At 38.5% G+C, this 105,536-nt stretch overlaps 2 protein-coding genes across 8 annotated transcripts; one reads left to right on the forward strand and one right to left on the reverse strand.

The window, feature by feature from the left end:
* Positions 1 to 18,565: 18,565 nt before the first annotated feature.
* On the reverse strand, positions 18,566 to 93,305 carry ZNHIT6 (zinc finger HIT-type containing 6). Of its 7 annotated transcripts, none has more exons than XM_064372589.1 (10): positions 92,365 to 93,301; positions 91,196 to 91,261; positions 91,003 to 91,109; positions 90,835 to 90,920; positions 87,379 to 87,482; positions 66,573 to 66,641; positions 64,457 to 64,537; positions 62,995 to 63,072; positions 43,885 to 44,009; positions 18,566 to 18,606 (listed from the first exon to the last, which is right to left on the reverse strand). In XM_064372589.1, exons 1-10 carry the CDS (start codon positions 92,997 to 92,999, stop codon positions 18,581 to 18,583), a joined length of 1,377 nt encoding a protein of 458 aa, XP_064228659.1. In that variant the 5' UTR covers positions 93,000 to 93,301; the 3' UTR covers positions 18,566 to 18,580. The 7 variants fall into 7 exon arrangements, with proteins under 7 accessions (XP_064228659.1, XP_064228658.1, XP_064228657.1 ...); XM_064372588.1 differs by lacking the exon at positions 18,566 to 18,606 and adding an exon at positions 39,861 to 41,275 and having other exon boundaries at positions 92,365 to 93,302; XM_064372587.1 differs by lacking the exon at positions 18,566 to 18,606 and adding an exon at positions 39,861 to 40,122.
* A 3,050-nt stretch (positions 93,306 to 96,355) lies between these two features.
* Positions 96,356 to 103,998, forward strand: LOC135273424 (putative neuroblastoma breakpoint family member 5). The gene is made up of 5 exons (XM_064372592.1): positions 96,356 to 96,627; positions 98,046 to 98,145; positions 99,369 to 99,599; positions 102,696 to 102,764; positions 103,611 to 103,998. Exons 1-5 carry the CDS (start codon positions 96,501 to 96,503, stop codon positions 103,864 to 103,866), a joined length of 783 nt encoding a protein of 260 aa, XP_064228662.1. The 5' UTR covers positions 96,356 to 96,500; the 3' UTR covers positions 103,867 to 103,998.
* Positions 103,999 to 105,536: the final 1,538 nt, after the last annotated feature.

Here is a 105,536-nt window from a genome sequence, read left to right on the forward strand (position 1 = left end):
TTACTCACCCTTCACTTGTTTCTTCTGGAAAGTGGTGCAGCTATTGGAGGATTTACTTGACTGTGAATTTGTTCTTTCAGCTTTTCATCCCATAGACTGGGCCCCAGCTACCTTTCACTCCTTCCCTGCTCAAAGATCATGGAAGAATTCCTGAGGTAACATGTTCGTCCTGGGTGAGAGTCGTTCTCTACAATTCACCCCTGTGATTAACTCAGCCTAGTGCAGCCTCTTGTTTGCTCTGTACATACACACACACATACACACACATGCACACACACACATACACAGTCATGCACGCATGCGCATACAAGAAACACAGAAAGCACCTTTAAAAAAATTAGTGGATGATACTTTCCCTTTGTGGATGGTTGCACCTCATGCCAATCATGGGTTTAAACTTGGTGAGGAAAGAGATGGACAGAGATAGAAGCTGGGGAGAAAGATTTGTAATGATTTAAACTTATTGAATAGCTATGTGCCTATCCGCTCTAAAAATAGTGCCTGGGTTAAAAGCCTCTGTGCCTCAGGAGGTCACCGACTATGGGAGAGGTAGATGAAAACAAATCATTTTAACCGGGAAGAATCTGAGGTGTGGGAGGTTACATGGCCCAGGCCCGAGACGGAACTAGCACCCACATCTGCCACCCCTGGGACAGGGCTCGTTCCTCAACCTTGGAGCTGTTGCCAGCCTCAGGAGGTATGAAGACTGTACTGGGCCCATATGTTGAAAGCAATGTTTTTCTAGAGAGTTTAGGAGGGAGAGAAGCACGCACAATTCCCTATGGAGTCCTGACCACAGAGCCTCTTCTACTAGGAACAGACAGAGGAGGTGACACATGAGCTGAGTCTGGGAGGATAAGCTCACAAGGGCTTGTGTCAAGCATTCCAGGCAGGAGAGTCAGCCTGGGCAAAACCAAAGCGGCGCTCTTGGTAGGCCTGAGCCTCTGGCTAGTGGTTTCCTTCAACCCATACACCGTGCATGGAACCCACAGAAAGCAGCATCTGCCCTCACGTTCTTCCTGGCTGGGGGCCTCCCAAGGACGTTCTGCCTCAGGTTCTTATTGTCTGAGGTCACTGAGCCTCCCGAAAGTATTTCAGGAATGTGGAGGCCTGACTCACTCTCTTCCTTGAGTTCACAGTCTGAAGTTCATAAAACCTCTTCCCCCTTTAGTCATTCTTATTCAAACATCGGCCCACATGCTTCACAGATGGAGCTGGCCAGAGAAATCTTGGGATGCATTTTTTGCTCAGGATGTGAAAGTAGATGAGAAGTTCGGGAGATCCAGGAGCAATCATTCATGGAGAGCCGGGCTCCTGTGGCAGCGGCTGGCTAAACACACAGACTAGCTGGCTCGCTCAGAGGGCAGGGACCACTGGCAAAAGGGAAAAGCCATGAGAGTATCCTCTCTGTGCCTCAGTTTCCTCATCTGTAAACAGAGACAATAACCATACCTTCTTCAGAGAATTGGATGAGGAGTGAGTTTATCCACATGAAGTAGTTAGACTTATTTACTAAAATAGTTATTTACTAAAGTAGTTAGTCAGTATTTACTGACACATAATAAGTGCTCAGTAAATACTAGTTTATTGTTCATATGATTGCTCATTGTTGGCAAAGAGTGAGTTGTCTAAACACTAAGTGGTGAGGGGGAGATGAAGTCTTCCTGGAATAGGACTGCTTGGAATAAACGTGAAAGGAAAATGTCCAGTGCCATGTGTGAGTTGTCCAGATGGGAGGCCTTCAGACACTGCACACACACAGCAGGAGGGGCAGCTTGGCAGAGAAGAAACCCCAGTGGCACATCTGGCCTGATGCCAAAGTTTCAATTCATGTACTTCTTCTGGTTGGAAACAGTTATAAAAATGTCCAGGGAATTAACAAAGGGGATGCAGGAGAGACATTTGGAGTATGGGCTGGGCATTTAAATAGCCCAGCATGGGGTTTCAAATTGGTGTTATTCACCTTATTTCTCCTGCTGCCGTGTAGGCAATGAAATTCTCGGCGAGGCAGGCCATAGACAGAGCAGATGCTCAGTTTTCCTCCTTTCTCACTGCAGCTCACTTTAGAGGATTGAAAATGCCAGGAGACTTCTAGCCCACTCTCCCCCTGCTCACACTGCACCTTGCCTCAGAGCTGGTTTTGAGATCTGTCCTAATGGACATCATCCATTGCCTTGATTCATGGGTATGAGTCTAAGCAATCTTAACCACTGCCGGGATTCCATCTGGACAAGGAAAAACTTTCTCTCCCTTTCAGAACACTCTATGGAGAAACCCTAACTTGCCCAAGCAAGACTCTGGGGACCACCGGAAAGATCCAGAGAAGTAAAGCACCCAGCCCGATGGAGCCTCCAGAATGCATTTCAAGGGACAGTGCTTTAGTTCTTCCCTTGACCTCAGTCCCGCTCGATCCCATCCCTTGTCCCCATTCTCCAACTGAAAAGGCTGAGTAGCTGCTTCTGTGTATGTCTGTTATTGCAGTGACCACAAAGTAAGAATCTTACATGAATTTGAAAGCCCTTAACAAAAAGATTAAAAATAGTCCTAGTGGAAGAGACGGTTCAGGAGTTTCACGGAAGGGAATTAGAAGAAGCCATTACTGACTCAAAGAAAAAGATTACTGAATCCATAAGAGAAGGTAACGTCTGCCCTACTTTCAGACCAATGAGCAGATATAAATGGCATTACACTCTCGCTTCAAGAAAAGTAACTGGAGAGTTGAGATGAGGTGATTCTTGAATGAAGGAAAGTTTATTAGATTCCTTACTATTAATCATTAAGATTCCTCAATTTTTTATTAACCAGCCTTTTTTTCTGATGACAAAATACATGCTTATGGTAAATAATTCAAACAGTGAATAAGAGAACGAGGTGAAAAGTAAAATTCCTTTTCTCCACTCCACATCCTCCTTCCCACACCACTCTGAATATCACTTCTCTGCGGAAACCACTATTAATAGTTTCTTCTCCATCTTTCTAGAATTGCCTATGTATATTCCAACCTCCTCTTACAATCCTCTCTTTCCTACTCACCCATAAGAGGCTTTCCACCTCAGGATCTCGCATCATGACACCGCCTTTGTCTGGGAAGCTCTTCTCCTCTTTGCATGGCTCCTTCATGGCTGCTACAACTTTCTTGGAATTGTCACCTACTCAGAGAGGTCTTCTGTGACCTCCCCATTTAAATAAACCCACCACCATCACCACTCTGCACCCCGACACTCTGTGCTTACCACCAGTGTCTGCCCAACCCTTAGCACAATGTCCAGCACACAGTATTTGATCAATACACGATGGACGTGTGAGTGAGCACATTAGGTGCCTGCACGTGCACACATATGCATATGTTCTCCCTGCAAAGTATAAAGGGGATGGTATTACCGAGAGAATTCTGTATATTGCTTTTCTTTTTCACAACGTATGACAAAAAACAATAATGATATTTCTTAAGCACTTAGGTTCCAAGGACTATTCTAAGCATTTTACATGTCGTTTTTCATTTAATTCTTACAACAGTCCCTTAAAGTGGTACTAGTACTACCCGACTTTCCAGATAAGGAAACAAAGAAACGGAGACATGGGGAGGTTAAAATGCACTTCGCAAGTGGTAGAGCCAATGCATAAATTTACACTAATCTTAAAGTGGCTGTTTAGTCTTAATTCACATATTAAAATATTTTGTGGCAAAATATACACAACATAAAATTTATCTTTTTAACCATTTTTAAGTATACAGCTTAGTGGCATCAAATATATTCATACTGTTGTGCAACCATCGCCACCGTCCAGCTTCAGAATGTTTTCATCATCCCAAACTGAAACTCAGCACCCATTAAACATTAACTCCCATGCTCCCCGCTTCAAGCCCCTGGCAACCACCATCTTATTTCCTGTCTTTATAAATTTGAGCACTGTAGGTTCCTCACAGAAGTGGAATAATATAGTATTTGTACTTTTGTGATTGGTGACTGGTTTGTTACACTTAGCATAATGTCTTCCTTATTAATTTCTAATGAATAATTTTATTGAGTAAAATATTTGAGCACATAATACAAAATTCAAAAGGCACAGAAAAAAAGCAAGTTCTCCTCCTACCTCCATCTCCAGGTACCCCAGGGGCAACCACTCTTCCTAGTGTCCTTCCAAAGATGTTCTATGCATATACAATTACATTATTTGTATGAGTCATATATTTATAATATGTATAACATATGACTCATACAAATAATAGCATACTATACATACTGTTCTGGTTTCTTGCATTTCCCATTTAACTCTATATCTTGGAGATAGTTACATGTCAATGTACATAGACCTGCCTCTCAGTAAACATAATTTACATAAATAAATCCAGCTGCACACTTACAGTATATTCACTTTCTGTATGTTTCAACAAAAACATAATTTACAGTTCAAAACATAAATTATGTTTTTATTGAAATATACATACAGAAAGTGAATATATTATAAATGTACAGCTGGATACATTTTCACAAACTGAACACACCCCTATAACCAGGACCTTGAAGAAGAAACATTACCAGCAGTACTAGTTTCCAAAAAGGCTCTCTCTTTTTTTTTTTTTTTTTTGAGACAGAGTCTCTCTTTGTTGCCAGGTGCCAGGCTGGAGTTCAGTGGCACGATCTCGGCTCACTGCAACATCCACCTCCTGGGTTCAAGCAATTCTCCTGCCTCAGTCTCCCGAGTAGTTGGGATTACAGGCGTGCGCCACCACGCCCAGCTAACTTTTGTATTTTTAGTAAAGACGGGGTTTCACCATGTTGGCCAGGATGGTCTCGATCTCTTGACCTTGTGATCCACCCGCCTCGGCCTCCCAAAGTGTTGGGATTACTAGCATGAGCCACTGTGCCCAGCCAAGTCTCTCTCATTCTTTATTCCAGAGATTACTCACCATCACCAATGGTAACTACTTTCCTGACTTAACAGATTAAATTAGTTTTTCCTGTTCCTGTAGTTATGTTGTTGTTGTGGTGGTTTGTTTTTATGTTTGTTTTTTAGAGACAGGATTTTGCTCTGTTGCCCAGGCTGGATCACAGTGGCAAAATCATAGCTCATTGTAACCTCCAACTCCTGGGACTCCTGGGCTTAAGTGATCCTCTTGCCCTGGCCTCCCAAAGTGCTGGCATTACAGGTGTAAGCCACTGCTCCCAGTCCTGTTCATGTTGTTTTTATGAAAAGAATCTTGCTACATACACTCTTTTATCTAGCATATTTCACTCACCCTCACGCCTGTGAGATTCACCCATGTCATTGACCTTCCGTTGATCCTTAACAACATCTTTGGATAAGTGAAGGCCCTTGCTGCTGTGGACGAGCCCAGCTGGCCTGAGGTCTTACATGTCATACCCACCTTCTCTCAATCTTGCCCTCACAACCTTTGAATTTCTTTAAACTGTTTTGTAAATGCCTTAAAGAGTCCACATGTAGCCAAAATTCACCTCCAAATGTATCTAATGATGAAAACCAGCAGCCCCGTGCTGAGGTTTGTGTAGAAAGTTACATCAGAGTGAGGGAGGGAAGTAGCACAGCCTTCCATTCTGATCAGCATCTCTGTGGCCACAGCTCAATAAGACATGCTTTCTGAGGCCTCATCCACTCAGCCCAGAACTGAAATCTCAAATTCCCCAATCATGAGGAATCATGACAAAGCACTGGTTTGCATTCCCTTGGCAAATGTTACTTTAAAAGTAGAGTCAAAATTACTTCCAAGTAAAGAGCAAAGCAGCTTTAACCAATATCAGCAAAGAAAAAAGATGTGGCTAATGTATTCCATCTGTTTGTTTGCTTTCTTGTGCCCTGAGACTTAGGAGAAAATATCAGTTTGGGGAAGAAGTCATAACACATGGGGCAGGAACAAAATACCAACAGAGTGAAGTTGGACACATTGTCCAACCTAGTGGCCTGCTTATGAATTTGAAATCCCAGACCTTCACGTGGGTTCCCAACCTCACCCCATCCCTAGCCTGGCACAGACAAGAATACCTATTTCCAGATATGAGCTGTTACATAGCAGAACCAATCTGTACATCCATGTGGGGGCCAATCGTCAGTGCTCTGATTGGCTCATCAGGCAACAGGCAGAGCTGCATTCCTGTGGTTCACCCTTCCAGAAGGGCCTTTCCCAAGCACCACATGCTGCCTGCACTGGGTCCAGCAGGAGAGGGGGGAGGCAAAGGATGTGTCTCATGGCACCACAGGCTCTGTTTTACCAGAAATATATTGTTCTTTGGCCCATTGCATCCGTACCCCCAACATGGGCCTTCTCCTCATGCGGACCCTAAAAGACCTCTTCTCTATTTACCTGCCAACCTGTAACAGGTAATTATGGTGGCTGCCAGACATCCCTTCAAATTGGTTTCATTCAGTTATTCAGTTCTTCTAGCAGCAAAAAGTTAGGGAAAACCAAGAATATTAAAAAAAAGAAAAATCATCCCCTGGCTTTCACCTTTCTTGTGGCAGGCAGGAAAAGGTAGAAAGAATAAGCATAGGAAAAGAAAAGAGTTTGTGGGGCAGGTTGAAAACAAACCTTATCAAGTCCAGAAAGAATTTTTCACTTAAATGCTTTATAACAATTTTCTCTGGAGCAGAGTGCTGAATAAGGCATGTTACTTTTTAGTGACTTTTCAATATGGCATCTATTAAAAGGTGTTTTATATCCACTGCAGTCAAGAGGAGAGGGTGCAGGGAGACCACATCCTCTCCCAGCAAGGCAGGGATAGAGCATCTGTCATGGCCAGAGCCAACTCTCAGTCCCTGTCACCAGGGGCTGCTGTTTCTCTGAGCCAGGAGGCTACTCCTGGATAACTACACACTGTTCGGCTGTATTGCATGCAATTATATCACATTCCTTCCTGGAAACTTCTCCAAAAAGAGAGCAGAGATGAGAAATACTCATAGAGAAGGCTTTCACTGGGGCATACAAGCTGAACTGGCAGGAATCTGAAGAGGGCAAAGCAATGGAATGTTAACCTCAAATGAGTGAACAGGAGATAAGCAAACATCAGCTGACAGAGCAAACACCCAGGAAATATGACCTGCCTACCCTGGGAAGGGCTAGAGTTCTTGAATTAGTCTTTAAATGGAAGGAGATTCTTCCTGATTCTGGAGTTTTGAAACCAAGACTGAGCAAAAGCTTCAGTTTTCATTCCTGAAATAACAGTTTAGAGTGCAAAGATTTTGAGAGCTCGTTTGAGCCTGAGGATCAGCCTCTTGTGAACAGAAGTTCCAAGAGTCAACAGTAGCTGGCAGCAGATAACCTCTCCAGGCTAGAGGGTGGCAGAACCCAAGATGGCTATTACAGAAGGCATCTGAGAGATGGCCCAAGGCTGTCCTTTGCTTTTTCAGATGAGGAGACCTAGGTCCAGAAAGGGCTAAGGTCACATAGCTGGTTAATGGCAGAGCTGAGAGCAGAGCCACGTTGAGCCAAGTAGAAAGAGGAAAAGTTATGGTCTTTGAAAGTCATTAGTAATTCTATCATTAGACACATAATTAATATCATTTGCCAACTAATCATGCTAATGTCTTAAATGTGAGAGGCAATGTCCATTGCACTAGGGAGGTGACTGGTACCATAACCATTTATGCCAGATGTATTTTTTCAATTTTAAGACCGTAGTATACATAGATACACACACACACACACACACACACACACACACACACACATATATATACAGAGAGAGTTGATTTACCTATATATTTCCCATCTAAACACACACTTTGACCATTTTGCCAGGAAAATAACCAAACGACTTCCACTGAGGTATACAAAGAACAGTGACAAAGTTATGTGGCTTGCAGTTTAAAAAGAAAGTTTAAAAACAACACTGCTTGGGTCCCCCCAACCACACACCCTGCCTTTTCACTCTTTATTAGTTTTTAAAGAGTGGCTTGAGTCACAATGAGGGTGGAGAAAAAGCAGAAGCAAAGACAGAAGCCCATTCAGTCAGGACTACATATGCCCTTGCAGGTGAGAGACATTTGGCCCAATTGTGGAGTCTCCAGGCTGGAGCAAGGAGGGAAGGCATGCCCAGGAAAAACATGGGTGAGCTGGGATAGTTTTTATGCTTATTACTGAAGACGCATCAAGCAGCTTAGAGAAACTAGAATGCCCTGTTGAGGGAGGATGCAGACTTTTTCCCTCATTGTTTCTTAATGTAGGATAGAACACTGATGGTCTAGAACACTGAAAAAGACCTTTTGTATTCTACTCAAGATAGATGAATGACAGTACAGTCACAGCCAGTTGGGGCTAGAAGGACCTCAGAAGTCACCTAGTTTGACATCTTCATTTTCCAGATCAGAAAATGGGGGCACAGAAAGGTCCAGCAACTTCATTAGGGTGGGCACAAGCTCTCAGAGTGTGTTTTGCCAACCTCTGGTGGGTATATTGGGGCTGGGGGGTGGGATGCACAGACAGCATTCCAACAGGGCTGTAGATCTTTGAAAATGCAAGTCAAAACGCACAAAGGTGTGTGCAGAGTGCTTCCCTGGCAGATTTCATAAATTAACTTGAAAACTAAAATGTTACAATTATAATAATTATCCAGTCTTCCAAAAGTATTCATTCGGAGTGTAAGCACTTTAAACATGGTCCTCCTAAAGCTGCTGGAGCATGGGAAGGCTAGCCTGCTGCTGGCCACATGGAGTGGGAGGATCTCGGAGCCTGAAGCTGAGAGGCCACAGTGCTGCACCTGGCATATCACCAACTTCATCTCATTAACTCTGCATCCTCATTGTTTGGCGTGGATGACCTGCAGTTCCCTTGACAACTGAGAGTCTGTGCTTTTCTGTATCGTCCAGTGTGATGACAACTGTCTACACAACCAAGTCTGGCCAGCACTGAATATACTCAGCTTCCCCAAAGTGCTCCAAGTCTCAAGGCTCAAATTGCAGGCCAATCTTGGCAGAGTGTTGTCCTCTGGTCAGGCCAGAGCACCTTTCTGAACATTTTTAGACCATTTGCTAAATGAGCCCAAATTCTTGGCACATAATTGGGACTGCTGCATCACTCAATAACCATTTATTAAGCACTTACTGTGTACAATGCTCAATACCTGCCATCTTGTTTCCCTCTTAACAACGATGCACAGTAGGGATTTTCATTTCCTATTTCAGAGAAGAGGAAAGGTCGACGACGGCCCAGTAACTGGCCCAAGTCCACCGGGTGGCAGAACTGAATTAAACCCTCTACTTTTTGACTCAAATACCCCTGCCTCGTTCCTTAGGGCCCAGGCATACCCAGCCAGGCTGAGAGGCATTCAGGCATTGGTGTTCCGAATTTTAAGTTATTGTCAAGAGCCCTCTCGATTCCACTATTTGTTTGGAGGTTCATTTTCTCAAACTTCATGTTTGTCATTCATACATATGACTTCCTTCTATTTCCCGGCAAATTTCCACCAAATAAAACCATATGTATTTCCATAGCAACATCTGAAACACAAACACGGTGTAATCTTTGTTCACTGCAGTACACAGCTTGCAAGGTTGTTTTGTTTTGTTGTTGTTTGTTTTAAATAAAAAGGAGCTGCATATGTATACAGCTGACCTGGATCCCATGGCAACAAACAACAGACATAAACTTGGGTTCTTTCCCTTTCCTTTCCTTAAATCTTTCTATTCTTTTTTTCTTCTTTGTAAGGTAATCATTTAGAACATCAAAAACTGGGTTGCACTACTTGCAATTAACTGGGGCCCTAATTCGGTGACTGCGCCGCCAGCCCGGAGCGGGCCTCCTGCGAGACAATGGCCATGACCCGAGGCTTGAGCGCCAGCCCCAGCCGGGGAGTCTTGCCGCTGGCTCTTGACGCACACGGAGACCTGGGGGCCATGACCTGGCTTTGTGGAACCCGAGAGCCGCTCAGGTCAGGTCCCCGCCAGAGGACGGGCGCGACCCGTCCCTCAGGACCGACCGCATGAGGCTACGGGGACAGGGGGTGCCCCTCTCCGCTCAGCCACTCCAGCGCGAGGACCCGGGGAAATTCCATCCCTGCGGTCCCTGTGGGCTTCCTCCTCACGCCCGGCTGGGGGGCGTCGCCGCCCCAGGTTACCCTCCAGGCGACCCTCCGAGGTGGTATTGCTGTCAGACACATTTTACAAATGAAACCCTCCAGCCTCAGGAACGCCAGCACCTGGCCCACGCCCACAGGCTAGGAAGGGAGAGTGCAGACATTTGAATCCAGCACTTTAAAAAATTTTGTTTCACTCTACCGCCCGTGGCTCCTCGCCCCTAGGGAACTGTGGAACTATCTGTGCCCAGGATCACTTACCTGAAACCCGGTGTTATGCTTCCTTCCAGGGCAGTGCCTGGGTGCAGCTTCAGGAAGGGCTGGCTTCAGAGGCACTCTCTTCCCTGGCTGTTGCAGGAAGGCGGGTTTGTCTGTCCGTGGTCCTTGGTTCTCCCCTCTGACTCTCCCTCCTCCCAGAGCCCCAGCTATTTTTTATTTTATTTTATATCTTATTTTATTTTGAGACGGAGTTTCGTTCTTCTTGTCCGGGCTGGAGTGCAATGGCGCGATCTCGGCTCACTGCAACTTTCACTTTCCAGGTTCAAACAATTCTCCTACCTCAGTCCCCTGAGTACCTGGGATTGCAGGCAGGTGCCGCTACGCCGGGCTAATTTTGTATTTTTAGTAGAGACGGGGGCGTGGGGGGGACGGTGGATTCTTTACAGTTGGTCAGGCTGGTCTGGAACTCCAGACCTCAGGTGATCCGCCTGCCTTGGACTCCCAAAGTGCTGGTATTATAGGCATGAGCCACCTCACATGGCCCTAGAGCCCCAGTTTTTAAAGGCTTCATATATCCTGACAAACGGAGATGCACTGACATGAAGAAATTCTCAAGCAACTAGGCAATTGGGATTGTGCAGGGGCTTGCCCTTTATCCTATAGTAAAAGGTCCAGCCCTCACTAGCTGAAGGTGAGAAGGAATTTCACTGGGGAAATGCCATTCTTTGTTTCACTATCATAAATCCAGTGAAACTTATTATTGCCAGAAATGCTCCTTGGCTGCCTCCTTGCTGAATCTGTGCTGAGGTATCTGATGGCCCACTGAAGTGGCAAATAGGAGGTTGGACAGCCAAGTGGTGATAAGAAAGCCTACCATTTCTGGAATACTCACTTAGTGTCAGGTGCTCTGAGCAGCTCTCTATAACACTATCTCAACTATCTCACAAACCCCAAAGGCAGAATTATTATTATATTATTATATAGTCATAATATTAACATTAATATACTATTAATAATACTATTATTCTTGCTTACCACAGGAGGGATCTAAAGCTTGAAGAGGTCACCTGTCCTGTCTAGATCCTGCTTCTGAATCTAGAGCCTGTACAGGAGTGATTTTCCCATAGAAGGGAAAGGAGGCTGCTCAGTAGAAAAACAGAAGTAAGATTGTGCCAGGAGAGATTGCATTATTCCTCAGACTCTCAGGCCGACTTGAACAGCTTTATGATAGGGAGTGGGAGAGGAGTGGAAACACCCCTACCAGAAATGACCCAGTGAGGAAGGAAAATAAGCACAAAGTAAGCATGATCTGCCTTGGTCACACAATTAAAGTACGTATGCTGCCAAAGGTACATCACTCCTCTACCCACCCCTTCAGAGTGAAAAGGTCCCTTTTTGCTCTGGAAGCCTATTGAAGTATTGCAATGGGGAAGTCCCTGCCCCTTCTGAAGGGACACTGAAAGAAACCCTATTCCTTAGAGTGCAGTCACCCAAAGGGTTTATTCTAGAAATGCAGAGGCATTAGAGATGGTATGTGAACAAAAGCAGGACGGAGGATGCACGCCCAGATACTGTCTTGGCCAGGCTGCAATTCGAATGATCTAATGTTTTCTGGCTTCTTCTTGCTTTGCTTTTCCAATTTGGTTTGGATATTTTCATTACTGTATTATTTCCTGTACAATTGCTGTTGTCTGTACACAATTAGGTCATTTCACAGTTGGGTGAGGACACACTTAAGAAGTGAGATGAGCTACAGCTGGTAGCTGGCTCCCCTTGGTATGTGTATTTCGATCCCCCTTCTTGTTGGTCCCAAAGACTCTACCTGTACCCAGGATCTGAAAGTTTTAATCTAAGTCATCTAACAGGTGGAAAGAACTACAACATCCCCTTGTAATGGTGGGTAAGAAACATCTTAGAAGTTTTGGGTTGATTTGCTGATCAGTGGTTCCTTGGGCCTAACCCCATATTGTTACGCTCTAAACAAAAGAAAGGACTGTTTCCCAGTGGCTTGTGGCTTCTTGGTACATGGAATTTCTGCTGAAATGGACCCTGGGCAAGGAAGAAGGAATGGGAAGTTATAGAGGGGAGGAAGGGTAAGCTTGCCCCCAGACATGAGTCCAGAATTGTACAAGCAAGTATAGAAGCTGGGCTTTGAACAAGGACCGAAGCGTGAGGAAAAAGGGATCCCAAATGAATGGAGGCTTATTTTGCAGATGAAAACTGATTATGGCCATATTCACAAAGTACCCTGCAACACCTCAATGGTGTAAAATCTCACTAATACATATCCCACTAATTCAGCCTTCTCTACTATCTGGAATATGTGGCCTTTTGGGTAAAGCCAGGGCTAAAATTCACTTTTGTGCTATCTCCAAAAATAAAGTTGGCTTAAACAAATAGAAAGGACAGGCTGCTATTAAAATCACTGGGGAAGCCCCTGACTCTTGAAGTTCATAATAAGACATGACCATACTCAGCTCATTAACTGCCCCATTATGGGCAGGACCATCTCTCTGGCTCAGCTTTGTTTCCTATTTGGTACCTTAGGTCTGCATCTATAACATTGACCTTTTTTCTCTTCTCCTCTTTTCTCTTTTTATCCAAATTATTTATTCATAATTTATTCAACAGATATTATGCTCCTATAACTCAAGCATGCACTAAATGCTGGAGTTACAACAAGTAAATAAGGAATATCTGCTCTCAGGGAGCTCACAGTCTAATGCGGAAAACTGATGATAAAGTATGAAGGACGTGGAGACCCAGATCCAAGCACAGAGTGATGCCTGAATGATAAGGCAGCTGACTCAGAGAAACTGAAGACTTTATCCAAGTTCTCTTAGTTGGCTGATGACAGGGTTGGAACTGAAGAGATCAGTCAGGAACAAAAGCCTGGTCTGCTGCCACCACCTCCTTCTTGAGACTTCCCAGACTCCCACATTTGGGGTCTTCTCCTTTTGTTCTTTCTATCCAGTTGTATATAGTTCATACTCACCCTTTTCCTGGCACTGATCTATTCCTACCTCAGCAGAATTCATATTTATCACTAAAGCCAGACATCTGTCCTATCTCCCTCTAAGGATTGATGTGCTGATAAATTGAGCCAATTGATGTAAAAGTGCTTTGAGAATTATACTGCAACACAAATCTATGTTCCAAAACCACAATCTAATTAACATATTAATTTAATCAATGAATAAGTCAAGGTATTAATCACGAATCAATACCTTGAGGGGTGAGGCATGTCTTCATATAGAGCATGGTCCCATCCCTAAAGAAATTTATGGACGACTTGGTGGTAACAAGTTAAAGAGGAAAGAAAGGCATTTATTGAGTGCCTATCATGTAGTATGCACTGTGATATCTGCTTTTCTTATATTATCTAACAATAATCCTCACAATATTCTAGGAGGTAATCATTATCTTCTTCTATGTTTGAATAGAATGCCCTCCCCTAATGCCTCTCTGTTCAAGCACAACATGGCATAATAGCTTAAAAGCCTTCAATCAGGGCTCAAACTGAATTTGTATGCAGGTATTGCCAATCACTCTCTGTATTCTCTGGGGAAATTGCTCAAATTTTCTACATCTCAGTTGTAAAATCAGGATGATAAGAATAGTACCAATTTTATGCTTTGTTCTAAGGATAAAGGTCACCATATATGTTGACGTATTTGCCACAATGGCTGGTCCAGAGTAAGCACTAGATAAAAGTTAAGATATTATTATTACTATCCAGCTCCAACTTGTTTTTAATCTGCAAAATCTTCCCAGATCTCCTATCGAAATTAGTCTCTATTATTAGTCTCTTTTACCTCTGTATCATCACATCACTGTAGGCATGCTTCTCATCATTATCTTTATATGTGCACCTGATTATTACTGCTTCGCACAGAAAAAAACTCAATAAATGTAGGCAATAAGATGAATGTCTCCCAGAATGATATCACATGCTCACAGACAGTAGGAAGTATTGTGTTTCTAGCTATAAAGCAGACAAAATGCCTGGATGTTATAGATAAAATATACTTTCAAATGCCTACTCAACTATGATGTAAATTGGGGAAATCCCCAAGGGGACACACATACACATACACACACAAACACACACACACAAGAGGGACTGGAATCCAGCATAGTAAACAGCCATTAAAGCTATTGTTGCTCTGGGAAGTATTAATAAAGTAATAAAGTATCTTACTAGCTTTGAGGCTCAGTTTAAAGGGCATTATGGGGAACAGGAGCCAAGGTTTAGTACCTTCAAAAAATGGAGAGTTGGAACTGAGACCACTGCATAAAAAAGTGAGACTCACAAAGAAATATGTACTCAGTGAAAGGGCAGACTAGGAAAAAAAAAGAAAAAAGGAAACTTGCTTATCTGCAATAAAGAAAAACAAGAATATATTGTCAGTCTTGGCCTGGGCTCATAAGAGGTTAAAATCACAGATACACCTCCCCAAACACAGGTTCAGGGTTTGGATTTATATTACCTACAGGATCTTAGAAGCCTCAGTTGAAAAAATTAGTTTAAATTGGCTTCGGGTTGATAGCATCCCAGGGTACCCGGCAGAGGCAGATCTTATCTGGAGGGACAGCCACCCAGGCCTCATAGGAGTATAACAGAGAAAGCCCCACTGAACATGAGATCACAATATGAAATTACAAACCACACTAGGAAGCAAGCTACCAGCAGAAACCATGAGGAACAGAATTAGACTTTACATAACAGTTATCCTATATAAACTGTTTCAAATTTAAAAGAAATATGAATATGGAAAGGGAAAAAATAACATATAAGAAGACCAAGCAGAATAAAGAAAGAACCAAATAGTACTTACAGAAATAAAAATATATAATCATCATCAAAGTTAGAAACAGTGAATGAGTGAAAGCAGAGAAGATACAAGTAAAGAGAGAATTAGGGAACTGGAAGATAAATGTGAAGAAATTACTGAGAAAAGAGCAGGGGCACAAATAAATTGGAAACATGAAATGTTAAAGTGACAGGAAGAAAAAAATCTAATGTGAAAAAGGCAATATTTAGAGATAATGTTTCCAGAATTAAGGATAAGAAACCAATTAGTTTGGTCTTTGAATGTAGAGCACCTGGCTAGTGCCTATTAGATGCCTAATAAATAAATGTTCTTTGAGTTGGATTGACACAAGTCCTCTAGCATTTGCTTGTCCTTTACTTCATATATTTACTTATTTAAAAAAATATTCACCAGAAATACAGTGGTGAACACAGCAAAGTTCTTATCTTCTTTGAATTTGTGCTCTGGACAAAAATAACAAATAATAAACAAATTAAAATGAGATAACAAATTAACAAATTACAATGAGATACTTTCAAATTATAAGAAGTGCAATGAAGGAAATAAAAGGGCTACTTAATAGTAATACTAGGTATAGGATTTCACTGAAGAAGTGAGACCACAATGATAAGAAGTGAAGTGAAAGTATTCCAAGTGAAGATACAGCATGTACCAAGGCCCTGAGTGAGAAATCACTTGGCATTTTTGAGAAGAAGCCAATAGGTCTGGGTTCAGTGAGTGACATGGAGAGTTGTATAAGATGTGGTTTGAGAGGTAGGCAAAACAATAGGATTTTAAAAAATAAATAAATTTGAGAGCAACAGGAAGTCATTGGAGAGTTTCAGGCACAGGAGTGATGTGCTCTGTCACCATGGCTACTCTGTGGAAACAGAATATAGTAGGGGCAAGAATGAAGTTAGTGACTTCAGTTGTCCATGCAAGAAACAACAGCAGCTTGAGCTAGAGTGATGGCCATGAGTATGGAGATAAGTGTATGGATTTAGATATGTGTTGAAAATAGAAACGTATTTGAAGGAGACAACAGAAAAGGTGAAGAAAAGGGAAGGAGGAATCAAGTATGATTTCTATTTTCTGGATTGAGCAGCTGGATGAATAGTAGTGCCATTTTCCAAGATGAAGAAGAATAGAAGAGTAACACTTGGGTGGGGATGGGATGGGAACATGAAATAGGAGTTCTGTTCTGGACATGTTAAGCTCAAGATGCCCATTAGATGTCCAAGTAGACAGCTGTATGTCAGAATATGGAAGGTCTCAGGAAAATGACCCTAAACCAAGGAATGCTCATATTTTGAGACTTGTGTTTCCTTCAAGATCTACCTGTGGCATAGGCTTGAATAGGGGTATGTGTAGGGGACTGAGCACTTCCAGTTACAGATTCTTTGGGAAAAGGGTCAGTGTAGCTCTTGAGTTCAGAAAACGCTGCCTGGCCCCCTGCCCAACTTAGAAGTGGAGCCTAGGTTCTTCCAGGCCTGCCTAACCTAATGCTTTGGTAGCTGATGTAGTTTTAAGCCAATGTGCTTTCTGAGAGATGCCAAAAGAATGAGTACAGAAAATGATTTGGTGACAAACCCAGGCAGCTCTTGTGTGGGGAAGGGTGGAGGAGTCATCATGCAATCTGGCTCCCACCCATTCTCACCCACCAGCTGAGGGCAATGTATCCAAGACATCCAAGGGAGTAGAGTCAAGAAGATGACGCATCAGGAGGTACAAAGAATAAGGAGATCCCAGATGAGGTAATGACCAAAAAATGCCATAACCCATTACATAAGTGAAAGTGAAACCTGAGGAACAAATAAACAAAGGGTATCAGATTGATGTAAAAATACAAGAAGCTCACTCTGTGGTTGCTGACATACAGCATTGTGGAAACAAAATCATGTCCAAAATGACTATGGTTAAACTTGGAACCACATGACAGGAGTTTTAGGAAGTTCCAAAAGAATAAAAAATAACTTGAACAAAGTAGCATTCTTCCCTGGGCTTATGGTTTTGAGAAGGGACAAGCGACCCTCTGGAGAGAAGAACACAATTCACAGGGGACCAAGTGGCTCAAAGGAGTTCATATGAAAGAAGGAAACTACTGGCTTTGGAATGTATTGGGAAGTTGTCTGACACCTGATATTAGTCAGGATTCGGCTCTCAAGTTTATTAGGTTACAGTAGGATAGTTGCTGTTGTTGTTTTCTCAGCTATATATTCAGACTCACTGAAATTTCTCTCCTTTCATTGCTCAAGAAAACCAGAATGTGGCAGGGCGCAGTTGCTCACATCTGTAATCCCTCCTTTGGGAGGCCAATAGAGGTGGATCACTTGAGTCCAGGAGTTTGAGACCCGCTTGGCCAACATGATGAAACCCCATCTCTATTAAAAGTACAAAAAATTAGTAGTAGTAGTAGTAGTAGTAGTAGTAGTAGTAGTAGTCGTTGTCGTCCCGGTTACCTGGAAGGCTGAGGCATGAGAATCTCTTGAACCTGGGAGCTGGAGGTTACAGTGAGCCGAGATCACGCCACTGCACTCCAGCCTGGGTGACGGAGTGAAAGTCTGTCTCAAAAACATAAAAACAAAAAAAACAAGAATGTTACTTTACACTTGTACCTAATGATGCACTTTACATTGGTCACTAGGAAACTCAGAACCAAATTTGTGGACTACCCTTAATTTAATAAGTACATAAAACTTTAGGTAGCATGTATATTTTGTGTTAAACTCGCTAGTGGCTTTATCTTATTTCAATACCCTTATTTTTCTCTTATCCCCATTTTCTTTTCTTAAAACATAGTGTATTGGACATATCATGTGTTTTGGAACAAAGTAAAATACAAATAAATAAATAAATAAACTTTCTGCCCAAACAAGGCAGCATGCAAACCAGGAACTTGGTGGTAGCATGACATTTTCAATGAACCAAAGAGGCTCTGATTACTGTCTGTAGACTCCCATGGCACAATTATTAAGTTCATTAGACAGAGAGGAATCTGGATTCAGCTGTGACAGGATGGCAAATTAAATATTCATGGATAAAAGGAGGAGGCATTCAAGGTAAGATGTGCAAAGCCAATAAAAACAATCAAATGTGTAATTCTAACTTCTGTATGGGTTGATTTCCATGTGGGCCAGGGAAACCTTCCAGGACAAGCTCCTTTGGACTGCCTGGGTGGTTACCTCTTACAGAAAGTCAGCTGTATCCTAGGCATGGCTGGGAATAGTCAAACTCTTGTCTAGATGAATGGGTTAAAAACCACCTCTGATCTCTGGAAAGATTATTTTGCCTACTTTCTGATCATTTATTTATATTTTAGTATCTTCATTACTTTTTTGTCTTTTTAAAATTACAAAAATAGTTTAAAAAACTTAAAACTACAGCAGTAATACAAAGGCAATAAAATTCAAATAATATCAAAGTACATAAAATATAAAATCGAGCTTCCCTTTCTTTCCCTCTCTTCTCTCATTCCATTGCTCCTTCTCCCATTCCTCATGAGTAAGCACTGGTAGCTCTTCAGTATGAATCCCTCTGGATCTTTCCTATGCACATTCAGACAATATTTACATATACACACATACCACAAAAAGTCTGTGTATAGCTTTGTTTTTTAAAAAAGAATTTTTCTACTCACATTATTCTGTAACATGCTTTTTATAACTAATATATTGTGGATTCTACTTCTATATATACAGACCAACCACACTCTTTTTAATGGCTGCAGAGTGAATCATGAAATCATAGTAAACATATACTTTAATGTGTTCAGCCTATTAAGGAGCATTTATATTGTTTCTAATATTTTGATAGTATAAATTAGTATAAATAAATAAATATCAGATTCTTTTTTTTTTTTTTTTGAGACGGAGTTTCACTCTTGTTACCCAGGCTGGAGTGCAATGGCACAATCTCGGCTCACCGCAACCTCCGCCTCCTGGGTTCAGGCAATTCTCCTGCCTCAGCCTCTCGAGTAGGTGGGATTACAGGCATGCGCCATCATGCCCAGCTAATTTTTTGTATTTTTAGTAGAGACGGGGTTTCACCATGTTGACCAGGATGGTCTCGATCTCTTGACCTCATGATCCACCCGCCTCGGCCTCCCAAAGTGCTGGGATTACAGGCGTGAGCCACCGCGCCCGGCCAAATATCAGATTCTTATACCTGTGTCCTTTGGCTCTTATTTCTAACAGTAGAACAGCTGAGTCAAAGAGTATAAATGTTGAATTTTGATAGGCACTGCCACATTGCCTTCCAGAAAGATTGACCAATTATTGATTTACCAACAAAGATTGTCCTTTGTTCACATTCTTACCAACAGTGGACAGTCAGTGCTTTAATTTTGATAGAACTGATTGGCAAGAGCATGCTACTTATTTTCATTTATAGTTACCCAATCAGTAGTAAGATTGAGCTCATTTTCAGTCATTCCTTTTACTATGCCTACAATAAAAGACATAGCTGAAAGTATGGTTTTTGGTTTATTTCTTTTAGATACAGATGACCAATCCAAATAGTGATATTTTGAACTACTAATTTCTAAGAAGATTCACATTGGAATGTTACTTATCTCCATATTAGGAAAACCAGCCATAATTGAACCTCCAAGGTCAAATTGCATCTGATGTTTATTCTGGGATTCATATAATAGCCAAAAGTATTGAAAGACAAGAGAACTATATTCTTTTTTTACTTTTAAAAAATTTCTTCTTGAATTTGAGTTTTGGACTCAAAGAAAAAAAATTTCTTCTAAAAAAACACTGTGATACAAGTGCAGAACGTACAGGTTTGTTACATAGGTATATGTGCATCATGGTGGTTTGTTGCACCTATTGACCCATCCTTCCCCTCATTCTCCACCCCCCAACAGGCCCTGGTGTGCAAATATTCTGATGATGACACTAGGAGTTGCAAGTAAGAGAAACAACTCTGACCAAATTATGGAAAAAAAAATTATTAGGAGACTATCAGGAGCCCATTGTTGTGCTAATTAATGGGTGACTGGTCACCAGGAACCACTACCCTAGTCTCATATGGCTGGCAGGTCACCTCCACACGGCAAATGTTTTAAGTTTCTTGGTCTCTGTGCTTAAGAGTCTAATTCTAGGGGAAAGCCTTTAATTGGCCTAATGTGGGCCTCAAGGGAAGCCAGGCTTTTAAGGACAGACCCAAAAGACAAAATCCAACCAGAAAGAGATCCTTCTTTAAAAGGAAATTGGGGTATTGTCAGGAAGTGAAATGGATGCTGGTCAGAGAAAACAAAACAAACCAAACAAAATTATCCCTACACTAAACTTACCAATTGCCTTTTCTTCTCTTCACCTTGTAAACCTGTCAATGCCTACAGTTCCTGTAGATAACCTCATAGGCAGCATGCTGCCCATACCCAGAATAGGAGCCCAGGGACAGAATAAGGGAGACCATCTCCTTCCTTACAGTTTGTGCAATGCTTGCTCAAGTATGTTGCACTCTGCCATCCCTGGGATCAAAACATTTTAGTCTTAGAACAACTACCCTGAGAGGTTTTCATATTGACTTTCAGTCATTCTCCATTCTCCTTAATTATCCTCAAATGCGTAGAAATCCTGTGTTTCATCTATTCATTCATTCTTCTATGCAACCACTATTTATGGAGGGCAACCCTGTGCTAGACATTGTCCTAGGTGCTGAGGAAATAGCAGTGAAGTGGAAAGACATCTCTTCCCTGGTGAGGCTGCAAGGAGTAAGCAGAGCTGGAGTTGGACTTTAGATCTTATCTGAAAAGTCACAGGAAGCCACCCAAAGCTTTTGGGCAGGCAAGAAACATGATCAGATTATATTTTAGATACATTACGCAAACTGGTATATAGAGAATGGACTGCAAGGGGAAATGAACCAGGCCACGAGGCCAGTCAGAGGACCAGTGTAGTAGCTAGATGAAAAAAAGATGGTAGCCTGGATTAGTTTGGTAGCCAAAGAGTAAAGAGATGTGGACAGAATAAAGAGATATTTCTGAGGTAGAATGAATGGAGTGAGGTAGTGGGAGTGGCAGTGAAACAGGAAAGGAAAGAGTCAAAGATAACTGATATTTCTGGCATGAGTGGCCAAGTAAATGGTGACTACAATGGGTAACCCAGGAGGCCTTGGCTAGAGGGCAAGCAGAGTAAAGGATGAATTACCGTCAGGTCAGTCTGAGCACAAGTGCAATTCTTAAGTCAAGTGTGCAGTTCTCATATCACGTATGCAATCGAGTATCTAAATCTGAAGCTCAGGAGAGAGATCCAGCATGTGATGTCACCAGTGGTTACAGGGCCAAAGTGTTAGAAGACACTGACCAAGGAGAGTCCAGATTGAACAGAGAGGGACAGCAACACTGAACTTACATATTTTAAATGAAGAAACTCTAGAATATTTTGCCTCAAAAACTGTGAGTTCTGTATTTCATGGAACCCTACATTAATTCTTCTCTTCTATTGCATTTATTTTTTTTTTTTGAAATGGAGTCTTACTCTGTCACCCAGGCTGGAGTGCAATGACACAATCTTGGCTCACTGCACTCTCCGACTCCTGGGTTCAAGCTATTCTCCTGCCTCAGCCTCCGAGTACCTGGGACTATAGGTGGGTGCCACCATGCTCGGCTAATTTTTTTATTTTTAGTAGAGACAGGGTTTCACTGTATTAGCCAGGATGGTCTCAATCTCCTGACCTTGTGATACACCTGCCTCGGCCTCCCAAAGTGCTAGGATTATAGGCATGAGCCACAGTGCCTGGCCAGTTCTTAATACTGCCAGGAGTGCTTTAGAAGGCTAGGAATATGGGGCGAAAGATTAGACACCCAAGCAGTTGAAAACCACATAGAGTTTCGGTAAATATATGCACAATTTGAAAAATATATTTGCAAAAATCTAGGTGTCTCCGGTCTACTTCTTCCTATTAATCAAAGAAATTACTGAGCTTCATGGCCCAGTCTATGATCCTAGTTCTGACCGCTGCTGCCCATAAAGACCTCAATGAATTCCTCTCTGAGCTTCCAGACTTCCTTGGCTGGTGACTTGTTCCTCTTGGGATAGCTTTTGCCTGAGCTGAGCAGCCTGGCCCCCAGCTGTGCAGGGCCCTCTCTCCGGTGAGAGGAAACGCTTTCAGCTTAGTCTGTTAACACAAACATTCAAAAGCAAACATTCAAAAGCCACAGATCATGTTCGCATAAATAAAATAGGATTGAGAAAAAATTTGCCCAAGAAGCTAAAGGGGTGTTTAAAAAACTGCCCTTGCTTTCCAAGTAGGCAGGCAGCAAAGCCACAGCAATTCCAAAGGTTTGTGTGCTTGGTGGAGCTGGGTGGCTGCAGCCACAGGCCTCAGAAGAGGAAATGCCATCCCTGGTACAGGCAGGCAGCCAGCCCATGAGTCCTGAAAGTACCAGAGAGAAGCAGAAAGCAGGGAGCACAGTTAGGAAGTGTAAAGGGGGAGGAAGGCACCAAAGAGATAAATAAGGAGATTCTTCTCATTTAGAGTTCCCACCCCAGACCTAAGAGCCACAGGACAGAGCAATTCACTGTGCCTGACAGAGCTGGGGCTTGGTGGTGGGCACAGCCCAGAGTGACTAAGGCTGTCAGGAGGGGTGTGCGCCATCACTGAGGGGTGGAGAGGGGTGGTGGTGTCTGGGCTGAGAGATGCCTTTGCTTTGAAAGCTTTGGAGGAAATTAACTTTACAAGGTGCCTCCCTGTCTCCAAGAGTTATTAAAAGAAAGGAAGGAGCAAAGAAGAAATGGAAAAATGGTAATACCTCAGGAAGGACTGTGTGATCCCAACTGGAGGAAATAGGAGGCAGATGAAGTGACGAATGTGCAACTCTCCTAAGGGAGGAAGAGCTCTGAATGTGACCTTGTGCAAATGGAAAAAACAACAACAAATCCAACAGCCAGTGTGGCTAACGAGAAAACACACACACATGCAACCACACACACATACAGCCCTTTGAATATCTAGAAATGAGTGACTAATTAAATAGCCTAAAAACGTCCAAGTACATAAAGTTTCTGTCAGTACTCCTGTTTCAATAAACCAGGGAATGGCAGGAGTGGGTGAGTTACTATAAATCATGGGGTCACCAGAAGGTATAAATCTGGGTGCCTTTGAGAGTCATTATAGTTTAGGTTCATAGATAGATAACTAGGCATTGATTGCTCGTTCAGTGATAAAGAAAAGTACTGGATCTAAAAATTCTTCAAAAAAAAAAAGGGAATTCAACTGAAGCTACATATTTCATAGAGCACGAAGCCAGGTATTTTCCTGAATGTTAAAAAATTAGTATTTAATTTTTAAGAAAAGACCTCTTGCCTGACCATAAACAGATCAGGCAAGGCCACCTTGCCTAACTCTCACAAGTCCAGTCAGAGTTTGAAAGTGTAATCCCTAGAAATTTGTACCCGCCCAGATGACTCATGTACCCAGCAACTTCCTTACATTAAAAAACTGTGTTCAGGTGGGATGGCAAATCACAGTGGTTGGGAAATAATACATCAGACTGATAGGGTTTGGCTCTGTGTCCCCACCCAAATCTCATGTTGAATTGTAATCCTCAATGTTGGAAGAGGGGACTGTTGGGAGGTGACTGGATCATAGAGGCCAACATCCCCCTTGCTGTTCTTGTGATAGTGAGTTCTCATGAGGTCTGGTTGTTTACAATTATAGCACCTCCCCCTTCGCTCTCTCTCCTGATCTACCATGTGAAGATGTGCCTGCTTCCCCTTCACCTTCTGCCATGATTGTAACTTTCCTGGGGCCTCCTTAGCCATGGTTCCTATAAAGCTTGCAGAACTGTGCCAATTAAACCTCTTTTCTTCATAAATTACCCAGTCTCAGGTAGTTCTTTATAGCAATGCAAAAACAAATTAACACAGAAACAACTCATCTGCTTCATTTCTCTCTCTTCACTCCTAAGGTCTATAGTCCCCTAGAACTCCTTTAGATAGCAAGTCTATAAGGACTCTGATGCCTCTGGAGGTGACACTCAGATTGGCCTCCTAATGGAAGGAACACTTCTGCACCTTCCAGATAGGTCTGTGTTTACTCTACTGGTGAAGGAAACATCTCCAGCTGGTTTCTGCTCTCTCCATCATCAAAGGTGCTCTCTGAACCTTTTATAACTCTGCTCCTTCCAACAGAGAAAGCCTAAGAGGGTTGGGAATTTTCTTCACCAAATTTAGAGTATCCTCACTGACATACTTCAGAACAGAAACTGCCCAAACCAAAATATGCAAAAGTCATAACGGACAGTCTAGCCTAATTTTATTTTCAATATTTCTCATTATTTTGTGTGTGTATCAATAAATTTGCCAATTATAGCCACAGTATATTGAGTGTTTACTACATGCCAAATGCTTGACATATCATCTTGTGTAATTCTTAAAATAAGCCTATGAGATAGAAGCCATATTGTTTTCTTGGCTCATTGAGCTTAGAGAGGCTGGACAGTTTTTGAGAGGATAAGATTTGAACTCAATTCAAGAGTCAAGATTTGAGTCAGGATTTGAACTTAATTCCATTTAACTCTCAAACCAGTTCCTCTAACCAGTACACTGAATTGGTTCCCAGGGCCAAAGACAGTTCTATTTCTGCATAGGGAGAAATTGCTTAGAAATTCCATGCTCAGTTAGATCTTTGACTAGTATAATCAATGTTCTGTCTCTGATAGTTACCAGAAGTGATGTTGTCAGGACAAGGTCAGGACACTATATTTAAAAGTTGAATAATTTCCTAAATATCTCTTAATCTCTACTTGATCCATTTAAGCTCATTAATATATTCAGGCTACATCAATCTCTTGAGTACCAGATTCCATAAGTTTATTGCTTTATTCATTTTCTACATTTTTATGTTTCCTGAAGTTACTTTAGTTACATTAGTTCTAGAGAAGTCCTCATGCTCTATCATTCTCAGATTTAATAAATTGGCTGATAGAAACAAGATCCCCCCCAAAATCTCAACAAACGGGAATGATGGAATGAAAAGGATTAAGAATAAAGAAGGAATTGTGAACTGAAGTTCAGTTAATCAGCCAGTTAACTATGGAATGATGGTAAAAAAAAAAAAAAAGATGGATGCTGCCACTCAATGGTCAACCATGGGATGTGGTGATCTGAGGCTACTTTAATGGAAACATAAGGTCCAGGACAAATGGTGGATAGCTCCAGACCAATTCTACCTTACAAATATATTAAGTTCTATTCAAGACACAAAGCTTTAAATGGTACAAGGATATTTGAATATTAAATCAAAAGAGAATGATGAGGAAATGAAGTGATTAAAAACCAGTCCAGGCTGAGTGTGCTCACATCTGTAATCCCAGCATTTTGGGAGGCCAAGGTGGAGAGACCAGCCTGGCCACCACAGTGAAACCCCGTCTCTACTAAAAATTAAAAAATTAGCCAGGTTGGTGGTGTATGCCTGTAGTCCCAGCTACTTGGAAGGCTGAGGCAGGAGAATTGCTTGAACCCGGGAGGCAGAGGTTGCAGTGAGTTGAGATTGTGCCACTGCACTCCAGCTTGGATGACAGAGTGAAACATCATTTCAAAACAAAACAAAACAAAACACACACACACACACACACACACACACACACACAAACTAATAACCCACAGTCCATGAAAATAGACTCTGTGTGTGCATGTGTGTGTGTGTTTCTGTAAGGAGAAGTCACGTAGAGTAACTGTGTTGACACATTTGAAGGCAAGGAGTGGCTTCAGTGAGAACTAGAACCAAATGAAAAGAAATTTGAAGGAGCTCAGTATAAGGGAAACTTTTCTATCAGAACTGCCAAAATGGAATGCACTGTCTCAAATGATAAGTTTCCCATCATTGTGGGTATTCATTCAAGTAGAGGCCGGAAAACCACTTGAGAGATGCTTTGGAGAGAATTGTGACATTGAAGTGGCGGAAGGGTGGGGAGGTGACTTCATGATCTCTAGGGTTCCTTCCAGTTAAAAGATTCCACATTTAATATCCTCACCCTTCATTCACCAACTGGGCAATCCCTTAAAAAGTCATTTATCTCTTTAAGCTTTAATATTCTTTTCAATAAAAACATTACCTGTGACTTCACAGGTTTGATCCTTTCAATAAAAGTCAAAACCTGTAACTTCACAGGTTTGATGTGAAATACTAGTTATATTCTTCTAGGATTCACTGTAAGAATATTTATTAAAATAAAAAAATGTTCGTGAAGCATCTAAAAATCAATTGCCTATCCTCTGAGGCACACTGCAAGGCCCTAAACTAGTTGATCTTTATGGTTCTTTTGGTTCTAAGATTCTATAGATCCTGTGGTTCTGCAGATTTCAGCTGTAGAGGAGAGGACTTTGGAAAACGTGAAAAGACCACTTAAAAGAGGTGCTCATTTGCATTTCCTCACATCATCTAGATCACATGGGAAATTTTGTTGTTGGAAATGAGAGCACTCCAGAATGACTACAAAATGAGGCAAAATGTTTTTACTAGGATCCATCTCTCTACTCTGCTTCTAGGTTGATTCTCAGGCTAGCTCTCCCTTTGGCACCAAAAATGATTACAGTAGTTCTAAAGCTCACGTCCCTCCACATAAGTAAGCCCAATGAGGAAAAGGCGGCTGAGTTCCAGTATTTCTAGCAAAAGTCTAAAAGCTCTCTTTGGTATGGATTTACATTTCCATCCCTGAATCCATTACTGTGGCTAAGAAGATAGAATGGAGATGGGGGTATCAATCCAACCAAACAATATAGTTGAGAATGAGTGGAAATGGTTCTCAAAAGAAATTCTGAGTACTAGATAGAAGGAGCAGGCAATGCTGAACAGTCTAGCCTTTGGCTGCCTAACATCAATCTGTAACTTCCACACATACAACAATCACATTCCCTCCCCAAAGGGAAAAAATATAAAATCTCATCTGGTTACTGAAGCTAGATCCAAGCCCAATATTTCTGTGTCAGTGTGTAAATTATGTCAAGATTCTTTGTGGTTCAGTGATATGTGGGTAAATAATTTTAACCACACTTATAAATAATAAGAGAGAGAAAACAGAATTGCAATAAAAATTCCTAATTGCAAAGAGAAGTATGTGAATGTGAAACATCCAGTGGCCATCAGTCCTTATACATATTACAGTCTTTGTGGACATAAATGGCCAAGTCTTGCTATTTTGCAGTGAAATGAAGAACTGAGGCTGTCTTGCTTTCACTCTCCAAGAGGACCTCCCTTATCTACTATTATTTCTGTGTGAGAGCCTCTTCAGAGGGCTGCATGGCTTCAGCAGCCCACTGCTTGTTGGTGTAAATAGAGGTGTATGGATGATGGGGACTAGGTCTCTGAGGACTGATTTTAGCGGTTGGACAATCATAGAATATTGTTTTCAGAGCTGGGGGTTTCTCTGTGATAGAAATCCCTCATGATTTTAGTTGGCTCCCATCGATATGTTTCTGGTTGTGATGGTTAATTTTATGTATCAACTTAACTAGGCCACAAGGTGCCCAAACATTTGGTCAAGCATTATTCTGGGGTTTCTGTAAGAGTACTTTTGGAAGAGATTAGTATTTAAATTGGAAGACAGTGAAGCAGATTGCCTTCCCTAACATAAGTGGGCCTCATCCACACAGTTCAAGATCTATATAGAACAAAAATGCAGACCATCCCTCAAGTGAGAGGATTCTTCCTTCCTGATAGTCTGAACAAAAACATCAGCTCTTGAGGATCTTCAGCTTGCCAATAAACCCTCATCTTGGGATGTGGTAGCCTCCATAATTGTATGATCCAATTCCTTATAATCAATCTCTTTCTCTCCATATATAAGCATCTTATTGGTTCTATTTCTCTGGAGAACCCCAACCAACACTCTGGTCAATTTGATGGGTTTTTAATAAAACTTAGAGATCTACTTGATTTAATTTTTAAATTATTATTTATAATACAGGTTTCAGATGGCTATAATTAATGGCTCCATATTGGCTTCTGTTTCGGAGCAATACAAAGCAAAAAACTGGAGAGAGGAGGAACAGCTGCTTTCTCTTTGCTGGAAGGCTATACAGCAGCTGCATCTTTTCAAGGGGTATGGATGTCCCATTTGACAGGGTGGAGGGTATAACAAGAGGATTATAGAAGAGACTTTGATGAATCACACTTATCCCAGGCCCCCATCTTGTCTTATTGCACTTCTCCCTTCTCTCTCTTTTACTCAAATTAACTTTAGGAAGAAATATGGCTTTTCCATTCAGTCAAAGATTCAGATCACTGCTCTCAGTCGACTTGGATTGTAGGTCACAGGTGGAAAGTGCTTCTTGTTGCAAACTCGTTTCATTTCTTCTTGGTTTTTAAAGGCTTTGGTTTCAAAGTAAATCAGTCCCTTTCTTGCAAGATTTACAAAGGATTCAAACTGTAACCATTATGTTCCTACAGTTTGAATGTTTTGTCCAAGTCCCTTAGTGCTGCAGCCTAGGAGGCATATGGGTTGAAGGCACTAACATACATTAGACAGCAGAATAACCAACCATTATACTACCACAAAGTAATAACTGCCAATGGCCAAGTGTGATAACGACTATTACTTGTCCTACAATAACCATTTAATACTTCCCCTTAGAAAGAAGATCCACAGTTTTTAGTCAGACACATTGCTATGTAGAATAGAGTTCCTTCCATTCCCTTGCAAGTAAGAATGCCATGTGGCCAAATGAGATGTAAGCAAAAATGCTGTGTGCAACTTCCAGAAAGTGTTCTGAAAGGGACAATTAAGATTATATTTCTTTTATAGACCAATCTAATTCTTACTAATGTTCTAGTCTAAGATACATAGGTTCTTCTTACTATCTTGATTCAGCCATTTCTATAATCCAGAGACTGTCACTTGTGGCACTTTATTTCCTGGTGTCAAGGTCTGATAGAGTTCCAAAAAAAAAAAAACCCAACTTACTAAAACTTAAAAAAAAAAATGTATTAGTTAATGTAAGTGAATGCTCCATAGGGATAGATGGCTTGGCTTAATCTGAATCCAATCAGCTTCCTCTGAGTTGTCACCAGTCTTAGGCTGGCTCTCCTCACAGTAGTAAAAAGCTAACCCACTGTAAGCCTTACATCTTTATAGCAGAGGAGAGTCTATGCCTGTTCACTCTATTTTTGTGGTTTCCTCAGATTGCACTGGCTTAGGCCACCTGCAGTTTTGAACCAAACATATGGTCAGAAGAGTGGCATGCTCTGTCAGTTTAGCTGATGAAAACCCATCCAGGAGCTAGGTTGGGCTCAATCCCACCCAAAGCAGATGGCTGAGAACAGCCTGGGGGAACTTAAGATATTGTTACCAGAAGAAGTGGGATGCATGTTGGGTAGCCAACAACAGATTTTTACAATATACTTAAATGTAAGTTAGACTTTGTACCACCACTTGGATTAAGCTTTATAGATTCCTTACTATTCTCTGGAGAAATACTAAATTAAATTTAAGAGATTACAGAATATTTAAAGTATTTTTGGGTGAGCTAAGTTACAGGATTTTAAGTAAAGTACTTTTTGATGGGCTAAAGTAGCTAAGAATTAACTTGTCTTCCTTCACATTCCTAAGGAACATATATATCGGTCAGGGGAAAGGAGAATTTGACTGCTTAAAAAAGAAAACATCAAACCAATCCTTACAAATGCTCTTCTTGCCACCTAGGAAAGTGAGAAAAGAACATCTGGATCCTTCTCTCCCTTTGGTCCACATGCAGGTCAGCCATAAACAGTAGCTTCCTTCTTACAGAGTCCATCATCTGAAAGACTGGCTGCTCACTCTCACTTGGCTTTCCTCATTATCTCAAGGTTTCCATTTCCAGTGCTTGGAAGTTTGTTTGTTGAGGGTCCAAATGTGGCAGAAACAATTTACAGGCTTCTAATCTGCACTAGCTACAGAGGCCAATGACGTTGGCTAAACAACTGAGCAACCTTTCCAGGGAGAGATCTGAAGCAGAGAATTTGAAAAACACCTTCCAATCTGTCAGCAACATGGAAAAAGTTGCTGTCTCTTTTTTTGTTGGCAAAAACCCTAAAAGCACAGCATCACACACAGCATCTGGTTAACCAACCACCAATACTTCAAAACACAGGGATTGGACTCTACTGTTTTTCTTTAGGAACACAGAACAGCACAGTCAAGGGTTGGACCACAGGGCTCTTGGAAAAATAGAAGTTATTGGGCTTTAGGGACTGTCTTTGCACCACAGATTCATACCATATGGACTTCAACTATAATCAACTGTTGAAGAAGCCCAAAGAAATCGTGATACCAAGAGGTGGTGTGTGACAATCTCTTCTCAGAGTAAAAATAACCTAGAGTGCTTAGCAGAAACTTGGGACAAGTAACATTTTCTGAAATAAAAAATGAAACCATTATTTGATAGTCTCTGTATTACCTGAGGGAGATAGGAAACTTCCTTTTTAAACAATCACATGGCTCGGTTTACGTCTCCTTTGTTGTATAGTTCAGAGCATGAACACTTCCTTCTCTGCCATGAAATTAAGGCTCACGTTTTTCAAGGCCTTTCATTTGTCTGCTTTGGTGTTTTCATGGATGTTCTCCAACCACTCCATTTCCATTTATGAGTTTATTCCCAAGATTTCCAACAGGTCTTATTTTCAATAAGAAATTGTACTTCTCCTGTGGTTATCATAATCCTCCCCCTGAGCTGGACTCCCTAAATGTGTTCTGCCCAACGACTACAGTTGAATTCATCAGCATGCCAAACACACGTTCATACTGCAGCTCAATATAATGTCAACATGATAGTCATTAACAGTTGTCTTTGCATCCTTATATCCTTTCCACATGGGCCCCCTTCACCAGGTAACACCAGACAGCCATGTTACCTGAGGTCTGCTCAAACAGCTTTGAGCAGTACTCAGTTCAGCAGTGCATAATTCACAATGGACAATGAAACAAACTTGATACTAATATCCTGGAACCCAATGAAAGAAACTCATGTTAGAATTATCAGTTGGTTTCAAACTAATTGAAGTGATTGAAATTGTTATGCCCAAACCAGCCGAGTATGTAAAATGGATAAAAGATTCGAGACAGGAGCTAAACATGCTAGGACAAACAGCCTGCTGTCCAATGACTGAAGTGAAAAATCCAAAACAGAGCTTCACTAGTAGACTTGATCAAGCAGAAGAATCAGTTAACTTGAAAATGGGTTATTAGAAATTATCCAGCCACAAAAGAAAAAAGAAAAAAAGCATAAAAAAGAGTGAAGAAAGGCTAAGGGATTTAATCAAACACCATCAAGCAAAACAATGTATGTATTATATAGGTTCTAGAAGAAGAGAGAATGGAACAGAAAGTCTATTTAAAGAAATAATGGCTGAAAACTCCCCAAATTTGGGGAGAGAATTGGACTTCTAGATTCATGAATCTCAAAAGTTCCCAAATAAGTTGAACCTCAGAAGGTCTACTAAAGCAAATAATTGCCAAAAGTCAAAGACAAAGCATTTTGAAAACTGCAAAGTAACTCATCACATACAAGAGAGCCTTCATAAAAATATAAACAGATTTCTCAGCACAAAGTTGGGAGGTCAAAAAAGAGTGGGCCATATTCGAAATACTAAAAAACAACTGCCAGCAAAGAATACTTGGCAAAGCTGTACCTCAGAAATAAAGGACTTTCCCATACAAACAAAAGCTAAGGGAGTTGGTTAGCACTAGACCTGCCTTATAAGAAATGCCAAAGAAATTCTTCAAGGTGAAACGAGAGGATACTAACTAGCAATTTAAAAACATGAATCTATAAAACTCACCAGTAAAGGTAATATATAGTCAAATTTAAAATTCTCTAATATTGGTGAATTTGATGTGATGTGTAAAAACTTTTATCTCAGTATAAACTTAAAAGATAAACATACTAAAATAATTGTAACTACAATAATTTGTTAATGGGTATACAATATTAAAAAAATGTAAATTGTAACATCAGTACCTAAAATGCGGAAGAGGGGGACAGAGAGTATAAGTACAAATTTTTTTGGTATGCAATTGATGCTATTATAGGCTTATAAGTTTTTTACAACCATAAGATGTTTTATGTAAACTTACGGTAATCACAAAGAAAAAATCCTGTAGTAGATACAAAAAAGATTAAGAGAAAGGAATCAAAGCATACCACCACAAAAGTCATCAAGTCACAAAGAAAGACAGCAAGAGACAAAGAAATGAACAAAGGAGTTACGCAACAGTAAGAAAACAATTAAAATGGCAATATTAAGTCCTTACCTATCAATAATAACTTTAAATATACATAGGTTAAATTCTCCAATCAAAAGATAGAATGGCTGAACGATTAAAAAAACAAGATCCAACTAAATGCTGCTTACAAGAGACTCACTTTAGCTTTTAAGAAATAGGAAAGCCAAATGTGAAGGGATGGAAAGACATTTCTTGCAAATGGTAATCAAAGGGTGTAGGTTATACTTGTATCAGACAAAATAGGCTTTAGCTAAAAAATTATCAAGAGACAATGAAGGTCATTAAAGTGATTAAAGGGTCAATTCAATAAGAAAATAGAACAATTTATTTGTTTTTTGTATTTTTGAGACAGAGTCTTGCTCTGTTGCCAAGGCTGGAGTGCACTGGAGCAATCTTGGCTCATTGCAACCTCTGCCTCCTGGGTTCAAGTGATTCTCATACCTTAGCCTCCCAAATAGCTGGGATTACAGGCATGTGCCACCACACTCAGTTAGTTTCTGTATATTTGGTAGAGAAGGGGTTTCATCATGTTGGCCAGGCTGGTCTTGAACTCCTGACCTCAAGTAATCTGCCTGCCCCAGTCTCCCAAAGTGCTGAGTATATAGAGCCACTGTGTCCAGTCAGAAAATATAACAATTCGAAATATCTGACATCAGAAGAACTAAATATATAAAGTAAATATTAACAGAATGAAGAGAAATAAAAAGGAATAGAATAATAGGATACTTTAGCAGCTCACCTCCCTTAACAACAGAGATATCATCCAGATAATTAATAAGAAAACAGCAGATCTGGACAACATTATAGACCAAATGGACCTGTATAACAGACATACAGAATATTCCATCTAATGGCAGCAAAATACACATTCTTCTCAAGTGCATATGAAACATTCTGCAGAATAGATATGTTAGGCCACAGAACAAGTCTTAACAAATTAAAAAAAACTAAAATCATATTGAGTATCTTTTTCAACCATAATGGTATAAAAGTAGAAATGAATAAAAGGAGGAAAATTGGAAAATTCACAAGTATGTAAAAATCAAACAACACACTCCTGAGGCAAAGAATAGGTCAAAGAAAAGAAAAAAGAAAAATAAAAAAACTTCAGAAAAACAAAAATGGGAACATTACATACCAAAATGTATAAGATGTGGTAAAATAAGTTCTAAGAAGAAAGTTTATAATGATAAATACTTAGATTAAGAAAAAGATGAGAACACCTCATGGCTAACAGAAAAAAAAAAACAACAAAAACAAAACACAAAACACCTCAAACAACCTAAGTTTAAATCTTGAGGAACTAGGAAAAGAAAATAGGCCCAAAATTAACAGATGGAAGGAAATAATAAAGATTACAGCAGAAATAAATAAAATAGCAAAAGAGAAAAAAAATATATTTTTAAATAAGATAAATGAAAACTGACAAACCTTTGCAAGACTAGTCAAGGAAAAAGAGAACTCAAATAAATAAAATCATAAATGAAAGAGGAGAAATTACAACTAATACCAAAGAAGTACAAAGAATCATAAGAAAATACTATGAACAATTATACATCAACAAATTACATAACTTAGAAGAAATGGACAAAATTCTAGAAACATATAACCTATTAAGGCAGAATCATGAAGAAATGGAAAATAGAAACAGACTAATGCAGGTAAGGAAACTGACCCAGCAATAAAAAACTTTCCAACAAAGAAAAGCCAAAGACCAGATGACTTCACTGAATTCTACCAAATAATTAAAGAAGAATTCATGCCAATTCTTCTCAAACTCATCCAAAAAATTGAAGAGGAAATACTTCCAAACATATTTTATGAGAAAAGTATTACCCTGATAGTAAAGCTAGATAAAAACACTGAAAGAAAAACTCAAAGGACAATATCCCTGTTGAACCTAGATACAAAAATTCTCAACAAAATACTAGCAAACTGAATTTAACAGCACACTGAAAGGATCATATAATATGACTAAATGTGACTTATCCCTGGGATACAAAGATGGTGCCACATGCAAATCAATACATTAGACACACCACATTAACAGAATGAAGGACAAAAATCATATGATCATCTCAACAGATACAGAAAAAGCACATGACAAAATTCAACACCCTTTCATGATAAAAAGCTCTCAACAAATTAGGTATGAAAGGAATGTATCTTAACATAATAAAGGCCACATGTGTCAAGGCTACAGCTAACATCATACTTAACAGTGAAAAGCTGAAATCTTTTTTGCTAAGATCAGAGACAAGACAACAAAGAATAGAACTCACCAGTTCTGTTCAACAAAGTTCTGGAAATCCTAGCCAGAGCAATTAGTCAAGAAAAATAAAATCAAATCAGTAAGGAAGAAGTAAAATAGTCTCTTTGCAGATGACATGATATAGAAAACCCAAAAGACTCCACCAAAAACTGTTAGAACTAATAAATTCAGTACAGTTGCAAGATACAAAATCAAAATACAAAAATCAGTTGGGTTTCTACAGGTTAACAATGAACTGTTTGAAAAAGAAAGAAATAATCCTACTTACAATAGCATTAAAAACAATAGAATACTTAGAAATAAATTTAACCAAGGAGGTAAAAAATCTGTTTACTGAAACCTACAAGCCATTGATGCAAGAAACTGAAGTACAAATAAATGGAAAGAGAACCATATTCATAAAATTTCCATACTACCCAAAGTAATCTACAGAGCCAATGTAATCCTAATAAAAACTCCAATGGCTTTTTTCCCCACAGAAATAGAAAGAAAAGACAATCTTAAAATTTGATGAAACCACCAAGGAGCTTGAGTGGCCAAAACAAAAAAACAAACTGAAGGCATCACACCACCCAACTTCAAAATATATTACAAAGCTATAGTAATCAAAACAGCATTGAACTCCACAAAAAAGACACATAGACCAAAGGAACAGAATAGATCCCAGAAATAAACCCATGCAACTACCCTTGACAAAGCTACCAAGACACAATGAGGAAAAGATACTGAAAGGAAAAATCAAAAGTGCTGGGAAAACTGTATACCTACATGCAAAATGAAATTGGTCTTTGACGTTTTGTGTGACTGAAGTACTTTGAAAAGGAGAGTGAGTGAGGGCGTGAGCAAGTTATAAAACTAGGCTGGGACCAAGTCAGGGGTTACAAAATGTCAGGCTGAGCTTTGGTACTTTATTTGGCAAGAAAATAAAACTGAAAATACAGTTATGTAGTAGCTCATCAAATGAAAAAGGATGCATTTGGTTCTAAAGTTCAAAATGAGTGCAGTACATCACACTCCAGTATGGAAAATGTTCACGTTATAGGTCATTTTAATGAACACATGCACACACACTTTAGTTTTCAAAGACCAAAGTTTAAGGAAAATACTTTTTAGTCAAGTACAGATCCCCAAAGGTTTATTTAAAGCAATTTTTTATTTAAATAGTCTTCATTTTTGAAACATTTTCCCCTAGTATTTTAATTTCAAAATCAGCATTTCTCAAATGCTGATGCCACTGGGAAAAATTTCCAAATTGGTAATGAAAACATATGCTATGTACATCTGCTCAAACCAGCAGCAACGTCAAACAAAAATGGATGACATTAAAACAAAAATCCGAAAACCCATAATGGCAACTCAAAAGCAGCAATGAGAACAACAGAAATTAAAATCTCTAGCTATAAACAATGAAGACTTACAGATTAAATCTAAACTTTACTCTTTCTGTTAGTACAAATCAGAAATCTCTTGCTACTAATATTCAAATAGAGTGCAATGGAGGTGTTACTTTCATATTCTCATTAACTACCTTTCCTCACCTGCTCCCTATGGCTTTCTTCTAAAAATTTCCCACTCCCTTGGGCAAATCCCTCTCTTGATCAGCTCAGGAAAACAATGTGATCCAATCTGGGCAAAATCAAAGTTCTTCTCCAAAATTGTACATAGCTTGCTATATAAAAGCTTTGAACTTTGCTACAATAAGGTAAGCCTAAACTGTCATTGCCGTTATCCACCATCTTCACCTCACTGCTCCTCATCCCTAACAGAATATCCCCAAGAGGAAAATCTGCCTGGAAGAGAAAACCAATCCATAAAAAAGAAAATAATCAGAGCCAAGTGTGTAGGATGGTAAGATGACCTCTTTTGACGTTTGGACCCAGGACCCAGTCATGCCTTGACTTCCCTGTATATAAGCCAATAAAGTGCCCTTCATGCTGACACTATTTTGAGTTTTTGTCACTTGCAAATGAAGAGTGATTGGTTACTAATCATCCTTCACTATATCTACCTGAAAATAAACAACACATTTTAATGCAATAAAATAAGGCTTAGTCCATTTCATGCTGTTATAACAGAATATCTAACACTGGGCAATTTATTTTTTAAAAGAGTTTTATTTGGCTCATGATTCTGTTGGCTGGAAGGTTCAAAATTGGGCAGGTGTTATCTGGCGAGGGCCTCATGTTGCTTCCACTCTTGGCACAAAGTGAAAGGGGAGTAGGCATATGCAAAGAGATCACATGGGAAGAGAGGAGGCAAAAACGAGAAAATCAAGGAAGCCAGACTCTTCAATAACCTGCTCTTGTGGGAACTAATCCATTCCCATGACAGCAAGAATGAGAACTCACTCACCCCAGTAGGAGGGCAATAGTTTATTCATGTGGGATCTATCTGCCCCCATGACCTAAACACTTTCCATTAGGCTCTACTTCCCAACACTAGCACATGGGGAATCTAATTTCAACATGAGTTTTGGTAGGAACAAACTACATCCAAACTGTAACAGTGTATGATTAAATAAAAATAGACCAGCATCTTTATGTAAAATTTAGTAACATGAAATCAGGCATAACACAAAGTATATGTCAACCTAATTAAACAGAAATGTATAAAGAAAATTGTTGGCATTATAGTTATGTGATTAACACTTTATTATATCATGAAACCTGAATCCCACTACTTGCTACATGAAAACAAACTGGCTCAACTACAGTTTAGAATATTAAATATCTATTTTTAATAACTATTTTTAATCTCAATATTTTTAATCTAAAATATCTATTTTTAATTTTTTTTTTTTGGAGACAGAGTCTCACTCTGTCACCCAGGCAGTGCCCAGGAGTGCAGTGGCACGATCTCAGCTAACTGCAACCTCTGCCACCTGGGTTCAAGTGATTCTCGTACCTCAGTTCCCTGAGTAGCTGAAATTACATGTGCCTGCCCCCACACCTGGCTAATTTTTGTATTTTTAGTAGAGATGGGGTTTTGCCACGTTGGCCAGGCTGTTCTCAAAAATCCCTCGACTTCCCAAAGTGCTGGGATTACAGGCGTGAGCCACTGTGCCTGGTTAATTCCTATTTATAATAGGTACAGGTACAAGTGTTATTTACTATAATTTACTACTATTAATCCCATATGTATAATTAGCAATTATGAAAGGCCTATCTTCTCTTTGAAATCACTGTTTAAAGAAAACCAAGTGGAGCTTTTCTCCTTTTAAGATGTGATTCATGAATAAAATGCAGTATGCTGAACTTAACAAGGGTCAAGGAGTTTGTTTACTCATCAGAATTTGTCAATAATCTAACACAGAGAGGGCCTCCAAAAAGAAATTGGGTCTTAATGCTACAATGTCTAGGGCTTTCAGTTTATTCCAATTCCATATCCTCCAAGCCATTGGTAATTCACTAAAACACATGTGTATTGTAAATCTTATGGGAATAAATAACTATCAAATAAGTTGATAGTTAAATTTAGGGGAATTCTGAGTTATATTCTTTCCTAAGAAAGCCTATAATTGAAAATTCTAATAGAATTCTAGAAAACAAAGATGGCAAAGATACATTAGATGATGTAGATTTCTTTTTTCCTCCTGAGCAGTGGAAAGTACAGGATAGTTTGTTTTTTGTCCAGTTTTCAATTTAAATTCAGAAGGGACGGAACTCAATACTTTTCTTGAAGTGAGACTGCATCATAACAGATTTCACTGTCAGGAAATTCCTATCCACCCTGATATTCAGATCACATGTTCTTTTTGTATATTTTATCTCACTTTTCCTAATAACAATTCTATGACATGTTTCACTCAATTCATCTATTTCTTGCTGGTTTCAAGAAGGCATATTTCACTTTAGATTATAAATGAATTCCTTGAAATCTCATTTAATTGTCTTTCCAGTAATATTGTGAAAAACATAATTCTACACAAATTCTTTATCACATATTAGGAGAAGATTCCTGAAGTTGCTTTAGAGATTATATATATATGTATATTTTTCAAATTTCAAGGCCTCACTTTCTATGAACTTTCTATGAGTCATATTTCCACTACTACTTTTATACCAAGTGTCTTGCTGGCATTACTGTTTTTCGACTCTCTTCTCCAATTTCTACCCCAAGTTATACTTGTGTTCTATAAATTTATCTTATGCTCATCTTCTCATTATCTTTTCATATTTCAAAGTCTCCTTAACTAACATCTCTGGTTTCTTTTTGGTAAAAAACATTCCAACTGTAAACTAAAAATGAATTTCATTAATGTCCAATTTTATCATTGCTTTTTAACCATTAAGTATACACATATAATACAGATGTAACAATCTTTTACTCTCTTATACTCATATTGCAGTTTCATAGTGGTATAAACTCCAATAAAATTAAGAATTATTTTTTAGTATGTGAGATCAAACTGTATACAGAGCTGCCATAATGTATAAATTAAGCTGTGTATATACATTAATATGTACACATACATTCCAATAACATGTTGATTTCCTAGTTTTTTTTTTTTAAAGTTATTGCTAGACATATCAAAATACAGTATAAAACCGGCCATCACAACACCCTTCTGCAGTAATGATGAGAGTGGACTGGGAATGTGACGAAAGGCACAGAATTCATAAGACTTGAATAAGTAGATGAATGGCTCAAACAATGTGGAGCCACTGATTTTCTGAAGTGAATATAAGAAACAGTAGTTGATAGTATTTATTCAGGCTTTTAGTCCAGACATTGTACTAGGAGTTTCTCAAGTAGAAAAGCTGTATCACAAGGGTAAGTTACATATGAACTCTAAAAATAAGAAAGGGCAATTGATGGATGACTAGTTCTTCTCCTGTGGCTAGACAGTGCATTGTACAGCCTTTCTGTTTAATGAGGTTCTACTAAAGAGAATGCCAACTCTGTGGTTGACACAGGTGATCCTTGGGTTTGGTCATGCATCAAATTAACAAATAAAAAAGTTTTCAAGGTCAGGTGTAGTGGCTGATGCCTATAGTCTCAGTGCTTTGGAGGCTGAGGTGGGAGGACTGCTTGAGGCCAGGAATTTGAGACCAGCCTGGCCAACAGAGCAAAACCTGTCTCTACCAAAACAAAAAAAATAAATTAGCTGAGTGTGGTGGTAGAAGCCTGTTGGGAGGATCATTTGAGCCCAGGAGTTTGAGGAAGCTATGCTCATACCATTTGCACTCCAAGACCCCATCTAAAAAAAAAAAAAAGAACGAAATAAAGAAAGAAAGAAAAAAGAAAATAAAAACACCTTTCAGTTTATGGAATTAAGCATATTAAAAGCCAGGGCCTAGTAAGTACTACACTGATCAAGTGCAAAGGTGAGTTTTTAATATGAATAAAGGGGTCTTACAAGTCAATTAATTCAAGAGGCTATAAAACACATTTTTTTAAAAAAAGTTTAGATTATTTTTCATACAAACAAAAAATTCCAATCACCCACTGATAATACCCCAATCATCCAACAGCCCATCAATGCAGAGTCTGCTGCAATTCTCTGGAAATTTTCATATTCTTCCAGAAAAAGTGCTCAATTTTCATTGCCAAGGTTCTTGGTAGATTCACTTTTCACTAGGAAAAAATAAGTAAACATACAGTCAAGTGTTTATACTGTTTCTGTTTAGCTTGCTCTGTCTCTCTTCTCTCCCTCCTTCCGATGCACAGCAACAGCACTACTCACAGGGACACACAAACCACATTATGTCCCAGGCCGCTAGGATATACAATTCTGGCCACAATAAATAGAGAAATGATGTCTGAAAGTGGCAATTATATTTTGTGAGGTAACATCCCTCCTGACTCTGTGGAAGACTTGGGAATGGTCACTTCACAATGTGGTTATGATCCATATTCATGCCATTGAATAGATCACTATTATCTGGCCATTTGTGGTTGGAATAAATTTTTCCATGACTTTTTTTTAAACTTAAATTGAAGGTCAGTATATGTTGAGTCAATGTGGAGTGGCAGAAGACTAGCTAATCGCCATCTCCTTCCTTTCACAGGAAAGAAGACTCAGAGTAGAAACGGAGCTTCTTTGACACCCCTGTCTTGCTTAGAGCAAGCAAGACTAACTATGAGTTTCTGGAGGACAGAAACTAGACGTTTCTTCTCTGTATCTATCCTCACAATGTAGAGCATGTTTGCTGAATCAAGGTAAATGCAAGTCATTCTTTTAGTGTTTTTTCCCTAAATCTCCAAAATGGGAACCAGAGTAAGTGTTCTATTTCATTGTATTGTGATGCTAAAAGGAAATAATAGGTAGTAACTCTTTAAAAATTGTCATGGTAAAATGTAGGTTATTTTGAGGCCTATGGCTGTTGTCTCCATTGAGTAGGTAAGAAAAATAAAACTCAGAGAGGCAAAGTAAATGCTCAAGGGCCCACAGGTCATAAAAGCCAATGCTAGAAACTTATACCTGGAACTCTGCCTCATATTCCAATTGACAAGTTCCCTGGGGTTTGCTGTTTTATCTAGACTTCAGACTGTACCAGCAACCACAATAGTGTGAGTAAGGCGCTGAAATAAGTTCCATCCAAGATATAGTTCCATCCAATCTTTGTGAAATTTTATTAACACTAGCAGTCCATCCAGTTCCTCCATGATATTATAAGTTTTTTCCTCCTCTGGCTGTCTCTGTACTTCAGGCAAACTCTATTATAGCATCTATTGTATAGTAAGTTTTACATGTGTGTTCCAGTGCCTAAAATCCTTCCCTCTCTCCCTACAAAAGGAAAAGAAAGAAAAGAGAGGTAAGGAATAATGCGGAAAGGTGAGCGAGGGAGAATGGATGAAAGATTTACTGTCCCAGTAAAAGATTGATATATGAGTAGCTGCTGTGCCAGGTATTGTCACTAATCAAGTAATCAATTTTGGGTTGGATTCCTTCTCTAAAGGCTGAGGCATTTTCTAATTTTGAGTTATATTAGAACATTGAAAAGTGTATTTTGATGACATTTATAAATTAATGGGAATTTGTAGCAGTATGGAGGGCACTTTCCCCTTTCTTTGCCTATTGAAGGTGCCCAGTTTTCTTCTTTGAATTAGGGATCCATTCTTTTTTCCTTAGATTGAAAATGCAGCATGCTTTTATCAATCATTTAAATCTGCTAGTCTAACTTTGGCTAATAACAGCCTGTGAAGCAAGTTACACCATTCTGAGCACTTCCTACTGGATTGATATAAGGTAGGTAATCAGAACTCAGCATCTCCAATCTAGTGGACTATCTTAACTGCTCGTCCTTTTCCATTCCTAAAAAAGCAACAAACAAACAAAATTCTGGCTATTTTTGATTAATATGGGCAGAGTTTAAAAAAATTATGGCAATCTACAATCATAGCAAAAACTATAACAACCATCAGGTGTCAGAACTACTGAATCCCAGCCCAGAAACATATTTACCCCCAAATTAGGGAAGAGACAACTTGTACTATGAACTTAGGATCAAAATCCAACTTTTTTACCTCCAGAGAGAGAAGGAATTTCAAGACTTTCCAAAGAAAATGCCCTCTTCTTACATAATCCCCTTCCCTCATCAAGGGATCACCCTGCAGAATATCTGATGCTGTGAGAATGTATAAAGAAACAGACACCTTAAAGTACTTACAGAAAGAAATGCACATACAGGAACACCTGGGCATTACTTTTAAGGTATGTGTACTTAGGATGTGACAAAACTGGTATGGTTTTAAAATCCTGTCAGATCCTTTTGGTTTTTTGCTAACACAGTTCTAAATAATCCTCTGTACTAAAAGCATGAGTCATCTGTGTTCTGTAAATAAGTCAAACATCACATACCCACCAGAAAAATAGCAAATTTTATTCAATAAGGCTCCCAGTACACTAGTAGTCTTTTCTTATTGCTTCATTACAGAAAGCCTTCCTTAAATGTACATTCCTAAACAAGGTGAAAGGAGAGCTGTGTGTGCTGTTTATTTATACAGATGATGTTTGCCCTAGCTACTAACCTACATCACTAAACAACTTTTCCTGAAACCAACATTTGAGAGAGCACTGTGTGAATTTATTAAGAAAAAAGCAAAGTAATACAAAGCTTAAACAAAGTGAAACTGGCCATTTAAAACTAAAATTCCTAATTTATTTTGAGAAAATTATATGGAATATTCTCGAATCGTGAAAAATATTAGTATCATGAATAAAAATGTGATTTGGAGGTCCATAATTTATTATTAGAAACACCGTGTTTGCCAACTAAAATCTACTTTCAAGCTGTAGCACTGATAAAATTTTGACCACTTTGAAAAACATTTTTTCTATTAAGTTTTGCAAAGAAAAAAACACTACGCGCAACAGATAAAACATTACAACATAGGTTACTGCATCTTACAGCCTAATGGTGGTATAACAATAAAACTTAAACCACACATTTCAAATATTACTTAAAGAATAGAATTTATCAACAGGCAACAACTTGAGAGAGAGAGAAAAAAAAGAATAGAGTTCAATTCAAGACAAAGATTCTATGTTCCTCTGGAGTCCGTTACAACAAAACTGGGCCTGTATCTATAATTCCTGTAGTTGAAAGTGCTATGTAATAGTTTTGGGTTAAGGTGAGTAATTTTCTTCACTTTTTAAAGGTAGTCACTAAATTTTACTCATCCTCTAAAATCTTGAATTCAGAAATACAATTAGTTTACTTTAGTCAGAAGTTACAACTATAGTTAAGTAATTTTATGTATTAAACTTTTATGTACATTTTTTCCAGTTCTAGTACTTCCCTGTATCACAAAATCAGAGAAACAAAAGCAGAGAAAATAAAACCAGTGGGTTTAGAAAAGGAGATAAAGGGTAACGGCAATGATATTAGCTTAGTCTAAATGCTGCCAAATTTTTAAATATAATGTTCCTTGCAACATTATCTCTTTCTATAAGGTAGAATACTAGCTTTTTTTTTAAACCATTCAACATTTTTATTGTCAACTAAAAATGTTTTGCAATCTCTCATTTTAGAAATGTCTAAAGTCTTAACTATGGAGTAAATTTATGTAATCATGGACAGTTACTTAAAGACTATTAGCTTAAAAAGAGACAAAAATACACAGAACTCCAGGCCAAAAAAAAAAAATCCTTTTTTAGTCATTCAATTTGATTCATTCACTTAAAATTGGTTTTAAAAGATTATATACTCGTAAAAACAGAAAAAGAGCAGCATCTCATTTATTTAGTTCTTCACATTAACTGTAGCTATACAGTAGATCCTGTAAGTGTGTAAATATAGTGGGAAAACATGTATAAAGAAATAAGGGTGGACACATTTTGCTTTGGTTTCTCTAAAGCTATTCTAAGCATTACAGGAACAAATTTACACTTACCTTGGTGAAGAACTTTCATGTCATTATTGGATCCTTTCAATACCACATGTAATGTTGGATACTCAATGATCACTTTGTTCCTCAAATTGTCTAGGAGACTTTTATAAGGATCTAGTTCATAATATCTTATTAATAAAAAACAAAAACAAAAAAATAGGAAATACTCTTAATATTCAAAATTACTAATAAATATATGAGTCCTTTACATTAAAAATTTTTAAGAGGTGATGACAATTCAGTAGTTATTTCCTTATAGTATAATAAGTTTAATACCTTCTAAGAAAACCAGGTACAAGAGCTAGTATTATAGAGGTTCTAAAATTAAATTTAAAAAAAATCAAATATTCTGACATTAGGAAAGTTCTAGAACAAGCTACCAATTTCCATACCAAGTAAAAAATAAAGACTTTTATATATTAATGTTATTTTTCTTGAATAAATGGATGACTAACAATTCAAATTCCTCAAACATATTTATTTTGAGTCTTAAAGACAACCAATCATCTTATGATAATTTCCAGTAACATGGCAATAAAATAACTGATTACAAAATTGGCTTCTGTAAAAAGTCAATTATTCTAACTAGTTTCCAGAAATTTATATTGCCATATAAAATTTAAGAAACATGGAGTTTATCATGACATAGCTGCCAAATGTGTCACAGGTAATTACCTGCTAATATTCATTAAAGTATGAAATTCTCAAATCATTATTTAAAAAAAATAAGTTTGAGGTGACTGAATATGCATCTCCAGAACATTCATTCTTGCTTGCTTTCTGGGGTGGGAGTGAAAGGGGTAGAATTCTAGCTAGCTCACTAGCAGGTACATATGAGAATATGTTGGCATGTTAATGTCATTTCATGCCAAAGAAGAAAAAGCTGAGAACATGTCCATCAGTGTAGTGCAGTTCTCTCCAGCATTTTTATTCATCTCTACCAATGACAGATGATATTTACATGTAAAATACATATCACATGAGATATCCAGACTAACAGCTATAACTCTATCCTTTTATCTCCTGCTCAAAAAAGGACACTGGAACACAACTGATCAAGAGTGAGGCTATCATTGGGATGCATTTAAATCTGCTGTAATTTTAAGAGTGAATCATTAACAACTTTGGTATTTCTTAATTAGTAATAAATTATCTGCACCATCATAGCTGTCCAAGACATGCAGGACACTCATTAAGAAGTCTGATGTAGGGATTTCTTCATGTTCTGAATTTGTCTCATGCAATCGTTTTCAAATCAGGAAAAATAAAAGTGCTTAACAAAATGCAGAGCCAAGCTTAAAAACATGAAAGAACAACTGTAAAACCAAAACTTTACTTATGCTTCCCTGACCACATGTCCCAGCCTGGAATTATTCATTTTAGAATTGGAGAATATTCTTTATGTTGAAAAGAAACTTGAAATGCAAAATACTGTTTTTCTAAACCAGCCACCTTAGTGCCCACAGATCATAGAATGTATCTATGTATACACATTCTTCTCCCTGTGTATAATGTAATACAGATGTGCTTACAATACTTTAAAAGTGTTTCCAGCATTTAAAGATTAAATGCTTCACATCTTTTAAACATTATGTTTCTTTGAAATAAGCCGTATTTTTTTAAAAGTTAGTAGTAATTATATAAAAAAGAAAAATGAGATTGTATCAGATACCCAAGTATAGGATTAACTTACAAAGTAAAATATAAAATGGGGATAACTAAATTTTTCTTGGGAGGAAACAAGGCCTGGACTCTCAAACAGGAACTTTTCAAGTCATATCCTACAAACACTTGGAATAATTTATCTTCTGTGCATTTTAACTAAATCATAAGGCTTCTATTCAAAGGCATTTTTCAAATAAGGGATTTTTTTTTTTTACTTGTTTCAGTTTTTGGTAAATAATTTTCAGTGTACACTTATTGTTTTAGGTGTCTTATTTCTTTTTGTAATATTAAATTTTAATTGGGTTTCTCTAGATTTCCAAAGCTGAAACCAAGAAACAACGAAAAGAGTTCTTCAAAAGCTACATGGGAATCAGAGCCTAAAATTACTGCTGATATAAAATATGTTCCTAGCAGAGGAATGTTCAGAGATGTATAAAAATTACTATGCAACAAGTTATACATGCTTCAGATCCTAAAACTATAATGATTATACTTGTTTACTTAAAAAAACTTCATTCCTGTTTTACATGCTAAGCAGGCACTGTGCAAAGCACTAAGGATGCAAAGATTTATAAGAGACTTGCCAACTAATAAATTATTTTAAAAATATTTTATGCAATGAAAATCTGGTATGTTGTGCGGTTTTGATTAGAATCAGTGGATTTTAGTGTTTAGCCTAAAATGTTGCAAACTTTTAGTCAGCAATATGCTACTGAGTGTCAGTAAGCTTCTGGGCCACAGCTTTCCAACCTGTTAAATGAAGCAGTCAGATTTCGCTAAATAATCTTTTAGCTGAAATTCTGAATTTCTTAGATTTTTCTACCACCAGTGGTTACTGTTAGTCTACTACTAATATTTATCAGTAAATTAAAAGCAATTTTTAAACTGTTCATAAAGAAAGTTTATCAGACACATATGGGGTTAACATTTTATGGACTTAGAATTTAGTTAAATGAAGCAGTAACTTTTAGTGGTTGTCTGGGTTTGCAGTTTAACTCTGAGTTAAAGTCCTGGCTCCACCATTCACTGGTTTGTGATCCTGGACAAGTTACTTAACTTATTTAAACCTCAGTTTCCATGCTTGAAAATGGGGATAATCACAATATTGCTTCAGAGAGTTACTGTGAGGGCTAAATGATAAAACACAGAAACTGCTCACTCATTTATTTAAGCCCTAAGCACATGTGTTTTATATTTTTATTTACCAAAAATAACAGCACTTTCCTATAGAAACTTTAGTTCAGGACAAAGTCCTGATTTCATTAGCAGTGAACATACTGCCTTTATATGCATTTTGCATTTTAAATGCAGCCTTGTAACTTTCAGTATGACCTTTCAACTCATTATTTTATTGTCACATTTACTTCCAAGAAGATAAAAGTACTTTGAATGTTTCTGCTTCCATCATCTTGAGGCAAGTTTTAAGAGCCTAGCTTTGCACTGCCTAAAACATTTAGGTTTAGCTCCCTTGCAAGCCATTAAGCTACTGAATCCTAAGGGACAGCTTTATCTTTTTGAAATTTTCACCAACTCTGGTATTTCCATTAGTATAATGGCTCTGCTACCATAAGACAAACTACTTAGGTTTGGAGGAATTAAGATACTAACATTTGTCTTTTCTCTTGCCCTCTGAGACCCTTCTTAGACATTTCCTCTTGTTATTTCACTTGCTCACCCTCACAGGATCACCGGCTGACCCTGCTCTGGGCAGCCTCAACGGGGGCATTATGAGGGCAGAATGGCTCAGTGGGCTAAACAGGTGTTACAGTTACATTATATAAATAAAAGTTGTCATGATAATCAAGGGTGTGCTTTTAATCTTGACTCTGTCAGTAACTTTCAAAGAAACTGGCCAAGTTCTTGAACTTCTTTCTCTGTACTTTATTAGCAAATTAGTGTGCTTTAAAAAAAAAAAAACTCCTCATAACTCAAAAATACAAGTTTTTAAAGAAAGGAAGTCACAAACCACTTTACGTCCCGTCTGATCACTGACACTTCATGGATCATCTCCCCTTCCATCTCCTAAAAAATACCAAAACTAAGTTTGAATTTCTCCAAATTTAACGATCTAGTAGCAGTTCCTAGGCCACAGTATTTTTCCACTAAAATAAGATCACTGAATTAGGTGATCACCAACATCCCTTCAGCTCTAAATTTCTACTATTTTTGATACTTATCTACTAAAGGTAACACTTAACCTATATTTTTGCATAGTTTGTATTTATTTCTCAATCTAGGTTAAAAGTTCAACTAAATGATTCCAAGAAAGTTTTAATTCTTGTATTTAAATATTAAAAAGGTATTATTTAAAATTTCTCCAAATAATACTTCCGTCTAACAATTTTTGGAACTCATAATGTTCAAGTCACATAGAAAAAGATTTTGTCAAAGTTAATCTTTTTCTCACCCAATCTCTTAGTTTTCATATTTTAAAAATCACAATAGTTAAATTAGTGGTTTGCTGCACCTTGTTTTGGAATTTTTATGTATCCATGTAAATGAGAATGCTCCAGGCTCATGGCTCATGTATAGTCCTTATTTACATGAAGCATAGATCATGAGTTGTGTAGTACATACACATACCTTAATTCAGAAAGTTCACCAGTTCAGAACTGCAATTGGTAAATTATCCTATTCTAACCACAATATTTAAACTATAGATATGGTAAAATAAAATGGCCAACTATATATTTTAAAACCTGTTTTAAAGAGGGGCTTACAAGGTTCTGACTTATTCTAGATATTATTTCTTTGAAATCTTTTCTGATTTTTGCTGGTAAATTCATTACTTTTAAATCCACAAGGCTTAAGTTCCAGTCTTATCACTGGTCCTCATGAGCTATGACTCCACAAGGATACTTAGTTTTTCTCATCAATATAATGGTAGGAAAAATACCTACTCATGGGCTTTTTAAGGACTATAATAAAACAGGTGAAAATGTTTCCAAAGTGTAACTTGCTAAGCTAGCATCAGTAATAAGATTTTATACTCCAAAAGTAACTTGGCACCCCTTGCAAAGAAATGACATACTTATTAGCAATTATATTTATGATTTATGACAGAGACAGAGACTAGTTAGTAGAAAAAGCATGAACTGAACTCTGTTAACAAATAGGCCTGAGTCCAAATCCCAGCCTTATAAACTGTACAAACTTAGTTTCTTTGGGTAAGTCAATTTTTCAGCGCCTAAGACTCCTAATCAGGTAGAGAAAACGCAGTACATACTTTATTAGAATTAATGCATGTGAAAACGTTGTAAGCATTAGCCTGGCATTTACTCCTCAATTGATTCCTCAAATATTTACTTTGTGTCTACTATGCACAGGTAGTCTGCTAGGTAATGGAAGTTCATAGAAAGAAACCTGACACTTTATGAGGGGAGGCAGACAAATAAACTATTGCATTTCGTTGGCACAAAAAACACTGGCTAGTAATGGTTTTTTCCTTTCTATATTTAGTACTCCTTTCAAGATCTCTTGGAAGGCAGGTCTGGTGGTAACAAACTCCCTCAACATTTGCTTACCTGAAAAGGATCTTATTACTCCTTTGCTTAAGAAACTTAGTTTAGCTGGAAATGAAATTCTTGGTTGAAGATTTTTTTTCTTTAACAATGTTGAATATAGACTCCCAAACTCTCTGGCTTGTAAAGGGTTTCTGCTGAGAGGTCCGCTGTTAGCCTGCCTGATGGAGTTCCCTCTGGAGGTGACCTGCCCCTTCTCTCTAGCTGCCTTTCATTTCATTCTTTTAGACCTTGGAAAATCTGATGATTATGTGTCTTAGGGATGACCTTGTGAAGAATATTTCAGGGGTTCTCTGTATTTCCTGAATTTGACTGTTGGCTTCTCTAGTAAGGATGCGGAAGTTTTAATAGATGGTATCTTAACATATGCTTTCCAAGTTGTTTGCTTTCTCCCCGTCCCTTTCAGCGATGCCAATGATTCATAGATTTGGTCTCTTTACATAATCCCACATTCTCAGAGGTTTTGTTCATTCCTTTTCATTCATTTTTATTTACTTCTGTCTGCTTTATTTCAGATAACTCATCTTCAATTTCTGAGATTCTTTCCTCAGCTTGGTCTACTCTAATGTTAATACTTGTGATTGCACCGTGAAATTCCCGAAGTGTATTTTTCAGCTCCATCAGATCCGTTAGGTTCACTTTTATATTCACTATTTTGTCTGTCAGCTCCTGTACTGTTTTATTGTGATTCTCAGTTTCCTTGGATTGGGGTTTGCCATTCTCCTAAATCCTGATGCATTATCCTTAGCAAACTAACGCAGAACAGAAAACCAAATGCCACATGTTCTCATTTATAAGTGGGAGCTAAATGATGAGAACTCACAGACACAAAGAACTAGGAACTAGGTGAAGGTGGAGGGTGGAAGGAGGGAAAGGAGCAGAAAGAATAACTACTGGGTACTAAGCTTAGTACCTGGGTGACTAAATATGTACAATAAACCCTGTGACATGAGTTTACCTACATAACAAACCTATACACATATCACTGAACCTAAAAGTTAAAAAAACCCCGAAAGCTAAGTAGATCCCCAGTAAATATTCTCTCTTGTTCTTTTATTGTTTTTTTTTTGAGACAGACTCTTGCTCTGTCACCCAGCCTGAAGTGCAATGGTGCAATCTCAGCTCACTGCAATCTCCACCTCCCAGGTTCAAGTGATTCTCCTGCCTCAGTCTCCCAAGTAGCTGGGACTATAGGCATGTGCCACCACACCTGGCTAATGTTTGTATTTTTAGTAGAGACAGGTTTCACTATGTTGGCCAGACTGGTCTTGAACTCCTGAACTCAGGTGATCTGCCTGCCTCGGCCTCCCAAGTTGTTCAGTACCGACTTCAAATATTCTGTTTTTGCAGGCTGCACAGGCCCTTCACTATCTAGGCACTTCAGTTCCTAACCCTAGCTAACCCCTCTCCTTAATTGGTTTTTTGCCCAACTTTATTGAGGTATAATTGACAAATAGGAATTATATATATTTAAAGTATACAATTTTATTTTTATTTGTATTTTGTAGAGACAGGGTCTCCCTATGTTGCCCAGGCTGGTCTCAAACTCCTGGGTTCAAATGATCCTCCTACCTCAGCCTCTCAAAGTGTTGAGATTACAGGTGTGAGTGACTGCGCTGGCCTCAACTTGATATTTTGATGTATTGTATACATTGTGAAATGATATCATAATCAAGTTAATTAACATATCCATCACCTTACATAGTTAGCATTTTTTTCTTTTTTCTTGTGATAAGAACACTTAAAAGGTACCCTCTTAGCAAATTTCAAGTATACAATACAGTATTGTTAATTACTTCTTTCTTAAAATCCTTTCTCCTCCATGCACTTTTTTCCCCTCTAATTAACATAGGGATTTTAAATCTTAATCTTTAGTCTCAATTTTGCTGACAAAACATACATTTCCTCTGAAGCTAAAAGTGAATGCAAATGTCTCATCAGTACAGACTCTTACATCTTTGATCTTTATTAGGATGTATTACCTTGTAAAATATGATTAGGTTCCTCAGAGAAACTTTTGCTTAAAGGTTAAATAGTCCATGAATTAACTACATTATAGAAGGGCATTATTTTAGAGTTGGCAGGAACTTACAAGCCAGTCTTTTTTGTCTTCCAGTTAAGTATACTGAAGCCCTGGGAAGTTAACTATCTTACTCAGGGTCACTCAAGGAGATGTAGAGTTGGGACTGTAAAGCCAATTTTGTTATTTCTTTCACTCAACTGTTTGCTTGTTCATTCATTCCTCACTCAACAAATATTTATTGAGAGCCTACCATGTTCCAGACTGTTCTTGGTACTGGGAATACAATGTTGTACTATAAGGTATTTACTAGAGGTGAAATGACAAAGACTTTCTAAGAAGCAAGTGTATGTGATATGTGTAAGGTAGCGATAGGAAGGGAGAGCTAGGCCTACAGTACTGGCTAGAGAGTGGATATGTTTAAAGTACTGAACAGAGAATGGATACAGGAATACACATAGAATTCACTGTTGTAGTACCTAAAATTTAAATTGGCCACAAAATATATTATAACTAGGATGGGTAAATTTAGTAGATTAACATGAAGTTAAAATATCACTTGTTTTTAGAGAAAATTCACATTTTATATTTCACATAATTCCCTTAACCAAGAATCAAAATAGTATATATTTGAAGTGAGATCATCACTATAGAAATTGTAGGCTTGCAATCTGCTAAGAATTTGACCATCTCATCACTTTGGATCACTTCAAATACAGCCTCTCAAACTAAAGTTCTCAGGTTCAAAGCTACTGAGACCTCAATAGTTGAGTTTATATCTGTCCAGTAAACACTCACCCAACTGTGCCAACTAGCTGAGCTTCAGGTTTCTTAGAGCTAAGTTTACAATTCTTATCATAAAACTGCTTTACCAAGAATACCACATATGAAGCCCATTCCATCACTGGAAGAGTATAATCTTTGAGACAATAAAAAAGTTGAGTAAACTACTCTACATATTCCCTTTTGGTGCGGACATTCTTCAGGTTGACTCTAAGAATTTCTAATCCTTAAATGATGCTTCCTTTGTTCTATAATAGAATACAGAATTATTGTAGTCCTTAAACAATGCTTCCTTTGTTCTTTATCCTCTTTTTCTTTGTTTTAGAATCTATATCCAAAATGTGGTCAAAGGTTAATGCCATTCTGAACACATACTCATCTTGACAATGATTACTTTGAAAAATAAACAACAATCCCAAAAAGGTATAACAAAGAACTGTGGTTGGGTTTCACATAATCTGAAAACATGCATTACGATTATGGTGCTGAAAGGCATGTACTATATCACAAAGAACATACTGAGGCTCTGAGTGCAGGCAGACCTAGGTTTAGACCTAGGTTCCACCATTTAGTGGTTACACAGCTGTAGACAGGGCTATCCATTTAATTATAATATACTTATAATGGATAATATAATTACATTATGTATAAAGTGCTCACCAGAGTACCTAAATAGTAGTAAGGCACTCAATAAAAGGTTGTCATTCATACTTACTATATTCTATAAAGATAACTATTAGCCCCTAGATTTAACCTTGATTTTAAATCACTCTTGCTAGAAACAATTTTTGTATGTGTTTGGGAAAACTTACTCAGGGTCTTCACATTTTTTGCTTACACATAACCTAAAATAACTGAAAAACTGGTACTTTTGTACATTTTAAAATTAACATCCTACCAAATTTAAGTAGATGCAAAGAACATAATTTATGGTGCACTCAATACTGAGTTTCGCTTGAACTTATATATTTAAGCTCTTCTTTCTAAGTTAGAACTCGTACTTGTTCTCTGACCTTGTTTTCCATTCCAATTCTCCTGTGATTCTCGTGGCTTAGCCTTCCAAGTAGCTGGGATTACAGGTACACACTACCACACCTGGCTAATTTTTGTATGTAGACAGACAGGGTTCTGCCATATTGGTCAAGCTGGTCTTGAACTCCTGGCCTCAAGTGATCTGCCAGCCTCAGTCACCTAAGTGCTGGGATTACAGGTGTGAGCCACCACATATGGCCATTATTCATACATTTTTCTAAAATGGATGATATTGGTGTTAAATTAGCATGGTATTTACAGTATACTGAATTTACTTAAGGGTGGTATGTTTCATTTTAAATCATCAGTATTCACAGTGCACCATAAATTATGCTCTTTGCATCTACTTAAACTTGAAGGATGTCAATATCCCAAGTAGTATGTTTATACTTGACCTTCTCGCCAATACAAATGTGTATGTAAAATTTAATTTCATTACCTATGACCTTTATGTTTTAAATAACAAAATTTCTTCTGAACTGAATAATTTTAACTATTATTAACATTAAATTGATCAAAATAACACAAATATATTACAAACAAAGGAAGTTTTTTTTTGGAAGAACTATCTCTTAACATGATGGACGAGCACTGATGATGGCATCTTCTATTAAAGGTATGGTTGTTTACCAATGATTCTTAGATTAAATGATTTCCCCTCATTTATCGACTTGGTATCCATGAACAGAATCAAATTTCAAAAGGAAAACAAGAGGAAATTTACATAATCCTATCTAGAGAGCAAGCTCCTATTCACTAATTCTTCATCACAGTTATTTTCAGGGCATCTTAGGCAGAAATGATCTCTGGCTTTTTACATAAGAAAAGACATCTGAAAATAGTTAACACTGTTCTTAGAAATTCTGGAATTCCTTCAGTGTTCTCCAGTATATATTTAATTCTGTACTATTCTCAAAATAATTTTTAAGTTCTACCTTTTAATGGATATCTAATAAATTTCCTAGAGTATCTTCAAAGTATATTTTTCAATTATTCACCGTAAGTCTACAACAAAGTCATCTAGTTTTTCATTTCTAGTTCAATTAGGCAAAGTGCACAGACTAACATCTTTAAGGAGGTAAAAATGTGATTCAAAAAAAAAAAAAAAACAAATCCATTCTACTATCAGTTGACATATTTCTTTATACAATTTCAACAACTCAACTGAACAAATATCTACCAAAAACTTACTATATCAAACACATGTTAGATACTGTATGGGAACCAAAAATGTCCTCAAAGAGTTTACCAGCCTGGCCAGTGTTTCCCAAAGTGTCATCCCAGGAATAACTTATATCAGGGTCACCCTTGGGAGGCAGAGATTATAAAAAATATAGGTTTCTGGGTCCTATGTAAGATTTACTAAACCAGAACCCTAAGAGTGGTTTGGAAATAACATTTTCAACAACTGCCCTAGATGATTATGGTGGATACTGAAATCTGAGAAGTACTATTCTGAAAAGAAAAGAAATACAGATAACATGTTCCACTGGGGAGAGGTTTACAGAAAGGAAGAATAACTGGCCAGTAATGAAAGGGGGTCTTTGCTTGCTAGTGAGTGGGTGGAAGCCAAAAGAGGCCATGTTGGCCTCACCTGAGGCCTTTACACAGGTAAAATCAATTTCTCAAAAAGGGGATAGAAAAAAGCATCTTACCGCTCCATTTCACTGAAAATGATTTTAAAATATTTTATATTGAAGAGCCATAAAGGTCTAAAGAAAGTAAAATAAGCTTAGTTTTTAAAATTTAAAAACATCCTCTCAAGCATGGAAATAAAATCATCCAAGAGAAATAGCTCATACTTTTGGTGGTTGCTTTTCAAACGAAAAGCATTCCAAAATTATTAACTAAAACCAGCACAGGAGGAAACGACTAACAGACTCTGTGCAAGTACAACAGGATAATATGCTCATGAACAGTAAAATTTTTTGTGATATCTATGAAATCGAAGTTTAGATAATACTTTAAACTGGGTTTGGGTTTAAATCTAAATTCTTGGCTTTATATGCAAAATTCTGGAAACATAATGGTTTGTTCTTCCATCAAGAAATGATTAAGTCTGGACTGTCTATGCAAAGAAGCCCATGCCCTCCACTGGGCACATTTTACATTTTATGCCTTGTATTTTATGTATCTATCTATTGCAGTATTTATCACATTATCAGTCTTCCCACCTAGACTGTGAGCTCTTCGAGCGCTAGTCTTTTAGATGTCTATATATCCCTAGGGATTAGTACTGTGCTGGCACATGGAAGGGGCTCAATGAAAATTAACCGAATAAATGAAAAATACAGACTTGATCAATCTTTACTGATACTTTAGGTCAAGTTCATGTATCAAAAAGCCTGACCTCTGTCTGAGCAGGTACTACAACTTTCTGAAGCAACTTTTAAATTGTTCTGGGCCCTTGTTACAATCTTCTCTCTTTCTCTCTCATTTCACATGTTCAGAACTGAAGCCCCTAACTGTTTACATGATATACAGTCACAAATAACCAATAAAAAACCCTTTAGAGCAGGGATTGGCAAACTACAGCCAGGAGGCCAAATCCAGCCCACTATCTGTTTTTGTAAATAAAATTTTACTGGACCATAGTCCATTCTAGTCATGTCCATTCAGTTACGTGGTCTATAGCTGCTTATGTGCTACAATGGTAGAATTGACTAATTGTGACTAAATGGCCCACAAAGCCAGAAAATATTTACTATCTGGCTATTTATAGGAAAAGCTGTCCAAGCCCTGCTTAAGGGTATTAACGTGACATCAATACCTAGCACTCAGCAGGCATATATATTTTTAATGAATTTGCACATTACTTATTAAAAAATTAAGACTGAACATTTACTGTGGAAAAGTCACTGACACAACTCTGTAGGAAATAAAAAGATGAAGATGCCTACAGCAACCACTGTCTTCAAAAGGGAGTTAATCATCATATGGTTTAAGTTTTATTCGGATAAAATAAGTCAAATTTATAGGAACCTATGAGAAATGCAAAACACTTTTAAGGTTCTAAAGATAAGGAAATTACATCCATTTTGGGGGAAGGAAATGAACTCTACTGTAGACACTGGTAAATAATTACCTAAAAGGAATGGAGAAGAAAGGACAGATGGAAGACTCATTGTGGATGTCAATTATGCAAGGTAGGGTGCAAGGTAGAAGTCAAGAAGTAGTCGAAGATGGTGGGCTACAAGGTCTTACACCTTGGCTTAATAGAACAACAGTGCCAGTAATAGAAAATAAGTATCATCATTTGTGACTGTTTACTAGATGCCAGAACAGTCAGTCCATTTAATTTGAAATACACACATCAGGAAGAAATATATGCAGTGTAATGAAATCTAGACATTTTGAGCTTAAGATTTAATGAGATATATAAATGAAGATAGCTGGAAACCCAGATTTAGAGCTCGGGAGAAAGGTTAAAACTGTATCTAGATTTGAGGGTAATTTCTACAGAAATAAGTCAACAATATCTTAAGTTCCTGAGATCTCATATTCTTCCAGTATCCAATTATGTCAAAAGAAATATTAACAAACATGACTGGTTATCTGCTCCCTTGTGTTTAGTGGTGAGTGGCCTGTTGGGAATGTACAGCTAATATTACATTTAAAGTATATCCCAGAAATATAAGAAATTTTATGGCTGATACATGCCTGGAGTCTCAGCTACTCAGCAGGCTGAAGCAGGAAGATTCCTTGAGCTCAGGAGTTCAAGGCTGCCGTAAGGCTATGTTTGTGTGCTCCTGCACTCCCACTCCAGCCTGGGCAACAGAGTAAGACCCTGTCTCTTAAAAAAAAAAATTTTTTTTTAAGGAATTTGGTTAAAAGAAGCTGTTGAATAAACAAAAAAAAATATTAATATATGATACAGTTAACTATTACCAGACATGTGGAACCTAAACACCTCTTATGTTCATTGAATCATTTCACCACGATATTGACCTGAATGTTCTAGCTGAAACTCAAAATACTTGAATAACACACAGGAGTGATTTTCTGGGTGTCAGGCACTGGGTTAAGTAGCTGACATGTATTAACTGAAATTAATCTTTACAACCATGCAATATCATTCCTGTTCTGATTTCCACTTTCAGATGGGAAAACAGGCCTAGTAACTTTCCAAGGTCTGCAACAAATTTAAAAACACAATTGACTTTATAGCAAATCTCTGATGTACATTTTTGCATACAACCAAAAAGCTTATTCTGGAAGTTTTCATAATTTAGGTTAGGTTTAAGAAGCAGTGACAATAAACTTATCATTTATTATAATAAATGTACTATTTGTAATGGTGAAACTTTTCTAAAAAGTCTAGTCTAGAACCTCATAAAGTAAAGTAAGGTCTACTCCACAGATTATGTATTCTGGAAGGATAATATTACTATTTTTTACTAGCATACAATTTCACTCTGAAGATATCCTAATAATTTGTAGAGTAAGGTTCTTCTTTTTGAAAGCAGTGTTCCCAAAAATGATGCCACCTTTACATGAAACTCAATGTCCTCTTAGCCTCTCCAGACCTTACCTCCATCTCTTTGTACACAGCAATCATGCTAGAAACTGTAGTCACCTTTGATTTCTATTTTTTGCTCCTTATTGCCAACTTGATCACCAAGTTTTATAGTTTTTTTTTTTTTTTTTTGCTAGATTTTTATACTTTCTACTGCCAATGAGACAAGATCCAAATAGTGTTAGTATTGGGTCCTGAACTAACTCTTCAACCTTATCTTTTTAAAAAAAGTTTTAAAAATACTGTTCTGCACATGTCTATATACTCCAGCCTCCTCAAATCACTTACTTGCCTTGTTTCTGACATATCATGCCCTTATACTTCTTGAGGCCCTCCCCTAACCATGGGCCATTCACCTTTAATACAGATTAAACATCACTTCCGCAACAAAGCATTTGGATGACAGGAGGCTACCTGCTACCTTCCACATTGCTTTTAAGACTTAGATACAGGTTTCTTATGATATATATAGTGTGTCTGTTTTTTCTACTACAACAGAACTATATTTTATCCGTTCTTATATAAACCCCAATTTTTATTTATATGCCTAGAAGATTAAATGTATTTGTTTTTTAAAATAAATTTGGAAAGAATCATACTACAACTGCTTAAATCACAAAAAACCACCATGGTTTACAAGTATCAAAGTAGTAAAGTAAATGTAAAAAACAAAATGTTTCTAAACATCTTTCTGGTAAATAATTCCATAAAGTAAAAGTAAAATCTAGGCTTAAAATTTAATAGATTTGGAAAACTGCTCTTGAATAGACAGAGTCAAAGTTGGGTGTTTTATACATTCTCTAGTCAGTAATAACTTAAGTGGGCAGTAATACAACAGTTGCCCTCTGATAGTGCCTGACATATAGCAACACAGGCTTTTCTAGTCCAAAACCACTCATTTACTTTCTGAGAATAGAAAGTTAGTAAGAAATAATGCGGCAAAGGGCAAGAGTGGCTTTACTAACACAAGCGTCTTACATGAACGATATTCTCCACAGGGGCAGGAACACTTTTTTTTACTGCCATAGCCTCAATGTCTAGAACAGTATCTGGACCTTAGGGTACTCACTGTTTGCTAAATGAATAAGTGAATTTATTTAAAAAGCTGTAATAGCTTTTCTAAGAGATAAATTCAGGCCTTAAGTATTCTGAAAAGAAAACTCCCAAACAGATCAGTAGCAAATTTCTTAGATTAGACAAATTCTATGATCACAATTTAAAAATAAGCCATGTATGCCAAAGCTAAAGCCTGGGAAAAATTTAATCTAGCTGAGCAGGTATATATGAAAATAAGCCACATATGGCAAAGCTAAAACCTAGGAAAAATTTAATCTAGCTGAGCAGGTATATCTATGTCATGAGACAATTGTTAGCTATATACCTTCCAAGAATGGAAAATAAAACCAATGAAAACTGGCAACATCAAGTATTTGCTAAAAAGACTTTACTCTGAAGTTACTGTAATGCTGTAAAATGTAGAATCAAACAGCCACAAAGAAACTACACGTTTCTGTCTTCTAAGCACTTTTCAGGAAATAATAAAATGGTTCTATTTAGAAGTCTTATCTTAAATTAGAGCTTAACATTTATAACCAATAATAATTTTCCTTAGGTGTTCTCTGAATGTATTTTCTTTTAATGATATAACTGTAATTATGTATACAACCATATATAAATGCTCATCTTAGTCTGTTTGTGAGTATATTACACAGAGAACATTATGGTTTAAAAATCTGATAAAAAATAAATAAAAATCTATGCCTAAATATATCTCTATACTATTTAGCTTCATTACTTATGATTACAAAATATTTATAAAATTGTGAGGTTCTTTAGAAATTAGCATAACTATGCTTTGAGGCTGACCTAATAATCAGAAACATAAAGATCTATCTTATGCCAATTTAGGTACACCTTCAAGATGAAAGCTACATCAACAGAAATTTCTGACATTATTATTGGTGTCAAACGATCCCATCACTACTCAAGGTTAAACAGGATGGCAATTTTTAAACTGGACCTGGGACATAACCTTTTTCTCCTTCCTTTGCTTTGATAGTATTTTCATGTATCACTCAGTTCAAGTCAACAGCAAAATAGGGGAATTTGGAAGATCAGCTTTCTCCACAGATAAAGCAGAATGAAAGTACTTTCATGGTCCTCAGACTGGCTCAGATTTATCTTTTTTTTTTTTTTTTTTTTTTTTTAAAGATGAGGTCCGGCCGGCGCAGTGGCTCAAGCCTACAATCCCAGCACTTTGGAAGGCCGAGGCGGGTGGATCACGAGGTCAAGAAATCGAGACCATCCTGGTCAACATGGTGAAACCCTGTCTCTACTAAAAATACAAAAATTAGCTGGGCATGGTGGCGCATGCCCGTAATCCCAGCTACTCAGGAGGCTGAGGCAGGAGAATTGCTTGAACCCAGGAGGCAGAGGTTGTGATGAGCTGAGATTGTGCCATTGCACTCCAGCCTGTGTAACAAGAGCGAAACTCCGTCTCAAAAAAAAAAAAAAAAAAAAAAGATAAGGTCCTCCCATGTTGCTCATGCTGGTCTCAAACTCCTGAGCTCAAGCAATCTGCCTGCCTCAGCCTCCCAAGGTGTTGGGATCACAGGCATGAGCCACAGGCACCTGGCCAGGCTGAGGTTTAATATCGAATCAGTCTATTTTAGGTATTCCTTATACTCAACACCACTCACGTTTTACTTTATTAATCTATATTCCCTCCACTATGGGGATTAAAAAGTTCAGTTTTCTTTAGTAAAATCTTAAAGTCAATTCCACATAATTCACGTTTAAACAAAACAATTTACACTGTTCCCTTGGAATTTACCTCAAGTCAATCATTACATAATTCTTTCTTTTATTATCTGTTTCCTCTTCTACATTTAGTTCCTCTCTTGCCATGTGTCATATTTTATCTAATTAGTTCATTTAAATGTTACTCATGTTTTAAGCCATGAGACCATGGCTTCGGTCTCACAAGGCTGCTAAGACCACACCTCTGAGGGTCAATGTGTCCATTCACCTAAGCCAGTCAAACTTGACGGACAAAATATCCTCTTCTTCCAAAATTCAAGGAAATCAAAATTCTTTGTAATAAAAGGTAAATATGGGATACTAAGTATTTTAAAGTTTATAATATAGGACATATTACTTGGGCCTAGATAGCATTTATTTTTTTAATTTAGAAATGTGTACTGGAAGTCCATGAAGAGCCAAAGTGGATGGAAATCTCAGCTTGTCCTGGCAGACCAGAGTTTTTGAGAAAAGCAGTAGAAATGCCTGTAAGATGATATGTTCCAAAAGGGAGCAGGTGAGGAAACAGCTTTTATGCCATTGCACAGAAAGGAATCAGGATACCTAGAGACCACAACTCAGAAACTTGCAAGTCAAAACGTTAAGACTTATTTAAACACAGAGCCAAATGAAAATCTAAACAAAAAATATGTCAAAGAAGTACGCTTAAATAAAATTCACATGACCTAGAGCTCTAGGCATTCAACTCCTCTGTGCTTCATTTTCCTTTAAGGTCCTTTAACTCACTCTATTTTATAACTTTCCTTCTTTAGAATCCCAAAAAGGATCAAAGCTGTCAATAAGCAGTAATATTTTGAAAACAAACTTTCTTTTTCTGAGCAGTAGACTTAAAATATTCAGTAAACCATGCCATGAACAGATGTGCTGTCATCAGGCTTTGTAGTTTTATTTGCAGAACACAGGCAGAATAGATTTCGCATAATTCTTTTGTTTTTGAGATCGAGTCTCACTCTGTCACCCAGGCTGGAGCACAGGGGTGTGTCTCGGCTCACTGCAACTTCTGCCTCCCAGGTTCAATCGATTCTCCTGCCTCAGCCTCCCGAGTAGCTGGGACTATAGGCATGCGCCACCACGCCCAGCTACTTTTTGTATTTTTAATAGAGACAGAGTTTCACCATATTGGTCAGGATGGTCTCAATCTCTTGACCTTGTGATCCGCCCACCTCAGCCTCCCAAACTGCTGGGATTACCGGCATGAGCCACCACAAAGGTCCAATTTAGCATAATTCTTAAGGGCCCTAGGATCTCTGGAATGGTAATGACCACTGGCTTCAACTTTAAGTCACTGCTACATTAGCCCCTAACAAGAGAGTTAGTCCATCCCTTGAAGCTTTTATGACAGGCAGTTACTTCTCCTTTCTAGCTGTAAGTCCTCCATGTCATCTTCTTTCAATATAAGACTGTTTTGTTTATACTGAAAATCTGTTTAGTGTAGCCATCTTCATCAGTTATCTTAGCTAGATCTTCTGAATAACCTTCTGTGGCTTCTACATCACCATTTGTTGCTTCACCTTGCACTTTTAGGTTATGGAGATGGCTTCTTTTCTTATACCTAACGAATCGACCTCTGCTAGCTTCAAACTTTTCTTCTGTAGCTCCCTCACCCCTCTCTGTCTTCATAGAATTGAGAGTTAGTACCTACCTCTGAGTTAGGCTTTGGCTTAAGGGAATGTTGGGGCTGGTTTAATCTTCTATACAGACCACTAAAACTTGCTCCTTATCAGCAATAAGACTGTTATAATTTTTTTTATTTTTATCATTCTTGTGTTCACCGGAGTAGCACTTTTAATTACCTTCAAGAATTTTTCTTTTGCAATCATGACTTGGCTAACTAGCAGGAGAGAAATAGGCTTTCAACATGCCTTCCTCACTAAGCTTAATCATTCCACTTTTGATTTAAAGTGAGAGATGTGTGACTCTTCCTTTCACTTGAACACTCAGAGGCCACTGTGAGCTTATTAATTGACCTAATTTCAATATTATTGTGTCTCAAGGAATAGCGAGGCCTGAGGAGAGTGAAAGAGATGGGAGAATGACTGGTTGTAGAGCAGTCACAACACACACATTTATTCAGGCTGCCATCTTTTATGGGCACAGTTCATGGTGCACCAAAGCAATTACAGGAGTAACATTAAAGTGTTACTATTGTATCACAGGTCACCATAACGATATAATGCTAATGAAAAAGTTTCACAACACACACATTTATTCAGGCTGCCATCTTTTATGGGCACAGTTCATGGTGCACCAAAGCAATTACAGGAGTAACATTAAAGTGTTACTATTGTATCACAGGTCACCATAACAATATAATGCTAATGAAAAAGTTTGAACTACTCCAAGAATTACCAAACTGTGACACACAGACTAGAACTAAACATGTGCTGTTGGAAAAATAGTGCAGACAGACTTCCTTGATGCAGAGTTGCCACAAACCTCCAATTTGTAAAGAATGCAATATCTATAAAGTTCAATAAAGTAAAACATAATAGAATAAATAAAAGAATGCTTGTATTCTAAAATATTCTAGTTCCCCTACATCAGTTGACAGAAAAGAAAATAAAATAGTCTAACCAGGGTGATTTTTCAACCAAATTTATCCTGTAAGTGTGATTATTTTGAATTCTGACTTGAAAGTTGAAAAGCAAAAGTCTTGTTGATAGCTAGATGAGTTTAATGACTTGAGCTAATCAAGCTGCTTAATTATATTACAGAAATAAAAAATATTTAAAGAAATGGGGAGGGGAGCAATTTACCTTACTAAATTTTGCTGCATATATTCGACCTTCATTAAAATTTGAACCCCAGTCTGAGAGCGAACGTAAGCTTTCAACCTGAAATAAAAACATATTGAAGGAAAAGCTGATTTTTAATATATAAAGATAGTCTTACGGAGACTAAGCATTTGTGAGTACCTAATAATACTTAAAAGTTCATCTATTTAAGCATAGAAAAGCAGATAAAGATTTTTTCTAACCAGAAATCTGAAAAGAATTTTTTCCTCTGTTCAATTAAACATCTTAAATTTTAAAATACCTGTTTCAATAAATTAATCTGGCTATATAATTTTATAAAAAATATATCCTATTCAGTGACACTCTGTCTTACTGCCAAGTATATGACTAATGATAAGAACTAGGTTACTAGTTGTAAGGAAAGAAACTCAACTATCATAGCTATTCTAAAGACTGCTTGATATGTGACATGAATCTGGTTTAGTCTGGGCATGACCTTTATCAAATGCAAACTACTGAGATTTAATTAGAACTGGATTCGACATTTTAGAATCCACCCAGTCTATATTTTCAATACCAGGTTATTCTGGAACCAAACCAAGCACTCGTTCATATCCCAATCAAGTACCATCTGGTGAAAATAAAGTCAACTCGGTTTCTGCCCAGGAGCACGAATAACTCACACTCTAATAATAATCTCCTTTTTTGAGTAGTGCCTACTATATGCTAGGTCCTGTATTAAGAATTTTACACAGTTATTGCTTTTAAGCTTTGTAACAACCCTATCTAGGAAGTGTTATCATTCTTATTTCACTGATGAAAAAAATTAAGGCCTGGAAATTAAGTAACTTGCTCTTAATCACACAGCTAATAAGGGATAGAAACAGCTATTTTAACCCAGAGATCCATGACTGAATCGTTCCACTATGTTATGTTAACCACTTTTGTCCATGCTGTATTTCTGGACAGGAGGCCGAGTGTACCTTACTTAGTTCTATGAAGACTTGGCTGAAACAGGATTTCCTGTCTTTAAAAGTCACTTGGAAACTCTTAATTTTCAGAGTTTTTGTTCAACTTCAAAGGTAGGTTAGTTTAAGGGTTAATAGTAAAGACTTTGACTCCAGACTGCCTGAGTGTGAATCCTAGCTGTTTACTAGCTATAGGACATTACTTAACCACTTTAAGGCGCAGTTTCCCCATCTGTAGAATGGGTATAATAATAATCTACTTTTCAGAGTTATTGTGAGGATTATATGAATTAACATAATTGTTATTGTCTGCTTTGAAGAGTGTCTGGAACACAGTAAACAATGAGTGTCAGCTACTGTTGTTATTTATACTCACAGACCTTCAGTAAACACCAAAAAAAATGGGATAGAAAGTAAATTGCACTACACATCACATTTTGACAGTCATGGATGACTCTAATAACTATTCAACATTTTAAATTATTTCAGAAAATTATAATCTTTTTGAAGCATACCTTTGACGAATTACAGGATCAGACTTTTCAGGATCAATGTAAGGTTTTAGGATTTCATTAATAGTTTTATCTTCTGGTACTCTTTCCAACAAAGAAAAAAAACAAGCTATATTATTATTTATAATTTTCTACTAAAGGTGTTATTTTTGAATTACTAAATGTGGCTTTTTTTGGTTTAAATAACTGAACAAAGAAAGACCTTTTATATTACTCTTGGCAAAATAAAATATCCTTTTAAGCAAAAATTACTTAGGAAAAAACTCAAAAAGAGTTCTTGGACATACTTAACAAGGTCTTAAAAAACAACATTTTGAGAAGATCTGTATAAATCAATTATAAAAATAAGAAGACTCTTTTAACACACACCTGTATGCAAACATGAAAAGAAGAGGTCAGGATAAAATATATTTGAAATTAGCAGAAATAATAAATCTGAAAAAGGTTTCAGATTTCAGTGCATGTTCAAGTTTATCCATTCTAGTTTATAAGACCAGGTTAAAAAATTGATACTAATTTCCTTGGAAACAAAACATTTTAAGTTTTCCAACTTTCCTCAATATATGCACACTGTTTTAAACTTATATATAAAGCTGTATAAATAAAATTAAGACACTGTTTTAAACTTTCCTTAACCATTTATACGTATTCATATATACTACTGACTACATACTCCTATCTGTAAAATAAGTCCTTTCCCTGTATGCGACTTCAAATAACAAAGTTCTTCGCTAAAATCCCCGTGACAACTACAAAGAGAGGACATTTACGTATAATGCAGGAATATGCTAAATATACTACTTAAAGAGCAAGTTAAAATTTTTCCTAAAACAAGAAATGAAATTGTTCACAAACATTAAAATGTTTTGTTCATTTTTTTGAGACAAAGTCTTGCTCTGTCGCCCAGGCTGGAGTGCAATGGCATGATCCTGGCTCACTGCAACCTCTGCCTCCACTGTTTAAGCTATTCTCATGTCTTAGCCTCCCAGTAGCTGTGATTACAGAGGTATGCCACTTCACCCACCTAATTTTTGTATTTTTAGTAGAGATGGGTTTTCAGCATGTTAGCCAAGCTGGTCTTGAACCCCTGGCCAAAAGCAATCTACCTGCCTCAACCTCCCAAAGTGCTGGGATTATAGGTGTGAGCTGCTGCTCCTGGCTGACATTAAAATGTATAAATGAAACTTGAAAACATTTATAGGCTAGGTGTGGTAGCTCACATTTGTAATCCCAACATTTTGGGAGGTGGAGGTGGGAGGATTGCTTGAGCCCAGGAGTTTGAGACCAGCCTGGGCAACATAGTGAGACCTTTCCTCTACAAAAAATAAACAAGATTAGCTGGGTGTGATGTCCTGAGCCTTTAGTCCCATCTACTTGGAGGCTGAGGTAGGAGGATCACCTGAGGCCAGGAGGTTGAAGCTACAGTGAGTGGAGATCTGCACCACAGCACTCCAGCATGGGCAACAGAGCAAGATCCTGCCCCCACACACCCCTACCCCCCCAAAAAAAAAGAAAAAAAAAGAACAAGTTTGAATATGAAACAATAACACAAAAAACTTTATGCAAATTAATTCCAATGAGTACACATATATACATCTAAAATAATATATTTTCTCAGTGATACATTATAATGTTAATTGTAGCAATCTTTGCATGGTAGAATTTAGGGTCATTTTTCATCTCCTTAACAACCACTCACCTTAAGAAATAGGAAATTTTCAGCCCTCTAATTCTTGGATGCCTCTACTTAATACTTGCTACCCTGCTAAAGAAACTATCATGAGGATTTCTATGTTAATAATTTCCCCTAGAGTTCTATCACCTTTGTAGGTATTCCTAAAAGTACACTATTTAGTTTTCTGGCTTTCTCTCCCTGTATTTACAAACAGAATCATGTTCTATACATCCTTCCTTAACTTGCTTTTCTTACATTATTTCTGAGATTCATGCACGTTGATGTGCACAGCTGTAGTTCATTCATTTTTAGTGATGTTTACCATTTCATTGTATAAATATACCATAATTCAGTTATCCATTCTACTACTGACATTAACAGTTTATTTTAAATATACAGCCTTAAAATTAAAACAAATCAGTTATTGAAAGTTAGCAGGGATACCTTTTTTCTACATACTCAGCTTGACTTTGAGGAAACTGGAGCTTCACATGCCAACAAAACTGTTGTTTTCTAAGACAGAAAATAATCATGTTAGGATCAAGGTATATAATAAAAGTATGGATACAAATTGAACTTTCTGAATTTTACTTTAAGATAATTCTAAAATTATTCTTAGAATTTAACATACATTTTCTATGAAGAGCTAATTTCTCTTGCAAGGGTTATTAAGAAAGAAGAAAAAAGGGAAGCAGTTCTAAATTCCAAGGACTTCACATTTCTGAATTAGAAGGCAATTTCTCATAGTTCAGGGGCTTTTGAGAGCAGTGTGCTACTATTTGAAGTTTACAAATAAATTTCCTCATGACTAAATACAATGAGCTGATGTCTTTGCTTGACTAGTCTGGAAATTAGGTGAATGAAGTATTGTCCGGTTGAGTCCAGCTGGCTGCAGATACACTTCTGAGGCATGAGTATGTGCATTCAGTAGCAAAACAGTAGACAACAAGCTGGTTGCTAAGCAGAAGGCACTTTGAGCTACAGTCTTTATGCTTTCAGGTCTAAATTTTGGTTTGACACAGGATCAACAGCAATAATTCACTAAATGCCTGATTCTAGAAAAATGACTATATTTAATGTATCTAAATTTAGAGACATTGACATGCTTCCTTTTTTAAAAAAAAACCAAATGCTCAAAATATTGAATCCATTACAGAAATTTAAATGTCTTCACTACATGATGATTTTACACAATGTTTTCTTTACTTAGAAGAAATTTCTAACAATCCATTAGAGCAAGTTAATGACTACCGGCATCTCCTTAAAATCTATTCCATAGCAGTAGGACCCCAAAATCCAAAATAATTTTCTTTTAATACAATCTAGTAGAGTATCTTTCATCAAACACTTATATAATTTAGTAAAATTTTTGTCAGAAGGCAATGACCATAAACTCAAGTAAAATTCCTTCCATTAAAATAAGTTATCAGAGATCTGCATAAAGTAGTTTTCTTGTTATTAAAGAAGAAAAATTTGGCACAAGCTAGACAAAGATAGGCTTAATAATATGTATGTTGATAGTGCTGCTTGTCATATAAAAACAATCATGTTAAGTTTACTATTTATTTTTATTGGGAACAAAGTTAAAAAGTACCCTTTCCTAATCTAAAGGCCAGATGTCTAAAATCTCAGAGGAAAAAACATTTAAAAATTTGAATGCAAATGCAACAGGTATAAGTTTTAAATAATAAATAATTCTTTCAAAACAAAATGTCTTGCAATATTCATTATTTGTGAAATAAGCATACCATGTTAGCATTATGAAGAGGATGAGAGACAGTTTTTAAATAAGAAATAAACTGATTCTGTTAATCCTAATGCATAATATAGTTCCTTCCTAAATGTATGTTTTTCCACATTAACTTAGAGGAGAAAAAAGGATCACCAACTTGCCACCTTTGGAACTGTAAACCATATTCAATCACCCCCCAATTATTGCTTGAGAAACTTCAAAAACCATTTGCCTTTTAACATTCAGTACACCTTGAATACGTTCAGAAAGTACTTAACATTCCAAACACAGAGAAAAAAGCCCTTGGAAATAATTTTATTTGCTGTAGTTAACTACCTCTAGTTATAACAAAGTCATTCATTGCTATTTTATTATATATACATTGCTAAATTATGGATAAAAATGGCCTCAGCTCAAACATGAACAAATTTGAAAAGTACACTACTTTTAAAATGGGATCTTGCAATATTTCAAAAACACAGAAAAAGAGAATAATATAAAGAACTTTCAATACACCCATACTCAAATTAAACTCATTTACAAATTGCTGCATTTTTGAGATACTTTTATTTCTTCTAAGAAATAAAGGGCTATTGTTAATGGTAGATGATTCTCTATACTGTATTTTAACCCAAGGCGAGCAAACAGAAGTTGAAGGGTGTCATATAAATAACTGCTGAGGCTGGGCACGGCGGCTAAAGCCTGTAAATCCCAGCACTTTGGGAGGCCAAGGTGGGCGCACTGTTTGAGCCCAGGTGTTTGAGATCAGCCTTGGCAACATGGTGACACCTCTTCTCTACAAAAAATACAAAAATAAGCCAGGCATGGTGGTGAACACCTATAGTCCCAGCTACTCTGGAGGCTGAAGTGGGAGAATCCCCTGAGCCCAGGAGGTTAAGGCTGCAGTGAACTGCATCTGCGTCACTACACTTCAGCCTGGATAACAGAACTATACTGTTTCAAAAAGGAAATTGCTGAAATGGGTGAGTTAATTTTCTCTCAAATGGTTTCCAATTCTTCAGTGTTGCTGAAATTACTGTAAGTCCTGACGTGTTCTTCTTACGACTCAAAGAATTAAATGTTTCCCATTTTTCATAATTATGTATACAAATATATGTCCCACTTAAAAAAATACACATACATCAAAATCCTAGCAATATTACTTGCATGATTTTCTAAAGCTAGATTCCAAGAAGTACAATCACTAAGACAGAGGAGGGTTTCTCAATCTCAGCAGTGCTGGTACTTTGGACTACATAATTCTTTGCAATGGGGGACTCTGTCCTTTGCACTGCAGGATGTTTAGTAGCATCCTAGGACTCCACCCTCTAGATGCCACTAGGAACACTCATGCACCCGGTTGTGGCAACCAAAATTGCAGATGTCCTGTTGGAGGCAGAATTATCACTGTTTGAGAACCCCAAGGATAAAGGTCTGAACATTTACAATTACTCCTAATGCATTAGGGCTATTGTTCCCTAAATTCAACAAAATGTCTTCAACTACATTAATGTCACTATGTCCTTGGCATAGCAACATTCTCAAAAATGGCATTACTATAACTAGAATATTCTAGGTAACTTAGGGACTCCAAGATACCATGTTTAGAGTTGGGTGATAAGACTGGTGAAGTAACTGTAGCAAATATTAATCCTAATGTTCCCTGCTGGACAATCTGACAAAGCAACAGAAACACTAACCTCTTATGAGTCCTATGAAACCCAAGTAACTGTTCATGCATAGTAAAGCTGTTTCCCTCTCCTCCCCTAAATATAAATACACATGTGCATTCTCAATGACAGCAGCACTGCCCCTAAGAGGAAAAAAACTGGTTCTCTGAAGGACCATCAAAATCTTGGCTGTTAAAACATTTGCGGCCCTACAAAGGGCTACTGTATGCAACAGATAAACAGTGTATCTATGGTATCAAAGTATCATGGCAGAAAGCTCCTTGGAGGCAATTTAAAAAAGGTTGAAAAATACTTAGATGGCACTTGTATTAAATGAGGAAAACAAATATTTTATACTTATTTTCACTGAGTTAACACAGGAGATTTATTTCCAACACTTGCTTACTAGAAACTGTTAAGGATCAGTCTCTCTGTGGCCTGGTTAAAAAAAAAAAAAGGATCATTCTCTTCCCACAGTTTCAAGAAAGTATGCGGATGAACACACACATTTAAGGAAAGAGGTGCTAGACCCATAATCTCAATTATTCTTTTGACTTCATAACTTCAAATTGCAAATTTTCGTATGGGGAATACTACCATAATCCCAAGAAAAATGATGCAAATCAGAAGTTATTAGTTCCTTTTAAAAGACACTGCTCTAATGTTACAATAAGATGTTCAAATTCATTAATAACCAAAGAAATGAATATAGAAATAAAATATTTTTACCTATCAGGTTTGCAGAAATGTTTTTTAAATTAGAAATGCTAAGGAAGTGTGGCAAAATGGACACTTCATTGTTGGCTGAAATATAAACCGGTGCAAGCTTCTAGTTCAATTTCATAAAAGTTATAAATAAAATTTTATAATTGAAAAATTGTATATTTTTGCCTCAATAGTTTTATTAAGAAGAGTGAAATGAAGGGCTCACAGGGAGATTTATCATCCTGCTACTTAACTCTCCTAATAAGTGTTTCCATAGTATATTCAGGATATTAGCTTTTTAGACCTTGTTTATAGTTATTAAGAGAAGTATTTCCAAGTACTTTTGAGAATCACATTGATATATCATGTCAGTTCAAACATGCTTAAAATTTTTACTTCTGATTTTTAAACACAGGTGACTCCATGAGGTAAGCTAAAGCTAGACATTCCATCTGTCTGTTTTCAGAATACTGTATCACTAATTACATTAGAAATGTCTACAGGTTATAAAAACTACCAGTAAATTGTTTTACCAGAGAGCACTAGCAAGTAGCCATAGTAAATAACAATAGTTTATTTTAAATGCTTTTTATGTCAGACATAGTTCTAAATATTTTTTATGTATTGACTCATTTAACTCTTACAATTCTATGAGGTAAATGTTATTATTATTTCATTTTACAGATGAAAACACTAAGGTAGAGAGAAAAAGTCACTCCTCCAATGTCATTATTCAGCTAGAAAGTAGCAGAGCTGGCTGGGATTTGAGCCCAGGCAGTACTTCCTCATAACTCTAGAGTCCACACTCTAATCTGCTATATTATTATGAGCTTTCTAGAATTGAAAGTTCAAAAAAAAACCATGTATTTTTCTGTACTGTTAATTCAAGTATATCTCAGTCACTTTTTGTTTTAAATATTTGTCTCCATATTTTAAAATCATTTTTAAGAGATACAGTAGACATTTTGACTATCTACTTAGCAATCATTCCCTACCTCTCACCACCATCCTTCATAATCTATAACCATACTTTAATGAATGGACTCTATATCTACCCTCTAGGGGTATACCTTATAACTTAAGAAAATGAATCTTTCCTGGACACAATGGTTCCAGATTGGGCAGATTAGGTAGGCAGCCTAATCATAGTGAATTTCAGGTTTTCTGTTCAGTAATGTTGGGAAAGAAGCACTCTGTGTGGATATCTACTATAACCCAAACTGTTACCAGCAATATCCTATGACTATGAGAATTACAGACACCATACAAGATACAATGAAGCATCGGGGGGAAAAAAAAAAAGAGGGTAAAAGGGTCCTTGATGACATAACCGAGTTGTTGTATCTACTGAAGTCCATCTACCTCTGAACATTAGTTATGAGAGCCAAAATGTCCTTTTAATATAGTTCAAATCTGTTTAAACTGGGCATTCTATTTCATGGAATATAAAGCATCCTAACTGATACAAGGGATTAAGTTTTCTTCTATGTTTCTCTTTCATTTATAAGCAATAGAAAAGCAAGAGACACTAAACCTGTCAACTCGTATGACATCTGGAAGCAGCAAATAATACCTGATGAAATTTCAGCAAAAAATTTTGTTCTACTGTCAGCTATAAAATATTATTTTAAGGTTGAAACAAAATCTACCAAATTTTGAACTTTTCAAGAAAAATACAAAATCTATAAAGTATCTACATAATTCCTCATTCACAGGCATTTAATCTTTTAGAATGTATTCCAAGATGAAAATTTAAAGTCTCTCAAAAATAAATGGAATCATTCCTTATAAAAATAATCTATTTTATTAGGATTAGTACCATGATAAGTGTTTTTTTGGAAGCATGAATACAAAGCATCTGTTTAGTTACTTGGTATAGATTAAAATGACTATAATTTGGGAGAATGAAAACCATAATTTTATGTCTCACATCATTATATAAATACTTTGGAAAGTAACAGTTATATATTTTTGCCTTTTTAAAAATTAGTACCACTACTTCATGAAAATAATAGGAAACAGGTTAACTATGTGGTATTGGCTTTAGTAGAAAATATGTTAAGAAAATGAATATAGCAGGTGAAGACTGAAATGAAATGAAAAAGAACATTTTTACCTCCAATAATTGATGAATACTTGAGTACTTACGCAGTTCTCAATTGAGAGTGGCTGGGAGTATGGGGACATTTGGAAATGGCTGGGCAGTTTTGGTTGTTCCAAGACTAGGGAGCATTTGAAGGATTTAGAAGGTAGGGGACCAGGAATGGGAAATTCCTATAATGTATGGGAAAGTTCTACACAACAAAAAAAACTGTCCCATTCAAAAATGCCAACAGAGCCCCTACTAAGAAATGCTAGAAAGTAGAAAGGAGAGCAAATATATGCACACCAAAAATGAATACCGGCACTAAATGCCAGTATCTGTTCCTTATTAACGTGGAGAAAACATGTATTATAGAAACCTAGGCAAAAGATACATAATAGAGAAGATGGGCTATCTTTCACAGATGGCTAGAAAATATGAAAGAAAAAGACATTCTAGGATTTAGAATGGTGAACAGCTTGGGAACATTTAGTTGAATACATTAGGAAATCAGGTAGAGAGAGACTATATATAAAGATCCACTTTCAGATATGGATCACTCATACGAACAGGAAGATTTCCTGCTCAAAGTATGACTCTACCTAAACTCCCTGGCATGGCAGAATGGGCCTCTCTCCAGCTTCATCTATCACTCACCAACCCCACCCTAGCTTTTAGGCACACCAAACTACTTACATTGTGCTAACTTTGCTACACTACACTTTTGCATCTGATATTCTCACCACCAGAACCATCTTTCCCTCCATCTAGATAAAAACCTAGACATAAAAAATATTCCTCATCCTTTAAATACATGTTCAAATTCTGTCTTCTCTAGGAAGTCTTTCCTGTTTCCTGCTCTCAGTGAGTAACACTTCTCTCCAAAGGCTAGGGCAGCGAGCCCTCCTCCGTGCTACCATACCCCATGAGTACTCCATCACAGCACTAACTATACTATGTTTTAAGAGTTTGCAGTCTTGTCTCCCCACTGACTAAATTAATTGAGAATAAGGTCAGTGACATATTGGCACACAGATCAGTGTTTTTCAGGTAGAGACACACATCAGAATCATCTGGAACTTTTTAGAAGTAAAGATGTCCTTGGCCAGGTGTAGTGGCCCACACCTGTAATCCCAGCACTTTGGGAGGTTGAGGCAGGCAGATCACTTGAGGTCAGGAGTTCGAGAGCAGCCTGGCCAACATGGTGAAATGCTGTCTTTACTAAAAATACAAAAATTAGCCAGGTGTGGTGGGGCTTGCCTGTAATCTTAGCTACTCGGGAGGCTGACGCAAAAGAATTGCTTGAACCCAGGAGGCAGAGGCTGCAGTGAGCTGAGATTGCACCACTGCGCTCCAGCCTGGGCAACAGACTGAGACTCTGCCTCAAAAAACAAAAACAAAAACAAAAAAAGAAGTAAAGATGTCCTAAGACTCTATAAATTAGGAGGTTCTGCTGATCAAGCCCAGGTATCTGCATTTCCGCATTTTGAAACTGCCTCACAGTTAATTTTGACATGCACTCTGAACTAAAAACCACTATATATAAAACTGGTACTATTACTGTCTCCATCTTACAGATAAGGCAATAGCCACAGGGAAATAAGTAACTTGCCAAGAAAACTTCCTTACAAACAAAGATTAAATTAAATTTTGTTATGTTTAATAAAAAAGAAACATTCAAGAAACATTAACTATACTATTATTCCTCCTTTAAAAGGCAAATATAATGAAGAAGATTTATTCTGTTTTGTTTAATGAGGAATGCTTGAATTATATTTCCAACTGTCTGAGAAGTAGCAACTTCAAATGAGGGGGGATAAGAATGAGTTAACCTCAGACTATAGAATGTGGTACAGACAGTATAAGACTAAAAAATAAGATGACAAATGTCATCTATTGGCAATGCTCCCTAGGCCTAATTGAGATATCTCTGAGCTAATAACTCTTGTGGGCACAGAAGCTTAAAGGATTCTGAGTACATGATCATTACAGTAAAAAAGAAGTTTTAGAAAGGTGTATCTAATAGCCAGGCTGGGTGCCCTGGTTCACACCTGTAATCCCAACACTTTGGGAGGCTGACACAGGCCGATCACCTAAGGTCAGGAGTTAGGCAAGACTGGCCAATATGGTGAAACCCCACCTCCACTAAAAACATATAAATTAGCCAGGCGTAGCACACGCCTATAGTCTCAGCTCCTCGGGAGGCTGATGCATGAGAATCGTTTGAACCCTGGAGGTGGAGACTGCAGTGAGCTGAAATGGCGCCATTCACTCCAGCCTGGGTGACAGAGTGAGAGAGACTCTGTCTCAAAGCCAGGCACGGTGGCTCATGCCTGTAATCCCAGCACTGTGGGAGACCAAAATGGGTGGATTACCTGAGGTCAGAAGTTCCAGACCAGCCTGGCCAACATGGTGAAACCCTGTCTAGTAAAAATACAAAAATTCGCCAGGCGTGGCGGGGCTTGCCTATAATCTCAGCTACTCAGGAGGCTAAGGCAGGAGAATCGCTTGAACTCAGGAAGCAGAGGGGGTTCCTCAACAGTCCAGAGGGAGATAAGAATGGCCCGCATAGGACACTACAGCTGATAAATGCTGCAGTCAAGGAAAGAGTAAGAAAGGGACACATTTTAGAGGCATATCACAAAGTATCGACTTGGTGACTGGGAAAAGCCTTCCTTAACTGAATCAATTCAGGGACCTCAAGATGATCAAGTGCTTGGCTTTCCATTTCCATGAATGCTGGCTAATTACTGCTGTGGAAAGTTACACCCTCTGTGATACTATGTCACAAGAACTCCCTTACCACTGTCTGCATGGCTGCAGTAAGTAAAGGCCCAACTGGGGAACCATTAGGATTCTATTCTTTCACACTGTTTTTCTAAGTCCTTGCTGTTCTTCTGAAATTCTTCCATCAAACCATATCAAAGCTATTATGGCAGACAAACCACAGAGCTAAACATTTCAATCAGTTGACAAGTCTGTACTGGGCACCTATTATATAATCACCCAAAGCTCACAGCAAAATCCACTTGTCTTCCCATGACCACAACTGCTAAACCCATCATTTCATTTTCCTTTACTCTTTTCTAAAGCCAATTTGCAGCAAAGTACAAACTACTTATATTTATAGGATACCATGTTAAAAAAAAAAAGTCCTGTGCTTTTAGAAGTACATTACCACATAACTGTTTAAGAAAAATGTGCTATTGACATTTATACAGGGGTAAATGGGTATATCACTGCAATATAATTAGGATGATGTAATTTTATCCAAAGAGCAAAAAGTAATTTTTTGAATTCATAAAAGGTTATTTCTTTACAAGAGGGACACCTAGTGGCTAGCTTCTGAAACAGAATTGAAGCTCTTAAATATTAATTCACACTGTTGTTAGTAATAGACACACCTCTATTATCATCATACTAAAAGTATAAGACAGACACACATACACAGAGCTAAAGAACCCTAGGTCAAAAGGATGGATCGAAAAGTTAAGGACTTTTAGTCCTTAACTGTTAGTTAGCTGTTAGTGGTAGAAGAATGGTAAGTAGAAGAACTGGATTGCTTAGAACTCAGGACCAATATCATTTGGAGACAAATAGGGGGATAAGAAGGTTAAAGATTGGATCCATATCTGAGGAATGAGTGGTTAGTCCACACAAAAGAGTCCAAGCCTGGAATGAAGCTAAAGATACTGGGGAGGGATTGATCCCTCAGTTTCAACTCATTTTTCTAACTGACAAGTCCATGTACATTCCCTCAGCACTTGACCTCTGACCAAAAGAGCCAGAAAAATACGACAAGGGACTCAAACAACCAGATCAGACACGTTACCCAGGAACAACCAATAATACAGTCTACAGGTTTGATATCCCTGGCTTCCTATAACAAAACAATAAAACACCACTGAAAAACAGTGGCGGCAGCCATAGATAAAAAACACGTAATTTCCTATTACAGTGTCAGAATACTTTTTTTTTTTGAGACAAGGTCTTGCTCTGTCACCCAGGTTGAAGTGCAGTGGTGTGATATCGCTCACTGCAACCTCCAACTCCCTGGCTCAAGCAATCCTCCCACTTTACCCTCCTGAGAAGCTGGGACTACAGGCATACCCTACCATGCCCGGTTTATTTTTATATTTTTTATAGAGATGGGGTTAGAACATGTTGCTCAGGCTGGCCTTGAACTCCTGGGCTCAAGTGATCTTCCTGTCTTGGCCTCCCAAAGTGCAGGGATTACAGGTATGAGCTACCACGCCTGAACCAGAATACTTTTCAAAGATTAAATTTACAACCCAATATGTATAATAATCCTGTCTATATCTATCAATGCCTTAAAATTATTTCTAAAAATTCATTTATTTAAAGTCAACAATACATGCACATAGTCTAAAATTCAAAAAGGTACAAAAGGGTAAGAAGAAAAAAAGAAGAAAAAAAAAAAGAAGGTACAAAAGGGTACACAATTACCATCCCTGTCCCCCTCCACCTAATTTTCTTCTTTGACAGTAACTATAGTTACCAATTTACAATATAGGCATGTAAACATATGAATGTAAATTTTATTTTTCATACAATAGTAGCATACAATAAACATGGTTCTACATCTACCTTTATTCACTTAATATTTCCAGCAATCATTCAGTATTAGTACATATAAATCTGCCTCATTCTTTTTCCATTGTAAAGGCATACTATAACTTATTTAAGCAGTCTACAATCCACGAACATTTAGATATGTACTACTCTTGGTATTACAATGCTGTACTGAATATCCTTGTACACACTTCATTTACCATATGTATGGGTATCTCTATCAGACAAATTCCTAAAAGTAGAACTGCTAGTTGAACAAACAGTGATCATGCTTTCCAGATCCTTACCTTTATACTGGGGCCAATGATTTGATTTTTTTATATTTTATTTTTATTTTTGAGATAGGGTCTGGCTCTGTCACCCCGGCTGAAGTGCAATGGTGTGATATAGGCTCACTGCAGCTTCAACCTCCCAAGCTCAAGCAATCCTCCAACCTAAGCCTACCGAGTAGATGGGAGCATAGGTGTGCACCATCATGCCTAACTACTTTTTGTATTTTTAGTAGAGACAAGGTTTCACCATGTTGGCCAGGCTGGTCTTGAACTCCTGACCTCAGGTGATCTGCCCGCCACAGCCTCCCAAAGTGCTGGGATTACAGTCTATGAGCCACCATGCCCGGCCCTAACACTTAAACAATTAGGGCAACATGGTAGAGGAGATAACTTTAAAACCCTCCCAACAGCACACATTAAGAAATCTTGGAGAGCCGGGCACAGTGGCTCACGCCTGTAATCCCAGCATTTTGGGAGGCTGAGGCGAGCGAATCACGAGGTCAAGAGATCGAGACCATCCTGGCCAACATGGTGAAACCTCGTCTCTACTAAAAATACAAAAATTAGCTGGGTGTGGTGGCATGTGCCTATAATCACAGCTATTCGGGAGGCTGAGGCAGGAGAATCACTTGAACCAGGGAGTTGGAGGTTGCAGTGAGACAAGAATGCACCACTGCACTCCAGCCTGGATGACAGAGAGAGACTCCATCTCAAAAAAAAAAAAAAAAAAAATCTTGGAGAAATGTAACAAATATAATGAACTCATCAGCAGCAAGTAAGAGAAATCTCGAGCTAAAAGCTATACTGAAAAGCTGAAACTCTACCTATTCTAGAGGACTTTGATAATCTTGGTACCAGGAAGCTTTTGTTTCAAAACAGCCACTAAGTGACATTAGATACCGTCTTGAGCAACCTGGAGACCTCAAACTGTGAACACTGCATAAAAACAGGAAAAGGATGAACTAGAAAAATCCTGCCCTCTAGCAAAGAGAAATTAGGAAACTTGTCGATCTCAGTTTGGTGTTCTATGGAGAGAGAAGGCGTCAATTGATAATGTCTAACTATAGCTTCCTCAAATGAGTTTTGGGTTAAAATTATTACTATTAGTATAATCTGAGAAACTTCAGGCTAAGAAATTAAAGAGGGTCCTGGACTGGTGCCAATGAACATCTGACATAAACACATGCATGTCATCTTCTATTTGAAGCCCAGATGAATAATAACATTAGGAAATGAGTTCACAATAACATATTAGGGAAAAAAACAAGAAAACAAGATACCATAATCAAGAGTCAGCAGAAAGAGCAGACAGGAGTACCAGACTTACACAACTTCAGATACTGGGATTATTTATACAGATAATAAATGCTTTAAATTACTGAAGGAAAAAAGGAAGCTTAAAGTGTGAATGAGTAAGGAATACAATTCTATTTAAAAGAAGGGAAAGATTTGGGAAAGAAACAACTTTCAGGGAAAAAAACTAAAAAACTGTGCAGAGGCTAAAACTATAATTAATAAGACAACTGAGTAGAGAAAGTGACTTGGACAGTATAGCAGAATAAGTTACTCGGAACATAGCAAAGACAAAAAGATTAAGGTAACTAATTAGTTTTCCAGAACTGTCATATTTAGAGAGCACAACAAATCTCAAGGAATAAAAATAAAAAGAAATCACACTGAGACACATCATAAAAACTGCAGAACTCCAAAGACAAAATTGAAGACTTTCAAAGCAATCAGAAGAGAAAAGAAGGAAGACTGTATAAAACAACCGGCTACAGTGGTGCATGCCTGTAGTCCCAGCTACTCGGGAGGCTGAGGTGGGAGGATCGCTTGAGCCTAGGAGTTCTGGGCTGTAGTGTGCTATGCTGATCGGGTGTCCGCACTAAGTTTGGCATCAATATAGTGACCTCCTGGGAGTGGGCGACCACCAGGTTGCCTCCAGGAGCAGGGGAACACCAGGTTGCCTAAGGAGGGGTGAAGTGGCCCAGGTCAAAACTCCTGGGCTGATCAGTAGTGGGATTATGCCTGTGAATAGCCACTGAACTCCAGCTTAGGAAACATAGTGAGACCTCCATCTCTTAAAAAAAAAAAAAGAAAACAAGTGTTCTCAAGAGTGAGAAGACGATGGACTATATAAATGAACTGAGTTCTAAAATAAATGCCAACCTAAGATATTTGATATGAAGCCAAATTATCATTCAAAAGAGGCTGGGCGCAGGGGCTCATGCCTGTAATCCCAGTACTTTGGGAGGCCACAGTAGGAGGACTGCTTGAGGCCAGGAGTTCAAGACTAGCCTGGGCAACATAGCAAGACCCTGACTCTATTTTTTAAAAAGTAAAAAACAGACAAACAAAAAACAAAAGTAAGAATGAACTGTGTGACTATATGAAATTTTAAAACAGGCAAAAGAAATGTACAGGAGGAAGGACAGGTTGTCTCTAAGGAAGAGAGGAACTTATAAGAAAAACCTTTCTAGGGTGACGGTGTTCTATTTATTCACAGTGACTGGATTACACAGGTGCATGTATTTGTCAAAACTCAGCAAATGTATATACTTAAGATTTGTGCATTTCATTGTGCGTAAATTTTACACCAAAAGAAAAAAATAAAAACTATGGAACTCTAGTTAACGATGCTTAAGATTCTGGGCCCAGTAGAGGGATGAGTGCATTTAGTCTGAATTGTACCAAAAACAAAATGGGTTAATGTATGGATAAATATCTGATAAAGCAATTATTGTAAAATATTAACGACAGAATTTAGGTGATAGGTATATGAGCATTCACTACAAATTTTCAATTTTATTTTTCAAATTTTTCATAATAAAATATTGGAAAAAACTTTAAATAGGCAAAACTAATCTATAAAATTGAAAGTTAAAGGCCAGGTGCAGTGGCTCATGCCTGTAATCCCAGCACTTTGGGAGGCAGAGGTGGGCGGATCACGAGATCAGGAGTTCGAGACCAGCCTGGCCAACACAGTGAAACCCCGTCTCTACCAAAAATGCAAAAATTAGCTAGGTGTGTTGGCGCATTCCTAAAATCCTAGTTTCTCAGGAGCCTGAGGCAGAACTGCTTGAACCTGGGAGGTGGAGGTTGCAGTGAGCTGAGACTGCACCACTGCCTGGGCAACAGAGTGAGACTGTCTCAAAAAAAAAAAAAAAATAAATAAAGTTAGGGAAGATAGTAAACTTGGGAGGAGGAGGTGGTAGGTATTTCCATGGGAGACAGTAAAGACTTTTGCGGTGCTGGTAATGTTTTTAATCTTGGTATATTAATGATTTGTGTACTTTTTGGTATGTATTTTATTTCCATTAAAAAATGAAAATAAGACGGGCACAGTGGCACATGCCTGCAATCCCAGCACTTTGGGAGGCTGAGGCGGGTGGACTGCCTGAGCTCAGGAGTTCAATACCACCTTGGGCAACATGGTGAAACCTTGTCTCTACTAAAATACAAAACTATTAGCCGGGCATGATGGTGTGCACCTGTAGTCCCAACTATTAGGGAGACTGAGGCAGGAGAATTGCTTGAACCCGGGAGGCGGAGGTTGCAGTGAGCCGAGATCGTGCCACTGCACTCCAGCCTGGCACCTGGCAACAGAGTGAGACTCTGTCTCAAAAAAACAAAACAAAACAAAACAAAAAAGAAAATAAGATGAAATAAAGATGTTTTAAGATAAAAACTGAAAAAACATATTTTTATAAGAACTTCACTAAAGAAATCTTAAAAAGGAGAACAAAATGATCCTAAAAAGCAGGTCTGAAAAAAATGTTTAAAAGGAACAAAAATACTGGTATATATTTAGGTAAATTACACTTTTGTCCATTTTACTGATGAGGAAAATGAACTAAAGATATAAAGCCACAAAACTAGTAAATATTCAGAGCTGGCATTTGAAGCCACCATATTCTGTTTGGCTTCAGAAAAAAACTAACAGTTGATTAAAAGAAACAGAGATCAGGGCCAGATGGGGTGGCTCACACCTGTAATCCCAGCACTTTGGGAGGCCGAGGTGGGCTGATCACAAAGTCAGAAGACTGAGACCATCCTGGCTAACACGGTGAAATCCTGTCTCTACAAAAAATACAAAAAGTTAGCCAGACGTGGTGGCACGTGCCTGTAGTCCTGGCTACTCAGGAGGCTGAGGCAGGATAATTGCTTGAACCTGGGAGGTGGAAGTTGTAGTGAGCCGAGATCGTGCCACTGCACTCCAGCCTGGGTGACAGTCTCAAAAAAAAAAAAAAAAAAAGAAACAGAGATCAGAGAGACATTTCTCCCATGGTTACATACATGGAGACAACTGGGTGGGGTAATGTAATGCCCTAGAAGTAACATGTAATGCCCTTAAAGAAAGTTCAGCAAGATTCTAAGAGTTATTTCTTGAAACATTCTTAATCAAGGTTAACAGCTTCAGTCCAAACTCTACTACCAGAGGGGACAAAAAACATGGTTCATCTATGAAATTTTTCCTATCTAACAGATACAAATTACATGCCAAATAGAACTCATATATTTAAGCTGATTCCCAAAGGGGTTCAGAGGCAAAGAATCACTAAGTTATTACTTTAAAAAAAAAATTTTTTTTAAGAGACAGGGCTCTTAAATTTTTAAGAGACTCTGTTGCCCAGGCTGGAGTGCAGTGGTGCAATCATCGCATTCACCACCACACCTGGCTAATTTTACAATTTTTTGTAGAGATGGCGTCTCGCTTTAGAAACACTAATTTAAAGTGAGCTTCCTATCTTTCAGACAATTGTTTTAAACTCCAATTCTTTTTTTTTTCACTGAACGTGTCATGGATAGTATTCCAAGACAGTACTTGTATGTCTAATTGTTCTGCTTAATGGCTGCATGGAATTCCACTGTATGAAGGTGCCACCATTTATTTAACTCAGTCTATACTGAAGGATATGTTAGGTTGGTGCCAGTTTTTACACTACTAAAAACAATACTGCAATAGATACACGTGTACATATATCTCTAGTTTGTAGATCATCTACAAATATATCTGTAGGCTAAATTCCTTGAGCACTTATTTGTAACATTTTAAGATGTAATAATTTTATGTAACAAAATATATAACATTCTGAGAAACATTACCAAATTGCCTTCTAAAATGACTGTACCAATTTAACTCTCAAGAACAATGGAAGAGGAAAATGGCCTGGTTAACCCATACCTTCCTTACATTAGATATTATTAATATGTTTATCAGCCAAATACTATGCATGTATATGTATCTTTCTACGACCATCTATTCTCATCCTCTGATCCCCTCCTAATTAGTTGCTAGTCTTTTTTTCTTACTAATGCATAAGCCTTCTGTGACATATATGTTAAAGACTTTTTTGGTCCAGTCTTTTCACTTTATTATAGTCTTCTTTTGCCATGTAAATTTAGTTATTCTTTTCCTTTTGGCTTCTGGATGGAATGTTTCTTCTCTTCAAGATTATGAAAATATTCCAGTATTTTTATTTCATGTTAAGATTCTGATCCACCTGAATATTATTTAGTAAAAGAGTCAACATTTCCTCTCAAATGCAAGCTGTTCCAACTCTATTTATTAAATAAGTAATTATTTGTATTAATTTGAAATGTTACCTTGATCATCGACCAGAGAACCAAATATACGGTTTATTTTCTATGATCTAGTAACAGATTTCTAGGCCAATACCATAAAACTACTATAATTTCATAAATTTTGATGAGTCCAGCCTCATAATTTTTCTTTGTTCAGATTTTTCCAGGCACTTCTGCCATGTTAGTCTTCAAAATAAACTTCAGTTATTTATGAACTATCTTCTTAATAAATAAATAACAAAGTCTCATTGATATTCTGATTAGGATCGCATCAGACTTAAAAGATCACTTAATAAACAACATTGAGTTTTTTAAGAACATGGCACTTTTTTCCATTTATTCACATCTTTTAAGTCTTTCAGGAGAATTTACATTTTCTTCATATAGATCTTTCATATTTCTTTCAACAGATTTGATTAGCACTGGGTGAAAGTGAACATAAAGTTATAGACCCTACAAAGAGTTGTGGTAAAGGAATTACCTCTGAAAAAGCCACTATTTTAAAGTAGTTTGGGATCTGCTCCAAAATAAGCAGGAGAGCCAACATTTCCTTCCCAAGCTCCTCTATTTTTAACAGAGAATGTCAACTTTGCTTTGGATCAACTTATATAAGCCTCCCTGAACTTAACTTTATTGATTACAGCTATCTACTATGACACTCCTACAAATTCACTAGTCCTCTAAAATTCATCCCCATTGCGTACATTTTTGACTTCACCTCACTTTGACTATTCAGTGAAAATTACAATTCTTATTCTTAGAAAAATTCACATAATTTCACATATAATTTTAGGACATTCAGTCATACTGGTGAAAATGCCTGCCATAAAGCGTGCCTGGATTAGAACGAACCTATTCCAGCCAGCTGCTACAATCACCTGCTGACAGTTCTACAGAGTAATTCAGGTACAATGGTACATTCATCACACTTCATATGTGGGCTTTTAAATTTAAAACTTTTTTTTTAAATAAACGTAGACTTTATAGAAAAGTTACAAAAACAATACAAAAGTCTTCAATCAGATTCCTCAAAAGTTAAAACATTTAAATTTTAAGCAACATGAACTTGAGATTCTGACTATATTGCAGCCCAAGTTGCTTAAACAAGCAATCAATTTAATACCTAGGGAGTATTAATAATAGTCTTAGTACAAGACCAACTTCTCATATCAACAATTCCAAAATCTCCAAAACTGAAAGATTTTTAACTCCTTCAGCAGCAAAACCTGAGACAGTCTACAGTCATTATTTACCCACGATAAGGTAAATATTTATAGGTTTCACTGCACAAATAGTACTGTCTGATTACACAGTGTTGTCCCAGACCTATGAGGGGTGAATGGAATACACAGTAAATGTGGCATATTCCTAAGGATTTCAGTGAAGGGAATGTAAATCTTCAATGTCACTGTATATTATTTACTATGTGCCAAGTACTACTTTAGTTATTATTAATATTTCATTTAATCCTCTTAACCTGGTAAATCAAATCTTGCCCTAGGTCACCTAATGTACATCAAACAGTAAAGGCAACATGCGAATTTACATTTATCTGAGTCAAAGCTATAATCAACTTTTGAAAGTTAATAGAAAAAAAGTATTGAAAACTAGTCTCTTAGAATACTGGGGACATGGGAGCTGAAGAGAATTCTTTGAAAAAATTTCATTTCCTCTCTTCCCTCTTTCCAGCAAATACCATTGCAATCATCTAAAACCTTGCTCATTTTCATGTGCATAGCTGGTAAGACATAAGTATCTCAAACAAGGTACCTCTAAATGTCTTTTTTTCATTTTTTCCTCTTAAAGGTAAAATATAAGACACCAGAATCCTGATTCTATCTACATTATATTAATTATCTAGACCAAGAAAAGATTAGAACTATACATTCAATAAGTATGTCTTCTGTATTCATCTAAATCAGGGGTTCTCAAATGGCGGTGATTCTGCCTCCTGCAGTGGACATCTGGCAATGTCTTAACAAGAAGTTAAAAATCCAAGAGCTCAACCTCTCTAATAAAGCTGCCCACAAAAAAGTTTGTGATATTAAACTAAAGTTAAGGTATAACTAAAACAAGGACTCATACTTTTTTGATGAAAGTACAAAGTGGTAATGTTTTATGGAGACAAAGCAGAGTTTCTCTCAGAAGTTTAAATACATCGTACTCTTTAATCCAGTAATTATGTTTTCTAGGAATTGATCCTACGGAAAGTCAGGTAAACACACAAAATAATTTGTTCAAGGCTGTTTAGTACAGTGTTATTTATAATCATTAAAAACAGACATAAATTAAAACATTCATGAATATGGAAATAATTAAATAAAATAGGATATAGTCAAAGGTGGAATATCCTACTTAAAAATAATGAGGCGCAGATTTGCATTAGCAAGAATAGAGGTTCACAATGTATTGCTATATGGAAAATCTAGCTACAGGAAAAAATGATGTGTATTTCTCAATAAAAAAATTAATGTTTAACGGGCAGAGTCATGTCACTTTATGTAGTTTTATTTAAGTATTTTATATTGTGTTTTACTTTTTTAGATGAATAAAAGAGGAAACATGATTAGAAGGAAACATTACAAACTTTTATTAGTGGTCACCTCTAGATAGCGGAATTACAGGTGGAATTCTTCCTTTAAACTGTTTAATGATACAGATGTATTATTTATGTAATAGCTATTATGAACTGATTCCTTCCCAGATGCCAGTTACTGCCTATGTGAATTAATACACTAAAAGGCCGTAACTCTACAGAGTAGCTATCATGAGCTCCATTTTGCAGATGGTGAAAGACTAAGAAATGGATTCTAAGCCTATTATTACATACTATGTTGCTAACCTCCTCCTGGGAAACACTAAAAATGTAAGAAAACCAATCCCAAATTTCTATAAATTTATGAGCAAAAGACTAATGCAAGAAGAATCTGATTTGCCATTTCAGAGACCTGGGGAGTTTCAAAACAACCAAAAATATACTAAACCTGGAAAATATACTGTGTAATATTCTTGATAAAAACTTCCCACATACATTCATGTATCTAAAGACACAAAAATGTTATACTTGAGGCCATCTGCTTTTCATTACTGAGAACTAATCTCTGATTACAATCATTCTGAATGGTTTCTTTCAAAAAACAGGAACATATTTTGTATTTGAGAAGGCACTAACCACTTACCATAAACTTCAAATTACGGCAATTTCTACATACGTCAGTTTCAAAATGCACAAAGGAATCATCTCACATTTGATAAATGCAAGACACTACTTCTTTTTTTAAGACAGGGTCTCATTCTGTCACCCAACTGGAGTGCAGTGGCATGATATCAGCTCACCGCAACCTCCGCCTCCTGTGCTCAAGTGATCCTCCCACTTCAGCCTCCAGAGTAGCTGGGACCACAAGTGGGTGCCACTGCACCTAGCTAATTTTTCTATTTTTAGTAAAGATGAGGTTTCACCATGTTGCCCAGGCTGGTCTCAAACTCCTGGCCTCAAGGGATCCACCTGCCTCAGCATTACTTTACTTTTGGAAGACAACCAGGAAAAATGAAAAATAATTTTTACAAATATTTATGTCTTATACACAATAAATGGACAATGTCATCTTCTAATTATGTTAACAGCAGAAAAAGTAGAAGTTTTACTAGAATAATGATAATTTTGGTGGCTCTGTCTTTTCAATTTATGGAAGAGTACAACTGGAAAGGCACCTCAGAGTTTACTTGGCCCAACTCCCCACATCATACAGCTGAGGCCTAGGGAAAGTAAGGTGATTTGTTCAAGGCCCCACAGTTACTAAGAGGCTGAAAAAGGAGGGACTCCCTCAGGTTTTTAAAAATTCTAAATAAAAAATCTTGACTTCTGAAAGGTATTATCTAATAATTTAGTTGGCTACTTAAAGTACTTTGGGATCCTATTCTCCTCTGTATTCTTGGGGCCTTTTCAACTCAACATTTTTCAGACAGCAGCAAACTAATCTGTTACATTATCTATACTCAAAAGAGTTCAAAGTCCCCTTCTTCTCCATTGACAGCTTTTAAATGAAATCTTATTTAGAAACCCAATGCAGAAAGAATATAAAAGCAGAGTTGCCTTGATTAAAACATACAGGAGTCCTGCTTTTACTTGCTATTTTGTCCTGGAAGACCCTGAAATACTTTCTTGGCATCTTAGGTCTCAAAGAAACAGTTTATTTCTAATGTATGAGAGAGTTCTAGGGTGCTGCTACTCAAAATATGTTTCTCAAACAATCAGCATCACTGAGGAGTTTGTTAGAAATGCACAATATCAAACTTCAACCCAGGCCTACTGAAAAATCACAACAAGCATATTTAACAAGATGCCTAGGTGACTGATAGGCACATTAATGTTTGAGAAGCTTCTCAAATGATATGAAGAAACACACACACAGACCCACACACACACTCTGCAAACCCAAATTTTTTAGAGTTACATGACACACAATTACTACAGTTATCCTGTCATGGACCAACAACAAACAGTTTACAGAACCACATTTGGGGTAGCAATGCTCTATAGCAACCAAACCTTAAACGGTGATCCTGATCAAATCGGAACACCTAATATACTAAAAAGTTAGAAACTTACTTCTTATCAAAAAATGTTGAATTCTCCTTCCTCTTGGTGAATCCATTGGGTAGAAGTTTTAAGTTAATACCTTGCCTTCGGGCACGATTTTTCATAAAGTACATCTACCAACCAAAGCCAAACAGACAAATTAATTTTTAAATGCTTTAAATTTAAAAAGTGAGTAAAACAATTGTTCAATAATAGTTAAGATTTACTGAAAACCTAAGTGTTACAACAGCTCTAAGAAGTAATCTCATGTAATCTTCACGATACTATCAGAATAGATATTATCATCTCCATTTTATCAATAAGAATTAGTGAGATACCAACATCATACAGCTATCCCAGAGAGAAAGAACCTGTATTCAACCCAGGTCTAATTCCAGAGCTTCTGCTTTTAATCATATGTGCTATGAGCCAAAGAATAACTTAATGGAGATTAAAACAAACAAACAAACAAACAAACAGTTCATTTGGCAATCAGAGGGGCTACCTACACAATTCTTGATTGCTTTTACTGATGATTTTACCAGTTAGTTGTATGTATCCCTGATTTTATTACTAGACAATTCACTCAAGGGAAGAGCCATGGCACTGCCTAGTACAAGGCCTAGCTTAAAGTAGCCACTGTTGTGGGAAGCACAAAATGGGATATGAGAATATTCTTGCTCTGACATGTGTATTACATTGACCACGTGGGTTGATTAAGCTAACCTGGAGAATTCCAGAGTTACGAAGGAAGTAATACCAGATTTTTATTAAGTCAAGGAAGAAGAAAGCTCACTCAAAGAAAAGGCAAAGTATAAATGCAAGTTTTTTGTTAAATGAATAGGGATCTAGAATTTGCAATGTAAAGAGTCAGAATCAAGTCATGAGCCAAGGAAAAGAATGGGTCAGCTACCACTGGCTAAGTAGGAAACTGTCTGAAGAAATTACATGTAATTTTCTAACTTAGAGGACTTTGGTTTCAGTAATGGTATTGATTACTATAAATAATTATAATAGCAGTGGTCAATCCTCCCAATATACCTTCAGGAAAAGGGTGAACCAGAAACAATCACTACTTTTAGAGCAAGCTAGGGAACTTGTATGGTTACACTGAAATAGAGGAAAAAAGAAAGAAAGTCCATTAGCAGCTATGGCTATGGGACATCCTTTGCTTAGATTTGCAATTTTGCCTTGCAAACAGCAATGAATAGCCAAACACTAGAGAAAAGGAAGTGGGAGGCCTTAATCAGATAACAAGTTTCAGTAAAAAAATAAAATAATTGAGAGAGTGTAGTATTGGTGCAGGATAGACCAGTAGGTCAATGGAATGGAAAAAACAAGTCCACAAAATAACCCAAGCATATAGGAATGCTGATATATAACAAAGGTGGTCCTACAGAGCAGTAGGGAAAGGATGAACTCTCCAATAAATGGTGCTGGGAAAAGTGGATTATCTATATGAAAAATTAAATGGGACCTTCTCTGTACATGATACCAAAAATCAATTCCAGTTAAAGACATAAGTATAAAATGCAATAGTATAAAGCTTTTAGACAATAATTATGAGGGAATAACTTCCTAACTCTCATCAGGAATTAAGAGAACTGCACAGTGAAAATCATAATAAAATTACATAGCCAACAGATTGACAAAAATTTTTAGTCTCACCAAATTAAGTATTGGTGAGAATATGACAATAGGTCCATTTATACACTACTGGTGAGAGTGTAAACTAGTATATCACTTTGGAAAATGTTTTGGTAACATCTAGGCAAACTGAAGATACGCATACCACACAACAAAGCAATTCTATTCTCAGGTATAAACCTTAGAAAAACATCTTCACACACATAAAGATCAGGGAAGGGCATAAGAGGGTGGCATGGAACTTCTGGGAAGCCAGTAATGTTCTAATTCTAGACTTAGGCGGTAGTTACATGAATGTTCATTTTATAATTATTCATTATACTATGTATTTCCATTCTGTGATTTTCTTAAAAAAATATGCTATATTTTACAATTAAAAAAAAGTCTTAAAGTAATTTATCTTTAAGTAGAATTTTAATTGTGCCTAATTAAGTTTGAGGAAAAATAAGAGTTGCTGTATAAATAATTTTCTTTCAGACACGTGTAATATAATGCCAAAAAAATGCTAATACCAATAAAATAAGGTGTTTAAAAGGTATTAAAATTCTGCAACCCCAATACTAAAATGAACACAATTGCAGGATATGATTTAATCACACCATGAACGAATTTTTACAACACCAGTTGCCAAACATTCCAAATATGTAAGCTTCACTTTTGCATAGTGTTTAAGGAATGAAAAAGGCAATGCAAAAATATGAAAATTAAGTGTATTAGAATAGCAAGTCTTAGCTTTTACTTCAAAATCAGAATCTAATCCCCTCTCAATAATTCTAACAGTATACCCAAGCCACTATTATCTCACAAGGATCATGGGAAGAGCCGCATAAATGGTCTCCCTGCGTCCAATCTTCCACTCTTACCTCCCAAAAGTCCACACAGCAGCAAGAGTGGTTTTTCAAAAGGTAAATTTATGTTCAAAATCCTTCCGTGGTTTCCATTTGCACTTAGAATTAGAAACCCTCACCAGTCTCTTTTTCTTCTTTCTTTTTCTTTTGAGACAGAGTTTCACTCTGCTGCCCAGGCGGGGGTACAGTGGTGCAATCACAGCTCACTGCAGCCTTGACCTTCCTGGGCTCAGGTGATCCTCCCACCTCAGCTTCCCAAGTTGCTACAGGCGCACGCCATCATGCCTGGCTAATTTTTGTGTTTTTTTTATAGAGACGGGTTTTTCACCATATTGTCCAGGCTGGTCGCGAACTCCTGGGCTCAAGCAATGCTCCGGCCTCAGCCTCCCAAAGTGTTTGGATTACAGGAATGAGTCTCTGCACCCAACTCCTCACCAGTTTCTCTAACTTCATGTTTAATACTCTCCTTCTCACTCACTATGCTTTAATCACCCTGCCCATCTTTTAATTCCTCAAACACAACATCCTTGTTTCTGACTCAGGTCTTTCCTTTTACTTTTGCCTCTAACTGGAATAATCTTCCTCCAAATGTTCACATGACAGCCTCTTTCTCATCATTCAGATCACTGCTTACATATCATCTCTTAGAGAAGCTTCTCCTGACCGCTGAATTGAAAATGGTACCCTGACAATCTCTCCCCCACAAAGACCATTTTCATTCTCTCTTTCATCTCTTGAGCCTTCTTTATCTTCTATATGAACTTAACTCTATCTGAAATTATATTTGTTCCTCTACTTATCTCCTGTATCTCCCATTAAATACAACTCCACGAGGGGAAGGTCTTTTGTTTTGGTCACAGTCATATCCTTACGTAATCAGAACAGCCCTACGTCATAGTAGCCACTTAATATATTTGGAAAGTTAAAAAAAAAAAAAGAATCTAACTGATTGGAAGGACTTCTAACTGGAAGGAATTAAAAAAAGACTTACATGTTTATTGCTTATTGGTCTTTTCAAAAAAGCATCTCTAGAAATATGGTCCGCTGTTCTTGCCACATCTTCCAAAAAACGATAATCTAAAAATTTCAAAACAGAATAAATAAATGACACATACCAATGGCCAGGGAGCATCAATTTGCTGTGCATAAAGTGGCTTACCACTTAGGAGATTCATTTCAGTAAACTGTTGTATTGAAATGTATGCAGTTTTATCTCGAACTCCATTACATGTCAGTTCTGTTTTGTGTTTCTTTACACAGGGCAAACTGAGGAGACAAAGGGGAAGCACTTTTATATTTTAGGGTAAGAAAGGTACACATACAGGTTAAAAGGTAGGAAGTTACATGTATACCTGCAAGAATACCGCATACAACGTGGACATCTGTACTTTGCTTCTTCTGTACCACACGTTTCACACCTACAAAAGCCCACGTGTAACATTAAATTATCAAATATTAATTCTACTTATTTATAAACTTAGAATGTCCCAATCAATTTATAAATGTAGTGACAATTCTGACAAAATATTTGACAGCTGTTGAACATCATTTGAAAATTCTCAACTACAGTTCCAATGTTGCTAGTGATATGTAACTCAGGAAAATGTATTAAAATCTTTAAAACCCATCTCACTTTTGACTTCTTTTTTTACTATAATCAGATAATGAGATTATTCATCGATATTTTAACTTGTGATTCCTGGAAATGTGGTAATGATTGTATGTGTGTGAATCCAGAAGACCAATCCATGAGCTATGTTTAGATATTTTCAAAGCACACACACCAGAAAAAGAATATAAGGACAAGTCGAATTCAGAGAGTAGCAGTAACATCTTTTTTCCTGAACTCCACACCTAATCTAGAATGTGCATCAAAATAATCTAAAAATCCCATGTAACCCATCACCTGTCCTCAACTGCTCTCCTAGGCTTTTGGGATACTGACAAACAAACTACAGTTACTTCTATTTAGACCACTGAGCTCCAGACGTTAATATTCCCAAGAATCTGACCACTCTTATTTCCTTTGTCACATGATCCACACACCAAGGAAATTAAATCAAAAGCAATAAATATTCACAACACTCATGCAGAAACTTGATAATTGAGGTCAAGTGTATTTTTGCCTAATTTTAACTTAATCCACTTTGTCACTGTTGGATATATTAGACTTTCTCATCTCTATTCTCTCTCAAAGAAATACTGAGTAAAGAGTATATTAAGTCAAGCCAGATCCAGTTCCAAATGATCTTCTGGTCCCCAGAACGTTCACTTATCTAACTTGACCATTACCCAATGGACACTACCAATTTCATATATTTTCACTGAATTTGTTGTGTTGTCATTTACAACACCCTCCACTTCCCAACCAACCCCCACGAACCCAGACTGACTCCAGAAACCCAAACTTGTGCTTATTGTTCATTATTTCACCTTCTGCTGATAAGGTGGTTTTTCCTTTCACTCTAGACATGAGGACGCAACAGCTTTATATCCCCAAAGGGAATTCCCCCTGTCCTACCTTGACATGGCCAGTTTCCGCTTGCAGCCCACCAGGTGATTTATCGGAGGCTCTTCTTTCACCTTTGTATCATCCACGGCTTCTTTCTTCTCTTCTTTTACACACTCTCCATCCATCATCTCCTCTTTTATGCACTGACCAACAAACTTCTCCTCCCGTTTTATCTGCAAGTTATCCTTCTCTTCTGGCCAGTCCATTACCTCTTGCTTCACCTTCTCCTCCTTTACCTCTGGGTCATCCATTTTCTCTTCTTTTACCACCAAACTACCATCCGTCTCCTGCTTCACCTCCAATACGCCTGCGTTCTCATCCTTCACCTCAGGCCTATCCTCCACCTTCTGCTTTACCCACTGACCAGCCAACCTGCCTGCGGTATCTGGCCAGTCCATAATTTCCTCCTTCACTACCGTTAGGTCCATCGGTATTTCCTCTGGCCTTTGTCCACTTCCTTCCTCTCCATCCCTTATCTTCTTCATCCCTGTCAGTCCTTTCCGCTCCTCTCCGCCGCCGGCCTCCTCCGCCCCTGCTAAGTCCCTGACTCCCTCCCTACCAGACTCTGGACTTAGCCGCACCCCCTCAGCTACACTTTGGAGGCCTCTCCCAGACTTCCCTTCATTTTCAGCAGCAAACTCCATCAACTCACGATCCTTGGCCTCTGCTGCCACTCTGTCCTTCAGCGTGGCTGCTGCACACCAACAGGAGGAATTACCGGCCGGAACGCCTACTGCGGCCCAGGTGCAGAGACAAGCAGCCAAATGCCCGGAATAGCCTGCTTGACGCGAAAACTTGAATCGCCGTAAAGCAACGCTTTTGCGCCTCGCCACTTCACGACTTGTAGAGCTCTTTACGGAGGAATTACCGGCCGGAACGCCTACTGCGGCCCAGGTGCAGAGACAAGCAGCCAAATGCCCGGAATAGCCTGCTTGACGCGAAAACTTGAATCGCCGTAAAGCAACGCTTTTGCGCCTCGCCACTTCACGACTTGTAGAGCACTTTACGGCTCTGCGGCGGACCTGACAGATTGTCGGTGGAACCTGAGTAAACCGCGTGGTTTGCCCACTGGGATTCCCGCCTCCCGCCTCGGTTCCGCCCCACCGTTCCTCTAGGGAAACCTCCGGGGCCACACCCTAGGCCACCTTTCACGCCCTACTGGGTGTGAAGAGTAGAGGAGCCCAGCGGAGGGAGAGAAGTAAAACCCTTAGACTCTGGAAATGGGAAAACTCACTCTGATCTGTTAACGATTAAATCCAATCTTGAATGAAAGTGGAGGACACACGTCACGCTACGCCTTTTCAAGCTGTAGTTTCTTAAGGCTGTAAATTAAGGACCATAGTATTAGTAATACAAATCTAGTGTCATTGCGAAGATTATGAGATTATACATGGGAATCAACCAGCAGCGACAGACACAAACTCAATATATAACTGGGAATCCTGATGGGTTTCAAGTAGGAAAGAGGGCATGAACTTTTTTTTTCCATTCTTTCTCTGTAACAGCCTACGTCAGGCTGTTCCCCATTCTCAGCATTCTGCCAGATTCTTTCAGAGAACATCATAGATGAAAAGTGCCTAATGTCCGATATTGCTGAATAACAATGCAGTGTATGAATGTGGCACGTCTTTTCATGCATGTACCAGTTGGTGGGCATTTCGATTGTTTCCACTTTGGGCTGTTAGGAATAATTCTTCTTACACATTCATTTACAAGTCTTTGTGTGGACATCTTTACATTTGCCTTAAGTAAATACCTAGGAGTGGAATTGCTGGGCCATACAAGTTTATGTTAATTTTTAAAGAAATGCCCAAACTGTTTTCCAAAGTAGCTATATCATTGTACATTCCCCCTGGCTGAGGGTTCCCGTTTCTCTACATCCTGCCAATACTTAGTATTATCAGTTATGTGGTTATAGATGTCGTTGTGAATTTAATTTGCATTTCTTTAATGACTAATGATGTTGAACATTTTATCATGTGCCAACTGGCCATTTATATATTTTCTTTAATGAAATGTTTATTCAAATTATTTTTTGCACATTTTTAATTGATGTCTTTTATTATCAAATTGTAGTCGTTCTTCATATATTATGGATATAGGTTTGTGGTAGACAAGCACCGATATGTTCAATGATAACCCGTTCCCACCTCGGCCCCGTGTTCACCTGTTCAGACCAAGGTGTAGACTGCCACATCATCCCAGGATTAGTCTGAGTTACTGATAGCTTACAACAGAAGTGTTACCTCTAGGATTAGGTTTGAAAAAAGGCTGTGATTTCTGCCTTAGGCTCTTGTTCTTTTATTCTCCTTCCTAGATCATTCACTCTGGGGAAAGCAAGCTGCCAGGTTGTGAGTACCAAGAGGCGCATGTGGCAGGGAGCCGAAGTTACTGGCTCTTACAGGCTGAATTTGTGTCCCCTCAAATTCGTGTGTTAAATCCATAATACCCAATACCTCAGACTGTGACTATATTTGGAGATAAGACCATTAAAGGTGATTTCATTAAAATGAGACCATTAGGATGGGCCCTAATCTAATCCGACTGATATCTTTATAAGAAGAAGAAATTTAGACACAAAAAGAGACACCAGGGAGGTCTGCAGAGAGAAAAGACTATGTGATGATACAGTGAGGTGGCCGACTGCATGCCAGCGAGACAGGCCCCAGAGAAAAACAAGACTGGTGACAACTTATCATCTTGGAGTTCTAGCATCTAGAACTGTGAGAAAATAAATTTAAGCCACTCAGTCTGTGCTATTTCCTTATAGTGGCCTTGGCAAACTAATGCACTGGCCAATAACCAGCAAGGAATTTCAGCTTGTCAACAGCATGTGAGTAAGTTTGGAGGAAGATTCTCTAGTCCTAGTCCAGCTTTACATGACTGCAGCTCTGGCCAACAGCTGCACCCAGATTCCGGACACTCAGAAATTGTGTGGGAGGATAAATGTTTCTTGTTTTAAACTGCCAAATGCTGGATAATTGATACAAAGGAATACATAATACCAATTCCTTATATGGTTTGGAAATATTTTCTCCCAGTCTGTGGCTTTTCCTTTTCTTAGTTGTGTCTTTAGAGGAGCAAAAGTTTTACACTTCAATTAAATGCAGTTTATCTATTTTTATTTTTTGAGGCAGAATCTCGCTCTTGTTACCCAGGCTGGAATGCAATGATGCGATCTCTGCTCACTGCAACCTCTATCCCGCCAGTTCAAGTGATTCTCCTGTCTCAGTCTCCCAAGTAGCTGGGACTACAGGCACGCATCACCAAACCTGGCTAATTTTTTTGTATTTTTGATAGAGACGAGGTTTCACCATGTTGGTCAGGCTGGTCTCAGACACCTGACATCAGGTGATCCACCCACCTTAGCCTCTCAAAGTGCTGGGATTACAGGTGTAAGCCACTGTGACCGGCCTCTCGATTTTTAAATGAATGGTGCTTTTTGTGTCACACTAATAACTTTTTGCCTAGCCCAGGGTTGCAAAGGTTTTCTCCTATATTTTCTAGAAGTTTTATAGTTTTAGCTTTTACATTTAGGTCTATGAACCATTTTGAGTCGGTTTTTGTATCTAGAGTCATCCCTCTGTATCTGTGGGGGATTGGTTACAGGACCACCACAGATCCAATTAATGGTCAAGTCCTACAATCTGCCATCTGGATCCACAGTTACACATCTGTGGTTCCACCAACTGTGGATCAAATTTCCAAAGTTGGTGGAACCCACATATAGAACTAAGCATATGGATGGACAAGGTAATGGCTTTGGGTTTCAGCACAGCCTGGGCAGTTGGAATGCAGGGCTCCTGAGATTCCATGACAACCCCACCTTCTCATAATTCTATTATTGCAACAGCAAACGGTTACCTGGCACACTGGCTGAGACCTCCCTCACTCTTATCAGAGGCAGAGCTACAGGCAGTGCCTTTGGCTCTGAGCTCAGGCAACGTAAATGCTGTTTTTGCTGTTAAGGATTCTAAAGTGCTGTGAGGTGTAGATTAAGTTCTTCGCAACCGTAAGTCAATTCCAGCTGTTGTCATCCCTCAGTCCTGACTAAACCTAGTTGATTTCACTAGTTTTTGATCCATCATGTGCTTGGGTTTCTTCTCCCCAGTCCCTGTTTGAACTCTCCTGCCACAAACATCAGCATGGTGGTAACTGCCGCACATTTGTCCCATGACAGGGCAGACATGACTATTCTAGAAATCAACGAGGAATTGCAAGTCCAGCGGGCAGAGAGCCAACACTCTCTGGCCAAGAAACTCAAGAAATACAGTAAGTTCTGTAGAGTCACCATCACAAAAGTGATGAATCAGCACCTGTCATCTCTGTGAGATACTGAAGAGTCTCTTCATCAAAATTAATTTCATCCTTCCCTTAGTTCTAGGAAAACAGAAATGGGTATTTTAGCTTCATTATGTTAAGGATGGCAAACAGAGGCACAACGTATTTAGCAACTTTTCCACGTTAGCAGTCCGATGTGAGGCGGGACTAGAGTTAAAATCCTACTGACTGACTTCTGACACAGGCACAGAACCACTTGCTTTTCTCAGCAAGATGCTCAATCATGTTTACCAGAATGCTCTCTGTACCCTAGAAGATCCTGCAGACAAATAACATCTAGTCTGTTGGTCTAAATGCCTGGAACTAATGAACTGCCATTCTGTTTAAGCTTCTTTGAGCCCAATAGGCAAATCTCTCTTCAGGGAACCCCAGGGGAAACACGGCGACAGTACAGAGTACCTGCTCTAAGAAGCTTAAAGAGGAGACTGCTCCTAATAGTAACGGTGGCATCCATAAGTGACAGCATGAAGAGCAGGGAGTACCCCGGGGAGAGGGAAGTCCTGCTTCCTGGGGCACAGGCTCTTTTTCTAAAGAGGAAGGAAGACGGCACGTAATACATTGGGGAGGTAGCAGTGCCGTGTGCAGAACAGGGAGCCTGGGCCAGTCTCCTGGGCCCCATCCAAGTGGCCTATCTTCTCTGTGCCTCAGTTTCCTCATCTGTTCATTGGGTACTATAATAACACCTACCTCTGTAAACTGCTGCAATGAATTACATGCTGTGATTTTTCTAAATCTCCTAGAACAATTCTTGGCACAGAGTAAACACTATCTATTGGTTCTCCATCCTACTGTTTCTAACTTAATTCAAACGTTATTAGTATTTGGTCATATTTCTATGATGACCTCAGGGTCTCATGCCTCGTATTTCATGCAATTATATTCAGATATGAGTTTTTAAATCTTTGACATATATGTGCTTGAAATTCCCAGTACCAGGGAATCCATGAGTCCCATCGTCCTAAGGGCCTTTCCTACTATACAGGATATCACTGCTTTATGCCCCAGTAGAGTGTTTGACAGGAGAGGCTGCAAGGCTTGCAAAAGTGTCCCAGGATTCAGAGCCAGACCTCAGGGGCTATGAATTCTGACTCTACCTCATCCCAGGTGAATCATCCTGTCAAGTTACTCGATGTGTCAATGAGTTTCTTTTTCCCCATCTCTAAATTGGAGAGTATCAGATGCCAGCAAGTTGGGAGGTTGATAATAAAAAATGAAAAAAATCCCTCACTACAATCTGGTACTGGGGATGCTTTTGTCCTTGGGATAGACACTGCCACCTGCCCTGCAGGCAGTGACCACACCAGTATGTCCAGCCTTCCACTGAGGCAGGCATGACTGTCTCTTCTCAGAGTGTGAAGAGGAAAAAGACATAGACTCCGTGCTGAGGGATGAAGTGCGGTTCATCGAGGAGAAGCTGGCAGAGAAGCTCGGGCAAGCTGAGGAGCTCAGGTGAGAGACGCCATGGGGACAGGCAGGTGGGCAGGGGTGTGATCTCTGAAGTGCAGCAGTTGAGCTGGGAGAAGCAGGAGCTAAGCTGGGCCAGGACAAGGGCAGGCATTTACATGGCAGGCACATTTCACACAAACACTCATAAAACAGAACAATAACCTTAGCAAGTTATGGGTTGCAGTTGTTTCTTGAGCTTTGTTTTCTCTTCTTAAAACAACTAATTGTTGAGTTGAAATTTGCGTATCCAAAATTCATCAAAAGAAAATGAACCACCCAGCAGCATTTAATACACACAAAATGGTGTGTGATCACCACCCATTTACTCTTAGTCAGAGTCACCTCCTGACTGCAGCAACTCATTCATTCAATCAATATTGCCTTCTTGACCTGCCATTCCTTTCTCCTTTCATCTTTCCAATTCACCCCATCTGCACCTGACCACATTTCTGTGCACGGCTCTGTTTCCAGTCACTGCAAGATGCACTATGTGAATTTTCACATAGAAATGTCCATGGCCAAAGTGAGGAGCTGAAAGGACATCCCCTTGAAACTGATTTAGGAAGACACTGACTTTTGTTTACAGAAGAAATAAATGAATGGAACATCACAGAGGATCTTACAGGAGCTCTCTCTGATACAGAGAAAGCCTTTGTATATATAAATACAATATATATGTATACTATATATATATACACATATGTATATTTTCATGGACTCTCATTTCTGTCACCCAGGCTGGAGTGTAGTCACACAATCTCAGCTAACTGCAACCTCTGCTTCCAGGGTTCAAGCAGTTCTCCTGTCTCAGCCTCCCGAGTAGCTGGGACTACAGGCATGCACCATCATGCCTGGCCAATTTTTGTATTTTTAGTAGAGACAGGGTTTCACCATGTTGGTAAGGCTGGGTTTGAACTCCTGAACTCAGGTAATCTGCCTGCCTCGCCTCCCAAAGTGCTAGGATTACAGGCATGAGCCACTGCACCGTGCCAAAAAAAAGAAAAAATATATATATATGTATATAATATATATATATAATATATATATATATATATATAAAATACATATATATAATTTCTCTTGGCCACAGGCATTTTCCCAAACATGTTGTGACCTTCTGCTTGGAGGGCTCCTTGAGGACATGCTCACATAAACCTCCGTTGCAGTATTAGAACTGATCACTCATCCCTTTCCGTTATTAAACGTTCTCTGCTATCTCACCATAGGCAATATAAAGCCCTGGTTCGCTGTCAGGCAAAAGAGCTGACCCAGTTACAGGAAGAGAGAGAGGCCTCCCGCTCACTGAATCAGCATTTAAAGGCCCTCGTCACTCGTGATGACCCTGACAAGTCCCAGGGTCAGGACCTCCAAGAGCAGCTGGCCGAGGGGCACAGGCTTGCAGAGCATTTCAACAAGCTCAGCCTAGGTAAGGTGGACACAGGTCCTGATGACACACAGTCCCAGACTTATGAAAGTCCCCAGACCTCCACACCTCCACAATGGCAATTTTGTGGGTAGCATTGCTTTCCACTAAAAATCTGTAGCCATGACGTGACCAGGACTTCCTGGGCAAAAGCAGACATGGGAAACCCTTGGGGTTGGAGGTCACAGGATTGCAGATGTCTCCTCATTTCTTGCTGGAACATGGTCTTTGAGGCAAGAGGCAGCGTCTGTCCAGTTTTAAAGGACAGGAAGGAGGCTGTGACAGGAGGCACCTTGTTAGAGTAAAAAGAGTCCTGGACTAAGAATGAAGGTTCCCAGGCTCTATCTTCAGCAATGTCTTTAGCAACTGTGAGGAAATGATTAATTTATCCTTCCTGAGTTCCTGTCTCTGAATCTGTAAAGGCAGACAAAACTGTCTCTTGCATGCAAATGTGGGAGAACTTCTGACTATATTTCACGATGAAATAAAGCCCCTTGCTGTGTAGTGTTGGAGAAGGCACTTGATGTCGGGGCATTTGGTGGTAGGAAGTGGTCTAGACTGGAGCACTCCCCATGGAGAGAGGGTCCCTGGGTAGCACAGTGGAAGTCACTTGGAGGGCCCATGAAGTTCCCAGTGTAGGGAGTATCGTGGGACAAGTTTGTTTGTCCTGTCCTAAGAGAAAGATACAGGCTTCAATGCAAGCTGTGACAGGACACAGAGCCAAAGCCTGTGCCTGGGTATCAGAAGTGTGGCAAGATTGGGGAGACAGCTGCTGAAGCTTAGAGAGAGGCTGGACAAGCCTCCAGTAATATGGGGAGCAAGAAGGCTTTTCAGTATTTGGCCACATCTTGATGGTGACTCTCCAGGTCAGAAACACGTTCCCTCATGGATCAGGAGAACATGCCAGGGCATTTTTTAGGGCTAAACAGGAGAGTTTTCAGTACAATGCAGACCCATACATGGATGTTCATGTCTCAGTGCACATAGGGCTGACTGTGCTTCCAGTGGGTGAAGTGGGAAATATCTGAATAGACGCTTCTGTATTTGCAGAAAGTGACGAAAATGAAGATGAAGATATTACAGATGAGGTGGTCGAGAAAGTACAGGGATCGCCTGACCTCAGGTAACACTGAATACTCAGGAGCGGGTAATGGGTGGTAAAATATGGAAAAGGTCTCAGAAAGAACACAAGGTAGGTGAAGGTAGTCACAGACGGCAGGTTCAGGATACAGACAGCTGCACAGTGCACCGATTTCCTGCACTCACCAACAAGGAAACAGCCCTGTTAACATGCTTGTCCATTGTCTTCGTGGCACCTGTAAGCATGACCCTCTATGAGTTCACTAGCCCTAGGGACTTCCTGCACACACAGAGGAGACCTGTCCTCCCCTGTAGTGAAGCTAGGACGAGATGGAAAGCTGCTTTTCACATGCTTGTCCTTAGACTCTTGTTAGGGAAGATAAATGACAAGGAGACAACAAGCAGGAATTAGGAAGCACCTACCAAAGTTAAACACCAAGACAAGTGCCCAGGAACACTTGACATTTCACATCACAATGTTAAAATTAAAAGCAATCTACAAGGCACACCATCTCCGGAGTCTACCAAGGCTCAGACACCTGTATTCCCTTGGCCACAGCATGTTAAATACAACCCAGCTTAGACACACGGTGTGGCAGCTGTCTTTGGTTCTGTGTGAGTGCTGTGAAGACTGTACCATACAGAAGCAGCGGAGCCTCTGCCTTCCTCAGCTCCTGTCTTTCCAGTGCAATGAACACCAGCTGCTCTCTTCCTCTCTGGTTCCCAAGGCAGCCATGCTCTGTTGCAGATAGAGGAGGATTGCCTGTTCTCTCTTAAATGGAACCTCCCCTTTGCTTTCTGGAACCACTACCTTATGCCTTCCGTCAAAGCCAGCTGGGAATCCCTCTTGGTTTAATCTTTGTCATCTCTATCCTACCTGGCTCGTGAGGGAGGTGCAGAAGGCTGAGGAAAAGGAAGTCCCTCAGGACTCACTGGAGGAATGTGTTGTCCCTTGTTCAAACAGCTACAGCCATTCTGACTCCAACCAGCCTCACAGGAGCCCCGAAGTAACATTTGAGGGAGACGAAGTCGACTCTGCTATGATTGTAGACAGTGAGTTTGCTCAGAATGAAGACGAGGAAATGCCATACTTTCTCCCAGGTAGCCTCCATATTCTTTATGCCTCATACCTCTGTCTAGGCTAAGGAAGATCAATTCTGAGGACAGGCTGTATACAAACCCATTGATTTGAATCAGAAACTAGGATGAAGCTGGGGGCAGTGGCTCACATCTGTAATTTCAGCACTTTGGGAGGCCCAGGCGGGTGGACTACTTGAGTTCGGGAGTTCAAGATGAGCTTGGGAAATGTGGTGAAATCCATCTTTAAAACGAATACAAAAAACTTACCCAGGCGAGGTGATCGACACCTGTAGTCCCCACTAATCGGGAGCCTGAGGTAGGAGAATCATCTGTGCACAGGAAGTTGAGGCTGCAGTGAGTCATGATTTCACCAGTACACTTCACCCTCAGTGACAGAGAGAGAACCTGTTTAAAAAAAAAAAAAAAAAAAAAAAAAAAAAAGAAGGAAAGAAGGAAGGAAGGAAGTGGTCTAGACTGGAGCACTCCCCATGGAGAGAGGGTCCCTGGGTAGCACAGTGGAAGTCACTTGGAGGGCCCATGAAGTTCCCAGTGTAGGGAGTATCGTGGGACAAGTTTGTTTGTCCTGTCCTAAGAGAAAGATACAGGCTTCAATGCAAGCTGTGACAGGACACAGAGCCAAAGCCTGTGCCTGGGTATCAGAAGTGTGGCAAGATTGGGGAGACAGCTGCTGAAGCTTAGAGAGAGGCTGGACAAGCCTCCAGTAATATGGGGAGCAAGAAGGCTTTTCAGTATTTGGCCACATCTTGATGGTGACTCTCCAGGTCAGAAACACGTTCCCTCATGGATCAGGAGAACATGCCAGGGCATTTTTTAGGGCTAAACAGGAGAGTTTTCAGTACAATGCAGACCCATACATGGATGTTCATGTCTCAGTGCACATAGGGCTGACTGTGCTTCCAGTGGGTGAAGTGGGAAATATCTGAATAGACGCTTCTGTATTTGCAGAAAGTGACGAAGATGAAGATGAAGATATTACAGATGAGGTGGTCGAGAAAGTACAGGGATCGCCTGACCCCAGGTAACACTGAATACTCAGGAGCGGGTAATGGGTGGTAAAATATGGAAAAGGTCTCAGAAAGAACACAAGGTAGGTGAAGGTAGTCACAGACGGCAGGTTCAGGATACAGACAGCTGCACAGTGCACCAATTTCCTGCACTCACCAACAAGGAAACAGCCCTGTTAACATGCTTGTCCATTGTCTTCGTGGCACCTGTAAGCATGACCCTCTATGAGTTCACTAGCCCTAGGGACTTCCTGCACACACAGAGGAGACCTGTCCTCCCCTGTAGTGAAGCTAGGACGAGATGGAAAGCTGCTTTTCACATGCTTGTCCTTAGACTCTTGTTAGGGAAGATAAATGACAAGGAGACAACAAGCAGGAATTAGGAAGCACCTACCAAAGTTAAACACCAAGACAAGTGCCCAGGAACACTTGACATTTCACATCACAATGTTAAAATTAAAAGCAATCTACAAGGCACACCATCTCCGGAGTCTACCAAGGCTCAGACACCTGTATTCCCTTGGCCACAGCATGTTAAATACAACCCAGCTTAGACACACGGTGTGGCAGCTGTCTTTGGTTCTGTGTGAGTGCTGTGAAGACTGTACCATACAGAAGCAGCGGAGCCTCTGCCTTCCTCAGCTCCTGTCTTTCCAGTGCAATGAACACCAGCTGCTCTCTTCCTCTCTGGTTCCCAAGGCAGCCATGCTCTGTTGCAGATAGAGGAGGATTGCCTGTTCTCTCTTAAATGGAACCTCCCCTTTGCTTTCTGGAACCACTACCTTATGCCTTCCGTCAAAGCCAGCTGGGAATCCCTCTTGGTTTAATCTTTGTCATCTCTATCCTACCTGGCTCGTGAGGGAGGTGCAGAAGGCTGAGGAAAAGGAAGTCCCTCAGGACTCACTGGAGGAATGTGTTGTCCCTTGTTCAAACAGCTACAGCCATTCTGACTCCAACCAGCCTCACAGGAGCCCCGAAGTAACATTTGAGGGAGACGAAGTCGACTCTGCTATGATTGTAGACAGTGAGTTTGCTCAGAATGAAGACGAGGAAATGCCATACTTTCTCCCAGGTAGCCTCCATATTCTTTATGCCTCATACCTCTGTCTAGGCTAAGGAAGATCAATTCTGAGGACAGGCTGTATACAAACCCATTGATTTGAATCAGAAACTAGGATGAAGCTGGGGGCAGTGGCTCACATCTGTAATTTCAGCACTTTGGGAGGCCCAGGCGGGTGGACTACTTGAGTTCGGGAGTTCAAGATGAGCTTGGGAAATGTGGTGAAATCCATCTTTAAAACGAATACAAAAAACTTACCCAGGCGAGGTGATCGACACCTGTAGTCCCCACTAATCGGGAGCCTGAGGTAGGAGAATCATCTGTGCACAGGAAGTTGAGGCTGCAGTGAGTCATGATTTCACCAGTACACTCCACCCTCAGTGACAGAGAGAGAACCTGTTTAAAAAAAAAAAAAAAAAAAAAAAAAAAAAAAGAAGGAAAGAAGGAAGGAAGGAAGTGGTCTAGACTGGAGCACTCCCCATGGAGAGAGGGTCCCTGGGTAGCACAGTGGAAGTCACTTGGAGGGCCCATGAAGTTCCCAGTGTAGGGAGTATCGTGGGACAAGTTTGTTTGTCCTGTCCTAAGAGAAAGATACAGGCTTCAATGCAAGCTGTGACAGGACACAGAGCCAAAGCCTGTGCCTGGGTATCAGAAGTGTGGCAAGATTGGGGAGACAGCTGCTGAAGCTTAGAGAGAGGCTGGACAAGCCTCCAGTAATATGGGGAGCAAGAAGGCTTTTCAGTATTTGGCCACATCTTGATGGTGACTCTCCAGGTCAGAAACACGTTCCCTCATGGATCAGGAGAACATGCCAGGGCATTTTTTAGGGCTAAACAGGAGAGTTTTCAGTACAATGCAGACCCATACATGGATGTTCATGTCTCAGTGCACATAGGGCTGACTGTGCTTCCAGTGGGTGAAGTGGGAAATATCTGAATAGACGCTTCTGTATTTGCAGAAAGTGACGAAGATGAAGATGAAGATATTACAGATGAGGTGGTCGAGAAAGTACAGGGATCGCCTGACCTCAGGTAACACTGAATACTCAGGAGCGGGTAATGGGTGGTAAAATATGGAAAAGGTCTCAGAAAGAACACAAGGTAGGTGAAGGTAGTCACAGACGGCAGGTTCAGGATACAGACAGCTGCACAGTGCACCGATTTCCTGCACTCACCAACAAGGAAACAGCCCTGTTAACATGCTTGTCCATTGTCTTCGTGGCACCTGTAAGCATGACCCTCTATGAGTTCACTAGCCCTAGGGACTTCCTGCACACACAGAGGAGACCTGTCCTCCCCTGTAGTGAAGCTAGGACGAGATGGAAAGCTGCTTTTCACATGCTTGTCCTTAGACTCTTGTTAGGGAAGATAAATGACAAGGAGACAACAAGCAGGAATTAGGAAGCACCTACCAAAGTTAAACACCAAGACAAGTGCCCAGGAACACTTGACATTTCACATCACAATGTTAAAATTAAAAGCAATCTACAAGGCACACCATCTCCGGAGTCTACCAAGGCTCAGACACCTGTATTCCCTTGGCCACAGCATGTTAAATACAACCCAGCTTAGACACACGGTGTGGCAGCTGTCTTTGGTTCTGTGTGAGTGCTGTGAAGACTGTACCATACAGAAGCAGCGGAGCCTCTGCCTTCCTCAGCTCCTGTCTTTCCAGTGCAATGAACACCAGCTGCTCTCTTCCTCTCTGGTTCCCAAGGCAGCCATGC

This window comes from Aotus nancymaae, unplaced genomic scaffold, assembly GCF_030222135.1.
Source record: "Aotus nancymaae isolate 86718 unplaced genomic scaffold, 86718_ANA_hifiasm-v0.15.2.pri h1tg000007l, whole genome shotgun sequence".
NCBI classification, from domain to species: domain Eukaryota; kingdom Metazoa; phylum Chordata; class Mammalia; order Primates; family Aotidae; genus Aotus; species Aotus nancymaae.

What these genes read in the sequence shown, in the direction of transcription:
- ZNHIT6 (XM_064372585.1), bottom strand. Translation starts at nt 92,999, where the DNA reads ATGGAGTTTGCTGCTGAAAATGAAGGGAAGTCTGGGAGAGGCCTCCAA. An exon ending in CGGAAACTGGCCATGTCAAG is followed by an intron (nt 91,262 to 92,364) that starts GTAGGACAGGGG and finishes GGGCTTTTGTAG; the next exon opens with GTGTGAAACGTGTGGTACAG. An exon ending in TGAAATGAATCTCCTAAGTG is followed by an intron (nt 90,921 to 91,002) that starts GTAAGCCACTTT and finishes TGAAATTTTTAG; the next exon opens with ATTATCGTTTTTTGGAAGAT.
- LOC135273424 (XM_064372592.1), top strand. Translation starts at nt 96,501, where the DNA reads ATGGTGGTAACTGCCGCACATTTGTCCCATGACAGGGCAGACATGACT. An exon ending in CAAGAAACTCAAGAAATACA is followed by an intron (nt 96,628 to 98,045) that starts GTAAGTTCTGTA and finishes GTCTCTTCTCAG; the next exon opens with AGTGTGAAGAGGAAAAAGAC. An exon ending in ACAGGTCCTGATGACACACA is followed by an intron (nt 99,600 to 102,695) that starts GTCCCAGACTTA and finishes ATTTGCAGAAAG; the next exon opens with TGACGAAGATGAAGATGAAG.